At 37.5% G+C, this 144,179-nt stretch overlaps 1 protein-coding gene across 7 annotated transcripts; it reads left to right on the top strand.

Moving 5' to 3' along the window:
* The first annotated feature begins 42,901 nt into the window (after positions 1-42,901).
* BARD1 (BRCA1 associated RING domain 1) lies at positions 42,902-126,309 on the top strand. Of its 7 annotated transcripts, XM_003254038.3 has the most exons (11): positions 42,902-43,188; positions 54,534-54,590; positions 59,526-59,674; positions 70,959-71,908; positions 83,054-83,134; positions 84,714-84,886; positions 100,656-100,764; positions 106,137-106,269; positions 106,825-106,917; positions 121,436-121,533; positions 122,928-126,309. In XM_003254038.3, exons 1-11 carry the CDS (start codon positions 43,031-43,033, stop codon positions 123,258-123,260), a joined length of 2,334 nt encoding a protein of 777 aa, XP_003254086.1. In that variant the 5' UTR covers positions 42,902-43,030; the 3' UTR covers positions 123,261-126,309. The 7 variants fall into 7 exon arrangements, with proteins under 7 accessions (XP_003254086.1, XP_012357445.1, XP_004092072.1 ...); XM_012501991.2 differs by lacking the exon at positions 59,526-59,674 and having other exon boundaries at positions 42,917-43,188; XM_004092024.3 differs by lacking the exon at positions 54,534-54,590 and having other exon boundaries at positions 42,923-43,188.
* Positions 126,310-144,179: the final 17,870 nt, after the last annotated feature.

The raw sequence follows: 144,179 nt of genomic DNA, 5'->3' as shown, positions 1-144,179 counted from the left end.
TTAAGGAGGGGATCATGGAGATAAGAGTCCTGGGTGTGGGGTAATTGAAGATCCAGCCTAGGCTTTGCACTTAACTCTCCGAGACAACTTTGTGTCCCAGGATACCTGTGATGAACCAACGAAAACTTATTATGCATTCCATATTCTCCAGACTGGGAAGGATCATGGTGGGGAAGATGCCCAACAAAAAGAGGTGAAAATATTTCCTGTATCTACATATTTGCCTATCTTAGGAGGAGTGGCTGAGCCCTGAGTTGAATAAGACTTGAGAACCACATATAAGCCTTGTGTTTTTCTTCCATTCATTCGACCTAAAGGGAGAGAGTTAGTATAATTGATTTGTCAAGATGGCCAATATTTTCTCAAGGGAACATATAGTAACTAGACAACATGTTTTTCAGTAGCCGTTAGGAGAATCCCATCACAAGAAAAGATACAAATTTGTTAGAGACATGTCAGTGGTAAAGTCCAAAGAAGCTTCCTGTTGGCCTCCAAGTTTTATTGGTAAGAAGCTAATTTGAATAATATGAAGGGAGGGGAAGAGCTTAGGAGCTGAGAGAGGCAAATTTCTATAAAGAAGAGCCCAATCTAACAAGCTTTCGGGAAAAGACAAACTCTAAGACAGTATTATTGAATTGTTGGCTAAGTGACATATAAAGTAAAACTCCTCCAGCTCTGTTACAAAATCAATGTTAAATCTTACGTTTCCAATTAATGCCTTCATGGCAGTTGTTCTGTTTTTTTTGTTTGTGGGAGGAACTCAGAACAAGTTGTCTGCCAGGTAATTGAGTTACCCCATGTGATGGTTAATTTTATGTGTCAACTTGACTTGTCTAAGGGGTGTCCAGATAGCTGTTAAAACATTTTTCTGGGTGTGTCTGTAAGGGTGTTTCTGGAAGAGATGAGCATTAGAATCAGTCAACTGAGTAAAGAAAATTGCCCTTTCCAATGCCAGTAGGCATCATCCAATCCCTTGACAGACCAACTAGAACAAATGAGTGGAGGAAGAAAGAATTCACTCTGTGCTTGAGCTGAAATACCTGTTTCCTCCTGCCCTTAGACATCAGCATTCCTTCTTTTCTAGCCTTTCAAATTTGAACTGAGACTAACACCATTGGGTCCCTGGTTCTCAGACCCCAAGGCTTAGAGTGGAACTACACCACCAGCTTTCCTGGGCCTCCACCTTGCAGATGGCAAGGACCTCTCAGATTCCATAACCACATGAGCCAATTTTTCACAATAAATACATATATATATGTATATATCCTATTAGTTCTGTTTCTCTAAAGAGGCAAGGCTAATATACCCCATGAGAAATAATAATGCTGCAGAAATACAGCCATCAATCCCTGTTTCACCATTTGTTTATAGGGTGCCTTATAGCTTTAAAATATTCTCATAAAATTATTATATTCTGAGTTTTTCACAATAAAATAATGTAGATGAGTAAATAGAGTGGTATTATCCTTTCTCTTTTGCAGATGAGGAAAAGGGCTTTGCAGAGAATAAGCAACTTGGCCAAGTGATAAGTAACTAGAACTCTGATTCTTGTCAGTAAGTTTTTTGGTTTCAAGGGACCAAAACCACTCATACTTGGTAAATAATGGGTCTCAGTGTTGTGCTAGTAAATGTCTAAGAACTGGAAAAAAAGGTCAGAGTTTGTAACATTTGCTAGATCTCCATGGTGTAAATACTTCTCACCTATGGCTAATTTCAAGCTACTAATTTTGATGTCACCAAATGAAGAGCTGGGAAGAGATGCATGTGATGAGCAAGAGCAGGTAAGAACTGGCTCCAACACACCACTTCCTGAGAGGCCATCCAAGGCCAAGAAACAAATTATAGCTAGGACTTCTTTTAAAGCATTTGATGAGCAATCTTCCACCCTTTTCTGATTTGCTTTGGACATATTCATTTATCTTAACTATGTCTTTGGTAAGTTTACTTTGCTAAAGTTTGACTTTCAGAGTCCAAGAAGGAAAAGTGAAATAGTATGCAGTCTCTTTCCATGGTATCTTTCCCCTCATGGAGTCTGTGAAGGGGCAAGTTTTTGCAGCTAACGGAGAACAGAGGTAGAAAATATCAATGCTCTCCTGTATAACTCAGTGGTGTCCCATGAGGGACAACCATCTGGTAAAATACAATTTATGAACATGTAACAACAAAAACTAAAATTCTCAGTAGGCTATATTTCTTTCATAATTTCTGGAACTTCTATCACAGATATGGGGACATTTCTCTAGAAAAATCCTGTTGCAAATCTCTTGAGAATGGATCATTTCTCTATTAGAATGATGTTATGAAGGAAAACAAATAAAGAAAGAAATAGAATTAACTACCTTGGAAACTTCCACTGACATAGATTGTAAGAATTAATATTTTGTATCTAATTAATATTTTGTATCACATTTTGGGGCAAATAGCAGATCATCAATAAATATTTTTGAATTGATAATTTTTCAAATACTAGTACATAAAATATGTATTTTATTTATAATAGAATTTGAATGTGGTCAATTAAAATATTTTAAAATTCAACATATAACTTGAAATAAATGATCTTGCCTTTCTAACATCTACCTTCCCACATCTTGTTCCTCAAACCAACAATGAACCAGGTTAAGGGCTAGCTGTTGCACAGACAAGGATTCATAGAGCCCGGCACTTTAAGAGATTACGGACTAGCTTAAATCTTCAAATTAAAAGTAAAAACAAGATTATAAAATACTATTTTGGAAAATAAATGTAAATAAATCCAAAGCCATTTTGAAAATCATCTTCAGGCTAAGCATGGTGGCTCACGCCTGTAATCCCAGCACTTTGGGGGGCTGAGGTGGGCAGATCACGAGGTCAGGAGATCGAGACCATCCTGGCTAACACGGTGAAACCCCGTCTCCACTTAAAAAAAAAAAAAAAATTAGCCAGGCGTGGTGGCGGGTGCCTGTAAGTCCCAGCTACTCAGGAGGCTGAGGCAGGAGAATGGTGTGAACCTGGGAGGTGGGCTTGCACTCCTGCCTGGGTGACACAGCGAGACTCCATCTCAAAAAAAAAAAGAAAATCATTTTCATTTTCTGTGTTTAGGAGCAAATATCTGGTGGTAACATACTTTTTATTGACTTTCCTTCCTTCCTTGGGAGAACAAAAGGAGTGATTCTTAGAAAATGCTTAGCACAGGTGCCCGGAATGCCATGCATATGTATATTGCTTGTTCAGCACCATTATCAACTGGTAACCATTTTCAGAAAACAGAGTTCAGTGTTGCTGTGGCCTTTCTGAGAGAATGTGTACAATACACCTCAGAATTGTGCCATGAAGAGGTGAGTCCCAAGCAACCCTTCCCTTATTTGCTGAGAATTGTATTAATACTACTGGCATTAACTCTTCAGCATCTCTGGCTGGCATAGGCAACCCTCTCCCTGTCACATCCCATTGCCTGAGGACCACTGAAAAATCTCTCCTAGGGCTCCACAAAACAATGTTTGCCCTCCTCAAGATCTCCTTTCACCTCCTCTTATTGCTTTTAGACAAATGACTGGGGTCAGGTCTCAGCATGGTTCAAGTGGGGAATTACTGTCCCTGTTATTTAAATAAATAGATAATTTACCCCCAAAGTCTCAGAACCTTGGTAGTGGGTATTAGCAAGAACCAGCAGAGTATATGTGATGTATATATGCTGAGAGTGTTGAATGGGGAATGAGGGTTGAGGTGGGACAGAATATGAGGAATTCATTGATATCGGACAGTCTCCTGAGACTTAGATGATAATACCTTGACAAGGTTGCCTGGAGTCAGTTCTAATACACTGCTGGCTGGCTCCTTGAAGCTTGGAAATAAGGATGGTCTACAGTGGAGATGCCAGCACTGCCTTGGCAGAGTATTGAGGAAGGGGTCTTAAAGACATGGGCTCATTTCATAAGACCTGAGAACACACTAACTGATTCTTACCTGGAAGGACCTGGGTAGGCACTCCCCTAAAACTACAAGGAATGCACTAATGAGGGAGTGCTGGCATCATTTAAAAATGAATGATGATAGATGTCATCTCTAGACCAGGGTTGATAGGAGAGGAGATGGCTATAAAATTGACCTTCCTAGTGATAATGGAGATGTTATAAAATTCTGAAATAATAGAGGCCAGGTGGCACCATTTAACTATCAGAGGTAAGGCTGATATAATTATTATAACAGACATAGTCCATAATGTCACCAAGGAAACTTGACCCACAGGGGTCTGTGGGTAAATTGGCCAGGGTGTTCCTTGGGGTTAAATAAATTAGCAACTGATAAAGGTTATTACTTGATTTGTATAAACATAAATAACCAAGAGCTGGAAAGCAAATGGTTGGTGCTGGCCACTGCAATGGCCATTGCAATGGAAAATCATGCTCCCTTATCTGCTGTCTAGATCTGAGCCAATTCTTAGTCATATGGCTCATCAATTGAGAAAGAAGAGGTCAGGTTCCCTTCCAAAAGGTCTTTGCAATGCTATAGCAAGTATATGAAATAAATATTTCACTAATCCTTAATCAAAAGAACCTTAGGCCTTTCATCTTATTAACTGTACAATGGAGAAAGGATAATACAGATCTTTCAAGGGCTTCTGAAAATAGAGAAAAAAAGATGACACTGATTTTAGGAGAACACATAAGGTCATGATGGCCCCTGTTAGAGTGTGGCTCTATGGAGGCAAGGTGACAAATGGGTGTCCTATCTCAAGTCTATCTCACAGTGGGTCTAATGAGTCTAAGGCCTTCCAGATGAATATTTTCCTAGTTATAAATGCAAAATTGGATATTCCTAGTAGCTGGCAGAAGCCTCACATTAGTTCCTTGACCGGTTAGATAAGTGCCACAGTGATAGAAAAAGCCAAGCGGAAGTTTCTGAAATCACCGTTGCAATCTGGCCAAAATAATAAATCAAAGGCAATCTATAGGTCAGTTGGAATGGCAGAGACTTGTGCCATCTTCAAAGTCTAAAAGATTGATGTATGATGAACCCCATCATATTCCCATTTAATTCACTGGTATGGCCCCTACAAAAATCAGGATGATCACAGCAAACAATAGTGGACTACCATAAAATTGACCAAGTGGTAGTGTTAATCATAGCTGCTATGTTGTACGTAGTACTGCTAATAGAACAAATCAACACAGCTGCTATTAAACTGGAAAATGAATTTTTTAAAGTTGTTATCAGGAGAAAGGACTGAAAGCCCTTAGCATTTACCTGGATGGACAGCAGTGCAAGTTCAGAGAGTTGCCCCAGGTCTATGTTAACTCTGCTGCTTTCTGTTGCAATAGACTCTAAAGGGACACTCCACAGAATCTGCTGGTCCACGAGTTAAATGACATTATGTTAATCAAACTAGTGAGCATGAAGTAGCAAGTGCTCCAGATGTTCTGACAAGCCATATGTGAACTGAAAAGTGGATAAACCATAGAAAATTTAGTCTCTACTAAAAATATAAAAATTAGCCAGGCATGGTGGTGGGCACCGGTAATCCCAGCTACTCAGGAGGCTGAGGCAGGAGAATCATAGGGTGAACCTGGGGGGTGGAGGTTGCAGTAAGCCGAGATCATGCTACTTTACTCTACTGGGCAAAAGAGCGAGACACCATCTCAAAAAAAAAAAAGAAAAAGAAAATTTAGGGTACATTAGTGACATTTTTATAGTCCATGTTTTGAGGCAAGCTAGGACATTCCTTCAATGTAAAGGACAAGTTATTACACCATGCACCTCCTGTATTAAAGAAAAAGGCACAGTGCTTTAGTTCTCTTTAGATATGGGGGATATTCTATCAGTTGGGTTCCCTGTCTCAAGTTTCTTGCCCCTTGGTGTCACAATTCAGAGACATGTTCTACTCAGTCTCTCAGAGGTTCCCTAGCAAGATCAAGCCTGGCTGTCTACAATAGTAACCACCTCATTAACACTAAATCTTTAATGGGCTTTTCTCCTTACTCCTATCTCTGCACTACTCTCTACAATGCTTCATGAGATCACCTCCTAAATAAGTTACACTGAAATCCTTGTTCAGGATCTGCTATTGGAGGAACCTAAACCAAGAGAGTGGATAAAGGTAAAAACAAGGAAAATATTTACCAAGTTATTGCAATAATCCAGGCAGGAGATGATGATGTATCAATGAAGGTGGTAGCACCAATAAGAAATTGGGAGGCCATTAGACTGAGGCAGCTCCAGCACCATGGATTCCCACTTAAGCAAACCAAGACCTATTTCAGTGTAAACACTCTGAACCAATCACGAATTGTCAACTAACATTTAATCTTAATCAAAAGAACCTTGGGCCTTTCATCTTATTAACTGTACACTGGAGAAAGGATACTACAGATCTTTCAAGGGCTTCTGAAAATAGAGAAAAAGATGACACTGATATTAGGAGGACACATAAGGTCATGATGGCCCCTGTTAGAGTGTGGCTCTATGGAGGCAAGGTGACAAATGGGTGTCCTATCTCAAGTCTATCTCACAGTGGGTATAATGAGTCTAAGTCCTCATTAGAACATTCTATTACTTATATATATATATATACATATGTATATATGATAGATACATACATAAGAAGAACATTCTATTACTTATGCATAACCAGCTGAAACCATCTAACTAACTTCTAACTAGATCACTTTAACCAATCAAATTTTTTACCCTGCTTCCTCATTTACATTTTTTTTTTTTTTTTTTTTTTTTTTTTTTTTGTGACGGAGTCTCGCTCTGTCACCAGATTGGAGTGTAGTGGTGCTATCTGGGCTCACTGCAACCTCCGCCTCCCAAGTTCAAGCGATTCTCCTGCCTCAGGCTCCACAGTAGCTGGGACTACTGGCACATGCCACCATGCCTGGCTAAATTTTGTATTTTTAGTAGAGACGGGGTTTCACCATGTTGGCCAAGATGGTCTCAATCTCTTGACCTTGTGATCTGCCCGCCTTAGCCTCCCAAAGTGCTGGGATTACAGGCATGAGCCACCATGCCTGGCCTCATTTACCCTTTAAAAGCCTTCCTCTTATGCCCATTTGTTGGAGCCCCAAATTGCTTGCAGTCTTGAGCTGCCCCATTCGTGAATTGTTGTCTGTTCAAATAAACTTTTAAAAATTTTAACATGCCAAGATTTGTCTTTTAACACACTGGAGGTAATTGGATGTGGTCAAGTGTGATTGAATTTTGGATATATTTTGAAGTTAGAGGTGTGAAGTTGGATGTGTGATGAGAGAAAGATGGAGTCCAGGATGTCTCCAAAACTTTTGCCTGAATTAACTGGAATGATCAAGTTTCTTTCAAGTGAGATGGAAAAAGACTTCAAGAAGAACAGATTTTCTGGGGAAGATACGGAGCTCAATTTTGGTCAGCTAAAGTTTGAGATACCTAGTAAATATTCAAGACAAGCTTTCAAGTAGGCAGTCTGGGTGCATGAGTCTAGTGCTCAGGAGGAAGGCCCACACAGGAGATATAAATTTGGGACTCATTGGCATATGATGATATTTCAAGCAATGAGACCAAATGAGATCACCCAAAAAAGTAAATGTAGAGAGAAAGAGAAGAGGACCAATGCCTGAGCACTGGACCCCTCCAATGTTAAAAGCCGGAAAGAAGGGGAGGAACAGACGAAGGAGATTTTAAAAATTCTATCAGTGAGACAGGAAGAAAACCCAGGAAATGGGATATTCAGGAGGCTAATGGGACCAAAAAATACAGTATATAAAAAAGGATGTGATCACACGTATCAAATGTTTGCCGATATGTCAGATCAAATAAGGACTGGGAATTTATGAGTGGATTTAGTGATGGGAAGATCAGCTGAAGCCTGGGGACATGTTTTTTGGTATTTAACAATATTATGAAGTACATTTCATTAATTCCAATGAGGTTCAATGAATATCTGAGCATTCCTGAGGCTGAATACAATGCAGCCTTTCTCAAAAAGATGGGGGAAGGTATGCATGAAAAGAACTCTTAAAATGAACTTCGGATACTTTGCAATTTTGCCAAAGGTCAGCCATGATATTGGCAATAAAACATCGGAAATAATATGATTATAATAATAATATTACAGATGAGCAAACTCCCCTGGGTGCCCTGGTGGGAAAAATACAATAATACTAGAATCTCCTGGCACTCAAACCAGTTAATTTACTGAATGCTTTTTGTGCTAATTTTGCTGTAAAATAGACAGTAGATTCTATTGAACAACGGTACCTAAAATTTCCAACTGCACTGTGTTTTGGCTTGTTATAATCAACGGGAGGCCGAAATGATGGCTGAATTCAGACTGCTACAGCCAGCCACCTGACAAGAATGCTGAAAGTCATCTGTCAGTAAGCCCTAATTGTTCGATGAGAGTCCAAGAGAGATAATGCCAAAAAAAGCCTTACACACAAAAAGCAACTGACTCCCAGAAAGGTAGGGGGCAAAAATAAGTCCATTTCATCTGTTCTCTCTCTGGCGAAAAGTTGTTCTGTGGCTAGTTTTAACTTTGGTACAAATAATAGATTTTTTTCTTCTCTTATGATAGCATTTGATTTTGGTCTGGGAATTACCTTTAGCTTACTTCACCAGTGCTCAGTGTCATTTTCTCTCCTGATGGAAAATGTTGCCTAATCAGTGTTTGCATTTCTTCATCCACTATCCTTCTCTTGCCAACAGTCATACTTGTTATGAAAATAGTATCTACCTATAGGATTGTTAAAAAAGATCATGGAACTTAATGTAGCTAAATCACTTAGGATGGTACTTGGAAAAGGGCTTGTGCTCTGCATATGAGTGTTACCTCTTGTTTTTATTTTACATGATAAATGTTTAGGGGAAGAAAAGATTTTTCTTCATCCATTGCTAGGTTCATGGCTGGGGGTCCTATAACATAAGACACATTAACAAGAGAAAAACACACAAATGATTTAATATAAGTTTTATGTGACACAGGAAACTTTGTAAGGAAATGAAGACTCAAAGAAACAGGTAAACGTGTGTATTTTTATGCTTAGGTTTGATGATGAGTGTACCGTCACAGGCAAATATGACTGGAACAAAAAGGGGTATGATCTAATGGTAATAAACTGGGGAGAACTTAGCAAAGGCTGTTTGTACAGATTCTTTTCTGAATGTCTGTGCTTCAGAGGTAAATATGTTCCTTTGCTCTAGGTATAGAAAGGGTACCTCAGCAATGAAGGTCTTATGATCTGCTGCAGGGGAGAATAGTGAAAGAAGGTCAGAGAGTGACTTTTCCAGGTTTTATGACCTGCTTAGCAGAGAAGGGTGAGTGGAAGGTAAAGGTGATTTTCCTTCCGCTGATTTCTCAAATGCTAAGGTATCGTGTTTAGGGGTAGTATTTCCTGAACTCCATCAGGTTTTACCCTTGTATGGCCTATCTTTACATGAGTCTCTGTTACTTGTGACTATAAAAAATATGGAACTTATCAAATCATTGTGAGCATGGATGCATTTTTCTAATCTTTTTCTTTCCTTCTCCTTCTTTTTTTTGAGGCAGGATCTTGCTCTTTTTCCCAGGCTGAAGTGCAGTGATGTGATCATAGCTCACTGCAGTCTCAAACTTCTGGGCTAAAGGGATCCTCCTGCCTCAGTCTGAGTAGTTGGGTCTTATAGGCATGCACCATCAGGCCTGGCTCATTTTTTAAACAGAGACAAGTTCTTGCTATGTTGCCCAGTGTATTAGTCCATTTTCACACTGCTATAAAGAACTACCTGTGACTGGGTAATTTATGAAGAAACAAGGTTTAACTGACTCACAGTTCTGCAGGCTTAACAGGAAGCATAACTCGGAGGCCTCAGGAAACTTATGATCATGGTGGAAGGTGAAGGAAAAGCAAGGCACATCTTCCCATGATGAAGCAGGAGAGAGAGAGAATAAATGGTAAAGTGCCACACACTTTCAAACAACCAGATATTGTGACAAATCACTATCACAAGAACAGCAAGGGGAAGGCCCACTCCCATTATTCAAATACCTCCCACCATGCCCCTTCCCCAACACATGGGGATTACAATTAGAGATGAGATTTGGGAGGGGACACAGAGCCAAACCATATCACCCAGACTGCTCTCAAACTCCTACATTAAAGTGATCCTCCCACCTCAGCCTCCCAAAGTGCTGGGATTAAAGGTATGAGCCACCACACTTGGCCTATACTTCTAATTCTAAATGTATGAATGTGTAGGAAATAATAATCCTGAAACCTTCGGAAATCCCACAAAATTCTGGAGAGGAGAGTAAGTATGAGCCATTCACATTCTAAAGGCCTGGACCAGACCTCAGAGTCTTAGCTAAGCAACTGACATCTCCCAAGTGAGCTGCTATAGTCTGGATATGCTTTGCTTGGCTCTGCCAAGTCTCATGTTAAAATCTGATCCTTAGTGTTGGAGCTGGGGCCTGATAGGAGGTGTCTGGATTGTAGGGGGAGATCTCTCATGAATGGCTTAGTGCCATTCTTGGGGGTGTAAGTGAGGTCTCATTCTTAGTTCCCACAAGAATAGGATGTTGAAAAGAGCCTGGTACCTCCTCCTATCTCTTGCTTCCTCTCTTGCCATACAATCTCTACATACCATGAGCAGGAGCAGCCTGAAGCCCACACCAGAAGCAGATACTGGAACCATACTTCTTGTACAGCCTTAAGCATCACAAGCCAAATCAACCTTTTTTCTTTATAATGTACCAAGCCTTAGACATTCCTTTATAGCAACACAGATGTACTGAGACATAAATTTGGTCCCAGGAGTTGGGTGTTGCTATAAAGATACCTGAAAATGTGGAAGAGGCTTTGGAACTGGGTAATGAGCAGAGTTTGGAAAAGGTTGGAGGGCTCAGAAGAAATAGAAAGAAAAAGTTTGGAACTTCTTAGACATTGGTTAAGTGGTTGTGACCAAAATACTGAAAGACATATAAACAGTTAAGGCTGTGCTGATGAGGTCTCAGGTGGAAATGTAGAAACTGTTAAGAACTGGAGCAAAGGTCACCTTTGTTACATTATAGCAAATAATTTGGATGCATTGCATGCATGCCCTACAGTGGCAATCTACAGTATCCAGCAGAAGAGATTTCTAAGCAGCAAAGTGTTTAAGAAGTGATGTGGCTGCTTTCAACAGCTTAGATCAGATGTGGGAGAAAAGGAATGACATGGAGTTTGAATTTATAATTAAAAGAGAACCAGAGCATATTTGAAAAATTTGCAGTCTTGTCATGTGGTAGAGAACAAATGGAGCATTTTCAAGAGAAGAATCCAAGGGTGTTAACGAGCAACCACTTGCTAGAGAGATCAGCAAAGATAAAAGGTAGCTGGGTGCTTCTAGTCAAATCAGTGGGAAAAAGGCCCAAAAGTCACTTCAGAAATATTTGAGGCAGCCCCTCCCATCACAGGCCCAGAGGCCTAGGAGGACAGAATTGTTCGGGGTGCACACCTGGGGCACCACTGCCAGATGCCACCCTAGGTTGGTGCTCCCTGCATGCCAGCTACTCTGACTCTAGCCATGGTTGAAAGGGCCCCAGATACTGCTCTAGCTGCCACTCCAGGGGGTGCAAGCCATAAGCCTTGGAAGCTTACCTGTGATATTAAGTCTGCAAGTATGCAAAATTTAAGAGTAGTGGAGGTTTGGCAACTTCTACCTCAATTTCATAGGACCAATCAGATAGCCTAGGTGTGCAGGCAGAAGTCTGCCACAGGGGCACAGCCACTGCAGAGGGCCTCTACTAGGGCAGTGTGGGACCAGTACTGCTCTCCTCCAGGTTCCAGAATGGTAGAGCCACCAGTAGCCTGCAATCTTAGCCTGGAAAAGCTACAGGCATTGGATTCTAACCAGTGAGAGTGGCCACATGGATTATGCCCAGCAAAGCCACTGGGCCAGGGCTGCCTAAGGCCTTGGGAGCCCACCCAATGAATTAGTGTGGCTATGGGACATGAAGTCAAAGATTATTTTGGGTCTTTAAGATTTAATGTCTGCCCTGCTGGGTTTCAGACTTGCCTGGGGCCTGTTACCCTTTTCTTTTGGTCAAATTATCCCTTTTGGAAAGGGAATGTTTACCCAATGTCTGTTGCACTATTATATCTTGAGAGTATGTAACTTGATTTTGATTTTACAGACTCACAGCTTGCTTTGAGTCTCAGAAGAGATTTTGGACTTTTGGGTTGGTACCGGAACATGTTAACACTTGTGGGTACCATTGGGACAGAATGATTGCAATGTGGGAAGGACATAAGATTTGGGGGCCCAGGGGAGAAATGCTATAGTTTGGATAAGGCTTATTAAAAGTGTCACGTTGAAATTTGATCCCCAATGCTGGAGCTGGGGCCTGATGGAAAGTGTCTGGATCATGGGCACAGATTTCTCATGAATGGGTTGGTGCTATTCTCGAGTTAGTAAGTGAGTTTTCACTCTCAGTTCTCGCAAGAACTGATTGTTGAAAAGAGCCTGGCACCTCCTCTTCTCTATCTCACTTCCTCTCTTGACATGTCATCTCCACACACCATAAGCAGAAGCGGCCAGAAGCCCTCACCAGAAGAAAATGCTAGTGCCATGATTTTTGTACAGCCTGAAGAACCGTGAGTCAAATAAACCTCCTTTCTTTACAAAGTACCAGCTTCGGGTATTCTTTTATAGCAACACAAATGGACGAAGACACGAGTATTTATAGCAATTGCATGTTTCTAAGAAAAACAAAACATATATCCCCCTCCCAATCCCATCTCCATCTTTCTTAGATTCACTGGGTCTTACCTTTGGCCCACCCAGGGCACAGCTTATATTCCAAGTCTTAATTTCCTTTGCAAGGAGGCTTTGCTGGTGAAGGAAACCAGAATATGTCACCCCAAAATATGCCTAATTTACATAAAAATTATTTTGAGCTGAAGGTAATTAAGCAGCAGCAAATGCAGGAAAAGCTCTCTCTACCCTCCCCGTTTCCTGCCTGAAGGAAAGATATAAATTCTCCTTTACCAGAAACATCTCTAGATACTTAAACCAGCCTAGAGATACCACCACAGAAATCTGCAAACAAACCTTACTCCATTCATTTCCTCACATATTTTTACCTTCCTACTTTTTGCCACCCTTGGAAGCCTAAAACCACTTTTCTTTGTCCTGTCATTTCTTGACAAATTTGTTGTTCTTTGTTTGAAGATAGTATATCAGCCAGAGTTCTAAGCCACTGATTTGAGTTACTCTGTTGAGGTTTCTCCTGTGTGATGTGCATTGCATGCATTATAATAAACTGTTTTTCTCTTCTTAATCTGTCTTTTTGGTTAATGAGTCCCAGCTAAAAACTCACGATGGGTGGCCAGGTGCGGCGGTTCACACCTGTAATCCCAGCACTTCAGGAGGCCGAGGCAGGTGGATCACCAAAGGTCAGGAGTTCAACACCAGCCTGACCATGGTGAAACTCCATCTCTACTAAAAAAAAATACAAAAATTAGCCAGGCGTAGTGGCGTGTGCCTGTAGTCCCAGCTACTCCAGGAGGCTGAAACAGGAGAATTGCTTGAACCTGGGAGGTGGAGGTTGCAGTGAGCCGAGATCGCGCCACTGCACTCCAGCCTGGGTGACAGAGAGAGACAGTGTCTTAAAAAAAGAAAACCTCAAGATGGGTAGAGGTAAGTTTGCTTCCCCTGTGCTGGTAACATGCTCGTGCACTGACATCCTTTTGGAGGGTGGCAGCTTTGGTAGTTAGGTCCAGTCATTCTTCTTGGAGCCCCTGACACCTCCCTGGGATGCCATGAGGAGATGGAGTACAAATTTGCTGTTTCCAGAACCTCTAATCACCAACCCTTCAAGGTCTGGAACGTTTTTCAGTTTTTGCATGTCTGGTTCCTGATCTTAGAGTCCCAAAGCCCATCTCCTTTTCTGGACTGTGTTCTTTTACAAATTTTCTTAACTCCGTAAGACAAGCCCCAGATCTCCATTCACCCTAAAGCTGAACTGAGACAAAGGGGTATGAGAGAGAAAAATAAATACCTCTTGTGTTTCTCATATGCCTAAGCTGTGCAAACAAAACACAAATTCATATTTCAGTGGATTCTTCTGGAACATAGTAATAAAATGGACCACACCATCTCTTGCCTCTGGCCTTGGCGTATACTGCTGCTTCTTCCTGGAATATGCTGCTTCCCGCTCCTCTTTAACTGGCTACCTCCTACTCTTCACATCTTAGGTTAAACATCACTTAGCAAATTTAAACTATGCCTTAATTCATTATTTCGAAGAATCAACACAGATTAAAGATTTCAAGAACATAAATATACTTTCATATATGATATTCACTACCATAGCTTAAATTAAGGAGAGAGTGGCCTCCCAAGACCTGCAAATAAAGAGAGATTTCCCTTTAGGGGTTCCTACTTCCTTCCTGCAGCCTCCTCTTCTTAAAGGCATCCACCTTTTCAAGGGTTGTGGGCTCCTGACCCTTTCCATTACCCTTTCCCAAAGTCTTCCCACAGAAAAGGATCATTAGTTGCTCATTTCCATCTTAGTGCAAATGTAAATCAATGTGTTAAGTCTCCTGGGGTATTCAGGCTAAGCCAAGATACTCTGGTGGAATGAGAGACTTTGTTCCCAAATAAAGTGATGTTAAGCTGCAGGAAGAAGGATTTTACTTATTGCAGTTTAATATTAAGTGACTTTGGGCCTGCCCCAATCTCTCTCTATCAGTAAAATAATGCTGCATGTATTCTGATTTTCCCAACAATTACTTTGGAAACTAAACGAGATAATGTATCTGAAAATGTCTATGAAGTATTACATAAATGCTAGTGCTATTATTAGTTTTACCAGCTTAACATCCATTGGCATTCAAGGCAAATCTGGAGACCCTTTATTCATAATGCCTGGATCTCTCTATGTTGCTGCATTCAGTATACTTCATGTAGATTTACAGACAGTTTCAGACTAGTTTCATAAAGTAAGAAAGCATATGTCTTTAAGAATAAAACAATACCTATGTCTTGCAATAATTTTTCTTGTAATCTTTTTCAAAGATCTTTTGTCTCAGTGGGAATCTTCTGTTTTTCTTACTTTTGCACTATAGAGCATTTTATTTGTCTATATAACTTAAAATTTTTTTTCTCTCTGCCCCAAGAGCTAAAATGTGATATTTATTAAAATAACTCATTTCTTCATTTTCAATGAAAATGAATTAAATCCACCATTATCTTTTAATTAATTAGGGGAAAAGGTTTTACTTATTATTTCTTACAGTTGAATTGCACTGATCTCTAGAGTCTGTGAAATTAAGAAATTCAAACTTAAGGTTGTTGGAACTTTAAATTATTCTGAGCTTTGAGAGAGATGTGGCTATGCAGTCTGAGTCACATGGCATGCAGCTGCAGCTTCTGACTTTTTTTTCCTGTAAATAATTATGACCAAAGAGTGCCAGAGATTAGAGTCCCTCAGATCACTGTCCACCCATCCTTAGGAAATAATAAAGTAATCTTCCTTAGAATGTAGCAATCTATAACCAATAAAATCACTGTAACATATGCACTGGTCTCATATGAAACATGTAATCTGCTAAAATTTCTCTTTCTGCCTATATAAGTGAAACTTTACCTCCTCCACTTTAAAACACTGGTCTCATTTGTTTGGAGTTGTGTCTCCTGGATGGCTATCCTTAAGTATTGCACTGGAATAAATGCTATTCTTAATGATCTTTTCTGATTCTCATTATTTAAGATTGACAAACCTTAAGTCAAAAACGAAACAAATAAAACTACATTCTTCTGCCATATCAAAGATGTACTGTTCAATCATTAGTAGCATGCATTTCATACTTCCTGCATATCACCAAAGCACTATATTTTTCCTTTGATCAAATCTTATGAATTTGGATGATTAAAAATGATCATTGCTTACCCATATTGAAAGTTTAAAGATTTCCAAGCTTATTTAAGCTTTCCTGTTACTGGTTCTTGTGAATCTCTTTTCCCCTGAAGTCATCACAAAATTTTGAAAAGTAGGCAGCTAATTATGCTAGGAAAAAAGAAATAAAAAAATCTGTAAATTTATTTTCTACTAAATTGATATACACTAGGCAAGAGTATGGCTGCTTACGTGGCTAGGCAATACTCTGTGAACTCAAATCAAATAAGCCACTGAGTTTTTCTGACAATGATACCCTTAAAAAAATCAGTCATTTTTCTTTCTCTTTTTAAAATTTATATTTATTTATTTATTTATTTATTTACTTATTCGTTTACTTTTGGGGCAGTCTCACTCTGTCACCCAGGCTGGAGTGTAGTGGTGCGATTTCGGCTCACTGCAAGCTCCACCTCCAGGGTTCAAGTGATTCTCCTGCCTCAGCCTCCCGAGTGGCTGGAATTACAGGTGCACAACATCATGCCCAGCTAATTTTTGTATTTTTAGTAGAAATGGGCTTTTGCCATGTTGGCCAGGCTGGTCTTGAACTCCTGACCTCAAGTGATCTGCCTGCCTCAGCCTCCCAAAGTGTTGGGATTACAGGCGAGAACCACTGCACCCGGCCAATCAATCATTTTTCAAATTCAACCAACTGACCTCATGGACCCTTTATGTACTAAATAGCTCAGATTGTCAGAAAGTAAACTACAGGTCATGAGTCAGCACGTTTAGATCCTGAAAATGTTGGCCATTTTTCTCAGTCAGTTATTCATTCACTCATTCATTCAACAAATATTTTTGGCCATCCATGTGTAAGGCACCCATTTCGATGAACAAGTGCCTGAGCTAAGCATTCAGGTGAATGAAGAAATAGAATTCCCTACTTTCATGGAAATTACAATCAAGTGGGAAGAGAATAAACAATATATAAAACAAGATAATCATGAAGCATGCTCATGAGGGAGACTGAATGAAACACGAAGAGAGGGTGACTAATCAAGATTGGATGGCCATGAAGTGCCTGAGTACATGAAATTTGTTTGAAGATCTGAAGAATAAGAGAAAGCCCACCAAACAAAGAACTAAAAGAGGAATGTTCCTGACCCATGGAACAGAAATGTAACCCTCAAAGCAGGAACAGACTTGGCCTTCTCAGTATTTCTACAAGAAGCCAGTAAAATCATCTTTGCAAAGATTATGACAGTAAGAGAAGTCTGGTCTAGCATGGCTGTCCCCATTCTTGCTTCTAGTCTCACAGGCTGGCTGTCCTTGCTCATTCCTGGGGTGAGACCAAGCTAACCATGGGAGGAATTCAGTTTATAGTTTAACTTTGAAGAAAGAATAATAATAGTACCTCCCTAAAATTAACACTGTCTTTGTCTCGGGACTGACCCCACCTTTGTAAGTCTAATGAAAAGTCGTAAGATTAGGATTACTGGAAGGGCCTGATTTCTGCTAAGATGTAGGCATAGCTTGCCTTTCTATATTCATTTTACTGTGCTGGAGATCACAAGACTTGTAACTTCCCCAGCTGCTTCTAAGATAACATCGCTATTGTAGAAATTAAGATTGTAGAAATTAAGATTGGTCTTTTGAGATATTTTTCAGACTTCTGCATTCTGCTGACTGACTCCACCCAGACCTGTGACTCATGACTCAACTGGTCCTGTGGCTCCCACACACAGGCTGGCTCAGTGCATGAGAATTGTTTTCCACACCCCTATGATTTCATTCCCAACCAATCAGCAGCACCCCTTCCCCAGCTCCATGCTTGAAAATTATCCATAAAAACCCTAGCCTCTGAGTTCTCAAGGAGGCTGATTTAAGTAACAAACTCCCATCCTTCTGCTTGGTTAGCTCTGTATTTATTAAACTCTTTCTCTACTGTAATACTGCTGTTTCGGTATATTGGCTTTATCTGCACATTAGGCAAGAAGAACCCATTGGGCAATTAGACCATGTGTACAGCTTAGCGATTGGATGTGAGAGTGGTAGGACATAAAAGAGACAGAAGTAGGGCTATATGGCTGGGCACGGTGTCTCATGCTTGTAATCCTAGCACTTTGGGAGGCTGAGGCAGGTGGATCACAAGGTCGGGAGTTTGAGACCAGCTTGTCTGACACAGTGAAACCCTGTCTCTACTAAAAATACAAAAATTACTGGGAGTGGTGGCAGGCACCTGCAATCCCAGCTACTCGGGAGGCTGAGGCAGGAGAATCACTTGAACCCAGGAGGTAGAGGTTGCAGTGAACCAAGATCGTGCCACTGCACTCCAGCTTGGGTGACACAGCAAGACTCCATCTCAAAAAAAAAAAAAAAAAGTACAGCTACATCGTGAAGCTCATAAAGATCAAAGTAAGGGGTTTGGCTTTTCCTTCAAGTAGGAGAAGCAGCCATAGGAATCCTAAACTGTGCAGTTACAGGGTCTGTTTACATTTACAAGATCACTTTGGCTGCTCTGTGTGGAATGAATTACAAAACTGCAAGACTGGAAATAGAAAACTAATAGTGAAGTTACTGCAATGGCCTAGAAGAGAGAGATTGGTGCCTTGGACCAGGGTAAGAGCAAGGTAGAGAGATAAAAGTTAATGAATTTTTGATACATTTCAAGATAATAGTTATAAAAGCGAATAGTTATCAAAATATTAAATATTGAAGAGAGAATGAGGAAAAGAGAGAAATCAAAGATATTTTCTAAATTTTTGAACTGAGGCACTGTGTTGATAGCATGTCATTTACTGAGATAAGGCTAAGGGAGGGTAAGTTTTTGATGGAAAATCAAAAATTTTATGAAAAGTAGGAACGCCAGGAAAGAGAAAGTAATATACCAGAATAATATAGCTATCAAGTTGGAGAATGAAATATATCAATCAGTGTTAGCTGAGCTACAGTTAAGCAGCAAAGAAATGTGATTCTTCCAGAGATTATCTTATTTCAATGTGCAGAAGGCTAACAAATAGGCACAAGTTATTTAATGGGCCGTAGTTTGCAGAGTACAGTGATTGCATTTATGTGACAATGCACATGGACTCCTGGCACTTTTTACAGAATATTATAAAACATTGATACATTTAATTTTATCAAATAAATCAGAAATCACTTTGCTAGAATATTTATATGTTTTATATATGTGTAAAATTAGCATATATATATATATAATCCAAAAAGTGCCTGGGACTTTTAATATATAGTAGTATAGTATATTGTCAAGAAATACTTGCTGAATGAATGCAAAGATGTATAAAATACAAAATTTGGGTACATATGCTCATGAAAGAGGCATGAAAAATGCAACTACGCATCATAAACTATTTAGAGATGTGTTAACAACACTTGATTGTTAGACAAATGGTAGCAACAAGCAATGGTGAAGCTGTAACAGTAGGCTTCTGGAAGATATATAGTTTGAGAATCACTCGGACAAAATAATTCATTCTGAATTGTAGTAAAAACTAGAATTCAGTTATCAGTTCTACACAGATTACTTAATTTGGGACTCTGAAACACAAATGTCTAAAGCAGCCAGTCAGAAAATAGCAGAGCAAAGGTACTGGAACCATTGGGAGTGTTGAGCATGGACTAAACTAGAGGACACTTGCTTGGTTCAGGAGCAGATATTTCTCAGCTCTTTTAGTCATTATCATGTTGGATTGAGAGTGCCATACTGCCAGATGTTTCCATTTTTCAAGACTTTTAAACACTGGCGATTCCATTATTTGGAAAATGCCACCTGGTCAAATTTGGCTCTTGGATTCTTAATTCTGACCTTGGACTTAATCTTCCCGGGCCTCAGATGCTATAACTATTTGACAGTGCTATGTAAACTAAACATCATTTTTTCGGTGGTTCATAACATCTTAGGTCACACATTTTTCCAAGAATCTGATGAAATTATGGATACTTTCCTCAAAACAATTTGATATAAGTGACATTTTGGGTAAAATTTCAGGATATTCATGGGCCCCTTGAAGGGTGCTCATGAACTGTTAAGGATTACATGGACCTAGCTTAAGAATCCCTGGGTTAAACAAATATAATATTAAAATATTATAATGATGTCTCTTTTTTTCTTTAACTGCCAGGAAGCTCAGACCCAGATTTGTGGCTCTAAAATAGTAATTGTGTAAAATCCTAAAATGTCTACTTTTCAGTTTGATTTTGCTCCTTGGTCTTGACCTTCTAAAATTCCTATTCCTTCCATTCTATGAAATGATAGACTCTTTATGTTTTAGTTGTAGTTGCCTATTTTATTGCTTGCATTTTTTATAACCCACCTAAAATTCCTTGAGCAATAAATAAATAAGAAATGATAGTAAACTGTAACACGAGTAATACTAATGGACACATATTTGTTCCAAATGAAGAGTAACTGTGAAGTAAAGACAGTTCTCTAGTATCCTTCTAGCTCTCTCTTCTCTCATTTTCTCCTTGTAAGTTATTCTTCGCCCTCTTCTGATTGTGCTCATGCTACCTTGGTTGCTCAGAGTTCCCGAAGGCTGTCTTTTACCCAAGTCCATTGTCTCATGGTAACAATCTATGTCTTTCATCTGCCTTGGGCTAATTCCTTAGAGCTCTGCTGACATCTTCCTCTTTCAGCAGAAGAAGATGTGTGAAGATGTCTTTCAGAAGAACTGTCTGACCATGTCTCATTTCGACAATCACAGTCTGCTTTACAATGTTATTAAATGTTCTGCAACATGATTGTGCCATAGGGCTACATAAAGTTTGGTGTCTTGTCCCTCTTTTATAGGCTCTATGGCTTAGCAAAGTGGTAAGTATAGATGACGGCTTAATAGACACAGATTAAGTTTGATAGTACTACTTGTTATTCAAAGCCTGTTCTTTTTTTCCATTTTTTCAAACAAGCAAATCTCTCAACAAAAATGTCACTTTTTCAATAAGCTTTCACCAGGTGATGCAATGAAACCTGGATCCACAAGTGAACGTCAGGATTTGGGCAGATGAAGAATATTTCTGTCTGGAAGCCATAAGAATTAGTGCTATAACTAATCTGACGGAATTCTAGGGATGATGAAGTGAACATAGATCACTGGGAAGTGGCAGATTAACAAGAGAAAATGTTCCTTGCTATACAGTTATAATCTGGGAGTTTATGGTTTCTGATAATTTCTCAATCCATTTTATACTTTTATTAAATCTGCGTTATTAGGTTACAAGTTATTAGACTTAGATGCAGCCTGTTGTTCATTGTAAAACATGGCCTTCAAGTAAATGTTAATATGGCTTCTAAAGGTTGTCACCAGAGTCAGATTTTTCTAAGCAGCAGTTTAAAAGGTTTGACATTTTCTGAGTTGCCCGAGAAAGTGCCTCTTTAAAAGCACACCTCCTGCCAGAATGTAGCACTTTCAGAAGCTAGACACATTTCAACAAACGCTGAGTGCCTACTATATACTAGGCATGCTGGTATGGAGGGAAAAGGAGTGCTTGCCTTCAAGACAATAGAGATAGTGATTAGATCTAAAAGAATCAAACACTAACCCCATCCTCTCCCCACTGTTTAGTGGCGAAATAGCACAGCAAGGACAGGTAACATGAGAGTATAAAGGCAGAGCCCATTAGGGGAACTTGGGAGCACAGAAAGACTTCCTGGAGGGGGCGATAAAGCAGCTGAGTTTTCAGACACGAGTCAGGATTATGGAGTTTATATTTCTGACATCTATAAACACCATGTATTAATAGTCCATCATCTCATATTTCTTGAATTTATATTGTGTCATCTTGGAACAAAAACAAGCAAATATAATCATCCCTTAATGGATCCCTGTGGACACCAAAATCGTCAGATGCTCATGTCTCTTATATAAAATGACATGGTATTTGCTAACAACCTACACACATTCTCCCACATACTTTGAATCACCTCTAGAGTACTTATATTACCTAATACAATATAAATGCTATGTAAATAGTTGTTATACTCTATTTTTTTAGTTTGTATTATTAGCATTATTGCAGTTTTTTTGGAATATTTTCAATCCATGGTTGTGTGAATCAATCCATGGTTCAGACATGGAACCCACAGGCACACAGGATCTATGGTATAGAGCCAGCATGAAATTGTGTGATGGCGCTCAGCCATAAGGTAGCCATCCCAGTGATCCATAACATGTTTGTATCAGTTGATTTTTCAGACTATCACATTATTAGCAGCCACCCAGGACTGGTCTAACAGTTACAGAATGAGAATCAGAAGGTCTAGTTCTACATAAAGAACTTCCTATAGAAGTGCCTTTTAAAAAGAGGCTCCAGGCCTGGTAGGCAGTTTCTCAGCGGTGGGCAGTCTAATTGCAAGTTTAATTGCATAATTTCTTCAGTGAAAGGAGAATGGATTCTACGACTCTATGAGCCTATAGAATAATAAGGGTACAAATAATTACAATTGAGGAAATATGATAAATCCAAGGGAGAATACCCAAATTAATTAAATCTTATTCATTACCAGTTACAGCTGTATACAGCAAGGCTAAGAGGATTGCAAAGTGCTTAGGGCAAAGAGGAAGGTAGGTTGACTTTGGGAAGGTAGGTTGATTTAGGATCAATGAGTCATTATATCTCTATTGATTTCCTTGCAGGAGTTAAGGTTCTTCCCTTCAGGAAGAAAGGAGGGGGAAAGGGCTAGGGGTAGGAATAAGTGCAAAATCAAGTAAAAGTGAGAGAATCACGTAAGAAAGACCAAGTTGCAATTTGTCCGATTTATGCAAACAGATTAAGTTGGAGCAAAGTAGATGTGAAGATTCAATAGAAATTTATGAGTATGGTGACTTCTCTGAGTGGAAGCCCAATTTGAAACCCCAGAATCCACATCTACAATTCAGGGTTCTTTCCGTCATAATCTGATGCCTGCTATTTTTATGGTCATGAATTTGAAAGCTTCAGAGAGGTAGAGTAAAATGTCAAGGGGGTCTTTTCTGCTCAGAGACCCTTTCCTCTACAGAGGAAGCTGTTTCTCTTTCTCTTCTCTTCTACCTATTAAACCTCCACTTCTAAAAGAAAAAAAAAATATGTCAGTGGTTGTTTACAATCCATAGAGATTGTCTGGAGGAAAGACATGGCAGTTACTTTGGTCCAGAATTTTCATAATCTTTTTTTTTTCATGCACCTCTCACAGTAATATATAATTTTTCAATCCCCTTCGGGAACTTTTAAATCATTCGGTAATTATTATGTACTAAGTTTATATGTGTGTGTGTGTGTGTGTGTGTGTGTGTGTTATATAATTCATACATATAGAAATTCTAAAGTTGTCTTCAGTGATCAACTTTAATCATTCCTGGTTGAGAAAGGAAGAGGACCCTTTTGTCTTCATAAATTTATGTCTTGCTTTTAGGCAAATTAAGGAAGGGCAGAGAGCTTTTCTTATATTTGCTTCTTCTCAAATGCCTTCAGCTCAAAATAATCCTTATGCCAAAGGAGTATATTTTGAGGTGGCATATTCTGGTCTCCTATAATTATAAGATCATAATTACATTTTAAATTGTCTTAATTTATAGTTATGTTTTCCCTATATATACATATAACAAAGTTAAGGAAGGTAAAATCTCTAAGGGTAAAATCAAAACATACTTCTAAAAGATTGTGTTTCTTTCATATAAAAATTTAGTCATTTATAGGATGTTTGGAAACAGACCAAACATCCTATATATGATTGATTTCATAATCAAATTCCTGGATTTATAAAACATAATACAAAACTGGCCACTTACAAAATTAGTCATCAAATAACATGGAATACTCTCTGCCTCTCATTAGCCTCTATAATTCTCATTGCTTAAAGCACCAGTACCTGGAGAGTATGATATAAAATACAATGCAAATCAAATTCAAAGTTCAAAATACAAATATTGCACAAGATGCAAACTTTCTTAAAGTCATTGAAAGTGAAAATGGAGAATTATTAGAATCATAAGCAAATAAGAATTAAACCACTCAAAAACTAAATAGAAAAGTAAGAGCCATGAGGACAAGTTAGGAGCATCAAAAGATAATAATTTGAGTATCAGAAGATTAAGAGAGGTCCTTAAGAAAATGGGGATTAAGAATGTCATGTCTTACCATCAAAAACATTGTTCTGGCTGGGTGCGGTGGCTCATGCCTGTAATCCCAGCACTTTGGGAGGCTGAGGCGGGTGGATCACAAGGTCAGGATTTCAAGACCAGCCTGGCCAAGATGGTGAAATCTTGTCTCTACTAAACATACAAAAAAATTAACTGGGCATGGTGGCGGGCACCTGTAGTCCCAGCTATTCGGGAGGCTGAGGCAGATAATTTCTTAAACCTGGGAGGTGGAGGTTGCAGTGAGCCAAGATCACCCCATTGCATTCCAGCCTGGGTGAGAGTGAGACTCCCTCTCAAAAAATAATAATAATAATAATAAATAAAAAAATTGTTTTGCAATGTTACACTCCCAAACTATGGGATTTCATTTTTAATTCATTCTAAAAATCAATACATAATTGCAGTTATAAACCAAATATTAAATGTAATTTATTTTCACAATTTTTATTTCCTTTTTCAAGCTAAAGAGCTATCAAATATTTTAAAATCTTCTTGTCCTTCCTTCTTCTCCTCTTGTTCCTTCTTTTCCCATTCGCTTTCTCCAGTATTTAATATAAAATTTTGGCCCAGCAGTTAAGATGGTCCACCTTAAGTGAGCTTTTCCCAGTTCCAAATACTGTCAGATCATGAGGACCTTCTGTGCAAAATCGGAAAAAGGAATCAGCCAGAGCCATCCTGAATCTCAATATTTGGAAAAAGATGAAAGAACAGGCACCTTTGGGAAAGAAATAATTGTACTTGCTCCAAATTCAGTGGCCTTTTCTCAGTTCTCAATCCCTAAGCTGTCTTATCACTGGAGGAGAAAGCCTTTTAAAAAGAAAAATATAACCAGTAAACATTTTCAGTCTATTTCTCCCTGCACCATCTTCTTCACCTAAAATCCCAAAGTCTTCTTCAAAATAAGGGTTTTCAAGCTTAAGTAATATTCCTTCTATGGCTTATCCTTGAAAGAATTTCTTTTTTCTTTTTAACTTTATTATTATTTTAATAGAGATGGGGTCTTGCTTTGTTGCCCAGGCTGGTCATGGACTCCTGGGCTCAAGTGATCCTCCCACTATGGCCTCCCAAAGTGCTGGGATCACAGTTGTGAACCATCACTCTGTTTTTTTCTTTTGAATCAGCATCTCTTAGATGATCTCTTAGATGATCATGCTACTCCATCCAATCTCCTAAATAGGAGTAAGTGTTTCTGAAAGTGCTTGCCCTTCCTTTTCTGCATACTTTCTCCTGGAATGTCCTAGAAATCAGAAACCATGCTTTTGAATTGCTTATCTATCATTTTAGAGACCTTTCTAAACACTTTCTGACCAAAACAAACAAAAAATCCTATTTGTTTTAAAAAATAAAGTTTTTAACCAGTCTAACATGTATAATGTGCAAAATCTCAGGAGAAGGCATTTCTTATTGTATTATTACTCTGTGGTGTATTAAAACAAATCTCTTTCATTCTAGGTTTGAAACTTGATCTCTTCCCTATCCAATGTATTACTATTTTTTTAAAAGTCTAGGTATCAGAGAACCCCATTGCCTGAATAAATTTTCAGTCTCTTTCTGGCTTGAGTAATTGAAAACGGGTATATGACTGAACAGCCTTGTTAATTATGATTCAGCCAAGGCCATTCATAAAAGTGAGGAATAAAAAATATTGGTACATATCTTCCCAGTTCATTTTAATGAACTATAGGTTAGTACTTGACCTTTTGGTCATCTCTGCTTCTAGTATAGATGCATAATAGACATGAGTATTAGGCATAAATTTTAGGCTAAGTTTTAAACTTGAGGAGCTATATTTGCAAACTGTATTCCTCAGACACTTTACAGTTGATCTTAATAGATTATTTTATATGAAATGATTACTCTTTACAAAAACATGCCTTATAAGATTTTAAAATTATATTTAACTTAAATAATTAGGTAAAATGTAGTTCATCAACTGTGATTAAAAAATGTTTCATGATATTCTTCATTTCACTTATGCAGAATATGAGTAATGTGTTATGGAAAAGGAGCTGTCATCTTCTCTAAAGTCATGTCAGAAAGCAATTTAAAAATTGTTTATTATTTTATTTTTTTTGAGTCAGTGTCTTGCTCTGTTGCCCAGGCTAAAGTGCAATGGTGCAATCATGGCTCACTGAAGCCCTGACCCCCCGAGCTCAAGTGATCTTCCCACCTTACCCTCCCCAGTGGCTGGGACTACAGGTGCATGTCACCATATGCCGCTAATTTTTAAAATTTTCTTTTGTAGAGACAGGGTCTTACTATGTTGAGCAGGCTGGCCTCAAACTGGCCTCAAGCAATCCTCCTGCCTTGGCTTCCCAAAGTGTTGGGGTTACAGGTGTGAGCCACCACATCCGGCCAGCCCAGGTTTATCATTTTAAAAACAAATTCACAATTTTAAAGTTATTCTTTCTGTACTTAAATTTCTGTGAGCTAAAATATTGATTTTCACATTTCCAACTTATATTAAAAAAGCCAAAACTTGTAAAATAACGAATACTATATTTTTATTTGAAGTCTCTTGTAGGTATTTTAATAAATAAACCATTTGTACTAAGTATCACATGAAAAATATAACCTCTGGAGTTATTTTAAAACATAGAGGTTGCTGTGCAAGTACTCGGAATATCGTTGTACTTCCCTTCTTTTCCATAATGCATGGTGGCATTTTTCACCTTAAGTCTTTCCTTTAGGAAGCACATTGTTTGGTCTTTATGGGATTTTGTAGTCAGGGAAAGAAAAAAAACTGTATTGTTGGTAATTCATATTTCTCTCTTAGCAAGGCGAGGTTCTTTGTTGCTCTGACAGAATATGAAAATCTTGATTCATGTTTGCATAGAAGTAAGCTATCAAAGTATATCATATCACTACCAAAACTATTTTACTAGCTTTGTCACATTACAAATTGATTTTAAAATACACTTGTCTTATAAAGTAAAAAACTGCATTACTTGTGTTTAAACACCGCATAAACCAAATTTAGTGATCTGTTTATTTTTCATGCTTGCATGGACCAAGTTGTTTGCACTTCAGAATGTTGTGATTTGCAACTATTTACTGCAGAAAAGCTCCCATATTTCTATAATCTGTGACTCTTTAATCTTATAAATTTAAGAATGAGCCAGTTTAACCTTATATCCTAGTATAATAATATACTTGTATGTATGCCCTATTATATTTATATACATTTCATTTTAGTTGTAATGTATAGTGGTTTTGTTCTAGGCTTACTTACAAACTTAGGTAAAGTACAACAGAGAAATGCATCTACAAACTGACTTATGAACAAAAACTGCAAACATTTCAGCTTGTGTAAAAAAAGATGATGTATTTATCTATTTTATTGTCTTGCGAGGTCTATATTTGTATCCTTTATTTTCAAAAGTTAATTACTTTATTTAGAAGATTAATGAATCAAATACCCTTTAAGCTGGTATCACCACTACTTCAAAACTGGTGTGGCTTGTCAACAAATAAAACTTGACATTCAAGAAATACTCAAGTAATACTTCACAATTTTTGAATAATTACAAACACTTAGCAAAGCTAAGCTTGTCAAAATTGTTTCATCTATGAACATATTACTTCTGTAATTTGATTTAAAGACACATAGTATATAAATGAGACTAGAAGGGGACATAGAGCTATGATTCTGTTTGATCCAATATTAAAATTATCCTCTGAATGGGCAGATAAAATGGTTATTTTAATTCAATATTTTAAGAAATTATCCTTAGATATGGATTTTTTTACTATCTTGTACTGATGTTGTATGATAAAAAAAATTACCAATACCTTAAGTCTTAGGATATCTTTATTTAAATTATAGGTTTTTTTTTTTTTTGTCTGCAGTTCACCTACTGGGACAGAATGAGCTAGATTTTGTGATTCTCACTCAGTGCTTCAACCATTTATTCTGGCACCCTATAATTCAAAAAAGGAAATTTAATTCCTACTTGGAAATGAAATATAGAGGAGAAATTTCAAAGCAAGCCACATTATCTATTTATCATAATGAGAATTACACAAAACCTTGGTAGGTTTTTTAAAGAAGGTATTTTTTTTCTACGGAGGCAATTGTGCACTGACAACTGAAGTTAATAATTTTGTTTTAATTTTAACAAATGTGAGGTTGGCTGAGTACCTCTTATTTTGAGTTTGGACAAAGAGAAGTATAATAACCTCTCACATGTATGCTTTACAGACTGCTTTTACATAGGTATTCTCATTTGATCCTCACAGCAACACTATGAGAAGGCAATTATTATTTTTTCCATTTTAGAGTTAATAAAAGGGAAGCACAGGTTGTGAACTCTATGAGGACAGGGTCAGGTCAGTCTTATTCGCCCCTGTAATTCCAGCACCTAATATAGCAACTGGCATACGATAAGCTCTCAGGAACCATTTGATGCATGAGATTAATTGGAAAGATTTTAGCATTAAATGGCTTTTTAATGCTAAGACTTTTTATTCTTCCCAAGGTTGCTCCACCTGATAAAACTTTTAATGGTTTAAAAAAAAAAAAAAAACAGTAAATGGGAGGGCCAGGGCTTGAATAAACATGTTACAGCTCCAAGAACACTGCTGCCCTAGTTTTTCTTTCTTTTCCTACTCATTAGTAGTTATCCCATCCCTTTTGTTTCTCTTTTGTCCCCCTCAAAATACTTATAAATTCTTTTAAAAACATATACATTTTAAAATGTATTTTTCCTTTATTTTTAAATACTCCTAACCATTAAAAATAGTTGGAAAACAAAGAATATTTTTCCTTTTTCTGTTCTTGGTTTTTATAATTACTGTTATCACAGCATCCTCCTTCACCTAAAGCAATAAGCTGGAAACATGTGAAAATCTTCGACATCAAGTCACTGAGTGTGAAAACAGAACTCTATTGAGAAGATAATATGATCAGAAAAAAATTCAGGTAATATGTTTTACCCATAAGGACTGTCATGTCTTGCCTCTGGAATGATAAGCATGCATTTCACAGGCTGGCTGGACAGTTTGGAGAGTGAGGTAAATAGAAACCTGAAACACCTAGTACCGTATCTATCTTGCCCACCTTGTTTGGGAGCAAAACATTTCCCCTTGGGAGCAGGATGTATTGTTTCTCTGATATTAAAAAACATAACAAAAAAAAATAGAAGCCTTCACCCAGCCTTACTGAGATAAAACAAAAGATTAGATTTCAAACCAGACTCTCACAAATCTGAGCTTTCAGCAGGCACCATCTTTGCTGGCAATATTACTTTCCCAATTATTTCCAGGTTCTGGATTGCTGGGTCCCGCCTCCCTCCTTTCTTTTCTTTTCTTTCCTCCTTCTCTCCCTCCTTTCTTTCATCACATCATGATGATCTATATATAATGTATACAGCTACTTCACTTGCACAAAAGAGGCCTGGTGAGGCAAGAAACATCTTCACCTTTATACTCAGTTACATGGCTAACATGGCATTTTCCAGGGGCCAGCCCTCATAAATCCATAGACTTCAGATTTGTTTCCACAGCAATCCTATATTCTGCTAAAAACATTCCGTAATTAAGGACTCTTGTTTTTAAAGTTCTCAGCCACCCCAATCCTGGGATTTTCCCTGGCTGCTTTTTTTTTTTTTTTTTTTTTTTTTTTGAGACGGAGTCTCGCTCTGTCGCCCGGGCTGGAGTGCAGTGCCTCAATCTCGGCTCACTGCAAGCTCCACCTCCCAGGTTCACACCATTCTCCTGCCTCAGCCTCTCCGAGTAGCTGGCACCCGCCACCATGCCCGGCTAAATTTTTTGTATTTTTAGTAGAGACGGGGTTTCACCGTGGTCTCGATCTCCTGACCTCATGATCCACCCGCCTTGGCCTCCCAAAGTGCTGAGATTACAAGCGTGAGCCACTGTGCCCAGCCTTCCCTGGCTGCTTTTAATCGATTCAAGTCCAGTCTATGATTATGACATATTGATTCCTCTCTCTGCCCCACCACCCTCTTTCCTCTCTTCCTCCTTCCCGTGCCTTAAACTTAATTTTTCTCACTTTGCCTCATGGACAGTTACTTTGGGTTCTGCTAATTCCCCTCTTAGCCAAGCATCTTTTTTTTTTTTGAGATGGAGTTTTGCTCTTGTTGGCCAAGCTAGAGTGCAGTGGCGTGATCTTGGTTCACTGTAACCTCACCCTTCCGGTTCAGGTGATTATCCTGCCTGAGCCTCCCGAGTAGCTGGAATTGCAGACACCCGCCACCACGCCCAGCTAATTTTTGTATTTTTAGTAGAGACGGGGGTTTCACCATGTTGGCCAGGCTGGTCTTGAACTCCTGACCTTGTGATCTGCCCACCTCGGCCTCCCAAAGTGCTGGGATTACAGGTGTGAGCCATCACGCCCGGCCTTAGCCAAGCATCTAATCGAGAATTTTCCCAAAGCATCCCACAAAAGAAATCTGGTTTGACATGTTAAGAAAATGAATTTTTTAAACTTTTGATTTTATACACTCCTAGGTTTTATTTTTCTTCAGACAATGGGAAGAGAAGAAGTAGATTGAATCTGTTGGGATGCAGAAAACAATACCCTAAAATATGCCCCATTGGCAAGCTGAGTGATTTGAATTAAAGAAAACTGAAAGGCCTCAGAAATAAGCCTCAGAACTAAGGTCTCTCTCTGACCTTCCCCAACCACCCTCTCTCTCTGACCCTTTTCCTTGCTCAAAGCACCAGGAGAGATTCTAAGATTTCCTTATTCGACTAAGGAAGCTTCTTTCCAACAGAAATGCAATTGTCTTAAGACCTGCTTCCTACAAATCTCATCAAATGACCAGGAAAGATCAACCATTGAAGAAGAGAACAGACTGGGAGTCAGCACCATGCCTAGGCTTTTAATCTCTTCTCTGACGGCAGCTCCAAGAGATTACTTACCTACAAGACTATTTGCATATTTTCCCAGTGAAGTTCAGCCACTCATCATCCTGCCACCTCCCCCAGAACTCTGAGAAACTTCATCCCAGGCCATTGTTCTTGGGGTTCATTAATTCCCCTGAAAATCATTTACTACTCCTCACGATTGAATTTATCTCGTATTTCCTTGTCTATTATGAAGAGGGTAGTATCAACCATCTGGCTCTTCCTTGAATCTCGTATTTTAAATGTTTCCTATGTTTATGCATGTTAAATAAATTTGAATGCCTTTTTATCCTATTAACCTGTCTATTGCAGTGAAACTTCAGCAGGTGGAGAGGAAGCTTTCTCTCCACGAATACCTAAGCAATACTCACCAAGAGCCAGAAAAATTTAGTCATTTTAGAGAACTTAAAGGGCACAAATATCTGGAAATCTCTGGGGGCAGTGGGGAAGCCTTCTCCTAAGAGAAGAGCAATTTTGGTCTGGAAATAATACCTTAGCATCTAAGGGCCAAGCTGATTTTGATTACTGCATGTGTCTTCACTCTGTCCTCATTCATTCATTCCTATACCTATTACATCCCTGGTGCTGCCCTGGGTACTGGGGATATAGCAATGTACAGACAACAATTTATGCTTTCTTGAAGCAGGTGTTGCATAAATAAATATAAGTAATAAATTACACAAGTTAAATATATAATGTGTGAGTTGGTGAAACACATAAAGAAGGAAAAGTGGGATAGAAAGTGTTGCTTCAAACCAGCTCTTCATGGATTTGTGATATGAATGGAAAAAGCACAAAACCATAAGAGCCAATTTTGCACACTTCTGAGAAATAATGAAGGCCCTGGCAGTACTAAATTATTTGAGTACACACAAAAATGGGGAAAAGCCACACTCCTTATTTTAGTAGAGCTGTGTGGAAATGGAGTACCTTGTAAAGGCAGCACCTAGGGAGAGTTTTGGACTGGAGGGGTTGAGGGGCTTGAAGGAGCGAGGAGCTGATGACCTCAGAGCATGCCAAGCTTCAAGTTTCTTTTATTTATTTATTTATTTATTTATTTATTGAGAAGGAGTTTCATGTTTTGCACAGGCTGGAGTGCAATGACATGATCTCAGCTCACTGCAAACTCCACCTCCCGGGTTCAAATGATTCTCCTGCCTCAGCCTTCTGAGTAGCTGGGATTATAGGTATGCGCCACCACGCTCGGCTAATTTTGTATTTTTAGTAGAGATGGGGTTTCACCACCTTGGTCAGGCTAGTCTCGAACTCCTGATCTCAGGTGATCCGCCTGCCTCAGCCTCCGAAAGTGCTGGGATTACAGGCGTGAGCCACTGTGCCCAGCCAGCATGCCAAGCTTCTGAGTCTAGGCAGTAAACATCACCATGGAGCTCAGTGACAGATCCTGAGAGGAGGGAAAGTCTGGATCCCATGTTGTGCCAACAGCACTGTTTGCGACTAAATGTCAAACACAGCCTGAGATTTCCACATGGTGGTAGGCAGGACATAATAGGTAGATGCACTGATATGCTGGTAAATGTTGAACAATGAGCATTCTGAGTGTAGTTGCAACATATATGTTGGTTGATATTTGTCTTAGAGTCAGACAGAAGTGAAACTTGTTCACCAATGATGTGACTTGCTTGCAAGTTGAATAATGAAAGAATATGTCACCAATTTTAGGATGTGTGCAGTGGCTCATGCCTGTAATCCCAGCGCTTTGTGAGTCCAAGAGGAGCGGATCACTTGAGGTCAGGAGTTCGAGACCAGCCTAGCCAACATGGTGAAACCCCGTCTCTACCAAAATACAAAAATTAGCTGGGTGTGGTGGCAGGTGCCTGTAATCCCAGTTACTTGGGAGGTGGTGGCAGGAGAATCATTTAAACCCAGGAGGTGGAGGTTGCAGTGAGCCAAGATGGCACCACTGCACTCCAGCTTGGGCGACAGAGTGAGACTCCCTCTCAAAAATACCTATATTTACCTATATAGATATATATAGATATATATCACCAATTTTTGTGCCTATTCACAATACAACATCTATAGACATGACATACTTTTTAAACATTTTAAAAATGTATCTTATGTCCATAGTTTTTGGGAAACAGGTGGTTTTGGTTACATGAATACGTTCTTCGGTGGTGATTTCTGAGATTTTGGTGCACCCGTCACCCAAACAGTATAAACTGTACCCAATGTGTAGTCTTTTATCTCTCACCCCACTCCCACCTTCCTCCTGAGTCCCCAAAGTCCATAATATATTTCTTTTGCCATGGCAGACATGACCTACATTTAAAAGTAATCTGTGTTATTATTTTTCTCATCTATGTTTAGAATAAACAACCAATGAAAGAATATATTAAGCCCTAATTAAGCCTTACACCAATATTCTTGGTGTAAATACTCTCACCGTGGCTGATTTCAAGATACTAAAGTAAATGTATTCTGTATTATTACATTTTATTCATCTATGTCTGGAATAAACAATCAACGGAAGAATATATTAAGCTCTAATTAAGCCTCACACAGATATTCCTGTTGTAAATACTCTCACCGTGGCTGATTTCAAGCTACCAAGGTGATGTCACTGAATGTGAAGTTGATAAGATGTGCAAGAGCACACCATCATATACTACAGCATTTCTACTACAGGGATAGAAAAAAATGTAAATAACTTCAAGAGCATAGATAATAAGTAAATGCAGTAAAATATTTAGGAAATGAGTTTTTAATATTACCTTTGCTTTAAAAATTATTAATTCTAAGTTCACATAATTTTAAATAATGGCAACATTTAACAAACAGCTGGCAAAATTCCTAAAAATTCCTGAAAATTTAATAAATGGCTCTTGTGAACCTAAACATGCCAGCTAGCACACACCACTGGTGGATGGCAAAGCTATATAAATGTGGGTTGTTATTAATAATGTGACTTAATATTTACTCCGTGGCTCAAGTTGCCCTGAAAGGCAAGCTTTTAAAAAAATATTTCAGGGCTTTAATTTTACTCTATTTGCTTGGTCGCAATGAGGCTTTTCTTTGAATAGCTAAGCACCATATTTCCAAATCTCTTAGGGTGGCATATATGAACAGATAAAAATCTCAGCCATTATTTATTGATGGCTGCTAGCTTCCCTCTCAGAAAGTGACTTTTCACTGATCCTTCCCCAAATTCTAGGAGTTCCTTATTACATTTAGCTATGTACTAACTATAATCACTACTATATAATAGGTATTAGGTTGAGCCAGATGAAATTGCTGTTGTCTGACCATTTTTGACCTACAAAACCAGGAATTTTATATGCTTCAATCAACACTTTTGCTCTAGTCAAACTGGTAGTGATGTTCCCCTATCATTTGTGTGTCTGCATTCCTAGGATTTTGCCCATCTAAAATAATTTTCCTCCTCCCTTCTACTACTCAAATCTAAGACTTAACTCCCACTTTCACCTCTCCCACAGATATCCATGTTCGTTCCAATCTTCATCAAGCAATTGTAAGGATTCTCTCCCATGACCTTTCGTGATACTTTGTAGATCACAGAATTGAACACTTAATTATAATGTCTCATATTATTCATATTGTATCTTGCATAGTCTTAATAACTGGGAACTAAATTCTCTGAGAGGAGAGACTATAACAAACTTTTTCTGTAATTAATAATGTATAATTGTGCTGAAAATGGGTATGAACTCGTATTTCAACTGACTGGGATTTAACTAACATCCTTTTCTTAAGTTGAACGTAATTAAAACTAGGTTATGTGCTACTTATGTGCTTGGGCTTTGGAGTCAGGCAAACCTGGAACTATTTCCTTGCTCTGCTATCTGTAAGCTATATGTTTTTAGGAAAGTCACTAAATAGCTTGAAGTCCCTTTTCCTCTTCTGTCAAATGGGGTGATGGTGTCTATACAACCGAGTGATTGTTAGGATTACATGATTAATCTGGATTATACAGACTTTTTTCTAGAAAATATAACCAAAGCAATATATTTTTCTCAATGATGTGAGTAAAATCAGGGAAGGAAAGATGATCATGGTGTTTGGTTTAAGAATAAAGAGAACACAATGCTGTATTTATTTTTATGATTGTATTTTTTGGTTTGACTCGGCTTCCAAATTTCCCAAATTAATACCTAAAAATGGTATGTGTGTATTGTGTGTGTATACACATATACTGTATTAGTCTGTTCTCAAGCTGTTAATAAAGACATACCCAAGACTGGGTAATTTATAAAGGAATGAGGTCTAATTGACTCGCAGTTCCACACGGCTGGGGAGGCCTCACAATCATGGTGGAAGATGAATGAGGAGCAAGGTCACTTCTTACATGGCAGCAGACAAGAAAGCTTGTGTGGAGGAATGCCCGTTTATAAAACCATCAGATCTCATGAAACTTATTCACTATCACAAGAACAGTATGAGGGAAACCACCCCCATAATTCAATTATCTCCACCTGTCCCCACCTTTGGCACGTGGGTATTACTACGATTCAAGGTGAGGTTTGGGTGGGGACACAGCCAAACCATATCATATACACATACATATATACATATATACACACACACATATATACACACATGCTCTTATTACCTAAAAAAATTCTGATCAATTTATTATTCTTGAACCTAGAGTTTTTTGTACAGTGGTAAATGCTAGCATTTATTAGGAACTTAATATGTTCCGAGCACTTTTCTAAGTGTATTAGCTTATTTTATCCATATAATAGCAGTAAAGTGTTTTCTGTTATTCCTACTTTACAGATGAAAAAATATGTAAGCTATATTTTGAGATAGTGAGAAAAGTAACTAAAGGCATGAGCAAAATTTAATACACTATGTCTGATAATTGTAACTAAATTTTAAGTCAGCGTTCTAAATTCTAAATATATTGCTGAAGGGCTGTTAAGGATTATTACCAATATGAGTAAAATGAGTCCAATATGAACAAGGCATAATTTCTAAAAGAATATATACGGATGAAGAAAAATTAAGCTGAAATGCATGTTGTAACTGATCATTGCTTTTACAGATAGTGGTATATAGTCATTCTTTTTTTTTAATTCCCATATTTATTGAACACAAATTGTATATGAGGCATATTTAAATATATTGGTTACTTCTCACTTGTGCTTTGAATGAAATTTACATTATTGCATGAATTTTGATTAAACTGATTACAGAATTTTGAAACACAATGGAACCCAAACTAGGGCCAATGCTCATTTCCTAAATGAACATTTTATGTGCAAACAAACAGCTGCTAGAATCCAACAGAATTTAAAACAAGCTGTTTGTAAATTTTACTGACAGCTGTTTTTGGTGATTTTTGTCAACAGAATTTTCCTGCTTTGCATCACAGCATCCTTTTATTATAGTATCCCCTCAAAGTATAACTTGCTTACTTTAATCACGTTTACAGAGATTTATGACTTGATGCTTATTCAGTGGTAGAGCTTTTCAACACAAAATGTCAGTGAGCCTGTTATAAATTACTTCTGGCATTCCTACTCTATCTTTTATTTGGCTGGGAGTATTTCCACCTGAAAGTGATAAATTCCTGTTATAACCACTTTATGTGCTTCAGTAATTACACTGTACAGAAAAAGAGGATTTCTACTGAGGTGTCTCTTTAAAAATAGCAAGCAATAAAAGGCAGTGGAATGGGCTGAACTCTGAAGTCTGTTGAACAAAAAACAATGACCAGTGAAATATCTGTGTCAGACTGAATTTGATAAATGATCAGGAAGTACAGAAGATACCAAAACCTTTAAAACAACTGCTGTGGGGTCATAGTAATGTAACTATGTCCTTAGACTAGTTACTTTTAAGCCTGTGACAGAAATTTGGCAGGCGCCCACAAGACTGGGGTTAACATCCTTTCAAAAACAATCTTAAAACATCTAGATGCTTCTAGAGACTTGGGTAATTCTAAACTAAATGCCAAGGTGTACATGACATAGGGACTGAGTTTGTATGTACTAGTCAAAGAGACTGTGGCATGCTAAAACGGTTCACTACAGTACACTGCACCCAGTAACTTCATCAATACATATACACACAATTGAACTGATTGAAATACACATTAATCATGATGATATTCATGGGTGGTTTGTTTGCTTCATATACGCTGTCTCTAGTACACAGGACAAAATTACTGCTTTTAATTGCTTAGGCATTTTTTTGTTCTTAAATGAGCAACAAAATGATGTCAATAAAAGATGTTTAAGTTAATGAAACAAAATTATAAACATTTTCATTGTCACATCCTAATATTATGCCAACGATGGTGTTAGGAATCATTTATTGACATGATACTAAAAGAGATTATAATCAGTAAATAGGATTTAAGCTTCCTTTCAAGGTGATTGCATTATATTTGCAGAGGAATTGCTACTGCAAGTATCTCTGTTCCAGTAGCCACAGAATAAGTGGCTCCTTGCTTAGAATATGTACTCTTTCATAGGAGAAATCATAAGCAAGTGTAGCTGGCTTCATGCAACTCAACAACGCCAGTCCTAAAAATGGAAAAATATGTTGTGCACTTACTGTGTTTTAAGCTTTAATATATATATTAAAGTTTATGACAGTCCATTGCAAAGGGATGTCCATTGGTTGTGCTGCACTTCTGGTTTAGGACAGTTTCATAAACTGTAATTCCTTTCTCACCACAGCCCTTTGAGTATGAGATTGACATACATTAATCCTAAATTTACAAAAGATGAAACTAAGTTCCAAGATGGGTTACACAATGGACGAAATTGTAGGAAATGTCAAGGCTAGGTTTATAATTCAGTTCTGCTTGACTCCAGATCACTGTATACTTAATCATTACGCCACATTGAATTTCAGAAAAAAAAAACAGCACAAAGCATATGACTTTACCTTAACAGCATCACATAAAGGCAAGCTCAGTCAAATGTGCAGAGCACACACCACACTCCTAGATGCTGGGATGGTCTGCTCTATTCCATCAATTACCATATTCAATTTCTCCTTATCAAATGTTTCAAACTGCATTTTTTTTTGGGGGGGACTACATTTCATAGAGGGGTCCTTGCAAACCAAATTTGTATCTGACAAAAAGAATGCTCTCAGGAAGTCGAAGTGGCCCATTCCACTGCACAATACCATAATTAAAAGAGAAGAATTAAAATAAAGGTAAGAATTTGTGAGACATTTTTACACTCCTTGGGAGAGATTCCGGGTATTATGGATATCCCATTTTGCTTGTTATATATGCTTATCCAAGTGAATATGAGGAAGATTTACTTCTTTGTAGAACACTTCATAACACAACAGAAGAGAAAACAGCATTTTGACTGTTTTCAACAAACCATTATATAAGCCTGAAGATCAGAAAAGAAATCAAGGCTGGAGACGCCTTCATAGCACGGTAACACTACAGAGGGTAACTGAAGCAGTCAGGGGGATGAGGGTTTAAGTGGGCCTGGAGAGAGGAGGATGGGTAAATAAGGCTGAAGCAAGCTTATCTGTATGCCTCAGAATCCACCCAGGACTAGAGTGTTACAGTGGGGGAGGGACGGATGATTTTGAGTCTAAGATACTTAGGAATACTGCTTACTAGGAAGAGAACAGACTAGGAGTGGAATGGAGCAACAAGTCTAAACTTTTATGTACACAGGAGGTCCTTGCAGGGAAAACTCTGAAAAAGAAATGATACCATTTAGCCCTTTTTAAAGTGAGAAGAGGAGGACATTGTTCATGTCCTAAACCATGGCTTTACTGAGACCCTGCTGATGGCTGGAGTTCCCTGCAGAACTTTTTCTCTGGGACAAGAATTCCAGGATTTTACACACTGTTGGGTGTACCCCATGGGAGAAGGAATTTGCCCTTGAAACTCAGGATCCAGGGTTAAGAGGACGAGTTGGTTCAAAACAAACATCTCATCTCCACTAAAGGCAAAGAACCAGCAAGCTAAGCTATAGAAAAACAAGGCTGGAAGGAAGAAAATGGAATGGGAAGTTGCACATTGGAGAGTAACCCTGCTTATTCTCTTTATGAGTTTGATTATGGCCACTATTAAACAGCTGCCACGAATGTCATGACCCCTGGGGAGAGGGAACAGGACAATGGCAGAAGAAAGGAAGAAAGGAAATAAGGAAACAAACAGTGGAAAGAACTAATTGTATCTGCATCATAATTCATTTAATAGCATGATATGAATGCGCCAATTATAAATGTTTGGTCCTAAAGCATTTTACCAAAATGTGAAATTTTCATTTACTCTGATCACAGTTAAATTGTACCCTAATTGTAGTGGCGCATGCCTGTAGCCCCAGCTACTCAGGAGGGTGAGGCACAAGAATCGCTTGAACCCCTTGAACCCAGAAGGCAGAGGTTGCACTGCGCTGAGATTATGCCACTGCACTCCTGCCTGGGTGACAGAGCAAGACCCTGTCTCCCCGCCCACAAAAACAAAAAACAAAAACAACAAAAAACTGTGCCCTTAATAAAAAAATATAATTGATAAAAATGTTCAGTGTTACTCTTTAGTAAATAAAGCATTAACAGTACTGATTATATATAATCATCCTCAATCAGTTACCATTTATTGAGTACTTACGGTGTATGTGATTTTACCTTTAATCTTATTTAATAGTCCTCCAAATCTACCATAAATATTATCCCCATTTTGCAGACAAGGAAACTAACGCTCAGAGAGCTTAAGGCTTGGTTTAAATCACTCAATTATTTAGTGAAAGTGGGATTAGAAGTGGGACAATCTGTCTCCTGAAATCCTCAGTTACTCCATTAACACCATAGTATCTCTCCAGGTTTTAACATTTTAAGTTCTCTTTCTTTCTTTGTTTCTTTTTCTTTCTTTCTTTTTTTTTTTTTTGACAGTCTCGGTCTGTTGCCCAGACTGGAGTGCAGTGACACCATCTCGCCTCACTGCAACCTCCACCTCCTGGGTTCAAGCTATTTTTCTGCCTCAGCCTCCCGAGTAACTGGGATTACAGGAGCATGCCACCACACCTGGCTAATTTTTATATTTTTAGTAGAGACAGGTTTTCACCATGTTAGCCAGGCTGGCCTTGAACTCCTGACCACAAGTGATCCACCTGCCTTGGCCTCCCAAAGTGCTGAGATTACAGGTGTGAGCCACCGTGCCCGACCCATTTTACGTTTTCTAGAATTTGATTTCTCCCGCGCTCAACAAAGAGTAAACAATGGCTTAACAGGACTAATAAGAACTTCTTAGGCGCCTCTGAGATTTTTTTTAAAAAATTGGTTTGTTTGTGTGCTATCATAGTTTTAGTTAAAACACTTAATAAAGCCTTATTTAGTTGTGCTTATTCTAACTAACCAAGTGTGTGATTTTGGCCAAGTTATTTAAACTCCTTGAGTTTTCATAATTTAATGGAGCTACAAGGCACAGTGGCTCACACCTGTAATCCCAGCATTTTGAGAGGCTGAGGCGGAAGAATTGCTTGAGGCCAGGAGTTCTAGAGCAGCCTGGCCAACATACAGAGACCCTGTCTCTACAAATAATTAAAAAAAATTAGCCAGGCATGGTGGGTTGCACCTGTACAGGTCCCAGCTACTCAGGAGGCTGAGGTGGGAGAGTCACTTGAGCCCAGGAGTTCGAAGTTGCAGTGAACTGAGATCGTACCACTATACTCCAGCCTGGGCAACAGAGTGAGACCTTGTCTCAAAAAACCCCCCAAAAGACCAAAAACATAATGTACTGGGGCCATTAATAATCAAAAAGATCTGGGTTAATATTCTGCCGCTGTTGTTATCTGTGCCTCCATCCTGGGCAAGTATGCTTTTCTTTTTACAAATCTTATTTTTCTCTAAAGATGGAGGTCTTGCTATATTGCCTACGCTGGCCTTGATCTCCGGGGCTGAAGTGATTCTCCTGCCTCAGCCTCCCAAGTAGCTAGGACTACAGGCATGTGCTGAGCCCCTTGGGCAAGTAAATTAAGATCTCTGAGCCACACCTGTCTCCTCTTATTAAAGAGCAGTGTCTTAGTTGTTATAACAAAATACTATAATCTAGATGGCTTAAGCAACAGAAATTTGTCATATTTCTGGAGTCTAGAAGTCTGAGATTAGGGTGCCAGTAATGACTGGGTTTTGGGGAGGGCCCTCTTCTTTTGCGTTCTTGCTGTGTCCTCATGTAGTGGAGAGAGAGAGAACTCTCTCTTCTTACAAGGTCATTAATCCCATCACGGGGGCTCTGCCCTCATAACCCCATCTAAATCTAATTACCACCCAAAGGTCCCCTCCAAATACCATCACGTTGGGGTTACAGCTTTTAATATATGAATTTGGGGGTGACACTACAGATACTAATGCCCATTTCATAGGGTCGCTATAAGGCTTAAGGCAGGTATTAATATAGGAAAGCACTTAAAGCCGAGTCTGGCTTGGGTAGGTAGTTCAGTGATTCAACAAACACTGAGCACCTACCTGGAGCCAAGCACTGCATGTGCCACATGAAGCTATATTGAGAAATGAGTCACATGCAGCCAGTCTCTGGCCTTTTGGAGGTTTTGAACTAGAAGGGGACACGCACATAATCGTATGTGTGTGTATCTACATACACAGGTGATATGATGCACCTGAGCGAATCTAGTCTAGGAACTAGGAAAACCTTTAAGGAGTTACATTTGAGCTGTATTCTGAAGGATGAGGAATGGAGAGGAGGCCAATTCCAGGTTCCAAACTGAATCTTTGTGCAAAAGCCATGAGGCAGCAAGGTGCAGGGGCTTTTAATGACCTAAGGGAAAGCATTGTTGGGTTGGGACCATGATGGCCAGAGGAGGTTTTGACAAGAGGCTAGTCAAAGAGCAGAGAAAAACTTTAAAGAGTTTTAAGAAAGGGAAGTGCCACGATGAGTTTTGTGTTTGGAAATGTTTTAGGCGGCCACATCGTAGTCTCGGGACTGGCTGGGACCTGGATAGACACTTGGATATCAGCTAGAAACCTACGACAGGAAACCAGGCGAGGACGAGGCAACTGAGGATGCTGTGGAGCAGAGAGGCAGAGAAAATGGGTGCATTCGAGACAAGTTGGGGGAAAAATGCAAGGACTTGGAAATGAACTCGGGGGGCGGCAGGAAGGGATGACGGGTTGCTCTGTAGGTCTTATCTGTAAATTACGGCGATCAGTGAAAGATCCGGAGGAGGAAGGTGGACACACTCTCTAACAAAACCCTTTTTGAAATTTTATACCAATATTTTAAAAGTAAACCAGATCTTTTCAGACATGCCTTTGAGCTGATATTTGTAACTAGTTAGAATTATAAACTTTCCTTATTTTTACTCAGTTACAATATACGCCACAGCTGAAGTGAGAGGAAAGAAAAGGTTGCTTTCTTAGGAACAAAGAGTAGTACCTTCAGTATCGTGGGCAAAGCTTTTCCAAGTCCAACAGTAGTCAAAACAGCGCTTTTTATAAATAACACTCAGCTAAAAGTTTCTGGGTTTGTGATTGTTCCAACGGTTAAGTTCGGATGAGGGTCCCTAGAGTCGTAGCTCCCGGGAAACGGCTACTGGCTTTCCAGCTGGACTTCATCCGTCCAGGCAGCCCAGAGGGGCTTCAGGCCCCGCCCGCTCTCCTGCCAACTTCAGCCTCGCGACTGAGACTCCGCCCTCAGGCCCCGCCCCTTCGGTCAAGCGGCGTGCTCTCGCGGCACGGCGCCTGGGCCTCGCGCGCCGGGACCTCGGTTTCAGCCGTTCTGTCCTGCCCCGAGGCCCCGCCCCTGGGCCCCGCGCGCCAGGACTTCGGTTTCGACCGTCCTGTCCCGTCCCCAAGGCTCCTAGGCCCCGCCCCCTCTGTCCCGCGGCGTGTTCTCGCGGCTCCGCCCCTAGGACCCGCGCGCCTGAACTTTGGTAAGTTTCAGCCGTCCGGCCCCGCCCCCTCGGTCCCACTGCTCTCGCGGCCCCGCCCCTGAGTCCCACGCGCCGGGACATTGGCAAGTTTCAGCCTCCAGCCCCACCCCTAGGTCCCGCCCACTCCGCCAGCGGCTGGCTGTCGTGGCCCCGCCCGTGTGCCCTGCGCATCTCTGTTTTGGGAGCATTTCGGCCGCCGTGCCCCGCCCCGCCCCGCGCGCCCCGCCCCTCTGGCGGCCCGCCGTCCCAGACGCGGGAAGGGCTCGGCCGGTTTCGAGTCGCTCGCCTGCAGCTTCCCTGTGGTTTCCCGAGGCCTCCTTGCTTCCCGCTCTCCGAGGAGCGTTTCATCCGAAGGCGGGACGATGCCGGATAATCGGCAGCCTAGGAACCGGCAGCCAAGTATCCGCTCCGGGAACGAGCCTCGTTCCGCACCCGCCATGGAACCGGATGGTCGCGGTGCCTGGGCCCACAGTCGCGCCGCGCTCGACCGCCTGGAGAAGCTGCTGCGCTGCTCGCGTTGGTAAAGACGGAGCCTCGAGGGGGTGGCTGCGAGGGCAGGGGTCGCCCAGTTTCTGGGGGCGGGGGAATCTTTTCAAATCTCCCGCTTCCTCCTTCCTTTCCCGCGCTGCAGTCGGGTCGGCGTGCGGTTAGCACCTGCCCGGGGATATAGTATTAACAGCTTCTGCCTCTCATTCACTTTCTTTTTGGGCGACTTACCAGCCTTCCCTTGCCCTGAATCCGACTGAAACGGTAGTTTTTGAACTTCGGCGGGCTGAAGAACCGTCTGGAGGTGTGGCTAAAAAAATGTTCATCCCGGCCCCGCCTCCAGAGTTTGAATCTGGGGCTGGGGTGGGGCTGAAGCTTCTGCGTTTTTTACCCGGCCGTAGATTACCCTGCTGCTTTCCGGGAGCTATGGCGCATTGGGCTGGCGCGCCGCCCCGGAGACCCTCTAAATTAGAAGCAGCTGCCACTCTAAGTTAAACTGGCCTTTTTGACATTTTCTCCGTGCCAGCTTTTTCGGGTGAGATGGGATGGAGCATCGGATATCTACCATAGTTGTAGATTGAAGATGGCACGAAATTTCTCATTTTCTTAGTTTGCTCAAAAGACTGTATGTCTGGTGTCCCAGCTCTTAGTGATGCTGTTTATTGTTTTCCTTCATGCTGTGACACTATGGGAGTCCTCTCAGGGTTTTCATTCCGTCCAAAGACATTTTCATGAGTGTTACTTCTTGCTTTTTTTCGTGTAGCTCTTTCTAGTATACAAACCAAGAAGGCTTGTAAAACCCAAGAAAAGTTTGTCTCATTTTCATTTCTTCTAAAAAGTATTTTTATTGAGCACTTGCTGTGTGTACAGCTAAGCATTTCTGTATGAAGATCACTGGCAGGTTTTTTGTTATTTGTAGCTGTCAAAAGTTTATATCCTTTTTGGACTTTTTTTCCCCTTTGACTTCTAACTTGCAGAACTTAAGTTACTTAGTTGCATAAATTATAAGTAACACAACTTTTTCTTTTCTTTCTTTTTTTGAGACGGAGTCTCGCTCTGTCGCCCAGGCTGGAGTGCAGTGGCAAGATCTTGGCTCATTGCAAGCTCCGACTCCCGGGTTCACGCCATCCTCCTGCCTCAGCCTCCCAAGTAGCTGGGACTACAGGCGCCCGCCACCATGCCCAGCTAATTTTTTGTATTTTTAGTAGAGATGGGGTTTCACTGTGTTAGCCAGGATGGTCTTCATCTCCTAAACTCGTGATCCGCCCGCCTCTGCCTCCCAAAGTGCTGGGATTACAGGCGTGAGCCACCGTGCCCGGCCAAACTTCTTCTTTAAAAATGAAAAGGAGTTAACTGTCAGAGTTTTGCACTTATATTTTCTTTGACGAAAACTTTTATTATCTGTGACAAAATGACATTGCACTTCTTAGAAAAGTGACACTCACTTAGAAAAATGGGTACATGAAGACATTGAGTTGTGTGTTTGTTTTCCTGTAGCACATGGGTCACCTGAGAATAGGAAATTTAAAACTGGCACTGCTAGTTGCAATAACAGAAGCATTATAGTTCACACCTTAATAGTCCAACGAAAGTTAGACATTCCGTTGGCACATACCTGTATGGAAGCATAGGGCTTCACTTAGACTGTAATCAGAATGCCTGAGTTCAGGTTCTAGCTTTGACACTATTGAGTAGGCCAAGTTATTCATCTCTCTGAGCCTAATTTCCCGCATATGAGTAGTACTAATGATTAGCTTATTTTCTTGTGAGGATTCATTAATAATCATAAATTTATTGAGCACCCATAATGTGCCAGACCCTATTCTGGGTATTGGGGGATTTGTTAGTGAACAAAGCAGACAATACCAGCCCTTAGGGAGCTTATATGGAAGAGACAAAATGAAATTTTACATGTATGTAAAGTATTGAGTTTGGTGGTTGTGATAGAATAAATGATAAATAATGTGTGTCTTAATCTAAAAGAATGTGGTGTTTGCTTGCTACATGATTTGGGAGAGACAAAATAGATAATATATATGAATATATGTTGTCCTGAAAAATAACAAAGCCGGTTTCACTTTTTATCCCCTACCAAATATTTTTCCAGTTTCTAACTGAAGTGAGTAGACAGTAAGAGGCAAAGGAGTGTAAGCAGACATCAGTAACTAGGCCCAGACTTTTAGCATGGCTCACCCATTTGACTAGAGAATGCTATTGAATGCCATTGATTTTTTTTTTTTTTTTTTTTTTTAAGTTTGTTTCTGAACCTCTATGGATGAACTGAATCTTAACTCTTAGACTGCATGTTTTCACGTAGGGGTCTGCAAATTTTTTCAGTAAAGGGCCAGATAATTAATATTTTAGGCCTTTCTGCCCACAAATAGTTTTTGTTCTTATTTATTTTTACTTCCCTTAAAAATATAAAAACCATTCTTTCCTTAAGGGCTGTACAGAAACAGGCTGCTGGCTTGGTTTGGCCCACAGGCAATAGTTGCTAAACTGTCGATAAAGTCTTGATAAACTTAATGTCTTAGGTTTAAAAATCCTTTTTGGTAGACAATTTTATATCACATGGGCTGCCTTTTTTCTCTTTTTTTTAGACAAAGTTTCACTCTGTCACCCAAGGTAGAGTGCAGTGGCATGATTTCAGCTCACTGCAACCTCCATCCCCTGCGTTCGAGCAATTCTCTTGCCTCAGCCCCCTGAGTCTGAGGAACTCAGCCCCACTGAATAGCTGGAACTACAGGTGCATACAACCATGCCCAGCTAATTTTTGTATTTTTGCTAGAGACGGGATTTCATCATGTTGGCCAGGCTGGTCTCCAACTCCTGACCTCAAGTGATCTGCCCACTTCAGCTTCCCAAAGTGCTGGGATTACAGGTATAAGCCACCATGCCTGGCCTATACATGGGCTTTAATATTTAGAAATGATTTTGCTTTCCTCTGTAGATGTCTCTGCAACTTTGGCACTATCTATACTGAAAAAAGCATGACCAGCTGCACCTTACTCAAGGAGGAAAAGCATTCTTCCTACCTCTGCCTTTGCCCTGGTAGCCACCTGACATTGCTGGCAAGGAGCAACTCAGAATGGTCTGCTTCTTACATTTGCTACCCTCCATTCAAAGCGGTGTCATATTATTTGAAATTGTGTCAGTATGTCCTTTGTACAGAGTTTCAGAGTTCTACCCAGTGGGCCAGTGATTACCCCGATTACCCTCACATTCAGCTTGCAGCTGACATCTGTCTTGTGTTGCTCATGGATCTGTTTTGCAGCAGGCATTACTTGCTGGTGAGGGTGGATTGGTACATAACCGGGCATCCTTTCTTGACCTTTAACATGAATATGGCTTCAAGGTGAAGCCGATGAAAGTGTTCAAGAGGCCAGATGTGACATTTGTATTAGGACCAAGCCTCACAACCAGAAAGAAGCTATTTAAGGATTTGGAAAAATGAGACAGGAAGAGCATGTTATTTGAGAGGCTGGCAGAAAGCACAGTAATACTGTGTTGCTAAAGGAAGCAGGAAATAATAATAGGAGCTGCAGTGTAGAAGCCCCAGGTGTCATATAACACTGTTTTGTGAATTAATAGGTACCTCTTGGCATATTTTTGAGGGTGAGAGTGGGATTAGACATCTATGACAATTGTAACTTGGGCCATTTTAATCAACTTTTTATGAAAAGTTAGTAATCTTTTAACCTTTATGATAGGTATTTTTTTTTCCTGAGTTATTGTTTAAGAGGTGATCAAGCTTAATTTTGAATTCTCTCATACTTTGAGGCAGCATAGAGTATATGTTAAATGCATGGAATCTGGAGTCAGATTCCCTGGGTTCAAATCCTGGGTCCATTATTTAGGTTATTTTATCTTTTTATGCTTTCTTTTCTTCATCTGCAAAAAATGAGTTGATATTCATAAGATGCCTTGAGCAGTGTCTGTTATGTACTAAATACTATATGAATATTTGTGAAATAAAGGATAGGTTTTCTGACTCCAGGTTCAGCTTTTGCCTTTCTTCATGAGTTTTGAATGTTCAGAGGCATTCTCACAGAGCAGTGATCCCCAAATGGAATGATTTCTCCTTGGCACTGGTTATTCATTAGAATAACAAGAAATCACTGAGTCACTTCGTAAGGGGTGATAAGGTGATGCATTTTCTACTTCTACCCTTAAGGAGTGTATGCTTAATTATAAGGGATAAAATATATACAAGTTCAGGGTAAATTGTCGTGCAGGTCGACATTGTGCTGAGAAGAGTACTTGGGTAGGGCCAGTGGAAGGAAGCTTCATGGGCTTTTAAATTGAGATATGAATAGATTTTTTTTTTTCTGAGACAGTCTCCCTCTGTCACTGAGGCTGGAGTGCAGTGGTGTGATCTCGGCTCACTGCACCCTCCGCCTGCCAGGTTCAAGTGATTCTCCTGCCTCAGCCTCCTGAGTAGCTGGGATTACAGGTGAGTGCCACCACACCCGGCTAATTTTTGTATTTTTAGTAGACACGGGGTTTCACCATGTTGTTCAGGCTGGTCTCGAACTCCTGACCTTGTGATCCACACTCCTTGGCCTCCCAAAGTGCTAGGATTACAGGCGTGAGCCACCACGCCAGGCCTAGATATGAATAGATTTTTAAAATGGAGCCAGGTTGTGGGGAGCTGGGGTGGTGGGTGTTATTTGCAAATAACTAACTATAAAGAATTGTAGGATAAAGGGGGACTGGGTCAGGTGAACAGAGAGTTAAGACAGGGTCGAATCAGTGATTAGTAGCCTAACAACAGAATACTCAGTTGGTTTACATAGTTAACTTCCTAAAGAGAGCAATTTGTGTAGCTTTCCTGGGCTCTGGTTCCTCATCTATAAAATGAGGAAAGTGGACTCGTTGATTTGTAAAGTTCTTTTCAGTTTGCGGACTTCATAGTTATTTGTGTCCACTGGATGAAGTTTAACATACGTACAGAAAAGGCACAAATCGTTGGTGTTCAGCTTGTATCGTATCTTCCAAGTTAGAATTTATTTGTGAGATTTATTTCTTTATGGAATATTTTGAGTGATGTCTGTCTCCTTCAGTTATATATTTAGTAAAACTAGGTTCACGTTTGTAGCCGCAATGCCAGACACATAGTTTCTTCGTGTATGTTAAATTAATATATGAAAGAACTTAAGGTAGGATCACATTTGAAGGGCCTTTGCAAGTGGTAATACCGGAAGACCTAGTTAATTTACATGAATCGCTAAGAATCCCCTATAGGTTCTATGTCATTATCCATATACTTTACTTGTTAAACACTTTATTCTTCTAAAGATAAACACAAGAAAAATTGTTTAATTGGCTTGGTGAGCCTGCACATTTAGATGTTCAACATGTTGGTCCACACGTTAAAATTACCTTGAGGATTCTTTAAAATGTAAGAGCATTGTGGGAGCTGTCTTGCCTAATATTAAATAGCAGTTGATATTTCATGGAGATATAGGGGAGCCATTCTATGAAGAAATAGATCTGCCTTGGTATTATAATCTCAGATGAATTTACCTTCCTTTTTTTCTTTTCGAAGAAAATTTTATATCAGTAAGAACTTCTTTAAAAAAAAATTGTTCTCACTACTTAATTCTTCCCCAAGTTATCCTCTGACAGCACTGATCTTTCTAAATCAACTACATGTAAAGTTACAGAAGTATGACTGTAGATGGGGAAAAAGTAGAGTAGCTGAATTTTCAAGGTACAGAAATCCTGTTACCATGCAAATGTCTTTTCTTATTTGTGTGGTTTTTTTCTATCTAATATATATGTATATCAAACAGAAAATAGGGTAAGGATAAAATGGAATTGTTAATACAAATGCATTTTTGTATATAGGCTTCCATTTGGTTCATTCACTTAAGAACTCACTGAAATCCTGCCATTAATCTAACACCATGCTAGGTAGGTAATGGTGGGTTGGGGAGCTCAGAAAAAATGAAAGTTAAGATCTCTTGTCTGTAGGGCTGGAGTCTAATTTCAAGACAAGAAAAATAGAAAATCAGGAAGTTAAAATACAGATGCTCCTGAACTTGAGATGGGGTTATGTCTAGATCAACCCATTGTAAGTTAAAAATATTGTATGTCGAAAATATATTTAATATATATAACCTACCAAACATCATAGCATAGCCCAGCCTACCTTAAACGTGCCCAGAACACTAACATTAGCCCAGTTGAGTTAAATCATCTAACACAAAGCCTATTTTATAATAAAGTGTTTAATAGCTCGTGTAATTTATTGAATACCATACTAAAAGTGAAAAACAGAATGACTTCCTGCTATGGCCCAGCATTGTACTGCATATTGCTAGCCTGGGAAAAGATCAAAATTCAAAGTGTGGTTTCTATTGAATGTGTATTACATTTGCAGGATAATAAAGCTGAAAAATTGTGAGTCGAACCATTGTAAGTCAGGGATCATCTGTACAAAATATTTAGTTTTCAAGCCTGGGCAACGTGGCGAAACCCCACCTCTACAAAAAATTAGCCAGGTATGGTGGTGTGCACCTGTAGTCTCAGCTATGTGGGAGGCTGAAATGGGAGGATTTCTTCATCTCAGGAGCCAAAGCTCAGTGAGCTGTGATCATGCCACTGTACTCCAGCCTGGACAACAGAGCAAGATCTTGTTTCAAAAAAACAAAAACAACCCCCACCCCCCGCTGCCAAATATTTGGTTTTCAACATTGAATCCCAGAGTCCCAACTAGATGCTCTCTTCTTTGTAACTTTAGAGCATTTTGTACATCTTTTAAGTCATGTTAATTTGGTTTATATAACTAATCGGCCAGATTATAAGTCCATTAGAAAAGAGTGGAACACAGTCAACTTTGTTCTTTAGATGTTACATGGCATGAATTTTGCAGAAGTGATGGCTGAGACTAAAATCCAAGAGTTGGACGTAGGCTAATTATAGTTGTAAGAGACACTGACCTGACCACAGCAGTTTTTGTTGAGGAGCAATGAGAAAAGGTTGCATGGCTTAGGTGTTACAGATTGTGAAGAACTTTTTAATAGTAATTTTTTTTAAAATGGTAAACAGTATGTGAAAAGAATGAAAATAACAGTATATAGCCATTCAGTATTTGTTAAATGAACGACAGATAAGTGTGAATCTTCCTCAGTAACTCATAATTATCAGTTTCTTGTGTATCCTTCAAGAGGTTCTGTGTTCATATAAGCATTGTACTGCCTCAGATAAGCAGATACTAAACACCACGTAGTTGCATGATTCATTTAACCATTTCCTTATTGGAAAAATTTAGGTTGTTTGTGGTCTTTTGCTGTAACAAGCAGTGCTGGAGTGATACTGATGTCATGTGCCTCTACATTTAAAATATTTTTAAATAAAGTTATACATGAACATAGTTGACAGAGTCAATAGGACAGACTATTAATGAAAACATTCTTTGCTTCATCCATCACCCCTGAGTTCTATGCATCAGAAACATCTTTTGTCTTTTTTTTTTAGTTTTACAAGCATGTACCTCTACATTTCCAAATATGTTTATATTGCTATTTCTTTTTTTTTCCATTTTAGACGTTATTAACTTCCTAACTGTTCTCAAAGATGAATTTTCTTACTACTGTTAACTTTGACAATGGAAGTTAGTGGATGTAGAATTCAAAGTACAAAATAATTTTCAATAATTATTTTGAAGACCTCGTTCCACAGTTCTGTAGCATCTCTTACTACCCTTGAGAAGTCTTATGTTATCCTGATTCCTTTTTTTAAAAAAAGTATGACATTTAATTTTATTATTTCTTAATCGCTGGAAGGTTTTAGAATCTTGTCTAGATGTCTTCAATGTTTGAAAGTTTCATTTTTGCAAGTATCTAGTGTTGCTGAAGGATAAATTCCTGGCAGTGGAATAGCCGAGTTAAAGTTGGATGCATTTATATTCTTGATAGGTATCTCCTAGTTGTAATAATTCGTAAAAAAATTTTTTCTAAAGATACATGTTCTTGCTGTGTTGTCCAGGCTGGAGCGCAGTGGCTATTCACAGGCATGATCATGGCATGCTATAGCCTTGAACTCCTGGGCTCAAGCGATCCTCCTGCCTCAGCCTCCTGAGTAGCTGGGATTGCAGGCATGTGCCGCTGAATTTGGCACTCCCTTGTCTCTCAGCTTGGCTAACACACTTCTTCTTGTTCCCTCCCCCAATACACACAAGTGCACATAGTTCTCATTCACATTTCCATTGTCTTTCCTTATCTGTTAACAGCAACACAAATATATATTCTAACTCACTAATTAGAATAAATAGTACAATTGATGAGTTATTCCCACATGTTAAATCATTACTAATATGTGATAGCATCTTATTGCTAGAGTGAAGGTTAAGAACTATAGCTAAAGAGTTCAGTCATCTTAGGAAGGAAATTTAAAGTTGAGAAACAGAATCAAGGCATTGAGTCAAGTATTGCCAGAGAAAGCCAGAAGGCTATGGACTGCATCCTAGGGGTATGCCTACGTGGAGAGGTAGGAAAAGCAGCTAAGGAAATGCTGAAATAGGCAGATCAATGTGTATAAAAATATTAAAATGCGGTGGAAGGAAAGGTTTCAGGAAAGAAGATGAGATCAGTGCTATTTCCCAGAGTGGTCAGAGAGAAGGGGACCAAAAATGCTTTGGAAAACAGTTTCAGCAGAGTGGAGGGAGTTAAAGCTAGGAAGGTGAGGAGATGGGCGTAGCTGGTACGGAGCACTCATTTAAGAACTTTTATCTGTTCAAGAAAGGGAAGAGATGGAGCAGAAGATAAAATGGGAGGTATGATCAAAACAGTGTTTTTCTGCGTCAAAGGAGAGATTACCTGTTCATGTGTAGATGCAAATGAGAGAAGAAAGGCAACTATTATGAATGATCTAGTGCTTTGGGAGGCAGGAAAGATATGGCAACTAGAGATAGAGTAGCACATTTTAGGAAGAGTGACTAAAGGAGATAGAATTTTCCTCTTAGACTCTAGGAAGGGGTAAGATGATTGGTGAAGAGATAAAAATGTATTTAGGTGTTAAAAAACTTACACCATTAAGTTCCAGTAAAGTTAATGAGATGAGGAAGCATAGAGATTGTTTTGAATAACCATCTATTCGTTTGTCTGTTTACTTACAGAATATCGAATACATGACTTTGGTAGAGATACAAAAATGAAGAGGCTACCAGATAAATTTTATGTCTTTATTTTATTTTATATTTTTGAGACAGGGTCTGGCTGTCACCCAGGCTGGAGTGCAGGGGTGTAATCTCGGCTCACCTCAACCTGTGCCTCCTGGGTTCAAGTGATTCTTGTGCCTCAGCCTCCCAAGTTGCTGGGATTACAGGTGTGCACTACCATGCCTGGCTAATTTTTATATTTTTTAAATTTTATTTATTTATTTTTGATACAGGGTCTCGCTCTGTCACCCAGTCTGGAGTGCAGTGGCTCAATCTTGGCTCAGTGCAACCTCCACCTTCCAGGTTCAAGTGATTCTTGTGCCTCACCCTCCCAAGTTGTTGGCATTACAGGCATGCACCACCACACCTGGTTAATTTTAGTATTTTTAGTAGAGACAGGGTTTCACCATGTTGCCCAGGCTGGTCAAGCTCCTGGCCTCAAGTGATCCTTTCGCCTTGGCCTCCCAAAGTGCTGGGATTACAGGCATGAGCCTCAGTACCCGGTTGCTACCAAATGAATTTATACAGAGAAGTTTATACATCTTTCTTTCCTTTTTTTTTTTTTTTTTTTTTTTTAATAGTGGTCATTCACAGCCTGAGTGGGCAGGGAAGAAGTAGACTCTGGGGCCTTTATAGCATTATAGATTGGCGTCCATGAGTGTCTAAGAGGTCAGCACAATTAGGTAGTGGTGAAGGTGGCTTGGAAATAGTTAACTCTGGCCTGGGCTGGATAGGGAATCCAAGGTGCTAGGAAACTGAATGGACTTCTTTCAAGGTAGAGAGCAACCTGAAGGTGGAGGTTTGGCCAGGGCGATGTAATAAAAGAGATAAAGGAAGGATATTATAATAGGAGGAGCTTGCCACGAAATAGAATTCAGTACACTTGATGGGGAAAAGGAGGTTAGGTTTGGTAGGTCAAATAACAAAAATTATAGGCACAGTATGAATGTTGAAAGAGATCATGTTAATTGGCAGAGTCACAAGTCATATTTTTATCAGTACATTTTACATACTGTGATACAAAAATCAGACATGGTGAGTTTTTAAAAAGTAATAGGTTTTGTAATGTCAGTGAGCACCATTTTCAGTATCTTGAGAATAACACTGTGGGTGTGTACTCTGTTTTTAGCAATCTTTCTGAAAAGCTCAATTTCACTTGAATGTTCATATCTATTAAGATGTGCAGTGTGATACTTTCCAACTTTCAAGAAATGTGAAGAATTGTTTTTATTGATATGTGGTATGCGTACAGAAGTAATTTGATAATAATGGTGTAAATATCTAAAGGTTTTAGAGTTAGTATAATAAACCAAGCACAAAAAGTGCTCATCATTTAAAAGGCTTTACTTCTCTGGGCACATTACATCCACTGAGTATAATGTCTTGGTGTGTATTTATTAGTATTATTACCTTCTTAGGATTAACAAATGTAGCAGATATTTTGATGGACAATATTAGGAATATTTTGTTTCTGTGTCTGTTTGCTCACTGCAGGGAACTTCATTCTGTCTGCAGACAGACTGCCAATCTGATTCAGATTTCTGTTTACATTTGCTTAAAGAACAATTAACTTTCTGTGAACTGAAAGAATGGCTGCATTTTTCACAATGTATCTGTGAAAAATTGATGGCTACTTTACAGTAGTAAGAAACAGGTGTTTTTTCAAATGGGAAACCGTGGATTCTTATGGTCAAAATGACTAGATATCCTGGTTTGTCTGGGGCAGTCCTGGTTTATTCCTGTTGTCCCAGCATCCTATTCAATTATCACTCCTCTTCACTCTCAGAAGTTTTCTCATTTGGACAATATGGTCATTCTACGTGTGGGTCGCCTTTTGAGGTATATGGTCTACACTTTGAATCATCAGGGGAAGATCCACCTTAGTAGTTGAAAGAAGCAGCCAGTAGTTGGTTTTGCCTTAAGAGGTTTAGAGATACTTGACCAAAATTGTTCCTTTCTCCAACTTTCTAGAAAATACATTTTAAAATGTATTATAACTTGTACTGAGTTTGGTAGTTACTATTTAAAATCAGCAGGTATGTTATGGTATAATATTTAACCAGGGAGTTACAGCCTTTCAGATAAATACATCCTTAATACCTTCTGCTTTGAGAAAGTGAGGAATATGGTAGTGTTGAGCCTTGGATGAAATATTGGGTGTGAAATGTTTATCTAACAATAACTCAAGTCTTGATTGTTTTAATTTCTTCAAACAGCACTGACATTCTGAGACAGCCTGTTTGCTTAGGAGGATGTGAGCACATCTTCTGTAGGTAAGTAATTATGGCTTGATGTGTATAGTACAACTATGTTTTTTACTAGATAACAATCATGTAATCTTGTTGATAATAATGGTACTTGATGTTTGTGTAACTTTCAAAGTCTGCAAAGTAACCTACTGTATGTTATCTTAGTTTGATCTTTAAAACTGTCTTAATTTACAAATAAGAAAACCAAAGCTCAAAGAGGATGACTTGTTCAAAGTTACAAAGCTTAGTAGACAGCTTTGTCAAATTTGAGGAAAAAAATTAATACCTTTTATATAATCCAAATAGGTGTTTTTAAAATTTCCGGTTAAGTTTTGATTCTAGACTCAAAATTATGAAAGTATAGTTTTTATAGTTATTATATTAGTTTCCTAAGGCTGCCATAGCAAAGAACCAAAAACTGGGTGGCTTAGAACAACAGAATTGTATTGTCTCTCTAGTTCTGTAGGCTAGGAGTCTAAGATCAAGATGATGACAGGGTTGGTTCCTTCTGTGGGCTGCGAGGGAGAATCTCCTCCATGCCTTTCCCCTAGCAATCTTCGTTGTTCCTTGACTTGGAGATGCATCACTCTGGTCTTTACTTTCGTGTACACCTGGCATTCTTCCTTGAGTGCATGCTTCTCTCTGTGTCAAATTTCCCTTTTTAATAAGAATACCAGTTATATTGGATAAGGGCTCACCCTAATGAGCTCATCTTAACTTGATCATCTAGAGCCCCTGTTTCCAAATTAGGTCACATTCACAGTAACTGAGGGGTGAAGACTCAAACATCTTTTTGGGGGACACAATTCAATGCATACCAGTTATTGTGAAATTGTACCCATGTGACGGCCCTGGCTTATAGGTCAGAAGATTAGATTTTTATCTCTTATTTCTTGTTCAGGAGAAATCAGTTGAGAGATAAAGTGTCTTAGTTTAATTGCCTATGAGACAGGGAAAATACAGTCTCCTTTGAATTAATCTTTTAATTATTTCCAGTTATGAGTATGTTACTGTCTGGCATGAACAAACTACATTCGGAAATTTGAGCATATATGAAAATAACCTTGTGTATTACTTCAAGGGCTAAGGTTGTCTGGGAGACAGCTATGTTTTGGGTCCCAATTTTTTTTCTGGAAAAACATCTGTTATATGAGGGATATCCAGCAGGAGGATGAGGGGGTAGGAGGTGGTACCTGTTGCCTACCAGATATGTCTGTTTAGATGATGAAAGAAAAGGCATCTTAAAGTTGGTATGTTCAGAGCTGAACTCTTGATCATCCTCCTCTTCAGCCTTTTCCTGCCTGGGTAATCTTCATCACAATAAATTGTACCAGTTACTGCTAGGTTGCTTATCCCACATCACTAAGTTCTGTCAGTTCTGCCTCAAAATGTGTCCTGAATCTTGAATTTTCCCACCTTTTTTCCTGAATTTTCTACAGTTTGTAGTTTGTTCCAGGCCATCATTGTATTATCTCTGCTCATACTATTGTGATGGGTTCATAACTGGTCTTCCCTTTTTGGCATCATCACCCCTTCCTCATTTTCTACATTCTTGACAGTGATCTTTGAAAAATCTCGATAACATCCGTATCATTACCCTGCTTAAACTCTTTAGTGGCTTCCTATTGCAGTTAGAATAAAATCCAAACTCTGCCCTCTGGTCTGCAAAACCCTGTATGGGACCTAGACCGTGTCTGCCTCTTGGACGTCATTTACCTGTGGCTCACACTGTTCCAGCACTTCTCCTTTTAGTTCATTCAGTACACCAAGTTCACTCCCGCCCCAGGACTTGGGCACTTGCTATTTCTTCCACGTGAAATGTACTCATGCCAGATTTCTGTGAGGCTTACTTTTTACCAGTTATATATCAGCTGAAATGTCACTGCCTCCAAAATGCCTCCCATGGATCTGCTTACGAAATGATGCCCACTCCCTGTCCCCACTCTGTGGCAAGCAGATGTATTTTGTTTCAGCTGACGGATGATGGGTTTGCTCACTGTATACAATAGGTCAGTCACAAAGCTGCTAGAGCATAATGAACTCCATGACATTTTGTGCAAAGTTGGTTTATGTATGTGGTGGGGTGGGGGATCCATACGTTTAATCAGATCCTAAAGGACTCTGTGACTTAAAACAGCCAATAAAAGGTTGAGACATGAGAACATCTTAAAAGAGAAAATGATTATCTGTATATGACATGAGCATAAGAAAGAATTCATTCAGTGCAGTTTTGATTTGTTTTGATTATATAATGCCAAAAATTATGGTAGCTGTTTTTATTCTTGCAGATTTTGAGTTAAAACTGCTCAGCAATGAGGTTTTAAAATGATTTTGACATAGCTCAGTTCAACTAATAAAAGTAATTCATCTACTCTCTAAGATACAATTTAAGACATGTGGCAGGGGTGCTCAGACGTTTTGGTCTCACACCACTTTGCATTCTTCAGAATTGAGAACCATAAAGAGCTTTTGTGTGTTCATGCATTTACCATACAAAACTGAGACTTTTAGAAAAAAGAATTAATTTAAAAATAATAAGCCCATTAATACAAACACAACACTTTGTAAGGAAAAATAACAATTTTACAAATCAAAGAAAAAAATAGAGTGGCACTGTTGTACATTTTTGCAAATCTCTGTCTTGCTGAATAGAAAACAGCTACATTCTCAACTTATATATTCAGTCTATTGTGATTTTTTTTGATTGAAGAAAATCTGGCTTTATACATAATTGTGGTTGGAAGAAGTATTGAAGTATTTTCAGTAGCTTTTTTTTTTTTTTTTTTTTTTTTTTGAGACGGAGTCTCGCTCTGTCGCCCAGGCTGGAGTGCAGTGGTGCAATCTCGGCTCACTGCAAGCTCCACCTCCCGGGTTCACGCCATTCTCCTGCCTCAGCCTCTCCGAGTAGCTGGGACTACAGGTGCCCGTCACCACGCCCGGCTAATTTTTTGTATTTTTTAGTAGAGATGGGGTTTCACCGTGGTCTCGATCTCCTGACCTCATGATCCGCCCGCCTCGGCCTCCCAAAGTGCTGGGATTACAAGTGTGAGCCACCGTGCCCGGCCCTTTTCAGTAGCTTTTTTAGATAACTGTGGCTATTCTTCTTTAATACTACACCAAAACTTGACAAGTGCTTTTTTATTTTTATTTTTTGTGAAGACAAGAGTCTCACTCTGTCACCCAGGCTGGAGCGCAGTGGTGCGATCATGGCTCACTACAGCCTCAACTTCTCGGCTCAGGTGATCATCCAATCTCACTTTCTGAGTAGCTGAGACTACAGGTGCGCCCCACCATGCCTGGCTAATTTTTGTAGTTTTTTGTAGAGACAGGGTTTTGCCATGTTGCCCAGGATGGTCTTGAACTCCTGGGTTCAGGCAATTCTCCTGACTGGGCCTCCCAAGGTGCTGAGATTACAGGAATGAATCACTATGCCTGGCCAACAAGTGCTGTTTTCTTTAGGTTCATCACAGTGTGGAATCTGAAACTATATCAATAAATTTTTATACTCTGTTACATGAAATTTCATTGGTTTATCTAGTACTTTGAATTTATCTTTTACTCAGCATGATTTTATGACATAACACACGGGTCATTTGAGAAATATTCACTCGCTGAGCTATACAGATCCACTGAAAAATGACATTTTTTCAGAATTCCAAATTAATGTTTATAAAATAATTTGGGAATAGTTTATAAAATGTTACAGAATATATAAAATACTAGTCTGATCTGAGTACTAGTGCAGTGCTGGACAAGTAACTTAAATAACTGGATCTCATTTTCTTCATCCAAAAATGAGGTGGTAGTTCTTGATGAATTGATTTCAGATTGTATTTTACTGATAATTAAGTATTGCACAAATGATTTAAATTGCATGAGTAATCAGTTTTACATATTTTTTTGTGTTGGGATTCCAAGTTAGAGTTCTTAACTACTAGCAAACAAATGTACAGAAGATCCTTTGCTAAAGAAAGTTGACATTTATTGACCCCAGTGACATTTTTTGAATTAGATGATCTCAAAAGTCTCTTCCAGCTCTGGTATGGGTTACAGATTCATATTACATTTTTTTTGAGTTGCATTCTGTCAGGAATCGTGCTAGAAGCCAAGGATACAAAAATTAGAAATGGCGTAGGTTTTGTCTGAAGATAGTTCATATTGAGTAAGAATCCTCTCTGTCTACAGAGGATTGGGTCCTGTGACAAGGAATGTCCTGTGGTACTTGGGGAAGATGTGGCTTTTCCACTTTTACATTACTTACTCAGTCCTACTGGAACCCATCTGGTGAGGCCAATGAAGGAGGAGATTTATAGAATTCTTATTCTGGAATTCACAGATGGGCTTGTGGGGGGGATCGTGAATCCCTCTTTTTACATGAGTATGTATAGATTTTCATCAGATTTGCAAAAGGTCTATAAACCCCAAAATTAGAAAAACTCTTCTAACTCTGAAACTTTAGTGCCTAGATAACCCAGGTAATTGAGTCTATAGGTTTTAAAATTGTCCGAAAGAGTCAAAGATCTTTTCCCAAAAGCTACTTTAAAGCCTTGAGATACTAGTCCAAAAACAAAACAAAAGGTCTTTCCCAGTCTCTGCAGTAGTTTTAGGTATTTTCATGGAATGCTAAGATAGCAAAAGTTAGGATGCACAACTACTATGCATTAGGCATTCTATCTTTCTGTTACATCTCTGTAACCTTTAGAAGCTACAGATTTATTTGTAGGAAAAATTATGCGGACTAATATCAGGCTAAGTAAAGTCTCTTCATTGCAAATTACATGAGCAACTTTAGATTTGATGTGTGTATTTTACTCTTTAAAACAGTATTTAACAAGGATATTACAATTGACCATTGTATGTTAGAATAACCTCTGCTCCATTTCTGTTCAAACTGTTTAGTTTTTGGAATTTAGATTCTGCTGAATGGGTTGATTTTTTCTTTTTTTAATTCTTTTAAAGTAATTGTGTAAGTGACTGCATTGGAACTGGATGTCCAGTGTGTTACACTCCGGCCTGGATACAAGACGTGAAAATAAATAGACAACTGGACAGCATGATTCAACTTTGTAGTAAGCTTCGAAATTTGCTACATGACAATAAGCTCTCAGGTAAGAACTATCCCTATCTCTCTTAGTTAAAAACTGATGAATTCATATTCATAAAGGATATAAAACATCTATCTGGAATTCTGAAATACATATTTCAGATTTTAAAATCTGTAGTTTTTTTTTTTTTTTTTTTTTTAATAGCCGTGGAATCTGTGTTGTCCAAGCCGGACTTGAACTCCTGCACTCAAGGGATTCCCCCAACCTCAGCCTCCCTGGTACATGCATGTGACACCACACCCGGTGGTTTTTTGGAAGATCATTTTGAGAAATGACAGGAACCGTAGAGATAATTAAAGTCTAATGCCCTTATTTTATAGTTGAGAAATCAAGGTCCAGAGAGGTGAAATAACCTTGCCTACAGCCACATGTGTACTTAGTACTAGAAGCTGGAGAAATAAAGCCCATTTCTGACTGTAAATCCAGGAACTTTTTTGCTGTTTTACACTGCCTGCTTTTTACATTTATGATAACTTCTGTAGAATATATATGGAATAGTGATTTTGGCCTTAATAGCACTTAACTCACTTAAATACACTTTCCCAAGATAGAATACTACATTTTTCCATGGATCACTTTTCTAGACTGAATTAATTAGATGAGCACATTTTGAAAGAGCAGAAATCTAATATTCATTTTCTTTTCTATTTAAGTGGGGGTTAACGTTTTTCAAATTGTCCTTAGACTCTGTGTATTAACTATATATCTTTCCATTGTGCTTTCTGCTGATAACTAATTAACTGTGGAAAGAATGTAAAGTGTTTTGTATCTTCATAATTGGATATTAGAGTTGTCTTTTTATTGACCAGATCATGCTATTTTAGTGTGTGTTTGTAGAAGAACCTGTTCTTGACTGGCAGGATGCCATGGATGATTGCTAATGCTCATATAAAATTGTTAGATTTCTATTTTTAAATCTTTTATTCTTAGAATCCTGCCATGATGTCTTATTGTCAGCTACTAAAGATGAAGTTGATTGTACAAAGTAAAGAAATGTGGCAAAAACTTCGAGTCTTACCACGGGTCCATATTTTAAGAATTAGAACTTACATCAGTCTATACCTATGAAAATTTTCCTTCGGCTAGTTATCTGCATCATTGTATTCAACTCTATTCTTTTATGATAAAATGTGCTGTAGTGCAGAAGTTTTTCTTACTTTCAGATGTAACTGTACACACACATTTTAAAAAGTTTCCCTTTTTAAAAAATGGTATTGTAGTTGTAAACCTTTTTAAGAACACACTGAAGAAAAATTCTGTCATTAGTTCATCTGAACTCTTCCTATTCAAAGACAGTACTGACAGTGTTTATTTTCTAGTTAAAAGAGATTGGTGTGTGATCTAGCTTTCTCTCCCCACATAGTTACCAAGGGTCAGTGCAGGGGTTCTTAATCAAGGGCCCATGCACCTTTGGCAGTGTTCAGAGTTGAAGTGGGTAAGAGTTCAGTGAGTTTCTTGAGTTAATTGTGCAGTATGAAAACTGTTCATGTTTGTGTGTAAATGACTTTCGTTAGATTCTTGGGAGTGTGTGGTCTGTTAGGATTATTGGCTTTGCATTGAAATTTGGAGTGCTACTTTGGGATTTGTGGCTATGATGATATTTTGATTTGGTTCTTCACCAGTTGCTGTATAGTAATGTATTCATTTGCTAGAACTGCTGTAACAAAGTATCACAAACTGAGTGGCTTAAACAACAGAAATTTATTGTCTCACAATTCCAGACACTGGAAGTCTGAGATCAAAGTGTACGCAAGGTTGGTTTTTTGTTGAGGTCTGTGAGACAGAACCTGTTTTAGGCCAGTCTCCTTGTCTTGTAGATGGCCATCTTTATGTTTACATGGTTTTCTCCTTGTTTGTATCAAATCTCCCCCTTTTTAAAGGACAGGTGTCATATTGCATTAGGGGTCCACCCTACTCCAGTATCGCTTCATTTTAGCTAGTTACATCTGTGATGACCTTATTTCCAAGTAAAGTCACATTCTAAGTTACTGGGGGGTTAGGATCTCAACATGTGAATTTTGGTGGGGGAGGAACACAATTTATAACAATATAACATTTTTAATGGTGATAAATGGAGAGCAGGGTAACCCTTGATGAATTTACCGCTGTCAGTTATGGCATACCATAGGGGTGCAAAAAAGAGTAAGATAAGACTCCTTTCCAGAAATTTTATTCTAGCTAGTGATGTTTGAGTCATTTATATTTTGAGGACTATGGAATATGAAATGCTTTCTTCATATTTCATCATTAAAGATATTTAGGAAAATTGATTTTAGAACAAGTTTCTGAGGCCTTTAAGAATGTAGTCTTTCTCATCTAAGTAGAGTTGGAGATTGGAGAGATAATTCTACTGATTAATTTCCCAAAGGGCATTTTGTGTTTGTTTTCCGTATTATAATTAGGAATAATTACTTTAGTCCTTACCAGACTTAAGCACTGCCCTCAACGTTACTTATATTAAGCTGAGTTGAAGTTCACTGTTTAGATAACACATAATCTGAAATTTAGGAACACGAAGGTCGTCTTTAATCCCATTATTCTGTAGGTAAGGAAACTGAGGACCAAGGCTACACAGGGCACTTGTGCTGTAAATTTCTTACTGTTTTTCTATTTTGCACAACTTTTTGGTTAGAAGTGTAGGTATTCATTATGTTTGTTGAATTGAGTTGGATAAAAATTAGCAGTGCTAATTTATATCCTAGAGACTAAACTTAATTAAAATTATTTATTTATTTATTTTGAGACAGTGTCTTGCTCTGTTGCCCAGGATGGAGTGCAGTGGGGCCATCATGGCTCACTGCAGCCTTGAACTCCTGGGTTCAAGAGATCCTCCCACTTCAGCCTCCCGAGTAGCTAGGACTACAGGCACTCACCACCACACACCTAGCCAATTATTATTTTTTTTTTTTAGAAGAGATAGGGTCTTGCTCTGTTGCCCAGGCTGGTCTTGAACTCCTGGCCTCAAATGATTCTCCCACCTGGACCTCCCAGAGTGCTGGGATTACAGGCACGAGCTAATTGTGCCTGACCTAATTAAAATAATTTAAAATACATTCTTAGAATTTGGTTTAAATAATTCATTTCATAATGATAACATCTATGCATTCATCGGCCTTCTTAAAAAATTATAATGGTAATATCTTTCTTTGCTACTTTGATAGGAAATGACAATAAATTTAGAGTATAAACATATTGAATTATAACCTTCTGTCCACATCTCTAAATTCTATGGTGCAGAGCTTTTTCTACTTTAATATAAGTGGTATAGTCCCCAACTTTTCATCCCAAATTCTTCCCAAAACAAACCAGCCTTGAAGGGCATTGGAGATTTTTTTCTGGAACATTTCCCTTTGTTTCTTTATAGTTTGTCTATTCAGTGTATTTTATGCAATACCTTTGTGGTAATTGATTATCTAGTAAGTACTTCTAGAACTAAAAGGTTAGAAGGTAAACTATATACCAGGAACTGATAGTTGGGGACAAATGACAGTTGGTCTTCTTTATAATAATGAGGAGATTGGAAAATGATCTCATTAGGATAAGGGTATTAGATTAAGTGATTCCTAAGCTGTCACTCCAAAATTGTATAATTCTGTTAAATGGTCATGTGTAGAAGATGATGAATTAAGCGGAATGGTGAACATCTCTCACATTTTCTCTTTTAAAAACCTTGTAGTTCACAATTTATCTTTCAAATGAACCTTGTTACTTGCATTTACTATAATATATATAATTACTGTAATTAAGGTGGGCAATTAGGAAGAACTTGTCAAGTCATGGACATCGTGTATGGTATACTGGAGATAAAGAAGCCTAATTTATAGTAATACTTTCTAAAATGAGCTTCTAAATACTTGAACAGATTTTTCTTGGTTCAGTGTACTTCAAAGAGGATTGTCTGTCAAATTTTGCTGACGACCATTTATGGATAATTTTACCTTATCCTTTATAACATGATTTTCTTTTTACTAATGGAGGTAAATTTAAAAGTTTTTATTTTCTCTTCAGCCCTATCATATTAAGTCAGACCTTGCAGGTGCTCATCAGGTTCTGTGAAACATGTTGGTGTTGGTGACATTAAAAAAAAAACTTTGATTATGCTTTTATAGTATTACAATTTCTTTTTCTATTTTCTGCTTTACAGAGAGATGCTCGTCTTTCTGTAACGATTACATAGTGTTTCATATATGCTATGACTTTCTTATAGTAGAGGAAGATGAATGTTTGAATAGCTGTGTTGCTGTTGTTTTTCTTAAATAGAACTAAATGCTTCCTGACTTACAAAATAATCATTCTTCAGTGAAGGCGTTAATGTTGCACAGATGGTAGCAAAGGACTTTCCTTTGATTTTTAATAAGAGACTGGTTCGTCAAAGAGATTTCTCAGCTTCTGTTGTGAAACCTATAATAGAGAATAATTTGAAAGGCACACAATGTACATGATTATAATCCTTTCATGTAGATTAATGATAGCTAAATCACATTTTCTAATTGCCTCTTTTTTCTATAGTTGATTATTAAATTTTAAGAAAAAACTTGGCCAAGCAGCTCCTTAGTAACACATGCATCTCTGTTCCTCAATATTTTGTGATGTACTCTGAAATTCAGAGAATAGAATTCTTTTAAATATTATCATTAAGGAATTTTCTGTGCAGAGGAAAGACCAATATTTTTCTTCATGAAATGAATATGATGATTTATCATGCCGAGAAGCATTCACCCATAAAAATTGTTGGTAGCTGTTAATAACATGACTTATGTTCCAGCAGTAGTGTTTTGCTTTTTACAGTTTTATCTTAGAATGTTATCTTAGATATTCAGAATATCTAATAAAATTCAGAATATACAGTCATCTTTGTTGTGCTCCTTGCTTAGTTATGCAAGATACGTAATTAAAATCTTCTTGAGTAAAGTTTTTATTACCAGATGAATAGTAAAATTGTGTTCGTATCAATTACATTGAATGTATTATCTTCATTTACTCATTTATAAGGTAGGAAATAGGTACAGCTGAGTATGAAATTTCTTGTCTTTTTAGATTGAGGTTTTTTAGTCAATTGAGTATGTTGCTGCTATATTATAAGCCTTAATTTTCCTTTAAAAGCTCAATTCTACATTTTTAACGTTTTTCAAACATTGAGAACCTCAGGGTTTGACATGGTTTTAATTGAAAATGTCATCTGTGTTTAAAATAATTTTAAAAAAGTCAAATACAAGTTATTACAGACTATCAGAGGATTAACCTTTATGTCTTTGTAATCCTGAGTCTTTCTTGAAAAGTAATCCTGGTAACATTTCATTTGACCTTTCCTATAGACTTGAGATTATATCAGAAGTGACTTGGTTTTGAAATCTACTTACCACTGCAAAGAAAAGACCTTGTTGAATCTAGACATAAAGTCTCTATGTGAATGGATACATCATTCTGATTCTTTCCAAGATCCTGTCTTAATAACACTTTGTGGACCAGGTCATGTTCAGCTATGATATTTAAAGGTATATGTAGGAGAATATGCCCTCATTCATATACATACTCCTGCCTTCAGTAGGTTTATCATTTTACTGCCTTTTCAATGTAGTGCTTCCATTTCATCTGCAGGAAGTGATGGTACACTTTGGAGTAGAAAATCTTTACTCTTTTGCTAGACAGGGATCATGTCTGAAATTTCTAGAGTTAAGTACTAATTATTTTATTTTTCAAAGCCTGTTTCCCATTTCTTCTCACCTGTTTAAGGTTCTTTTACCAGGTAAATGTATTTTTAAAGATAGGACTTTTGTACTCAAGAAATATGAGGTGAAAGAATAGGCAGAAGAAGCAATTTTGAACTTGAAAGAATTGAGATGATCATTAACAATCTTCTGGTGTATTAATAATTTTAAGCTGATAAAACAATAAAACAAGCTGTTCTATGTGAATAAAAAATGACTAAAAGGAAATAAAAAATAATTGATGAAGTACTTTTCTTTTGCTAATAAAGACATGAGGATGTTGAAAAGAAATTTATTCCCCAAAACGTAAGAAAATGAAAATAATGTTGTATCTCAAGTATTGAAAGTTCTCAAGAATAATCACCATTTGAAAACGTTATTGAACACCTTGTAACATCAGATGTTTATTTCCTATATGGTGGATGTTATATCCCTTAGGAATAAGACTAGTGGCTGCTGGTTTTCTTCTTAAAGTGCCTTAGGTTTAGAACTCCATTCCATTAAAAGTTTTCTTTGGTTCTGTAATGTACGTCAAGTTTTATGCAGAGTTCTTTTCTATTTGAATGAAGAGTGATTTTTAAGGAGGAAAACAAAATTTGGTTAGTTTCTTTTTCTCTCTTTGTCTCTCTCTTTTCTCCTCTTTCTTTTTTAAATAGGAATAACAAAACATATTGTGAGAAGCCTGGTTTATTGCGGCATTATTCACAATAGCAAAGTGTTGGAACCAACCCAAATATCCAACAACGATAGACTGGATTAAGAAAATGTGGCACATATACACCATGGAATACTATGCAGCCATAAAAAATGATGAGTTCATGTCCTTTGTAGGGACATGGATGAAACTGGAAAACATCATTCTTAGTAAACTATCGCAAGGACAAAAAACCAAACACTGCATGTTCTCACTCATAGGTGGGAATTGAACAATGAGAACTCATGGACACAGGAAGGGGAACATCACACTCCGGGGACTGTTGTGGGGTGGGGGGAGGGGGGAGGGACAGCATTAGGAGATATACCTAATGCTAAATGACGAGTTTTGACAGCATTAGGAGATATACCTAATGCTAAATGACGAGTTAATGGGTGCAGCAAAACAACATGGCACATGGATACATATGTAACAAACCTGCACATTGTGCACATGTACCCTAAAACCTAAAGTATGATAATAAAAAAGAATAATAAAAAATAAAATAAAATTTAAAAAAAAAAAAAAAGAAGCCTGGTTGGGCAGAGGAGATTGTCTATGTTAATTAGGAGAATGTTTGTCAGGCAGCATGAAATCATTCGTTAATTGTTGTTTTTAATCTTATCAGATTATTGTTATTTTTCCAACTTTCCTCCCTTTCTAATGTTCTTTCTTTCTTTCTTTCTTTCTTTCTTTCTTTCTTTCTTTCTTTTTTTCTGGGCCTGAAATTACCTTTTGCTAATCCAGTTTGTGTGGAGAGACAGAGTACCAGATTGGGAGTTAGGGGACTCCTTCCTTCTTTTTGTTTTAACTTTAGTCCTTCATTGTTAAAATGAAAGAATTAGACTAAATTATTTTCAAGTTTTCTTCTAGCTCTTAAAATTAATTCTAACATCTCTTACATAAACATTTGGAAAGATTTAAGAGAATATCAAATAATTTATTCACTAGTACTTACTGAGTACTATCTATTCATGTGCTCACCACTGTGCTGGGCTGAGCTGGGTTGATTTTACCTATGTTTTCATGGGGTGGGAGAGAATTTTAAGGCAATTTTTTTTTTTCTTGAAGAAAATGAATATCCCAAAGACAAAAACAACGTAAGACAACTTGAAGGGAGTTGATTGTCAGAATCAGAAAAGTGGATGACTTGTATGATTTGTCAATGAAGAAAAACTTTTCCTCTACACTCTTAGGTTCATTGTATGGAGGCCTGTGAATTAAACTGTAAAAAAGATTAGCAAGAGAGAAGATAGATTTTTATTTATGAATATACATGTGACTTCACAGAAAAATGTGACTTTCCAAACAGGTAAAAATGGGAGTTTGTAAACCTAAATTAATGGGAAGAGGTAGAGGGAAGAAAAGGCTTCTATGGAAAGAACAAATGGCTTTCTTTTTTTTTTTTTTTATTATACTTCAATTTCTGGGACACATGTGCAGAACATGCAGGTTTGTTACATAGGTTTACATGTGCCGTGGTGGTTTGCCGCACCCATCAGCTTGTCGTCTACATTAGGTATTTCTCCTAATGCTATCCCTCCCCTGACCCCGCTCCCTCCAACACGCCCCGGTGTGTAATGTTCCCCTCCCTGTGTCCATGTGTTCTCATTGTTCACCTCCCACTTATGAGTGAGAACATGTAGTGTTTGGTTTTCTGTTCCTGTGTTAGTTTGCTGAGAATGATGGTTTCCAGCTTCATCCATGTCCCTGCAAAGGACATGAACTCATCCTTTTTATGGGTGTGTAGTATTCCATGTTGTATATGTGCCACATTTTCTTTATCCAGTCTGTCATTGATGGGCATTTGGGTTGGTTCCAAGTCTTTGCTATTGTGAACAGTGCTGCAGTAAACATACATGTGCATGTGTCTTTATAGTAGAATGATTTATAATCCTTTGGGTATATACTCAGTAATGGGATTGCTGGGTCAAATGGTGTTTCTGGTCCTAGATCCTTGAGGAATCGCCACACTGTCTTCCACAATGGTTGAACTAATTTACACCCCCACCAACAGTGTAAATGTGTTTCTATTTCTCCACATCCTCTTCAGCATCTGTTGTTTCCTGACTTTTTAATGATCGCCATTCTAACTGGGGTGAGATGGTATCTCATTGTGGTTTTGATTTGCATTTGTCTAATGATGATGATGAGCTATTTTTTCATGTTTGTTGGCCGCATAAATCTCTTCTTTTGAGAAGTATCTGTTTATATCCTTCACCCACTTTTAGATGGGGTTGTTTTTTTCTTGTAAATTTAAGTTCTTTGTAGATTCTGGATATTAGTCCTTTGTCAGATGTATAGATTGCAAAAATTTTTCTCCCATTCTGTAGGTTGCCTGTCCACTCTGGTGATAGTTTCTTTTGCTGTGCAGAAGGTCTTTAGTTTAATTAGATCCCATTTGTCCATTTTGGCTTTTACTGCCATTGCTTTTGATGTTTTAGTCCTGAAGTCTTTGCCCATGCCCATGTCCTGAATGGTATTGCCTAGGTTTTCTTCTAGCATTTTTATGGTTTTAGGTCTTATGTTTAAGTCTTTAATCCATGTTAATTTTTATGTAAGGTATAAGTAAGGGGTCCAGTTTCAGTTTTCTGCATGTGGCTAGCCAGTTTTCGCAACATCCTTTATTAAATAGGGAATCCTTTCCCCATTGCTTGTTTTGTTAGGTTTGTCAAAAATCAGATGGTTGTAGATGTGTGGCATTATTTCTGAGGGCTCTGTTCTGTTCCATTGGTCTGTATATCTGTGTCATGATGATTTGCTGCACCTATCAACCCGTCATCTAGGTTTTAAGCCCCGCGTGCATTAGGTATTTGTCCTAATGCTCTCATCACTCCCCTTGCCCCCCACCCCCCGACAGGCCCTGGTGTGTGATGTTCCCCTCACTGTGTCCATGTCTTCTCATTGTTTAACTTCCACTTATAACTGAGAAGATGTGGTTTTTGGTTTTCTGTTCCTTAGTTTGCTGAGAATTATGGCTTTCAGCTTTATCCATGTCGCTGCAAAGGACATGAAGTCATTCTTTTTTATGGCTGCATAGTATTCCATGGTGTATATGTGCCACATTTTCTTTAAAAATCACTTTCTTCCGTGGTCTCTGTAAGTGAGGTATACTGGCCATCCTTTAGTTCCTTAAATTTATTACAGTTGCCCCTTGAATAACATAGGCTTGAGCTGCATGGGTCCACTTATATACAGATTTTTTTTGGTCAAATCCAGATGGAAAATACAGTATTCGTGGCATTCAAAACCCAAGTATACAGAGGGCTTTTTCTACACTCTGCTTCTCCAGGAGTGAGTACAGGAATTGAGTATGTGGGTATTTTGGTATCCAAGGGAGTTCTCGAACCAGTCCCCCAATAATATGGAGGAACAACTGTATATCATCTCTGCTATTGGGCCTTTGAACATCTTATCATCTTGCTCTTGCCTCTTGATCTTGTTAACTTGTGATCTTTTAGAATGCTTTTTACCATTTCTATTACTGTAACACTTGTCAGAGCCAATATATTTCCTCTTGGATGATAGCCACATAATTGGCTATTGTTTCTACTCTTTTCTTTCCAAAGTTCCTCCTCCACATGGCAGTCAGGATGATAATTCTAAAATATAAAACATCGTATCCCTTTTCTGCATTGGATGTGAGATCCACAGGACTGTTTCCTTTACATCATTTACATCTCAGCTCAAAAATCAGCTTCTCCTTGATGACCTTAATTAAAGTAGCAGGTGATTGTAAAGAAGAGTATCTCTCCCAAAATGTGGCACTTTGTGTACGTAGAGACAATTTTTTTCTTTTTAAAAACTCTACTGAATCTTTGTATATTCTGTCTACCCTCAATGGAATCTTTGTGTTTTAATTCTTGATTATAAATCTATATTTTTAAAATTTTTAAAAAGTATTTTATATATATATGTAGAAAAAATATATATTTTCTAACTGTATAGTTTAATGAATTTGCACAAACTGAACTCACCCAGAACAAAAACAGTACTCTGGAAGCCCCTCTTGTGCTCCCTTTCAGTCACTGCTTTTCCCTATAGGGGTAACCAACTACTATTCTGACTTAACACATTAAATTAGTTTTGGCTGTTTTATATTTGATGTAAGTGAAAACGTATAATGTGTATGTAGCTTATTTTGCTTAAGAGATTATGTTTGAATATGTAGTTATTGTTCATTTATTCTTACTAATCTTTGGTTATACAGCTTGAAGTTAATATTAGATGATACCTAAAGGGTCATGACTATTGTCTTTAATCCCCTGTATTCATTTTGTCAGAGATATGTCTTGAAATCATACAGTATGAGTCCTCCAACTTGATTCTTCAGTATTATGTTGGTCGTTCTAAGTCTTTTGCCTTTCAAATTGTACCTTTCTTTTTCCATGTAAATTTTATAATTGCTTGTTGAGTTTTACAAACAAGCCTACTGGAATTTACGTTGAGATTTGTTATATCTAAATCTGTTTGGAACAATTGGCGTCTTAACAATATTGTTATAGTTCATGAACATGGTATATCTCTCTATTTGTGTAGAATTCTTTAATAAGTATTTTGTAATTCTTACCAAACAGAACTTATACATTCTGTTAGATTTGTATTTTATGGGTTTTTTTGGGTACTATATTTGGAATATAAGTTTCATGTTTTGTTCTCTGCTGTATCTTCAGTCTCTAGGATATGGTACAAAGTCGGTTTCAGTAAGTATTTATTGAACGAGTGTATATCTGCTATCAAAGAGTTCATACTCTAGGAGCTGAGAAAGAAGTACATAATTAAAAGATAATACACTTTAGGGGAACTATAAACAAAATTCTTCGGGAGCTCCATGTGGGAGCTATAAATTTCATGTAACAGATTTCTTTTTCTTTTTTTCTGTCAGATTTGAAAGAAGATAAACCTAGGAAAAGTTTGTTTAATGATGCAGAAAACAAGAAGAATTCAATTAAAATGTGGTTTAGCCCTCGAAGTAAGAAAGTCAGATATGTTGTGAGTAAAGCTTCAGTGCAAACCCAGCCTGCAATAAAAAAAGATGCAAGTGCTCAGCAAGACTCGTATGAATTTGTTTCCCCAAGTCCTCCTGCAGATGTTTCTGAGAGGGCTAAAAAGGCTTCTGCAAGATCTGGAAAAAAGCAAAAAAAGAAAACTTTAGCTGAAATCAACCAAAAATGGAATTTAGAGGCAGAAAAAGAAGATGGTGAATTTGACTCCAAAGAGGAATCTAAGCAAAAGCTGGTATCCTTCTGTAGCCAACCATCCGTTATCTCCAGTCCTCAGATAAATGGTGAAATAGACTTACTAGCAAGTGGCTCCTTGACAGAATCTGAATGTTTTGGAAGTTTAACTGAAGTCTCTTTACCATTGGCTGAGCAAATAGAGTCTCCAGACACTAAGAGCAGGAATGAAGTAGTGACTCCTGAGAAGGTCTGCAAAAATTATCTGACATCTAAGACATCTTTGCCATTAGAAAATAATGGAAAACGTGGCCATCACAATAGACTTTCCAGTCCCATTTCTAAGAGATGTAGAACCAGCATTCGGAGCACCAGTGGAGATTTTGTTAAGCAAACGGTGCCCTCAGAAAATATACCATTGCCTGAATGTTCTTCACCACCTTCATGCAAACGTAAAGTTGGTGGTACCTCAGGGAGGAAAAACAGTAACATGTCCGATGAGTTCGTTAGTCTTTCACCAGGTACACCACCTTCTACATTAAATAGTTCAAGTTACAGGCGAGTGATGTCTAGTCCCTCAGCAATGAAGCTGTTGCCCAATATGGCTGTGAAAAGAAATCATAGAGGAGAGACTTTGCTCCATATTGCTTCTATTAAGGTAGGATGCTTACTCTGAAATACCGTCTCAGAATGAGGCCAACTATAAAGCAATTTCTTTGGAGTTTGTGAAAAATGGCATAGGATTACTAGGATAATTAACCTTTCACAGACATGATACTTCCTCTGAACCAGAGAAGCCAGATTCACAGGGACAGCATCTCTACTTCAGTTGGAGCAGTGGCCCCTGAGTCTGGGCAGCATGATCTTGTAGGAGAAAACCAATATTTGAATATCTCAGCTTTTCTTTTGCCAAGTGCTTTTGCTTTTGTCTATTTTACCTTCAGTTTTTATCATTTTGTTTACCTGTCTTCATGCTTTATGAATGTAGACAATTGCTAAGTTATTACAGGCAACAATGTTTACTTAGTAAAAAAGCCCAGATTTACCATCCAAATTCAACCAGAATTTGGAAGGTTGAAAGATGTGGTCTGTACATTTCTCTAATGACCGGGACATTTGACTACCAGAAATGGCTCCTCCAGTTCACCACAAAGGAGCTGCTTTTTGCCCTAGAATCAGCCATTCCTTTTACTGACCTGCTCATTGACGTTCATTCTCTTTAATTATTGCCTCAACACCTGAGATGTGGCAGCGTTTTTTGGAACCTGGCCTGTTTTCTGAACACTTGGCAGTGGTTGATCTTTGAAATTGACACAAACACTACATGTGAAATAGAGCAGTAGGCACCATAGCTTTATAGGCTTTGCTCTGTGATTTCATGCAAGTGTTAGGAAAGTATGATATGGTATACCTTAGTACTAAATTAGGATAGCTTTTATGCTGTCTCAGCGACTGTACGTAGTCAATTCACCCAGGAAATCCTTTGGTCTTCTGGATGGGTAGAGAACTTTGGTATACCTGGGAGGAACCACTTGGAGGCCCACAAACATGAGGCTGGTGGGCAACATAAAACATTTGAGAAGAACATGGAGTAGACATTGAGTGTGGTCCAAAGATTCCTGTATTTCTATGTGGAGAAAGGGAATAGCATAAACTGAGCTTATCCCAGCTGCTGCTGGTTTGTTTTCCTTGCTTTTCTTCCAGATTAATGAGGAATACAGTCAGCTCTGTGTATCTGTGCGTTCTGTGTTTATGGGTTCAACCAACTGCGAATCAAAAATATTTGGGAGAAAAGCCAATAACAATACGCAATAAAAAGTAATGCAAATTAAAAAATATCGTATAACAACTATCTACATAGCATTTATATTGTATTAGGTATTATAAGTAATTTAGAGATAATTTAAAGTATCCTGGAGGATCTGTGTAGGTTATTTGCAAATACATCATTTTATATGAGGAATCTGTGGATTTTGGTATCTGCTGGGATTCTGGAACCAATCCCCCACAGATATTGAGGGATGACTCTACTCTATTTCTGATACCAGTGAGGCAGGTACCTTACAACATGACCACATATTCTTTTGCACTTGTCTCTGGTTATGTTTTAGTTTGATTTTTGCAAAGCCTGACTTACAAAATTAGACTTTTTTTTGTCATCTTTGTTACATATATGTATATTATATGTACATATAAGCTATTGTAAACATAAAGTTATAGACATAAGTAGCTAGTGTAATGATTGTTTTTGTTCATTTTGCTGGCTAATACATAGTAATTTGTATATTTTGCTTTCTGGGAAATACTTGGACTATCAGGCAAGCCTTTACTTATATTGGTGGCGACTTTTTCTTCTAACCATAAGAATAATTTATCTTTATTAATGAGGATCCCTGGGGTCTAGGCCAGAGTTTTGTAAATTCTTTCTTAAAGGGGCAGTTAGAGTAAACGTTTTCAGCTTTGCAGGCCATGAAATCTCTATCATAGCTGTTCAGCTCTGCCTTCTTAGTGCAAAAGTAGCCATAGACAATATGCAAACTAATAAAACATATGTACAAAATTGGGTGACTGGCCCATAGGCTATAGTTTGCCTACTCTTGGTCTAGGCATGTGAAGAAACCGTAATAGAATATTAAGTCAGGATAAAATGATGGCATACTCCTGTGTCGGTGAATTTTCTCTATTAATATGTTCAAGATTACTTCATATGAGTTTTGTCAGTTTACTTAGAGTTTTGCCGGCATTATTAAATCCATTTTTTTTTCCTTGAACTTAATTATTAAATGCAATTATTGTTACCAGTTGTCAGATTATGTTATGGTACATTTTTTAAAAGTTAATTTTTATTGTTTTTAAAATCACCAATTAATAGTGTCCATTTAAATTTTTTTATGAGTTGAATGTATGCCTCTCTCCTTAGCTTTATTTTAATAGACATATCCTTAAAATCAGATTCACTTATATAAATATATTTACATATATTTATATGTTTTTCTTCTTCTTTGGGGGGGGGGCAGGGGACAGAGTCTTGCTCTGTCACCCAGGCTGGAGTGCATCACTCACTGCAACCTCTGGGTTCAAGATTCTTGCTTCGCTCCTAGTGGATACACCTCCATCAGAGCTCTTTTTTTTTTTGGGGATTTCACCAGTGGCCATGGATCTGCCCCAGCCCCAGTCTTATTACAGCATGAGCCACCATACCTGGCCAATCTTTTTAGAAACAGTTTTCATTTCATTCCTATCCTAATTTTCTCATTTGCAGCCAAGAATGAATAAATCTATGTGTACACATATTGCAATTCTGCTCTCTAATTTATATTTTGCACCCACCTGCTTCAGAAAAGAATTTGAAGTGGCTCTAAAGTTAAAGCTACTATAAAATGGAACAAGGAGTTGGTAAAGAGGAAAGAGTTACTACAACTAGAGTGAATTTAGTTTTGGTGACCTTTAAGGCAGCCAAAGCAAATAAGGGGAAGGACCAAGTTTTGTGCTGTCAAAAGGTAATGCATCCTTTTTGGTGGTGATTATTTATATTTTGTACCCACCTACTTCAGAAAAGGATTTCAAGTGGCTCTAAAGTTATTTAGACTTGCATTGTATTGTTTCTTAAGCATGTTGGTAAACTTGCAGTTTCTACAGTTTGAGCACATGGTTGCACTGAGCATGCTTGGTGTATGCACTGAGGGCCGAGAACCCAGCAGGAGTTTGTTCTCCTGCACTAGTTACCTTCCCCCACTGCTGGCAGGGCTTTACTGATTGATTTCTGAGCTTGGAAACATTAATAAATATTGTATAATACCTTGCCCCAAACTACTTCTGGGCATCATCATTGGCCATAACCTTTCCATAGCTACTACCCTACTGGCAGCTACTCTTTTCTTGCCCCTACCGGTTGCATTAGTTTTCTATTGCTGCCAAAACAAACTACCACAAAGTTAGTGATTCAAAGCAATGCAAATTAATTTTCTTACAGTTCTGTACACCTGAAGTCTAGTATGGGTCTCATCACACTGAAATCATGTTGTCAGCTGTTTTCAGGAGGTTCCAGGAAAGACCCATTTCATTTTTACTTGGATGGTTGGCAGGGACATCATAGTTCTTGTGTTAAGACTGAGATCCAGATTTCTTGCTGGTTTTCAGCTGAGGGTTGTTTCCAGTTTCTAGAGACTGTCACATTCCTTTAGTTCATGGTCCTCTTCTTCATCTTCAAATCCAGCAGCAGCAGATTGAGTCCTTCTCACATCTCATCTTTCTGACATAGCCAGAAAGACCGTCTGCTTTTAAGAATCCATATGATTAAATTGGGCTACTTGAGAAATGCGGAATAATCTCCCCATCTCAAGGTGTGTCCACTTCATTACATTGCAGTGTCCCTTTCACCACGTAAGGTAACATAGGCACAGGTTCTGGGGATTATTAGTGTGTGGACATTTTTGGAGGTCATAATTTTTTGACCACACCACTGAAGTAGCTTCCTAATTTCCCTTTGTATTTCCTGCAGTCAGTTCTCTATGTAACAGCCAGAGTAATCTGACCGAAATCAAAATTGTCATTTTTCTGCTCTCCTATCAATGTCTTTTTTATACCCCTCTTCTTATTTGAATATCTTCATAACTCATGTTCCTATTTGAATGTCTGCATCACCTATGTTAAACTGCTATTGAGAACACTGTGTCACGAATGGGAGAGTTTACGAGAAAGCTTTGTGCCTAAGTAGAAACTAAGATACTCATTATTTATTCTTCTGATTTATTACCACAATTACTTTTGCACCAACCCAATAGAAAACAAAATACTAAGGATCCAGAGAAAATTTTTTATTTTGTATTATGTCAGCTTTGCTTGAGAATTTGTGCCATACTGACCTTCCCCTTTTCTTCCCCCACACCCCCCTACCAAGTTCTCTAGCACAAATTCTTAAAATGGCAATGATTACTCATAATTTATGCCACAGCAGTGACTTACTGTAGAATAGAAGAATGGCTTGAAGCTGGCATGCTATGATTTATTAGTGATGTAGACATAATAGATAATGTTTTGAATGCAACTTACAAGGCATGGTATGCTTAGAACATAACAAAGGTGATGAAGATCCCCGGGAGAGAGAAGATCCCTTGTGAGGAGTCTCATTTAGAGTTTAACTTCGTAGTTTATTATACTTGAACACAGTCATGTTATATTGTGTGTGAAATTATGTATCCTTCATAGTAGCTTCATGAGAAGGTAGCAAAGGAAACAAAAGCAGCCTTGGCATATGTGATATTTTCAAGAGTTTAATTACTAAAATACCTCTTGGAGTCAGTATCTATTTTTCTCCTCTGTAACTCACCACATATGTATAAGTCTGCTTTTGTAATACCAGTAATTTATTGTGCCATTGTCCGGGCTATCAGAATTATCTGTTAAATTACAAGCATACCTCATTTAATTGCACTTCACTTTTTTGTGCTTCGCAGAGAGTTTTGTTTTTGTGTTTTTTGACAATCCTGCATTGAGCAAGTCTGTCAGTGCTGTTTTTCCAACAGCGTATGCTCAGTGTGTCTCTGTGTCACATTTTGGTAATTCTCACAATATTTCAGATCTTTTCACTACTGTTGTATCTGTTACGGTGATTTGTGATCAATGATCTTCAATGTTACTATTGTAATTGCTTTGGGGCACCACAAACCCTGGCCATGTAACATGGCAAACTTAATTGATAAATGTTGTCTTTTCTGACTATTCTACTTACTGATAATTCTCCCATCTCTCTCCCTTTGAATCCCTGTTTCCTGGGACACAAGAATATTGAATTTAGGTAAACTAACAACCCTACAATGTCCTCTGAGTTTTCAAGTGGAAGGAAGAGTCACTTATCTCTTACTTTATATAAGAAGCTAGAAATGATTAGTGAGGAAGGCATGTTGAAAGTTGAGATAGGCCAAAAGCTAGGTCTCTTGCCAAACAGCCAATTTGTGAATGCAAAGAAAAAGTTCTTTAAGGAATTTAAAAGTGCTACCCTGTTGAATACACAAATGAGATGAGAAGAAAGCATAACCGCCTTATTGCCGATATGAGGAGAGTTGGAATGATCTAGATAGATGATCAAACCAACCACATTTCCTTAAGCAAAACCCTACTCCAGAGCAAGATCCTAAATCTCTTTAATTCTGTGAAGGCTGAGAGAGGTGAGGAAGCTGCAGAAGAAAAGTTGGAAGCCAGCAGAGATTGATTCATGAAGTTGAAGGAAAAAAGCTGTCTCCATAATATAACAATGCAAGTTGAAACGGCAGGTGCTGATGGAGAAACTGCAGCAGGTTATCCAGAAGATCTAGCCAAGATAATTATGAGAGTGGCACACTAAACAACAGATTTCAGTGAAGTTGAAACAGCCTTTTGTTGGAAGAATATGCCATCTGGGTCCTTCATAGCTAGAAAGGAGAAGTCAATACCTGGCTTCAAAGGACAGGCTTTCTTGTTAGGGGCTAATGCAGCTGGTGACTTGAAGTGGAAGCCAATGCTCATTTACCATTTGGAACAACAAAGCCTGGGTGAGAGCACATCTTGACAGCATGGTTTGCTAAATATTTTAAGCCCCCTGCTGAGACCTACTGTTCAGGAAAGATATTCAAAATATTACTAACTGACAGTGCCACCTAGTCACCCAAGTGTTCTGATGAAGATAAGGACATTAATGCTGTTTTCATGTCTCCCAACAAAACATGAATTCTGTAGGCCATGGATCAAGGAGTAACTTTTACTTTCAAGTCTTATTACTTAAAAAAATACATTTTGTAAGGCTATGGCTGCTATAGATGGGGATTCCACAGATGATTCTGGAAATGACTCACCATTCTAGATGCCATTAATATCATTGATGATTCATGGGAGGATGTCCAAATGTTAACATTAACAGTAGTTTGGAAAAGAGTTGATTACAGTTTTCATGGATGACTTTGAGAGGTTCAGAACTTAAGTGGAGAAAGTAACTATAGGTGTAGTAGAAATAGCAAGATAACTGGAATTAGAAGTGGAGCCTGAAGAGGCGACTGAATTGCTGCAGCCTCATGATCAAACTTCAATGGATGAGGCGTTGTTTGTTATAGATGAGAAAGAAAGTGGTTTCTGCAGATGGAATCTACTTCTGGTGAAGATGTTGTGAACATTGTTGAAATGACAACAAAGGATTTAGAAAATTACATCATCTTAGTTGATAAAACAGCAGCAGGGTTTGAGAGGATTGGCTCCTATCTTGAGAGAAGTTCTATGCGGATAAAATGCTACCAAACTACGTCACATGCTACAGATAAATCTTTCATGAAATGAAGCCAGTGGATGTGGCATACTGTATTGTCTTGATTTAAGAAACTGTCAGAACCACCCAAACCTTCAGCAACTACCTGCTTGCTCAGTCAGCAGCCGGCAGCATCAAGGCAAGACCATCCACCAGCAAAACGGTTGTCACCATTTTTTAGCAATAAAGTTATTTTCAATTAAGGTCTGTTCATTTTTTTTTAAACATAATGCTATTGCACACTTAGTAGATTACAGTATAGTGTACATATAACTTTTATATGTGCTGGGAAACCAGAAGATTCGTGTGACTTGCTTTATTGCAATATTTGCTTTATCTCAGTGATCTGGAACTGAACCGACAGTATCTCTGAGATATGCCTGTATTTTTTTCAGTAAATTCTAAGAAGCTAGAGAAGTATTTAACATATATTAGAGCTTCATTCCAGATGGTTCATTTTTGTCTGTTTGTTTTAATGGCGTCTAATTGCCAAGAAGGGAAGTTTTTGGTTCCTGGTCAGTTCATTTACATGGAAAAGCTTAACAATGCTAGGCAAGTCATTTGTCTTATACTTAATTGTAATGTGCTGTATTGTTTTTATGAATATGTTTATTATTAATGGTATTTTAGAAGAGCTAACCTTTATAATAAGGAAAAGTTTTGTTTTTGTGTGTGTGTTTTGGAAAGTTAATTTATATTGCTGGAATATGTGTGGATCTGCAATATGTACAGATGTGTGAAGGATCTTTCCTTTGATTGAAAGATCAGCAATAAAAGATTCAGTGGGACACACACACACTCTTATTTTCAGCCTTCAATGTATTACTTGAAAATACCAAATTCATTTAAAATTTTTAATAAGCCTTGGCAAATACTTTCCTTAGATAAATTATTTTTGCTGTGGTTTAAGAAAAGTTCAATTATTCTTTCAAGTTGTGAGGAGCCCAAAAGTGAGTACTTGAAAGTAATTTAAAGAAGCCAGAATCAAAACTTAATTTATTTCCTGGCTACTTCATATCAGTTCAAGCTATTCCAGTTACTGTAGACTCTAATTATCATAATTTTATTTATGCGCATGACATTACATTTACATGAAGTAGAAAGATGAAAATATGACAAACTTTCAAGTACTAGGGAGGAGAAAGCAGATTGGTAATAAAAAGCACCGCTTTTGCTAATCACCTATACAGTTCAGGGGTGGGGAGAATGTTAACAGAAGACACTTTGATAGTATGAAGAGGTAACATGAAAGAAAAATAGCAACTGTCTAGCAACCTTGAAAGAGGGTCTACTTTTATTCTTTAAATTGTCACTCTGTTTCTGTTTGACTATTCCCTTGAGACTCTTCCATTTCACAATTGTGTTTATATTATTTTTTAAGCTTCTTTAATATGTTTTTTTGCATTACCATGTAGAATTAGAATGGGGAAATCTTTGAGAAGGTTTTTTTGTGTGAGTACTTTCATGTTAAAGATAGGGAATGTGTGTGGTTCTGGCAGTTTATCTGCTCACTTGTTACAGGATTGTTTTGGAAAAAAAATCAAATTTGTATCTTGGCAGATATTCCTGCATTCATTTGTAACCAATATGAATATAAAGCAAAAATTGCAGGGGCTCACACCTGTAATCCCAATAATTTTGGAAGCTAAGACATGAGATTGCTTGAGTCCATTAGTTTGGGCAATGTAGTGAGACCCCCATCTCTACAAAACAATAAAAAAAAATTAGCCAGGCATGGTGATGTATGCCTAGCTACTACTCGGGAGGCTGAGGCAGGAGAATTGCTTGGGCCCAGGAGCTTGAAGTTACAGTGAGCTATGATCATGCCATTGCACTCCAGTTGCTAAATACATGATAACTTGCTCTAGAAGTAGAATTTGCACTGTTAAGAAATCTGGGAAAATGTTGCTTTTTTTTTTTTTCCCTTGAAACTGGGGTAATTAATTTGAAACCTACAATCCTTTTAGACCCATTGAGCATTTAAGGTCATTTTGTTAATTTAGGAATATAAAAATGTATGTTGCATGTAGATTTACTTTTTTAGAAAACTGAAGATTTGAGAAACAGCCCAGAGCACAGAAACAGAGACAATTAGAAATAAAAAGCATTTTTTTTTCTGAGATAGAGTCTCACTCTGTCGTCCAGGCTGGAGTGCAGTGGCGTGATCTCAACTCACTGCAACCTCCGCCTCCTGGGTTCAAGCAGTTCTCCTGTCTCAGCCTCCTGAGTAGCCAGGATTACAGGCGTGCGCCACCATGCCTGGCTTATTTTTGTGTTTTTAGTAGAGACGGGATTTCACCATGTTGGCTAGGCTAATCTCAAACTCCTGACCTCATGATTTGCCCGCCTCAGCCTCCCAAAGTGCTGGGATTACAGGTGTGAGCCACCGCATCCTGCCAGCAAAATTTTTTAAAAAGAAAAAAAAACCAAATATTATATTTAGGAGAATAAGTGATTTCTACATTATCAAACGAACAGAGGAAAAAAAATTCATTTCAGAAAAAAGTATTTGGAGAGGGTGGGTGGGGAGAGATTTATTCACTAAAGAAGCACTCACAAAACTCATTGAACACAATATTATGCATGTAACTTCTGTCTATAGCTTTTCAGTCTTTTTTGAGAGTATGCTCTGCTAGTTATTTTTGCTTTATCTTCATGGACTTAGATACTGTACCCTGCCCTCTTATCCTAAAAGAACTGATTTAGTTATATTTGCAGTGACTGGTGATAATAATGTAATTTCAAGAAAATTTTTACCTTCATCCCACTGCATAAATGCCTCCTTCTTCCTAAATAAAGCCTGGCATTGTTTTACAAAGGGACAGTATCTTTTATATTACAGCTAGAGATTTTTAAAAAGGCTTTAAGAGTTAACGGATACTTAAAAAGTAATACATAATTAAATATAAATGATAGATGTCAGATCTTCCACATTACATGAAGGGACAAATCTAAGAGACCCTGGTATTAGATAGCTAGAGGATTATTATCTCTCACTTCTAGGAAAATGAATAAAAACGAAGAGTGGGAGGGCAGACTACCTGAGACCAGTTCCCCAGAACTCCTTTGCCACAGTCTACCTTCGCTGGAGGCTGGCAGCAGAGGGAAGCTATGTTTTTTTCTTACTTCAAGACAGCTTTAAAGTGACCTTAAAAGTCTCCTCAATTCTAGTAGGATTTAGTTGGATCATGACACACAAGACACACAAAGTTCAAAACTAGAAGGGGTCTTCAATTTTAATGCTATTTAACTGACAGTGTCTTAATATGAAAGCCGAATTAATATTGTCTGCCTTTAGAGTATTTTCCTTGCCTTGTGCCTCATTTTAATTCACTTATTCCCCAGATCTTGTTCATCTCATTTAAAAAGAGGTTGTGAATTCTAAAGTAAAGTTATTGTATTTCTTTTCCTCATCTGCCTCCTCCACTGCATCAGTGTGCTACTGTTGCTACTGTTGCAACATTGTTGCATAGCTCTCCAGAGTACTGGAATAGAGAAATAGAGAGTGAGAAATTGAAAACTATTTGTTAGAAAAGACTTGAAAGGCTACATCACAGAAGCTTTATTTCCTATAGTTGATAATGGGTGGTGATTTTAGTCTTGAACCGGGCGGGGAGCAGGGGGATAAAAATTTAATGCTGATTCTGTGGGCTGATTTGAATAGATTTGTACTGATCTCTTTTTTTTGCCATTTTAAATAGAGCAACTGTTGCTTCCTAGAAAATGTTGAATAATGTGAATATAAACTAAACTAATGTATTAGGCTGGAGTAACTGCCAATCAAATGGCAGTTTGGGGCTGTTTTTTAACTTTGGTTTCACTGAGTAGTCTTATGGGCTAAACAGTTTTGTTTGTTTTAAACAATACTCAGAAGCCATTTACATATATGCTCAAAAATTGTTTTTTTCACAAATGAAATTATGGCTTTTAAAACTTCATTATGAGCAGATGATCTTTGGCCAGTGTCCTTTAATTTGGTACCTTGAAATGAATTTTGAATATGGCTAATAGATTTTGTAGCCTGTATTCAAGCATGACTGTATTTCTTGATATCTCAGAATAATTTGTACGTAGATAATTTCTTTTTTTGTTTTGTTTTTTTGAAACGGAGTCTTACTCTGTGGCCTAGGCTGGAGTGCAGTGACATGATCTTGGCTCATTGCAACCTCTGCTTCCCGGGCTCAAGTGATTCTCCTGCCTCAGCCTCCCAGGTAGCTGGGATTACAGGCTGGCACCACCATGCCCGACTAGTCTCGTATTTTGAGTAGAGACGGGGTTTCACCATGTTGACCAGGCTGGTCTCAAACTCCTGACCTCAGGTGATCCACCCGCCTCGGCCTCTCAAAGTGTTGGGATTACACGCGTGAGCCACCACACCTGGCCCAATAATTTATTAACTCATGAACAGTAGCCTTAAGAGAAAACGATTTAAGTTTTACTTTATATTGAAGAAGACAGCATTTAAAAAAACTCAATATTTTCCTCTCTTTCCTTAATGCTTTTTAATTTCTGTTTTGTTCGTTTTTCTAGGGCGACATACCTTCTGTTGAATACCTTTTACAAAATGGAAGTGATCCAAATGTTAAAGACCATGCTGGATGGACACCATTGGTAGTTGTCTGGATTTTATTCTCATTCTTTTTGTGTTTTACAGTTCTTATAGTTTATAGTTACGTAGTTGTCTATATATCATCCTCTGCCATATATGCTTTTTAGTCTGAAGAATTTGTTTTCATCAAGTATAAGAACATGATTATTTTCCTTCTAGCTTTTCATTTGTGACAGGCAAGAAATTGGTTACCTTTTGACAGACTACCTTTAGATTTAGGAATCCACTTGTACTGTATTGCAGAATTTAGCTAATGTCTAAAGGTAACAGCTACAGCTGACATCAGGCTCCATTCTGTAGCACTGCGTGTCACTGGAACCAAATTTCTTGGAACAAAAAGAGGTCAGAGGAACTGAGTATAGGAAAGTGATCACAAGGAAGTGATTCTTACTGAGGTTCTATCTTAGCCTCACTTATTCCCTATCCAATTGTAGATATATAAGGCAGTAGAAATCTTTGCTTACATTAAACATTTTTAAAAGTCTTTATTATTACTAAAAATAAAAGTGTGAAGCATAATCTGGAAACAGAATGACACAAATACTTGGAAACAATTGGTATGTAGGCCAATTACATTAGGACAATAAACATGAGATTTGAATGCAGCCATAGAAGTGTCAGCAAATGAAGTAGATGCCTTCATCCTGTAAACTAGAAATTCAGCCCAGAAATTAGGAGACTCTCAATAGGCTAGGTGCAAGCAAGCTGGGAGGATTTAGTTTAGATCAGTCACTTTGCTGGTTGGACTCTACCGGCTGGCTAACCTTTTCAGAGAAAGGTTAATTTTATTTTTTTCTTCACAGCCACTAAGGCAAGTTGTAGTAAAGACTGGTTAGTGATTTAGAGGGTTTAGTGCCTAATTTGGATTCCTTTCTCCTAAAAATAGACCTACAGATGTTGAGTGTGGTATCACTTATTATGAATTGAAATTGATGTACTTAAAAAGTGTAGAATGCCAGAGATTTATTAGAATACAGCATTGTTTGTAGTTCATTAGACATAAGGAAAGATTTGGATCTAAGGCATCTTTGAACACTCCATTGTTGCCATTTCTGTCATTCAGCAAGCTCTTTTTGTATTTCTACTCATGTTATTTCTCTTATCAATAACAGCAGCCTACAGCAATCTGTAGGTTCAGCAAATAGCTTGTCTTAAAAGCACTCCTTCACAGATACTTACTTTGTTGCATGATATGTGTATGTACTGGTACATATTTTATGTATCCTCTTGTTATTAAATACATAGTCTTTTTTTCTTAATGTTTTACATTTATTGTAGAACATTTAAGGAGCTACTGTTGGTTTAAAACTACATGTTCTTCTAAAAAAAAAAAAAAAAGTGCTTGACCCAAGGCTCAAATGAGAATAGCCTTTTCTTTTTTCGTGAGTTATACAGATCTTGATTGAAAGATTATTAATAGTAACTTTCACTCTGTCAACAACTTAGTCTTTTTGAGTATTTAGGTAACAATAAATTTACTGCCTGACGTTTACATTTATTTTTCTAAAGTGTGTTATTATAATATCATCTATTGCTCTTTCTTATCACTTCTTTCACTTCTTTTTCAAAAAATTAAATTAGCATGAAGCTTGCAATCATGGGCACCTGAAGGTAGTGGAATTATTGCTCCAGCATAAGGCATTGGTGAACACCACCGGGTATCAAAATGACTCACCACTTCACGATGCAGCCAAGAATGGGCACATGGATATAGTCAAACTGTTACTTTCCTATGGAGCCTCCAGAAATGCTGTGTAAGTAGTTCAACTTAAAAATTATTTTTAAAATTGACCTGTATTCTTGAATCAAGGTATGTGATAAAGCAGAGACTTTAATAGTCAAGTTGATGGCTTTCTTCACTTTCACAACTAAAATTAGATGTGATCATCAAATTCTGCATTCATAATCAGCATTCATGCCCTTTATGATACAGTTGGTCCTTCATATTCTTAGGTTCCACACTTGAGGATTCAGCCAACTGCAGATCAAAAATAATTGGGAAATATCAATGACAGATCGGATAAAGAAAATGTGTTACATATATACCATGGAATACTATGCAACTACACAAAAAAATGAGATCATGTTTTTTTGTGGGCACATGATGGAGCTGGAGGCCATTATTCTTAGTAAACTAATGCATGAACAGAAAACCAAATACCTCATGTTCTCACTTGTAAGTGAGAGCTAAATGATGAGAATTCATGAACACGAAGGGAACAACAGACATCAGGGTCTACTTGAGTGTGGAGGGTGGGAGGAGGGAGAGGAGCAGAAAAAATAACTATTAGGTACTAGGCTCAATACCTGGGTGGTGAAATAATCTGTACGACACACCCCCGTTACACAAGTTTACCTATATAATAAACCTTCACAACTTAAATAAAAACCTAAAATAAAATAAAAGTTAAAAAAGGGAAAAAACAATAAAAAATAACAATACAATAATAAGTAATATAGGTAAAACAATATAGTATAAATATTTATACAGCATTTCATACTATTAGGTATTAGAAGTAATCTGGAGATGATTTAAAGTATACGGGAGGATGTGTAGTTTACAAGTAAATACTATGCCATCTTTTATAAGTGACTTGAGCAGCTGCACATTTTGACATCACAGGGGTTGAGAAACCAATTCCCCATGGAACGGGGATAACTGTGCTGACATATCTGGGGGAGATTTACATTCTTAATTCAGAGACAGTTGTCAATTTTGGAAGCTTTCATTTAATCGAAAAATTTACCTAGTGTTTATATTCTGTAGATTTATTTACATTTTAATAAGCAATTATTGTAGAAATAATTATTTTGTATGCTTCCTAATAGTTTGGAATTATTTTAAATATTTCATTCCCATTTTATTTTTTTCTATGTATTTACTATTACAACAGGTAAAGCATATAAGAATTTAAATATTGGGCCAGGGTGGTTGAATTATTTCTTAGATTTTTCACATCATTCACATGAGGTTCTGGGTGAACTTTTTGCAGTGTCAGGACACAGAGATGCATTAGTGAATGCCAGCAGCTGGATTTTAAAATTGGTATTGTCAAGAGTATCACAAGTAAATGCCGTATGTAGATTTTGTATCTTTAATCTGTAACTTGGTTCATGTCTCCCTATATATTATTTTATTCTTTTCAGTTAATTAAGTAGTTGAAATGAAAATGCAGGTATTGCATCTCTGCCCTTGTTGCTTCTATAGGTTTGAAAAGAGCACACAAAAATTAAGTTTTCAGTGGTAACAGATGCAAATAAGAATTATAAAATGCAGAGCTTCTAGGTTGTAATTTTCTATTGGTAACTATTTAACATAATTGAAAACCAAATTAATAATGCAAGAATGTATCATACCTTGGTGCTGTTAGTTTCAGGAAATGTGTCTGATCTCTTTATCTCTCATCACAGGTTATAAGATAATTGGGGCAAATTCAGGGGATGTATATATTCTTCCGGTTTTTATTTGTGTGTGTGTGTGTGTCTGTCTGTCTGTCTGTCTGTCTGTCTGTCTCCATATACATGGACCTAACAGAGATAACTATTTCTTTGTAAGGACCTAACCGATATGTGTGTGTGTGTGTGTGTGTGTGTGTGTCTGTCTGTCTCCATATACACGGACCTAACAGAGATAACTATTTCTTTGTAAGGACCTAACCGATATGACCCTCCCGTATGTGTTGCAAGCTATTTGGTAGAGCAAATTATTGCTTGGGTCAGGTGAAACTGACTAGTTTTCATTCTAGGGTTCTTAAATCAGCCATGACTACTTTAATGAATGGAGCACTGGTCAGGGCGTTAGGGAATCTAGCTTTTATTTGTGACTCCATTATTGACTTTATAGCTTCAGGCAGGTTAATTTCTGTGCCTTGGTGTCCTCACCTATAAAACATGGGTGATGCCTGCCGCGTTTCTGTTTCTTCAGAGCATAGTGAGGATTAATGAGCCAAAACACAGAGCCTCTCTTATGGTTTGTACACCATGATTTGTCACTGCACTGTGAGGACTTATTAATATACAAGGAGTGGCATGAGACAGCGAGTGAGTCTGCCTTCACAGGTGCCTTCAGTGTTGTTTTAAGTAGGACTACCTAATGAAGTGGCAAATTTAGGTATATCTGTACCTCAGCACTGTCCAGTAGACCTTTCTGTGGTGATGGAAATGTTTATATCTATGCTGGACATTCAATAACCACTAGCCACCTCTACTATTGAACACTTGAAAATTAGCTATTGCTACCGAGGAATAAATTTTAAAATGTATTTTATTTTAACCACATGTGCCAGCGACTACTGTGTTGGACAGCTGGTTGATACAGCTGGATAGTTGGGAAGTAGGGTTTATTTCACACAAGAGGTTGGGATTGATATTGGATAAAGGATAGTAAGGCAGATGAAGGGACAGATTTAATCCTAGGGTACAAGAGTGTGGTAGCTGTTTCTAAAAATTACCTTTCCAGACCAATTGGTCTTCATACTTTTTTCCTGTGTTTTTGCCTTTTAAAAAATGTTGTAGTCATTTTTGTTCATCTGATTGGCATTACAAATTCCCTAACTGTTCTCCTCCTTTTCAGATTACTTTTCTTTAATTCACTTTCCATACTGCAGCCAGAGTGCCTTCAGAAAAACACAAGTCTGGCCAAATCATTTATTTGTTTAAAACCCTTCCATGGCTTCCTCTTAATGTTTTTAAAATAAAGGTTAAACCCCAAAATATAGTTTATAAGAACTTGGATGGTCTGGTGCTACTTTCCTCTCTGCTCTCATCAGTCTTTCCACAGCTTCTCCTTTCCCCCTTTCCTTCAAGCATTTTTTTGCACCAGCTTTTCTGAATTTTTGTTTCCTTAAAATATGTAGGGTCTTTTACCTCCTAGTCTTTGTAAATGCCTTTGCATTGTCTAGAATATTTGTTTTTGGTAGCCACTTTCTCATTTGAGTTTCACCTGGGTTATCCTGTCCTTTTGGCTGCCTTTCCTGATGGGGTACTTCTCCCCAGTCGTAGGAGTTACTGTTTCCTCCCTTCTCATGAGGCTGTAAGCTGTATGGGCCAGGGATCATGTCTGCCCTCCCTAGTTCTGCCAAGTGCCTAATGTAGTCTATATCCACGTTTGTTTGTAGAGTGAATTAGTGTCTGAATGAATGAAGTTTATGGTATACTTTTTCCTCTTTTTTGATAAAAGGTCAGATGACATGAAAATGGGAATTGCCTCCTTCTGCCACTACCCTTACTGTGTGACAAGATGTCTAAAACCAAGTTTCCCTTATCTGTGCCTTTTCTAAGGTGGTTGAACTGGTTCCTGGTAGCTTTTGCCCAATTGGCATCCATGGGCATGTTACTTTTTGTGGGATTGTGGCTACCCAAAGTAATTCCTATAGCCTTGACTTTTAAGTGCAAGCTCTCTCAATGTTCTAGATACAGGTGAGAATAGATGAAATTTATTCCTGCCCTTTCCTCCATTTCTTAAGGAGATCATGGGAAAGGGGTCTGGAGCATGGAGACTATGGGATTCTTACTACTCTTCTTTTTCTTCCTGAAGCTCTTACTCCTTATAAGCCATTAACATCTCAAATTCTGGAATCTGAGTTGGCAAACAAACTTTTTCTTTCTCTGCTTACTATATCTCTTTTACTCTTGGTGGAACTCTTTTCTCAATAACCAGGCCTAAACTCTTCCCATGGAAGAAGGGTAAGAACCAGCAAGGGCGAACACCATTCTGTCTGACCCTCTTTAGGGTTTGCTACTTTGGTTGATTGAAGAAGTAAAGTCCTTTTTGCTTACTGTAAATTTCTAAATGGCCTCCTTTAGCTCTGGACAGACATTTTGGCTATCTTCTTCATGACCTCAAGGTTGAAGTTTTCTCTTAGATGCCTTCCTTTCCTCTTAAGTCTTCTCATAGTCCCTTCATTGCTCCTTTGCCTCATCATCTCCTCAGTTGTCTGGTTGCTTCCGTTCTAGTAGGAGTGAACAGTCTGTTAAAGCACTGATTATAGAATGGTGTGAGGCATGCCTTCATAGGACAGTGCTCACAGTAGTATGAAAGTCTCAGCTAGGGCTGGAAGTAAGACCAGAGGAAGTCACAGAAGGCTTTCTGGGAGAAGAAGAACTCCGAGTGTTGAAAAAAATAGAACGGGAGGATCGGCTTTTCAGAAAGATAACATACGGGTGCTGAGGTACTCAAGGCCAGACTGCTTCTTCATTCATTCTAGGAATTTCTGTTAGTGATGTAAGTGGAATAAAAGGATGGAGGAGGATGAGAGGCCAGAGAAGATGGGCAGGGACTTTGAAAGGCTGTGCGTGCTAAACAGAGTGATGATTTTAAGTTGAAAACCTCCTCCTCCACACTGGGGAGAGAACTCAGTTAAGAGGTTTGTCCAGCAATCCAGGAAAGGAGTGATGAGAGTCAAATCAAAGTAGTGACAGTAGTGGTGGGAGGGGGGTGGGGTGGAGAATTAGCCATATTTATTAATTTATTCTTTCAAGTGAAGTTTGATTTACTTTGTACTGTTTCAAAAATACCATATTAGGATGTTTTGAAATTGGGTAAGTACATAGATTCTAGTGGAGTACCAATTAGGATGTTGATTGAAATTGTAAATATATAGATTACAGTGGATTAATAAAGTTGGTTTCTATCAAGTGGATTGATAAACTTGATGTCGTGTGTTATTTAAACGAATACATCAGTTTGCTAGGTTTTTATTTAGGAATTTTGCATTTTAAAAGTTAGAGTGATTTGTGATTTTATCTTTCATTTCTTGCCATTAGATTTTGATACCAAAATTACACTCATAGCTTCTAAAAAGTAATCAGGACCAAGATACGTGTTTCCATTTGTTTAAGCATTCTGTTATATATATCTTAGTAAAGTTTTTAGTCTGTTTCATATATATGTATGTATGTATACACATGCATATAACTATTAATTGAGGTTATTCTAGGTATAGACTGAGTATCCCTTGCCCAAAATGCTTGGGATCAGAAGTATTTTGGATTTCTTTCAGATTTTGGAATATTTGTATATACATAATGAGATTTCTTAGGGATGGTTCTCAAGACTAAATGTGAAATTTATCTATGTTTCATAAACATTTTATACACATAGCCTGAAGGTAATTTTATATAATATTCTAAACAATTTTATGCATTAAAAAGGTTTTTTAAATACTGTGTTTGGAATTTTCCGCTTGTTGTGTCATGTTGGTGCTCAAAAAGTTTCCTATTTTGGAGCGTTTCAAATTTCAGATTTTTGGATTAGCAATGCTCAACCTGTATAGTATTTGATTATTTGTTGCTAGTAAACTGGATATTGTGTTAATAAATATAATTTGTTATTCTTGATATATAGGAGAGCTGTTGATTTAGTACATTTGTATCCAGTCAACACCTAATTCTAAAGATCTAATTATAATTTATTAACTTCTGTTTCTTACTGCATTTGTCAGTGCTTCCAGAATGACACAATAATGATGATAGTTGGCTTGCTTGTTTCGTTCTTCCTTTTTTAAAAAAGTACTGACCCATAGAGTTACAGATATACTAATATCCATATTAAATACAAAGATTAATGTTCTTTTATTGCCCTTTGGAAGCTTTCTTCCCTTTATTATTTTCTAACAAGACTGTATTTTATTTTATTGAATGATTTTCAGCTTCAGCAGAGGTGATCTTATAATTTTTTGTTTGTTTTTGTTTTTGAGATAGGATCTCACTGTGTTGCCCAAGCTGGTCTTGAACTCCTGGACTCAAGCAATCCTCCCACCACAGCCTCCCAAAGCTTATGCTTTTTTGACTATTGATGTTATTAATACATTTAAAAATATTAAATAATGCTTGTATTCCTGGGATAAACTTGGCTTGGTGTTGTGTGTCACTTAAACACAAAGTTTACATGAATTTGCTAGGGTTTTAGGAATTTTGCATTTATGGTTATAAGTTAGAGTGATTTGTGATTTTTATCTTTCATTTTTTTGCCTCAGATTTTGATACCAAAATTATACTCATAGTTTCTAAAAAGTAATCAGGATGCTTTTTTTTTTTTTTTTTTTTACCTTTCCTCTTCTCTGGATCATGAATAGAATATCTTCTGGAAATATCCTGTCCCCTGCCAACTTAGCATAACATTATTTATTTTGATAACTCATATAATTTTTGGAGATGTCTCTAGTTTTGTTATTAGTAATAATCACTCTGATATACCAGTGTATTCATAATAAAATACACTAAAGAGAAAATGGACTTTTTTTTTTTTTATCCCATTAAGTTCATCCTTAAAAAGTCCCTGTGGATTCAGAAGCCGAGACGGGTGGGTCACGAGGTCAGGAGATCGAGACCATCCTGGCTAACACGGTGAAATGCCATCTCTACTAAAAATACAAAAAATTAGCTGGGTGTGGTGGCGGGCGCCTGTAGTCCCAGCTACTCGGGAGGCTGAGGCAGGAGAATGGTGTGAACCTGGGAGGCGGAGCTTGCAGTGAGTCGAGATCGCACCACTGCACTCCAGCCTGGGCAACAGAGCGAGACTCCATCTAAAAAAAAAAAAAAGTCCCTGTGGACTGTAAAAATTTTACCTATTTTGACGTTTTGTTTGATGCTGTTATTTTGATTAACTTTATAACTTTTCTGTTACTGTAAGAAAGTTAGTTTGAATTAGAAGAGTAAATATTTTTGTAATGCAGCCCCAGGAGAGAGAAGAAAAACTAAGACAAAATCCAGCCGCAGAGTTAGTCTCGGATGTCACTGGGAGAGAGGAAGGCTTGTATAAGAAGACTAAGTAATCCAGGTTTTATCCTGGTACATGTTCTGGTATTATTAATAAGTTATGGGCCTAGCACAGTGCCTCATGCCTGTAATCCCCACACTTTGGGAGGCCGAGGCGGGTGGATCACTTGAGGTCAGGAGTTCGAGACCAGCCTGGCCAACATGGTGAAACCCCATCTCTACTAAAAATATAAAAATTAGCCAGGTATGGCGGCGTGTGCTTGTAGTCCCAGCTACTCGGGAGGCTGAGGCACGAGAATCGCTTGAACCCGGGAAGCGGAGGTTGCGGTAAGCTGAGATCATGCCACCGCCCTCCAACCTGGGGGACAGAGCGAGACTCGGTCTCAAAATAAATAATAATAATAATAATAAGATATCAGGAATGGTGCTAAGTAAGATGCGACTTTAAATATTGGAGACCAGGCTTAAGAACTACCTTTTCAGTAGTGACTTATAAAATATAAAGAAAACTGAGTAGTCCAGGAAGTGGGGACAGTCAACAACTCAGTCATATAAGTTAGGCATTGAATGTGTGTGGAAGACTAGACATAGGAAAAAGAATGGAGTATTATCTGCTGCAAAGCCAAGTGAATTTAAAAGCATCCTATTGAATATTGGTGGAGGGAAATCTTGAAACCTTATAAGGCAAGGCACAATAGCTAAGAACTAACCATATTGCGGTATGAATTTAAAGTCAATGATACTCTTTATTTGTCATCTTCACTATTTAATTTTAAAATAAACGAGCTTTTATAGTTCGCCAGTGAAGTCTCTCAACCCTATTTTTTCCCATAGAGGCTATGTTCTTTATTAATTTTCCTACTGCAATGTTTTTGGGCCCTAAATCTTTATAATTATGGAAGATTCGAATATACAGTGGAAAGTCATATATCTACTTCAGACTTTCTCTTTTGTTTTGATTTAACTTTAATATTCTGGCAACTTACTGTTTTTATATATCTTGCACTTAAATAACAGTATTAATTCATTTAACCCTTAATTTTTTTTGCATAAAAAATGTACCTTTTGTGAGCTAAAACAATAAGAAAGAAAATCAGTTCTATTTTAACCCTAGGTCATGAGAAAAAGGTTTATATAATCTTTGTTGTCTGGGAATATTTATAACTGTTCAAAACATCATTGGTAATCTATCTTCCCCACTGCCTTCTGTACATCCCAGTGTGAAGCTAGAACCACAGCTCTTACAGTCACATCAGAACCATTTTGAGTGTGTGGCGAATAACATGCTTTTTTTTTTTTTAAATGGATATGTAGGATTTTAGAATGTGGTACTTGATCTGCCATTAACAGTTTTCCTTGGAAGGATGTTGAGTTCTGAAGTAGAAAATATATGGACCATTGGACCAATTAATTGTCCCACTGCCCTAGGTTAATTTTAAAAAATTAATTGCCAGAGAGAATTTATGTTTTATAGCTTTAAAAACCTATGTTGCTATTTTGAATTACTCTGCTTTATCCTGCCCCATAGCAAGCAAAGTGACTTGAAAAATTAAATCTGTGTGTTTGCAGTTTTGTAGTTGTTTATGAAGGATTTCATTCATAAACTCTCTTCGTATCCTGTCATGCGTGATAGATTTAGTATTAGTAAAAATGCCTTTTTGTCTATGTTTTTGCAGTTTGGATGATCTGTACATGCAAGTACAAGTTTATATTCGCCCATCTCCTTTCTCTCTTTTATTAGTGGTGTAATGAATAAGATCAGATCACCACTGTAGGCAGGTGTCTGAGGGGAAACAATGAGGTGTCTGAGGGGAAAAGGATATTAAAAGGTTGTACTGCATCCTGAATGTGGCCTTTGGGACAAAACTGAAACATTAAACACCACAGTTTAGCCCTTTCATAAGTACTTCCTTTTCCTCATCTTCAGGATCAGAAAGATTCCTAGTTAGGAAAAGGATTTTCAGAGTTATGTACTCTGAAAGTGTGAACTCTAAAGAGTTCATACTCTTTAGATTGTGCCATATGGGAAAATGAAAATCTACTCTTAGAATGTTGTTAAGAAGACATAATTCTATACTTTTCCCTTAGTAAACTTCCAAATTATCATGAAAAACATGCATAAATTGTATCATAAAATTGGGGAAAATGAAGATAAGAGGTTAATGCTCCAGACATAACTTATTTTGTTCCCTTACCTTCATTCTGTATCTGTCTTCCAAAAATGCAAATCCAATACAGTAATATAATGGCAGTTATTGAGCTATTCGTATATGCTAGGTACTGTTTTAAATGCCCTTGATGTATTCATTTGGTTCTGGCAACAATCCTGTAAAATAGGTAGTGTTATTATTTCCATCTTATAATTGAGGAAACAGGCATAGGTGGTTTAAGTAATTCATGTAAAGTCATAAGACTTTTGAGTGGCAGGGCCGAAATGTAAGTTCAGGCAGTCTTATTCGGTAACCCCAACTCTTAACTACCATGCTGCATTGATGCCATCCCTCCTGCTTACAATGATTTAGGAAGCTGTTCAGGGTTTCTTATTGCCCTTGGGAGGAAGTCCAACTCTTTAACACCTGCTCTTTGTTCTTATATAATCTGACCATAGCTTACAGTTCGAGAGCACCTCGTATTCCTGTGGTACATTCCCTCTCTTTCTCTCACTCTCCCTTTCCCCCCTTTTTTCCTTTTTTTTTTTTTTTTTTTTTTTTTGGTGGTTCTAAGAAGTTCTAAGTGCTATCTCACTTAAAGTCTTTCATACACTTTTCTGTCTGCTAGAATATTCTTATTCTGTTTGTGTACCTGCTTTTCTTCCTTACCCTTTCAGGTCTGGGGAGCTTTACCAGACTGCAAAACCTTTTCTGTGTGCCTCTCTGCTTTCCTTCCCTGAGTTCTGTGAGGACAGAAACTACCTTTTATCTCATTGTTTCTATAGTGCCAAAAGTTGTTGGTACATTTTTTTCAAAGTACTTGCTGAATGATGACTATTTTCCAAACTAATTGCAAAACAGAGTTTGTGACTTTTCCCCCTACTTGTTTATACAAATATACTCATTCCATGTGTGTTAAATAAATAAATGATTATTGCTACTTCTGATATATGCAATATGTATATCATGCATTATGTATATTAATACATATATCCATTTTCACATAGGATCTATTAACATCAGTAACAAATCAGCCAATATTTCATACTACATTTTAGATAGCAAAAAGCAATGACACATGAACACCTGGATTGTCTGTTCAAGATTTTAAAATTTAAAATCTCTAGTCATATCTTTAAAGATTTTATAAAGCAGATTTTCCACGTTATGATTTAAAGTCATAGGTAAAGGAATAGCGCAAGAGTACATTAGAGAAAAAAATTGGTGAAATCTGCCAGTGTACTGTGTTGTCAAGGAACAGAAAAAAAATTAGAACCTTCGAATTTTTAGGATTCAGTATATGTATTAGTCCCTTTTCATACTGCTGTGAAACACCTGAGACTGGGTAATTTATAAGGAAAAGAGGTTTAATTGGCTCATGGCTCCCCAGGCTATACAGGAAGGGCCTCAGGAAACTTACAGTCATGGTGGAAGATGAAGGGGAAGCAGGCACATCTTACGTGGCCAGAGCAGGAGGAAGAGGTGAGGAGGTGCTACAGCCTTTTTATTTATTTATTTATTATAATTTTTTTTATTTCCATAGGTTTTTGGGAACAAGTGGTATTTGGTTATACAAGTAAGTTTTTTAGTGGTGATTTGTGAGATTTTGGTGTACTTATCACCCAAGCAGTACACACTGTACCCAATTTGTAGTCTTTTATCTTCACCACCTACCCACCTTTTCCCCCTGAGTCCCTGAAGTCTGTTGTGTCATTCTTATGCCTTTGCATCCCCATAGCTTAGCTTCCACTTATGAGTGAGAACATACAATGTTCGGTTTTCCCTCCTGAGTTACATCACTTAGAATAATAGTCTCCAGTGCCATCCAGGTTGCTGCGAATGCCATTAGTTCATTCCTTTTTATGGCTGAGTGGTATTCTATTGTATATATACATCACAATTTCTTTATCCACTCGTTGATTGATGGGCATTTGGGTTGGTTCCACATTTTTGCAGTTGGAAATTGTGCTGCTATAAACATGCGTGTGCACGTATCTTTTTCATATCATGACTTCTTTTCCTCTGGGTAGATACCCAGTAGTGGGATTGCTGGATCAGATGGTAGTTCTACTTTTAGTTCTTTAAGGAATCTCCACTGTTTTCCATAGTGATTGTAAACATTTCCACCAACAGTGTAAAAGTGTTCCCTGTTTACCACATCTATGCCAGCATCTGTTATTTTTTAATTTTTTAATTATGCCCATTCTTGCAGGAGTAAGGTGGTATCAATATGGTTTTGATTTGCATTTCCCTGGTCATTAGTGCTACACCCTTTTAAACAACCAGATCTGGTGAGAACTCAATCACTATCACAAGAACAGCAAGGAAGAAATCCGCCCCCATGATCCAGTCACTTCCCACCAGGCCCCTCCTTCAGCATTGGGAATTATAATTTGACATGAGATTTGGGCGGGGACACAAATCGAAACCGTATCAGTATAGGTAAAGTATATTATCTACATATAATCATTTGCAATTCACTGAATTCGAGACTGTCTTTGATAAGGCATTAAAAGAACTGACTGTCGAAAGTGGTACATGTAAAAGATATTAATATACTGTCGTGTACTAGATGTAAATTCAGCAGTTAAGATCTCGACATTTTCATATATTCCAAAATAGTTTCAAATATTTTGGCGTTGCGTTGACCCATGTCATTTAACTAGTAGACACATGTGCCTTTCCATTTTCACAGCAAAATACACTTTGTGTCTGTAGTGTTCGTTGCTTTATACCTGATTTTTTCATTGGTTTTTCATACTGTGTTTGGTTTCTACACATGAGCACACAGCGCCTAGAAGGTTTGATAGAAAGCTTTCTTCCATCAGTTCCATCCATTTCAGTAATCATGTTGCTTATTCCCTACACGGGCCCTTAACGGTTAACCACCATCTTCCAGTTTCTAGTCCTGGGCTCAAGGCCATTTAAATCCGTCTTCTGTTTCACCTCATTACTTGTTTGGGTTTATACTTTATCAGTTTGATACCTGTTTGTTGCATGAACGTTTATCCTCAGTAGGATTATAGGCAAGGACAGTGTTTTGTAAGTCTTATGTATCCCTCCAAAACACCTAGTTTGAGTAGTAAAACTTTAGGTTAAATCATGCTAGAAAAGAGAGAATGTACTATATTTAAGTGTATTTAGAAAAAGCCATTTTATAAGCTTCCCTGGTAACCCATTCTAATAAATAGCAAATCAAGTTATTGATGTCTATTTTGAGTCCATGATGTAGTAAATCTAAAAAAGAGTCTTCTTCTCTTGTATAGTGATGAAGAATAATGTATTTATCACTGACTTCTCTATTTAGTAATAAGTCATATTAATAGTCCCTGAGATACGTTTCAACATAACTTTTCCTGTATGTAGTACCTATTAGTTTTACAATGGGAATAAAATCCACCTCTGTGCATTTTAAATTGATTTTTGACACTAATTCTCTAACTAAAGTGTTAGTCTGTTCAAATATATCAATGGGAAGAAAGCATACATTATTGTGCCCAAATAATAAGAAATCTTACACATGCCCCATCTTCTCTTGCTATGGCCTTTGAACGTCCCACATGTAAACTTATGTCTACTTCCAAATTTTAATGGTTCATGACAAAGCAGAAGCAACATGACTGGATTTAATAGGCTCTATTTCCCATGATGCAGGACTGAGGTTAACTGAATATCTTTCCATCTGTGGCACTTGTAATGTGCCATTCAGTTCATTAGCGTTACAGGAGGGCTAAGAGTTTAGTGAATTGTATGTGAGCAGAAGCTGTCCATAATCCAAGCAGAGAAACCACATGTTTTAAGACCATATGACATAGTAAGCTTTGTATAGTAAGGATCCTAAATGTAAATCGGAACTCTGGTAGTCACTTTGTAAAATCATCTTACTGGCTTAGACCATGTTTTACTGGTTGATTTTTGGTTTAAATTCCTCCCTAGCTGATGGCGGTACTTTGAGAAGCACTTGAACAGTTTTTCATGTTGTCATCATGGACTTTTTTTAATATATGTGTAAAATAACCATGCTAATGTGACTCAGTTGCTGTGCATCAGAGTGCACTTGATTGGGCTCTTATATTTTATTTTTTTGAGGTGTAAGATCTATGTTTGTCTCTGTCAAAAAGTCCTAGTGTATGCATGGATTTTTTTTTTCTCATTTTTTCTTTTTTCATTGAAACATTATCTCTTGCTCAGGCTGGCGTACCATGGTGCAATCATGGCTACGCAGTTATTTTTTTTTTTTTGGATGGCATATAATGTGGCCATTATATGTTGTTGTTTTGTTTATTCATTTTTGCACTTGGTGGTTTAAGACCTAGAACATTGGTTCTTCAACTCAGATTTCTGGTTTTTGATTGTTATATGTATAGCATATGTGTGTGAGGAGATTGTGTAGTTGGTATATGAGCATAATAATTTAGAGAACGAATTAGGAAGTATCAAGAATGGTGGATGAGTTTCTTTTAAAATACCCTGAGATTGTCTGCTGTAAATGTATACTGTGACATGTGTCACTTTGTTTTAAATTATAAAGCTGAAATGCAATCCACTGTATTATATCTTGGCTGGAGAAAGACTGTTGCCAGGGGAAGGTTGTTGGACTTGGACATAAAGGGGAGCCAGAATACAAACTTGTCAGTGTTTACCCAGGACTGTCCAAAGAAGAAAGCAGCTGGACCTGATAATCACGAATTGCAGTCATTAGAGAAACATTTGCTGTAATACATTTCTTACTCTAATACACTAGCTTTCTTTTCCCACTCTGCCATCAAAACAGTTTTCACCAAGGTCACTAGTGACCTTGTCTGTGAACTCAGTAGATGCTTATATCCCTCATCTACATGACCTCTCTGCAGCATCAAACAGAATTGGCATTTTTCTACCTTTCACTTCCCCTAATGTTTCTCTCTGTTTCCTTCCAGATCTTTTTCTATACATTTGATACAATTTACAGAATTAGTATTATACTGTGTTTATAACTTCATGTCCCATTTACCGCATTGGATTTTCACATGAACTTCTGTGGCCATTATATGAATATAGCATAATCTTTAAAAAAAAACATAAAAGACTATAAAAGAATTGCTCATTTTGAAAACTTATTACCATAGTATACTGTATTTAAATCATATTCTGAAACCATATGTAAGGAAACAGAATAGTAGACAGAAGTCCTTTAGTTTTAACAAGTTACTTATAATTGAAAGACTTTAGGCTGGGCAAAATTTAATTTCAGTGAAATTGAACAAGGAGAATATGACTTTAGTTAAGCCACTGGAACTTGTTCTTCTCTCTTTTTTTTCTTTTTTTTTTTTTTTTTTTTTTTTTTTTTTTGTTTCTTAAACTTTTACACCAAAATATATCCTGGTACACATGCAACTTCTATGGCTCTGTCAGTCATTTATTTATTTTTTTTATTTTTTTTTATTTTTTATTTTTTATTACACTTTAGGTTTTAGGGTACATGTGCACAATGTGCAGGTTTGTTACATATGTATCCATGTGCCATGTTGATTTCCTGCACCCATTAACTCATCATTTAGCATTAGGTATATCTCCTAATGCTGTCCCTCCCCCCTCCCCCCACCCCACAACAGTCCCCGGAGTGTGATGTTCCCCTTCCTGTGTCCATGAGTTCTCATTGTTCAATTCCCACCTATGAGTGAGAACATGCGGTGTTTGATTTTTTGTCCTTGTGATAGTTTACTGAGAATGATGTTTTCCAGTTTCATCCATGTCCCTACATAGGACACGAACTCATCATTTTTTATGGCTGCATAGTATTCCATGGTGTATATGTGCCACATTTTCTTAATCCAGTCTATTGTTGTTGGACATTTGGGTTGGTTCCAACTCTTTGCTATTGTGAATAGTGCCGCAATAAACATACGTGTGCATGTGTCTTTATAGCAGCATGATTTATAGTCCTTTGGGTATATACCCAGTAATGGGATGGCTGGGTCAAATGGTATTTCTCTTTTTTTTCTTATCTTGAATAGGATCAAACTGGGATCTCTAAAATCTCTTCCGGCGTAACATTCTATGACTTGTGAATTAGTACATGCTGAGAAGTTTATATCTCTCTGAGCCATAATAGTTTGTTCGGCGATGGTTGTGATTATTATAGGTTATTGTATGCATACATGTTTAAGTTAATTTTAAAGTACTGTGTTCACTACATTATTAAACTGTTTGTTATGTGGCATAATTTTCCTTCTAGTAGAACAAAATCCCTGTCCTGTGAATTTATCTAATTTTGTATTGGTTTATAAAGACTATACGGCCTATAATAGCTATAGTAAATGATTTTTATTGGCATTTGAAAGTCTGTCACTCATAGTGATTGGTGATTATGAAGCCATATTTTAATATGAATAAGAATGCAGAATACAGTTGTGAAAAAATTCATAATACTATATTCAGTAAAAACAATCTCTATAATCTGATGTCAGACTGAAATTTTACATCATTTCTCCTTGAAGTTCAGCAGCTTTTGATTCTAGATTCTTCTGCCTAATGTGAGTTCTGAGTAATTTATTTTAGTTAAAATTGTATATTATTAAGGATGTTGAAAAATTGTTCTATTGGTGCATTCATGTAGTTAAGAGTCGAGTCACACATTTGACTTACTTAAACACATCTGCACTTATTTTACCAGTAACATATTTGGTCTGCGGCCTGTGGATTATACAGATGATGAAAGTATGAAATCGCTATTGCTGCTACCAGAGAAGAATGAATCATCCTCAACTAGCCATTGCTCGGTAGTAAGTACGGAGTTAGCTTTGGGACATTTATATATTTTATTGAAATTGGTTATGAAAGGAACATAATAGAAAAATTTCCACTTGACAAATTGCTGACATTCACTAAACAATTATTGAGCACTTCCTGAGTATTAGCTACTGTGGATTCAAAGATATAATTATAGTACGACCATCTAGAAATACTTATTGAGCCTGCTCTGTATTTTAGGCAGCATTCATAAAACAATGAATATGACTGGTAGAACTCTTATTCTCAGGGAGGAGCTTACCATCTGGTGAGAGGTAGGAAAGAGACAAACTGTAAATATTGAACTAATATAAATAATTTCAGACACTTAGACATGAGTGCTTCGAAGATGTTGTAGAGTGTCGCTGGATGGAGGTAGTGGGCCTCTGCAAGGCCATTGCTTTAGCTAGGGTCACAGAGGGGAGCCTTAAAGCACTGATTTGAATTGAAACCTGAATGTTGAAGTGAGGAGGCTGCCAGGTGACTATCTGGAGGACACAGTGTATAGGCCCTTCAGTGAATGAGGCTGGTATGTTGGAAGGTTAGAAAGAAGTTTGTTATTGCTGGAGACTAGCGAGCATCTAAACAGGACTTTCGGATAGATTACATAGAAGTGTGGGAAAAGAATAAGTATGACCTTAGCAGGGGAGTAGATGATAATGCCATTTGTTGCCATGGAGAAGGAAATCAGTAGTTCTATGTGCCAATTTGATGTCTGTAAAACATCAAATGGAGATATCGAATAGATCATTGGATATGAAAGTCTGGAGCTTAGGAGAGAGGTATAAGCTAGAGATAAAGTGGAAAGAATGCCTGTTTCTTAGGAACCCATAGCTTAGCAGGGATTTCAGATGTAAAAACTTTTACTGTACATTGTAATAAATTTGTAAAATAAGCTATAAAAATATACAGTAGAATCAAAGTAAGTAGAAACTACAGGAGATGTCAGGAAAAATTTCACAGAAAGGCCAGGCGCAGTGGATCGCACCTGGGAGGGAGCACTTTGGGAGGCTGGGGCGGGCGGATCACTTGAGGTCAGGAGTCCGAGACCTGCTTGGTCAACATGGTGAAACCCCATCCCATCTCTATGAAAAATACAAAAATTAGCCGAGTGTGGTGGTACGCGTCTGTAGTTCCAGCTACTAGGGAGACTGAGGCACGATAATTGATTGAACCTGGGAAGTAAAGGTTGCAGTGAGCCAAGATCACACCACTGCATTCCATCCTGGTTAACAGAACAAGACTGTCTCAAAAAAAAAGCATATATACACACACACACACACACACACACACACACACACGTATGTATATATATACAGAGAATTTCACAGAGAAAGGTGTCCTAAGTCTTTCAGAGTAAACATTTTAGCAGAATATCTAATAGGATGCTGTTGGCTGCCAGTAACAGAAAACCTTTTCTCAAATGCTTAAAGACAATTTATTACTTTATATAGAATTAATCCTAATGCAGGATAGCTCTGCATTTGCTTAATTTAGCACTTAGTGGTTGCATCAAGGAACCAAATTCTTTGTATCTCTTTACCTTGCCATCCTCAATGTGGGGGATTTGTCCTCACTAAGAGGTTTCCTTTAGTGCTTGTAGAATGATTGCCACAATTCTAGATATGACAGTGGCCAACTGAAAAAGAGACACTAAAGTCTTTCCCAGAAGCCTTTCCATGGACTTCCCTTGTGTCTTATTGTCAGAAATTGATTTTGACAGTGCTGGAGGATAGGGTCAGTCTTTGAAAGTGGGGCTACCTGAACAAAACTGGGCTTTTGTTAGTGTGGAGGAAGTAAGCAATAGATTTTGAGTGTAACAGCCAACATTCCCCACTGCAGTCAGGTGTACAAAGTGAGAATGGCAGCCCAAATCTAAGGAACAGCTGCTCAGAGACAAGGAGGCATAAAGGACCTTAGGAATTTGAAAAACTATAGCATTTACTGTGAGAGGAGTATGACGTGTGTTTAAGAGGGATTCAGGGTAAAGGGCTAGGTTGGGACCAGATTGTGAAAAGCCTTAAATTCCCCGATATGAGTTTAGACTTAATAGGGCACCTTCAGTGTATTTGTAACTGAAATAGGACTGTCTGCAGGCTAGCTGGGAGTGGGAAGAGACTGAAGGCTGATTGGGAGGCTGCAGTAGTGGAGTCCAGGTTTGAAATGCTGAGGACTGGAATTACAGATGGTAGTGTTGTGGGGATGGAGAGAAGAAGAGGAGTTTTAGAGAGTTGGTAGACTCACCAGATCCTAGTACTGCTCATATGGGGGAAAGTAACAGAAAGGGAGGAGCTGAGGTCAAGGATCATTCACAAGAGTAGTAGTAGGTGCCATTGTTTAAGATAAGGAGGTAGCCTAAGGTAGCTACAGTTTGATACTCTCATAAATGCCTTCATGAGCTAGTTGCTTTCGTATCTTGAAAACCCTGTGTCTTCTGCTTTAGACTTCAGCCTTATAAATCTGTTCCAAACTATAGTTTTGGTAATGAATTGGAAGAGAAGGTACAAATCAGCGGTTTAATTTTCTCACTTTACAAATGAGAAAAGTGAGACCTAAAGAGGCTATGATTTGCCCCAGGGTTAACCAGCCATTTTTTAAAAAAAAAGGTTGTTTTTTTCTTTATTAATGGACCAGTTAGAACTCACATTTCTTAAAACTTAGGTCAGTATTCAATTCAGTCCCACCGTACTCAGCAACTATAAATTGACTTGTTTTCTTCATTTGTACTTGAAGTCTGACAGAGCATAGCATAACCAAGTTGTCCTTTACTGATGTTCCTTTTATGTAAAAGCTGGAAAATGATTATTTTAAATGTGTCAAGAATAAAGATATCTTTATGGTATTCTTGGAGTCTGGGGGTGGCAGTGCCTTTCAGAAAAGGAGGGTTTTTATTACATGGAAGAGACCTATACTTTGGGCATGTCATATAGACATGGCCTTTGGAGTATTCTCATTTACTGTCTTCATGGTTGGTACTTGGCAAAGGAAAAGATAATATTAAGTCCTTCAGGTTTAAAGGGTAGTTTCTTAATGTGCAGTCCTTAAGATGGAACCTCTAATGTACCTTTCCCCAGCCACTACCAGTCTCTTCTTCACTCAGTCTTTTTCAGTCACATGGGCTGCCTTACTGTGTCTTGAGTCCACCAAACATGCTGTCATTTCAGGTGTGCAGCACCACTTGTTTAGTTTTTTTTTTCCAGGAACTAGATGTTCCCATGGCCAGCTTCCTCACACCCTTCAGACCCAGCTCTAGCATCCTCTTAGCAGAGAGGACTCTGTGCCACTGCATAGTAAATAGCAACCTCCCAGTGCTGTCTAACTCCCTTCCCCTGGTGTGGTGTACCATACTATTTCTCATTTGATATAATGTATTTTTATTTTATTGTGTTGTTTTCCCCTCTCAACTAGAATATAAACTGTGTGAGGGCAGGGGCTGGCTCTTTTGTTTACTGTAGTAGTGCTAGCATTGAGAACAGTGGCACATACTGAGTGTTCAGTAAGTGTGTGCTGAATGCGTGAATGAGCATTAGAGTATTCTTTATGATACATACTTGCCTCTGAAACAAGCACAAGTGCTTGGTAGCTTCATCTGGAACCCTTTAAATCACTGATGTCCAGTGAGCTGCTTTAGGGAAGCAGCTCACTGCTTACCTAAAGAAAGGGGTTTGAATTTCTCTACTTCCTCTTTAGAATTTTTGTGTTTTAAGTAAAGTTTAGTGGCTGTTGGAAAACTGCTTTGAGAAGCAACCTCTAATCTTTTAAAAATTTAAAAAACTCCTTATCATTCATTCATTTTGCGACTTCTCTGTTCGTGATTCATTTTAAGCAGCATATTTATCTTTTTAATTTGTTTTCTAGATTTTTTAACCCCATTTTTGATGAACTTAAGAAAAACTAATGATTTTATCTAAGAAAAAGTACCCTATTTAATTATTCCTTTGAATTTAATGCTAATGAACATAGTATCTAATCTCTATAAAATCAGGATATTAAACCTTTGGGGTGTTTTTTGTGCCTCTTTTGAGCCTCATGGGTCAGAGACCTATGCTTATTCAAGTCAAATCCCCAGCCCCCATGCCACCTCACCCCAAATCAGACATGTGGCTTTGGCAGCTGTTTGCTTTATGTTTTATTATAGCACTCTTTAACTGTGAGAAATTAGTGCCAGTTTCTATTTTATGCAAATTTTTAAAAGTATGATAGGAAAATACTTGACCCACTTTGGTGCTTTCCTTGGGTTGGTAGAAATAGTATCATATGCTATATTTAGAAATGATATCTTTTTCACTCTTGTGTTTTGTGCAGAGAACTAATGTAGCTGAAGTGGAGTTATATAAATTGAGAAGTAATATGTTCTATTTAGAGCTATTTTTATGGTATTTGTGTAACTTAACACGAATTTTTGAAATATTGTAGTGTTTTTAAATATTATTAAAGAGTAATTGAACAATCCATAAAGTACACTGAATTATTTATTTTCATGTGAGGAGTGTTTATAGCGTTTAGGTTAGATGTGGTTACGTCATCTTACAATTTAGTGACTAGGAAAGATGAGCTGAACTTTTAAGTGCTGAATTCTGTCATTTACAAACACTTTTATGGAAAAAAAAAATATATATATGGACATATATTGTTTCCTTGAGTCTTTCACTTCTCAGCTTTAATGCTGTCCGCTCTTACCTTCTCTTTATTTTTGTCTTTTTTGTCTTCTGTGAATTCTAAGTCTAGATTTTAAAGTGAAACTATTAGTCTTTGTTAGAGCACTTCTTTCTTAATCGTGAGCTGCATGGACTTCTTACTATTTATGGATCTGATCTCCTAAGTTTTGGATTAACTTGTCTGTTTTTGTCTTTTCTTAGTTTTGAGGGGTTACTATTTTGATAATAATTTGTTTTCTATCTTTGAGGTCAGCACTGTTCTAGAAGCCTTGGCATTCTTTAATTTTTCAGATAATCTCAGTTTAAACTAAACAGACCAAGTTTGAATTTAACTCTATTGGGACAAGTTAGTGGAGGTGGAATAGGGAATTGCTGATTTTAAGTGGGTATTTTAGGTTACTTGGGAAAAGAAAAAGACTTACTGGTGACAGAATGAAGTAAAACCCTAGAGAGACCCAATTTAAAATTGAAGAAATGAGATGCCCTGGGTATAGAGAGCTATCACAATTGACATTTTCTTGAGGGAAAAATAAAGAGAAAAAAATTATTTAAAAGGTTCTGGGTGTAGATTCAATGGAAATTATTGAAAATTATTAGAGTAAACTAAGTAATGAAATTCAAGCTTATATCAAGTAACAGTCTGTTTAATGTCTTTGTCTAGTCATCTAATGTTTTTAACACTGTGGCATCTCCTTTTACATTAACAGATGAACACTGGGCAGCGTAGGGATGGACCTCTTGTACTTATAGGCAGTGGGCTGTCTTCAGAACAACAGAAAATGCTCAGTGAGCTTGCAGCAATTCTTAAGGCTAAAAAATGTACTGAGTTTGACAGTACAGGTGAGGATTTTGAATTTTGGGGGGGTAGAAAAAATGTTAAATATATGATCCTTTTGGAGAACTACCTTTGATAATTTATGTATGTTTTAGCCATTGGGAGATGGCTGTATACTTTGCATCTTGTAATGAATCTAAATTTTTTTTCAGTAGTAAACTACTTATAGACAACGTAGTTAGGAAACGTAAAGTTTAAAGGTTTGCATATATTTTAGGACAGACAGTATTTCAGAAGAGCAAATTTGTGACTTTTGCTAATGACAAATAAATTGTTGTGCAGTGTAATGTCATAATCCCTTAGCTGTAATTTGAAAATAAAATAAAACTTTGTGTTTGCCAATATGGCTTTAAGAGATATGGTTTATGATCTGATTTTTCGTATTGATGGCCAGGTTAGAGAACTAGATACTGTATAGAAGTAGTCTTACACTTAAATGTAAAAATTGTTGCCTTCGAAGATTCAGATACAAGCTTACAAAACATAGATGAGTTATAAAAAGCAGGCCAAAGAAATACTTTGGCTTATATCTTTCTCTTACTGCTTTTTTTGTATTTTAGTAACTCATGTTGTTGTTCCTGGTGATGCAGTTCAAAGTACCTTGAAGTGTATGCTTGGGATTCTCAATGGATGCTGGATTCTAAAATTTGAATGTAAGTGTTGGATTTGAGAGAATTAAGAAATGAATTAGACTAGTTTTGTTTTTTCATGGTTATTAATGCCTGTGATTAAGGAACTTGATGTTAATTTTCTTACCTCTGGTTAGTCACTGCACTTTGAAAAAGCGTCTGGCCAGGCGTGGTGGCTCAAGCCTTAATCCCAGCACTCTGGGAGTCCCAGGTGGGTTGATCACAAGGCCAGGAGATCAAGATCATCCTGGCTAACATGGTGAAACCCCATCTCTACTAAAAATACAAAAAGTTAGCTGGGCATGGTGGCAGGCGCCTATAGTCCCAGCTACTCAGGAGGCTGAGGCAGGAGAATGGCGTGAACCCGGAAGGTGGAGCTTGTAGTAAGCCAAGATGGTGCCACTGCACTCCAGCCTGGGCAACAGAGCGAGACTCCATCTCATAAAAAAGAAAAAAGAAAAAGCTTCTCATATTTATGGTGTCATTTAGATATGCTTAGTAAATGTATACATATATGTTCTGGTTTTAAAGTCTTTTTTCCTACAATACCATTTCAATGAAAAGTAAATGGAGTACATAGTACACTTTTAAGCCTAAGCAATTCATGTTGCTGTTAAATGATATATTGAATTTAATAATACATGTTTTAAATATACTGCATGACGTGTGTGAAATGAAAGCAATTTATTGCTTTTCCTTTATGATTACCTGCATAGCACCCTTTTGGTCTTAGTTAATTTAATCCAATATTTTTAGGAAGCTGTTGGGAAATTGACTGCCTTTTACTACTTTAGTTGGAGTCACTATACCAACTATCTCGACCTCCACTGAAAATGTATTCCTGTTCCCGTCTTCTTGCTGATAGCCCACCACCACCTTCAGAGCTGCCTGTCACCTTCCCTGCTGTCACTCGTTTACATTTCTACTTGGATTCCCTTGGGATTTAAAATGAAAAGAAAGCTCATACACGATTATTTTTTACTCCTTAATAGTTAACGTATCTACTTTTGATACTGTGGCTAACATAGAACAGTGGTTTGACCTTTTTTTGTTTATTAATTGTTTACAAAAGATTAGTAGTTACAAAGATTAGTGGTTACAAAGGAGGAATGTGGGGAGCAATACAGTTGAGTATCTTGATGTTAGTGGTGGTCATGTAACACAAGACTACCTGAGATAAAATTACACAAACAAGTGCATTTATAACTAGTGAAATCAGGCCAGGCACGGTAGCTCATGCCTGTAATCTTAGCACTTTGGGCGACCGAGGCAGGCAGACCAGCCAGGCCAACATGGCGAACCCCCTTCTCTACTAAAAATAGAAAAATCAGCCAGGCGTGGTGGCACATGCCTGTAATCCCAGCCACTTGGGAGGCTGAGGCAGGAGAATCACTTGACCCCAGGAGGTGGAGGTTGCAGTGAGCCGAGATGGTGCCACTGCACTCCAGTTGCACAGAGTGAAACTCCATCTCAAAAAAAATAAATAGTGAAATCTGAATAAGCTCTATGGATCGTATTGAAGTCAATTTGTTGGTATTATGTTATAGCGGTGTGAGATGTTAACATTGGACACTGAAGGAACAGTACGTGGGACGTCTCTGTACATTCCTTTGAAACTTCCTGTGACTATAATGATTTTTAAATAAGATGTTAAAAAAGAACAGTGGGTATATTTAATGAAACTCTTTATGAAGCAACTGATGGATTAAAATTAGTTTATAAAAATGGTTTTATGGCTTTGTGCTTTGAAGGTTTTATGGTAGAATGCCTGATTTATCAAGATCTTAGTTATGTTATTAATTTAATCTGTAGTTTGAAGTTGATTTGGTTTGTAAAACAGTTTCCTTTCATCAATTGGTATTCATGTCATTTTCAAATACAGCTACCACTTCTTTTCTTGTAATGCTTGTCACAACCGATGCAGTCTGATCCAGCTAAGAGGCTGTGACTAGCAATGCCACTCCATCTGTTCTCATCAATCCCTATTAATTAGTCCCTCCTAGTTATGATGAGTTTGAGAAGTATAAGTAATTGGACTAATTTGTCTCACTTAGTTTTGAACTTTCTTTTTCCTTTTAAATCTGTGAAAGTCTTATTGAGCCTCAGTGTTTAAAAAATTCATTTAAAATGGTTTCATGAGTAGGGATGCTTTTGTATCAAACCTGTGCCAGAAACCTTTCCAGTGGTTATAGGAAGAAATAGATTTTCATCATCATAAGGTCTCAGTAATAAAGAAGCCATACGAAATTTTGAATGTTAAGACATTTACCACTTAACTTTTCAGTCTAGTTCTTGTGAATATGCTGAAGTGGCATTTGGTTACATATACAGGCTACATGATTCATTTCCATAAAATCTGCCTTCTTTGAGAAATGTAGGTTTTGTCACTTTAATATCTTGGCTGTGTCATTTTTATAGAACCACTGATGGACTCAGACTAACTTAATAGTGTGCTATTTGGTGATTCTCACAGTAGTGAATAACATCCTCTAATATCAATGGTTCTTTTAGGATAAAGGATGGATGGAATCCCTTACTGAAGTTCATATCGTCATATTTTATAATATAGAGTACAAAGAGAAACAGATTCAAAGTTTGAGATGTTTCCTTTAAATAGTCACTGGGTTTACAAAAAGAAGGCAAGAACCTTCAAATGGTTCTTTCCTAATATATATTCCTCATAGTTTCTATACTGTTCTCAGTGCCAAGCATCTCAGTTTGATTCTTTGTTTGTTTTTTAAGAGACGAGGTGTCACTCAAGCAATCCTCCAGCTTCAGCCTTCTGAGTAGCTGGTACTACGGGTGCATATCACTGCACCTGGCTCAGTTTGATTTTTGAAAATGTTTCAGAGCTATTTAAAACTATTTGAAAACCATTCATATTAAAAGATGATAGGTGGACCAAAGCTTTCACAATTAATTTTAAAGATTTATGACTTTTTAAAACTAGGTCTCATGTTTGAGTCTGTCCATTAACTTGCTGGTAGACAAAACTTCAGGATTAACTATTAAGAAACTTTCATATTAACTTTTCATGGGATTTTTCATAAACCAAATAGATTCAAGCAGAATTTTATTTGTAACTTTCTCTGTAGATAATCAACTCACTTTATAAACTAAACAATTTAAGAAAAAGAATTATACAAAAGATTTGGATCCATTGGGTCCAGATTTAACTATGAGAAGTTTTCTGTTGAAGTGTTCTGTCTTAATTGGTTAATATCTCTTACTTTCCTACATTGTTTATGCAGAGTATCTTATAGTGCCATAATTAATGAACTTAGCATGAGGATTCTGAGACTAAGCCATAATTTTACAGACCATCCAGTCCATCTTATATTTCTTTTACAGATATTTTACAGAATGATATTTATTTTATATTTTACAGAAATAGGAGCTATAGATAAGAAAAGTCCCCCCTTCAACATCAAATTGGTGAGGGAGACTCTACTTTAGTCCTAGTCTGGGTGCTAATTTCTCACAGGCCATTAGTAACCACCCTCATACAAGGGTGATTTTGGTATTAAAGAGGTGATAAGAATGAAAGAATAGAAGGTATATAAACAAGTCATCTTACTAATCTCATAGAGTATGAATAAGATGAAACTGTATCCTAAAGATGCAAACTAGGCCAAGATAAAATGTTTTCTACTGACCTTTTAGTACACCGCTTTCAAAATTTTTTTCTATCTTAGCCTTTTTTCTAAAAGAAATTTAATTCTGCATCTTCTTTTCTTATCTCATTATGAAGGGGAGAACAGATGGCTGTCATCTTCTCGTTAATAATCTTTCCATCTTCCCCACTGTCATCTAAGTTTAAATAAAATTGCAGCTGTAGAAGTTGTAAAATTCCCCAGTACCTAAGGGAATTACTGAAGGAATGTGCCAGACATTTTACACTGGATTTATGTCTGTGAGATGGGGAAGGGCTAAATTGTTTTTTCATTTTTGTTTTAGCTGAGGAGAGGTGGACCCTAGAAGACAATCATGACATCATCATTTAATAAATAACCTCATAATCAGCCTAACACATTCTTTTCAAACAAATTCTCACAAGTTTGCTTCTTTAAATGGATACTGAGAGTACTATGGAATTTTAAAATTAAATGCAACTTTTATTCTATACAAACTTTGCTAATTATAAAAAAAATACCAAAACATTCGTATAAATTAAGATTGATTAGGCAACTTTATGCTGACAGAAGGCTTCCACCAAAGATTGTCTAAGAATAAAAAAAAATAACATCCTTTGATCTAATAGTCCCAGTTCTGAGAATTTACCCTGTGCAAGAAATACAGATGAAAGAAAAAGTATTTGCAGTGTTAACTTCTAATAGCAAGAAGTAGAGAATATAACCTACATATGAAAGATTAGGAAAATTCTGAAATGTTTAAAGATACTCTCTGGAAAAAATGCATATTTTTTAATATGATAAATATTAAGACTAAAAGATTATGAAAAACATAATTGTTTAAATTTTAAACACATCAAAGAATTATATTTTCACTTTCAACAATATATAAATGTGTGCACGCATGTGGGTAAAAAAATAAAGAAACAGTAGTAAATTGGTGGGTTACTGAAGAGGGCTATTTGTTTATAACAGTTTAAAAAATAATTTGTGCCTGTTAGATCAAATTTAGGTTCTCTAGGAATAAATTAATACATTCAAATTTTCAAGTTGTAATAATAATTGGAAGTATTTTCACTTTTCTAAAGATTAATTGGATAGGGAAGGGCTTTAGTCTTAATTAGGGAAATTAGAACTTGCATGTATTTATTCCTCCCATCTGATACACCAGGTCTTTTATACCTGTTTAATGGATAGCCAGCAAATACATTTGAATATGGTGATTGTCCTAATCAGAACCGAATTTTTTACATAAAAATTTGAACTTTTAATATATGACTTCAAAAGAACACTGAGCATGAGTTTTCTAATAATTAGAATTTTTGGACATTAGACTGTGTTTGGTTTTTAACCATACCTATATAGAGACAGACAATTTTGATATTATTCATAATACAAGAGACAGACTATTTTAATATTTTGATATTATTATTCATAATATAAGGTCTTAAAATTGATATGCAAGTTTTGCCTAAGAAAAGTTTATGATATAATAATATATTTTTGCAATAGAATTTGACCTGCTTCTCAATGCATTAAGTAAAATAGCAAATTACACATATTGTCATGTGAAGAAATGTATTTCTACATATAAATATACTGATAGCCAGAATTTTTACTAAAATGTCAAAAATAAATAATGACTAAATGATACTTACATGGAGCCAGAATTTAATGACCTTTGACAGTATTTAATGAGATATCTTCAATCTTAAATGGGAACATTTAGCCTTTTATTTTATTTTATATTTTCAGCCTTTATTTCATTGTCCTTTCACTTTTGGCCATGGAAGTTTCAAATTTCAAACTCATTTCTCTGTTCTTTTACTTAAGTTTTTCAAAAATTGCAGTGATAGTATGCCACTGTTTTTTCATTTTTGTCATTGTTGTAGGCTGCCTATTGTGATTTCCCTTTTTACTAAAGTTTAGTGCTGTTACAGTCTACTTGACTAAAAAGTCTAAAATCATTTGCAAAACACTTGTTTTGCTTTTACAATCTGGGTGTTGATTTTTAATAGAATCAAAAGGAAATTCATTAATTTTTATTTTACTTACTTACTGTTATCTTGAGTGACACACATCCCTAATTTAAACATCTTTAGTTTAGATCTAATCACATATTTTATTAGAACATTTGTTTTCATATAGAATAATGATGTTTGATTCTGTATTTTAATTTTTTTTTTTTTAGGATATTTTGTATTGACTAAAAGTGGTTAATTCTGATTCCCATAGCTATTTCAGTTACAAATAGCCGTTAATTCCAGAAGAATAACAACCCTTTTTTCCCTCGCTCACTCTGTCACACAGGCTGGAGTGCAGTGGTGCAATCATAGCTCTCTGCAGCCATGAAGTCCTGGGTTCAAGTGATCCTCCTGCTTCAGCCTCCTGAGTAGCTGGAACTACAGGCACTCACTACCATGCCTGGCCAATTTTTTTTTTCTTTTTAATTGAGGCAGAGATCTCACTTTGTTGCCCAGGCTGTTCTTGAACTCCTGGTTTCAGGCAGTCTTCCTGCTTCGCCCTCCCAAAGTGCTAGGATTACAAGTGTGAGCCACCAGGTCTGGCCTAAAAATTCTTTAAAATGTGGATCTGTTTACTACTCTGGGATTTGAAGAGTGAGAAAATTCTAAGTATGACTCTCCATGCAGAGTTAATAATCGTCTCCTCCTTTGGACATTTAACAGATCTCCATTTTGAAGTTTTCGTCTATCTTCATTGTATTCTCTCATCATTTTTGTATAACTGTGGATTCAGGAACACCCCTCCTTTTTTAAATTTCCTTTCATTTGTGTTATCTTTTTTTATTATAGGAAAAGTAAGCTTAATATAAATCCATGACCATCGTCAGTGGTCCATGCAGCTAAAACAGAAATACACATCTACTGATGTATATGCTTTTATGAGGTAGGAGGAGAGAGTGGTTATTAGAAATTTAGAATAAAAGAATACCTTCTGTACAGTGCAAGTTTCTTTATAGAAAAGTGTTGTAGCCCTGGAATTCATAAGCTCCATTATTATGCAAAAATTCCAGGCTTTGCTAAGGTAGACAGAGCTACCTTAATGACTTTGAGTTAATGACTTTGGGTTAATCAGTACTTTAGAAATGGGGCTGCTTACCTATATGTAAAAAATTAATAAGATCTCAGGAAAATGGAGAACATGATCAGGAATACACCTGGGCTAAAAGAATCTCTAGTTTTAATAGCTAAGTAGTTCATCCCTTTGTTTCTGCAAAGTGATGGCTTCAGTCAAAACCTTCAACTATATAAAGGAACATATGAAAAGTAACAAAGATGAAATAAAGCATACATTTTATAAGGCTAGTGGCTTGACACATTTTCAAGTATGTATCATTCTGGCATATGCATAAGTTATGTTTACGTAAATAACAACATACTCATGCAAGGTAATTTTAGTAAGGAAATTATTAGCCAAGAAAGCTAGCTAAAATGTGGTCGTGTATTTGTATTTTTGCTTTTTTTTTCTTCAAAAGGAAGTATAAGAGTTCATCTTTCTACTAAACTGATGGAATAATTATGGACTTTATTAACTGTTTATTACAAATATAAAATAGTTTAAATCTTAAGATGTAACTGTGTTTTAAATGGAAAATAGGTTAAGAATTCTTGCTGCAGATTGCTTAACTTCTATTCAGTAAATAAAACCTTAAAATGTTAGTCATTATTTAGGCTTGGGTTAATTAAGTAATGTTTGGCTGGTAGATTCTTCCATTGCATTGATAATGTATCACCATTTGAATTGCTGAAAGTATTTTAAAGCATTTCATTCTTATTTACTTTTCAGTAAATCAACTCAATTGATTTGTCTTAAAAAAAGGTTCCGTAGGAAGTTGATATGAATTTGTAACTGTGGTATTGTCTACGGAGTATGTCATCATTCTGAAACTCACAGTTTCAGATAACAAGTTAGAGAGCGGCAACCTTAGCATGTCAGATTGAGTAAACACATTGATCCAACTAAAAATAAAGATGAACAAAAAAACTTGATCTGTGACACGGAGGATATTTCAGTTCTCATCTCAGTTATGTCACTGAGAAAGCCACTTAAATCTCTTGGGACTTAAGTTTCCTTATCTATAAAAAGAGGTTGATTAGACAAAGCATCAGAAGTTTCAAATCGGCAGGCTGAGGACTCCGAGGGCTGAAGGAAATACAATGTCTATGGTTTTGTCTAACATAATTTTTATATATTTAGGTATGATGTTTCTTATAGTCTCCATAGCTTTCTACCACCTCACACCAGGTTCTTCACACATTTATGTAATCTACCTGGCTTTTGTAGGCATTTGAGTCACAATCCTTGAAGTAGATGTCACTCCCAGCTTTGAAAAAATTCTTGAGATTTTCTATGCTATAACAGCAACTTTAACAAAACACTTTGCCACCATTCAAATGTAGTTATAGACCTGGAAACATCCTTTGTTTTCAGGAAAAGAAAAAGAGCTACTTTCATTCTTCCTTAGTTGGTCTTAGGTGACACAGGATTTTGCAAATTGTTGCTTGGAGTAAAAGCATATTAGAGGAATGTATTTGTTTAACTCAATCATTGTAATTAGAGCATTGGATTTGCCTTACTTTACAGAAAGTTACTACATAACTCCCATGAAACAGAATATTTAGTGAATTAAGACTTACACTAGCTCCTTCTCACGGAAGTACCATGCTGCCCTGTTAGTATCTGCCATCTCATTTTTCTTGATGCCATACTTATTGGACTCTAGTATCTATTAAGGTTAAATTCTGTTGATTGACTAATGCCAGCATGTTGTCAGGAGCAATAGATGCCATTTTAATGTGTTTCTTGTCAATAATCAGTCAAATAAACCCATAAAATGGAGAAGCAGCTGGCATAAGCACAGCCTACTTAATTCTGCAATTAGACATTAGCCATTCATTTGATACAGTAGATATCATAAGAATGTTCAGTCCTTGGCTTTCTGTGCCACCATATTCAGTTAAAGATAGAATTATGAATACTCTGTAAGTACCATTGGGAAGGGGAATACCCGCTTACGTAATGAGGAAAATAAAAAAATTACATATAAAATAGTGAATTTGAGTTAACCATTTCACTGGATTCCTGATGGTTTTTGATTTTATTTTTCATATAGAAACAATATATGACATAATTCCAGCACACTGGCAGTGCTTCTAGTATGGTATTTTGACCCAGTCAAGAATTTTGAGTCTCATTTTCAATGTATAATAAAGTTATTATTTTATATTAGCTTTATTAGGAAAGTTTTTAATTCAGTGAGTGGTTATTAAAATTTATGCCCTTTTTAGAGTATAATTTTTATTTTATGTAAACAATTTTCAAAGCACATTTGTGATAATTTAAAATTATAAGATTCAGAAATTCAGCTTAGCAACCTTGGGTGAATATGACTTTTATATTAAAAACAATGGGGGAGAGAGATCTGAGAGCCAAATAGAACGCAGATAAAACTAACAAATTACGATTGACATGATAGGTAGTCATAGATGTCCTGAGTGTGAGTGTTGAATTTGAATTTGCATTAATGACCCAATTCAGGAAAGACTTGGTGTCTTGACAAATCTCTGCTTTTGGAGAGATGGAGTATTCAGTTGTTAGTCTTCTGACCTTTTTATAATAAACAACATCTTGGAACTCTCAATTTAAGCAACTTTTAAGCATTTGACATATTCACATCATGCTAAGATAATACCCAAGGTTTATCTTGTGTACCACAAAGTGATATTTCAGTGTGAAATACACAGCCTTTAGAAAACTAAGCAGATTTAGGTTCAAATTCCCATTCTGCCACTTAATGGCTGCATTCAGCTTTAAGCAAGTTAACTTCTTAGCATTTCAGTTCCCTCCCCTGAATTGGAAGTAATATACAGTAAATCCTCCTTGTTCGTGGATTCTGTGTTTGTGAGTTTTCTTACTTGCTAAAATTTTTCTTGTAATCCCCAAATCAATACTCACAGTGCTTTTGTAGACATGTACAGAGTAGTGAAGAACTTTAGTTGCCAAACAAGTGTGTCCCCAGCTGATGTCAAACAAGGTGATACTTTGCCTCCTTTTTTCAGCCCTCACGCTGTAAACAAGTGGCCCTTTCACAGTCTATTGATGCCATGTGTTTTGCATTTTTGTGTTTTTGTTGGTGATTTTATTATTTAAAATGGCCTCATAATACAGTACTGAAGTGCTGTTTTGTGTGTCTAAGCTCAAGAAGATGGTGATGTGCCTTTCAGGGAAAATATTAAATACTGTGTTAGATAAGCTTTGTTAAGGCCTTAACTGTAGTACTGCTGGCCCTAAGTTTAATCTTAATGAGTCAACAGTATACAATAAATAATGTGTATAAACCGAAACATACATAAAACAAAGGTAAGTATTGATCAGTTGATGAAAATGCTGGAACCATAGGCCCACAGAAACATAACCTTGTATTTCCTTTAACAGCAGTGGTTCATTATTCACTAATCGGTGTTCATAGCATCTTTATAGAACATAACTACTGTAGATAATGAGCATTGACTCTACTACTCTTGCTGGATTTGGGGAGGGATACAAGTACTTTTAGTAGCTGTTATCACAGTAATTTTGATCAGGATCTTTTCTTAGAACAAACAGTTGTGTCCTTGGTCATTTAAAGTTAGAAAAGTAAAAAGAAAACAGAATAGAATAAATTGGTATTTTAAGAATTTTTTTTTCTCCTTTGACCAGAAAATATTGGTGTGTGATTTTTAGCATTGGATTGGTTAGGCCTTATGATTTATGAGTATTTTATTCTAGATTATGGAAAAATTAAAGTTTTCAGAGCACTGCACAATGTACACATTCAATCTATAGTAAAGTATTTTGCTCATTGGATGAATATTAGGTAACATAGCATTCATAGTTTTTATAGAATGATACTGTTCTCATGGTTCTCTTAATAATAATTTATAAGAAGAGAGTTCTGTCTGGTAGTATTTACAGGTGTAAAATAAACTTATATACAATCAAATAAATTATACTCAGGTTCTACTCAATTTAAACCCAGAGAAGTAACAATGGAACAACTTACTCCATATTTTCTAATGATATTCTACTTTTTCTTTTCATATTTAATGTTGTGATTTCATATTTGTTTAACAAGAGCTATAAATGGCCAAAACTCTGGCTGTGTATTATTTCCTGCTTTATTAGTATTTTTGAATACCACTTCACTAATACATGTAAATCATTAATACTTCCAGAATATTTTATTTTTTTAATATTTAAAATATATTGGTCCTCCATTATTTTCAGAAACAACTTTTCATTCAAACATTTTGTTCAAAACCTATTATCTTTGCTTTTAACCTTTGAAATAGATGCAAAATATAAAAGAATATTTTATTATCTCTCTGACAATCAAATCTGCTCCCACATTTGTTATTCTTTGAAAAGTTAGCCATTTTAAATAGGAAAAGAGGGAAAAGCTGAATCTGAAAAACGAATCTTCTCATGTTTGTCTATGTATAAGCTATTAACCTTTTTTCTTTCATTGACTTTGTAACAGAAATTTACGTAATGTGAAGTTCTTAGAATTTCTGGACAAGAGTAGGGAGTTTTCTTTGTTATTAGATATACCATGATTGAGATTATCTCAGTGGCATCCTTAATATCTTTAAAACATGGATGTAATTTTAAATGTCTTGAAAAATTAAATTTGATAGTGGATTGCTTGTTGACAGAGGAAAATAAAGCAATAAAATTTCATTTAAAATTAAGCGCTCTGAGATAGAGCATACTAATATTAATGAAAGTTCAGGATTAGATTACTGAAATAAAGTGACAGGAAACAGCAGGAATTTTCTTCTTAGGGAAGAGATTATGACTTCTCTTGTACATAATAGGTGTTTAACACGGTTTGAGCATTCCTAATCTGAAAATCCAAAATGCTCTAAAATACTAAACTAGTTGAGTGCCAGCATGACACACATGACCTCACATGATGGCTCACAGTCTAAACGCCGACACAACTTTGTTTTATGCACAAAATTATTAAAGATAGTATATAAAGTTATCTTCTTATATGCTTTATCTGTATAAAGCGTATATGAAACATAAATGAATTTCTTTTTCAGACTTGGGTCTTGTTGCCAAGATATACCTAATTATGTACATGCAAATATTCCAAAATCCAAAACAAAATTGAATGTTAAAACACTTCTGGTTTCAAACACTTCAGATAAGGGATATTTGGCCTAGAAATATGATATAGGAAGAGCACCGAAGAGGAAGTCTGTTGCTTTAGGAAGTGGTTCACTTTAACTTTGCTATTAGTCATCTTAGCAGGTCACTTTATGTTTCTGCACTTCACTGTGCAGATCTATAAAACAAAGTAGTACTAGCTCTTCAGGGTCTTTTCTACCTCGTAAGTCATTTGATTCTAGGTATTTTCAAAATTCAAGTTACAAGATTAGAATAAATAAAACATTTTATAAAGCGGACTCAAACACATTTTTTTTTTCCTCAGAAAGTACCAGTTTTTTCAGTTCTGTCACTTACTCCAAATTCTGCAGATGTGGCTCCTGTAAACAGTTGAAGTTTTGTTATTGTGTCAGTGTGGGGTAATAAAGAAGAAAGTTTAAAACCGATTCTGCCATAAAGTCTGAGTCAGTCTAAAGTGGACCATTATTCACTCGTGGAAGACATTGCATTTCTTTATCTTCTCCAGTATAAGTTTTTGCTCAAGATAATCATTATAGGTCGGCGGGGTGTGGTGGTTCACGTCTGTAATCCCAGCACTTTGGGAGGCTTAGGCGGGCGGATCACAAGGTCAGGAGATCGAGACCATCCTGGCTAACACGGTGAAAGCCTGTCTCTACTAAAAGTACAAAAAATTAGCCAGGCGTGGTGGCTGGCGCCTATAGTCCTAGCTACCTGGGAGGCTGAGGCAAGAGAATGGCGTGAACCCGGGAGGCGGAGCTTGCAGTGAGCCGAGATTGGGCCACTGCACTCCAGCCGGGGTAACTGTGCAAGACTCCATCTCAAAAAAAATAAAAAATAAAAATAAATAAAAAATCATCATAGGTCAAAATACATTTTATTCATACACAAATGAATCTAAATTTGTATTAGATGCAATCGCAGGGCAGTTCTGAACTGTTGGTTCTTGGCCACCCTTTAGTCAAGAAAGAAGCCCTTTTACAGGCGTATGCAGAGTTTACATGCTGAGTAGTGGTTCCACTCCTGTGTTGGAATCAATTTACTGTTGAAGTGAATAGGGATCAACTGGACAGAACTTTATCACTAGCATTTTTCAAGAGGTTTCCAAAACACTGTAGTATATCCAACATATATGTCTAATCCTCAATCTAAAGTATATGTTTATGCAGCCATAGATTTTTTTCTGATCATTTTAAGCCATTAGACATCAAGTGATAACAGGATATAACAGTTTGATATTCAAAACTATGTGTAACTCTGAACTCTTACAGGTGCTATATAATTATTTATTTTTATTGGTGTGGATACAATCTGTCAATGCTGTGTCCATAGTGAATTTTTAAAAACTTTTGTTCCTTTGCGTTAACAACACTAGACAGTGAAGGGGATACCTGAGTTATTGTTCCAACTTTCCTGATACCCTCTGCTATTAAACTCCTGTTCTATTGGAAAGTGTATGAAATTCTGAAGAATGCATAAGTGAATAATATATGGTTCCTAACCCTCAGTGATAAAATGAAGTATTGAGCAAAACAACTTCAAAGACAAATAGGAAATTGTATGGAGGGTTTGTTTTTATAATGAAGATAATTCATTATAGGATCTAGTTTTTAGAATGCTTCTTGCATTTTATCCACAGAAGCCCAGTGAAAAACATTGTTTTCATTTTTTATTTCCATAGGCAAAGAAGCTTCCAGAACAAGTAATTGGGATAGCCAAGTCCTTCAACTCCGAATCTCAAATTTAGTTTAGTTATATGCCATCAGAACAGAAGCATGATAAATATGTATACATGCCATCAGTTCCCTCACTTGATGGTGAACAGGCGTTATCCAAGATGTCGTCTCTAGCTGAAGCTGACCATGTCCTTCATGATTGGTCCTGGGCATCCTGAGGGTTCCTTTCATTTCTAGAGCCTAGCGAGACAATTGGTACTGGCTGCCAGCCAGTGGCCCTACTTAGGGCTTCCCCTCCCAGGTGCCAAGCAGTGGAATGACTAAACAGTGCCAGGCTGAGCTGTCTCTATTGCTCTTGCTTTTTAACCTGAAGCTGTGAACAGACTTACTCAGGCCATCAAAAGAATGCTTTTTTTCCTGCAAAGCCCAACCAAATCATCTCTAGACTGGCGACCTCTGTGTACCTGTCACATGCCAAACCTATCCCAAGCTCTGCTTGTTTATTTTAGCAAGCACTGTTGAACCCCTGTTGTGTGGCTAGCTGAGCTAGGTGCTGTAGACTAAAGCACATTCCTTCATGTCAAATCACTTACAGTTTAACAGACGATTAGACATATAACTGCCAAAATGAGCAGTATAGATGGTAAGTGCTCAGTTTAGGTTATTGTATCATGGACTTTTTATTCACCTTAATTTTGGGTAATTGCTATGAGTGGAAATGTAGACTTTTATTTTTGTCTTTGAAATAGTATCCTGGCTTAGGTTTTTCAGAAAGGAGATTAAAATTACAGTTAGTGTTCAGTACTAACTTATGGCTTAATCCTCCAAAGAAAGAGTTTTTTTAAAATATTTTCTTTATATGGGAAAACCAGTTGTATTCTGTTTTGTTTTGGCATAAGTAAGATTTCTGTTTGCATTTTAGAATAATACTTAAAAACTGCCATGAAGAAGAAAAACCACTTAGGTAAACTGCTTAATTTTAATGAGAGAGATAATGTTCACTTGTTACTTACTTTGCTTTAATTCTTGTGTTTTTGTCAGGGGTAAAAGCATGTCTCCGAAGAAAAGTATGTGAACAGGAAGAAAAGTATGAAATTCCTGAAGGTCCACACAGAAGCAGGCTCAACAGAGAACAGCTGGTATTTTTCTTTTAATACAACTTTCATTGTTCTTACTATGACATATTATTATTATCACCATCAGGAAAAACTTCTGCCCTTTCAACAGCTACAGGTGACTGATTAAAATTTTAATTGTGCTTATTTCAAGCACTTGATTCTGAAAGATGATCATGATGAGCAGTAAAATCCAGAAGGTAATAATTTCATACTGTTAATGGATTTTTGGCATCTTGAACATTCCCATAAACCTTTCAGAATCTGAGGTAAATCTCAGATACAGGAAGTAGCTTGAAAGAAGACTTACAGCTGCTGCTCGGATTTAGCTACCATATGTCTCTATGGCCACATATTGTAGCTTTAATGGATAATATTGCATTATCCTGTTGATATATGTAAGTATATTAGAAGTGACAAAGAAAATTTCCATAGAAGGGAATTATGAAACTTTTTTTTTATTTCCAACGAGCATACGGAAGTGTGTTTCATAGCTAATTGGATCCCTAGCCCCAGCACAATAATCTATTGTGCCCCGTGAATATATTTCTGGAACCCTGGAGGGCACACCCCCATGGCGGCTGCCCTGGAGACCTTAGGTTGGTAATATGTAAGGATCTGAATGTGGATGGGCAGAATTGGATAAAAGTCCATGGAAAAGATGTTGCTCTTATAATTTAATTATGTTTAGCCTGGTGTCTCTGAAGCCTATTTCAAATAAGCTGGGAGCTGTGGGGGCTTTAAGTCTCACCAAATAAGCATAAACATCCTGATGAAAAAAGTTTGATGAATAGTTTTTGTTTACCAAGCACATCTAAAATTTTAGAAGAGTGAAAAGGAACCAAGATGGTAACTGAATCTTAGGGAAAAAATTGTAAATAGGAAGCCCCTATTTGCCTAAATATTTTTCTTGATCCAGTTAGTATGCTTGAAATGTAACTTGTCCTGGCACCTCATTAAGTAGCGTCTTAGCTGCTCATAATTATTACCGATTGAGCAATCCTAATCTAACATCTAAAATGCTCCAAAATCCAAAACTTTTTGAGCTTTGACATGATGCCACAAGTGGAAAATTCCACACCTGACCTCATGTGACAGGTCACAGTCAGAACACAGTCAAAATTTTGTTTCATGCACAAAATTACTGAAAATATTGTATAAAATTACTTCAGGCTATGTGCATAGGTGTACAAGAAACAAACGAATTTCGTGTTTAGGCTTGAGTCTCATCCTTAAGATATTTCATGTATATGCAAATTTTCCAAAACCCAAAAAATTTCTGAATCTGAAATGCTTCTGGTCCAAATGTTTCAGGTAAGGGATACTCAACCTGCATTTTTATTTTCCTCATTCATATACAGTGTTTTTGAATACAGTATTTTGATCTGCCTTTAACAAATGTTTTCTCATTATTTCAGTTGCCAAAACTTTTTGATGGATGCTACTTCTATTTGGGGGGAACCTTCAAACACCATCCAAAGGACAACCTTATTAAGCTCGTCACTGCAGGTGGGGGCCAGATCCTCAGTAGAAAGCCCAAGCCAGACAGTGACGTGACTCAGACCATCAATACAGTCGCATACCATGCAAGACCCGATTCTGATCAGCGCTTCTGCACACAGTATATCATCTATGAAGATTTGTCTAATTATCACCCAGAGAGGGTTCGGCAGGGCAAAGTCTGGAAGGCTCCTTCGAGCTGGTTTATAGACTGTGTGATGTCCTTTGAGTTGCTTCCTCTTGACAGCTGAATATTATACCAGGTGAACATTTCAAATTGAACTTGCACAGTTTGTGAGAGCCCAGTCATTGTACTGTTTTTAATTGTTCACATTTTCACAAATAGGTAGAGTCATTCATATTTGTCTTTGAATCAAAAAAAAAAAAAAAGTCGAATGCCAGATTACTAATTCATGGTGTGTTTGCCATTTAGATGCTGGGATTGCTTTTAAAGCTTTTTCTTTTTAAAATTAGCATGTTTTTTGATTCATCATGTCTTTCTATTCAGATTATTGGGTATCAAAGATTAATGAGAGGACACCAGAATCTTGGTTAAATAGACAAGTGGTATCATTTCTGTTTGAGTCTTTTAATATTCTTTAATAAAATCCATACCTGCCACCAGTGAAAAAACTTGCCATTTTTTTTTTTTTTTAAGTAAGGAGAATATTATCAAACAATTTATTTTGGCTTTATTGAAAAAAGAGTATCTGGTTTAAATGTGCCACCATAGGTGTTAAATTCTCCCATCTGCAATTGTCTTTATCCTATATTGTGTTTATTTCTTTTCCTATAATTTACTTTGTTGTCTGTTTCTATACTTTTATCCCTGTTTTTTATCTTGTATATTCATCAGGAAATCGTGATTTAATCCTTAACATTGGTGTTTTTGTGTGTGGGGTAAAAATCAACACTAGGCTCATGGTACATATTTTTATTCTGTACATTTGCTTATAACTATCAATTTATAACTCTGTTTATCTGCTACATATGTATATATACTTAGAGCATTTTCTCTAACACATTTTAATGTTAATATTTTTTAAAAGGTCTGACCAGTCTAACAAATTGTCAGTCTAACATCATTACTTTAAATTAAGAAGCAGTCTTCTTCTGGTAAACCTCGTTGGTATTTGTAAAATAATTTTGAAGGTCTTAATTTCTTCCTTTGTAAAAGGAAAAGTTTTTTTTTAAAGTTTTTAGGTTGGCATGGAGGCAGAAGTTGGTGATTACTTGATTTACAACAGATTTTTTTCCAGATCATACAAAAGGCCATACAGTAAGTATAGAAGTAGGCATGGGGAGGGCTTACTTATATCAAATAGGCAAGGCCTCAGTGAGTGGGCAGGATACCACCTGAGAGTGGCCAGACCTGGGGAGGTTACTCTGCTCTGGGTGCTCTTATTCACGAATCAACAAGGATACATTAGATTATTTTGAAACATTTTTTTAAGAAGCAGAATTATTTAATAATTCCTTCCTGGACATTGAATATACTTATAAAATTAAAGACTTGGGGAAGGAGACACTGAGAGTCCTGCCAGTTTGGTTCCTCATGAACAAAAGAGGACAGTTTGATAACTACCAGAATAGAATATCCCTAGTTTTAAAATACTGGGAATCTCTGAAGTTCATCAACATCTTAAGATGCACTTACTTGAAAGTTTGAGATTCTGTTTGTCATTTGAAAATACGTTTTGCTCTAATTCTTTGACATGTTGTTTTTTCATATCAAGAAATATATGAACAAAATAATAACCTTTTGACCCTGACCTTGCTGGGTGAATTAGCTCTGAAACACTCTCTGCAACCAGTAATGCATTTGTCCCACATTTCATTCTGATAGAAAGTGATGAACACCATTGCACCAAACAAAAATCCGAGGGGTTAGGTAATGTCTGGATTAAATAATTTAAGACTCTCCGGGGTTTTGGTTGTCATTTTTTATAATGGACTTTAAGTCACTTTCTGTTGCTTCATAGGTCACATTTTAGACAGGTTTGTGTCTGTTCCTTGCATCTGAATTTCTGTTTGTAAAGACACTTTTGAGGTCTCTTGCTCAGTTTTTGTCATTCATTTTCTTGGTTTATCACCCTTCCCTTTTTGTTGTTTTTCCCTGACTGTTAAGCAGTTTCATCTTTGCTTTTGTTAAATATTTGACAGCAGTTAGTTTGTGTTAAGCTCTTGAAACTTTCGATTGTACTTTCTGTGTAGATATACATGTAATTATTTTTTATTTCTCAATCATAGATTCAAGCTTCCTTCTTTTTTACCACAAATCATTAAAGTTATTTGTGTTTCCATATATCTGTGTCTTGTATAAAATTGGCTTATTCTGTGCTGTTGAATGAGGCTCAACATGACTTGGTGAGGAAATCTATTAACTAACAAAAGCTTATCTTTTTGAACATAACGCTTTTTAATTAATTTTGAATAAAAATATTTCTAAAGTGTACTAAGTACTTTATTACCTTAGATTATTCTGAATACAGTATAACTTTGATAGTTTGGAATCATCATTAAGAAACAATTACACACTGATTCCTTTGTGTCTCTATAAAAATGAGAGGCTGGTAGCTTTTCCACATTCTCATGGCTATTTTCTAGTTCTACTTGAATTTGTAGCTGTTTCCCTTTTTCCTTGACAGCCGCCACTTTGTAGCTATTTTTCTGTCTCTGCTAATACTTTACTATATCTAACTTAATTTTTTTTTCTTTTGACTTGCTGAAAAATAGAAACCAGATGGGAAGTATATTAAAATTATGATTGAAATAAGGGTAAATGAGCAATGTGTGAGGGTTTTCACTGACTTCACCTAAGAGGTAGTTTAGCTACTTGAATTTTAGTAAATAGAATTTTTCCTTTATTTCATTGGTCCCCCCCTTTTTTTTTTTTTGCACCTGCTTTGTAAATTTAATAGTTAAGTGACCTCTGCCTAGAGGATGATATTTGGGGAGGTTTGATGTTTCCTGTGGGAATAAGACGTTTCACAGGTGAGAGTGGGGCCACATTACCTATTATTGTTTCTATGGGTCAGTGTGGAAAATGCATTAATTATATTCTAAACGTTCATGGACCTCATTACAGTCACAATTGTCTATTCTGTTTCCTACCCTGAACACATTAAAATGGTAGGAACTAATGCTTGTCTTATTTAATTACTAAAAGCCACCATTTTCTTTGAAGATAGATTGAGCTACAAATTGTAAACTTCATGTATGTCTTTATAAGTCAACCCTTTTCAAAGATATGCACATCAAACTAAATAAATGAATAAATAAATAACTACTGAGAAGTTGTTTTCAGTTAAGAGCTGTAATTTTTTTTTAGTCAACTAATAGGCTTATGCCTGGCTAATTAAGCTGCAGACATTCTTATGAATTTGGGATTGTTGATTATTTGTGTAGCTTTCTAAGGCACAAGGTGCAATTTCTGATACCTGTAAGTTTCTATTAGAATGGAGATGTGAGAGAAGTGGGAAAAGCGTGTTCTTTGACTAGGCTTAAAGGGTTAATGACTAATACTCCAGCCCCAGGGAGGATCCTGAATCGGCTTTGAAGTTAGACATGGGTTTGTTAACAGTCTAACCTGTATCATCAGTGATAAAGCGGGGGTCAATACTGTTCATTTCACGTGAGTATAAAGATGTGTGAAAGTGCTGAGCACACTGTAGGCACTCACAACTCGCCTTCCAGGACGCCTGTGAGCAAGCTCATGAAAAAGTGGCTGTTGGTAGCACAACTTGTGTCAGTCCTGAGTATCCTGGCTCTTGTGTCCCATGCACAAGACTGCTGGGTGTCCTCCTGTATTCACTTTACTGGTTTTAGCCTGAACAACAACCAGAGCCAGGCCTTAGTTTCTTACTTCTGACTTCTCACCATCCCATCTGCACTGGTAAAGTTTGCCCATCTCTGTAGCCACTCCTGCTCATTTAACTAAAATGTTTAGCTTTCATCCCCTCTGTATATTTACTGTGGATACCAAGATTGCTTAGGCCTCCACACAGAAGTGGGGCACCTTGGACAGCACTGGCAAAGCTTCTGTTACCATAATATCATAAATCCTTCTGCCACCTCCACTTGAGGTGGATAAACAAGGATGTTTATCTTTTCTGCCTTAGTTTATAGTTTGTGAGACTCATATTTTCATTAATACCACTAGTTTGTCAAAACCACACCCCATTTGCCTGCTCTGTAAGATAATGTAACCTAAAAATAAAGGTCTTTTTCTGAATCTTACTAATGTAAATGAGATTTTAAACAAATCTGTTTACAAAAATATTACATAGTTCAGAAATACAGAAAGAATTTCTGCAGAATATAAAAACACAAGGAAGAAAACAGGCACAAAATCCAGGGACCATTAAACTGACAAACTATTTTGTGTGGCCTTCATAGTGTTAAAAGTACATCAAATGCTGTTGACAGGAGACATGAGCTTCCATTCACCACATCCTCACCACGTCTCTCTCACCCCTTACGTTTATTCTTTTAGTTGGGCCTTGGAAACATTGACTTAATCCACAACTCAGGAACAACAACTATTAACATTCTTGTCTCTTTTTCTTTCCCCATAAGTTATTGGGGTACAGGTGGTATTTGGTTACATGAGTAAATTCTTTAGTTGTGGTTTGTGAGATTTTGGTGCACCCATCACCCAAGCAGTGTACACTGCACTATATTCGTAGTCTTTATCCCTCGCCCCCCTCCCACTCTTCCTCCCAAGTCCCCAAAGTCCATTGTATTATTCTTATGCCTTTGCATCTTTATAGTTTAGTTCCCACATATCAATGAGAACATACAGTGTTTGGTTTTCCATTCCTGAGTTACTTCACTTAGAATAATAGTCTCTAGTCTCATCGAGGTCATGGCAAATGCTCTTCATTCATTGCTTTTTATGGCTGTGTAGTATTCCATCACACACACACACACACACACACACACACGTATATGTATATATACACACACCACAGTTTATCCACTCGTTGACTGATGAGCATTTGGGTTGGTTCCAAGATTTTGCAATTGTGAATTGTGCTGCTATAAACATGGGTGTGCAAGTATCTTTTTCCAGTAATGGCTTCTTTTCGTCTGGGTAGATACCCAGTAGTGGGATTGCTGGATCAAATGGTAGTTCTACTTTTAGTTCTTTAAGGAATCTTCACTGTTTTCCATAGTGGCTGTACTAGTTTGCATTCCCACAAGCAGTGTAGAAGTGTTCCCTGTTTACTGCATGCATGCCAACATCTGTTTTTTGATTGTTTGATTATGACCATTCTTGCAGGAGTAAGGTGGTATCAACATTGTGGTTTTGATTTGCTGATCATTTCTGATGTTGAGCATTTTTTCATATGTTTGTTGGCCATTTGTGTATCTTCTTTTGAGAATTGTCTATTCATCTCCGTAGTTCACTTTTTGATGGGATTGTTTTTTTTCTTACTGATTTGAGTTCATTGTAAATTCTGGATATTAGTCCTTGTCAGATGTACAGATTATGACGATTTTCTCCTGTGCTGTGGGTTGTCCATGTACTCTGCTGACTGTTCCTTTTGCCATGTAAAAGCTCTTTAGTTTAATTAGGTCCCAGCTATTTATCTTTGTTTTTATTGCATTTGCTTTTGGGTTCTTGGTCATGAAATCCTTGCCTAAGCCAGTGTCTAATAGGGGTTTTCCAATGTTATCTTCTAGAATTTGTATAATTTCAGGTCCTAGGTTTAAGTCCTTAATCCACCTTGAGTTCATTTTTGTATAAAGTGAGAGATGAGGATCCAGTTTCAATCTCCTACATGTGGCTAGCCAATTATGCCAGCACCATTTGTTGAAAAAGGTGTCCTTTCCCCACTTTATGTTTTTGTTTGCTTTGTCTAAGATCAGTTGGCTGTAAGTATTTGGGTTTATTTCTGGGTTCCCTATTCTGTTGCATTGGTCTATGTGTCTCTTTTTATATCAGTACCATGCTGTTTGGGTGACTATGGCCTTATTGTAGAGTTTGAAACCAGGTAGTGTGATGCCTCCAGATTTGTTCCTTTTGCTTAGTCTTGTTTTGGCTATGTGGGCTCTTTTTTGGTTCCATATGAATTTTAGGATTACTTTTTTCTAATTCTGTGAAGAATGATGCTGGTTTTTTGATGGGGATTGCATTGAATTTATAGATTGTTTTTGGCAGTATGATCATTTTCACAATATTGATTCTACCCATCTATGAGCATGGGCTGCATTTCCATTTGTTTGTGTCATCTGATTTCTTTCAGCAGTGTTTCATAGTTTTGCTTGTAGAAGTCTTTTGACTCCTTGGTTAGGTATATTCTTAAGTGTTTTTTTTTTTTTCCAGCTGTTGTAAAAGGGGTTGAGTTCTTGATTTGCTTCTCCGTTTGGTCACAGTTGGTGTATAGAAGAGCTGCTGATTTGTGTGCATTAATCTTGTATCCAGAAACTTTGCTGAATTCTTTTATCGGTTCTAGGAGCTTTCTGGAGGAGTCTTTAGGGTTTTCAAGGTAAATGATCATATTGTCAGCAAACAGTGACAGTGTAACTTCCTCTTTGCTGATTTGGATGCCCTTTATTTCTTTATCTTGTCTGATTGCCAGAACTTCCAGTACTCTGTTGAAGAGCAATGGTGAGAGTAGGCACCCTTGTCTTGTTCCAGTTCTCAGAGGGAATGCTTTCAACTTTTCCCCATTCAGTGTTATGTTGGCTGTTACATTAAGCTGTGTCCCTTGTATGCCATTTTTGCTGAGAGTTTTAATCATAAAGGGATGTTGAATTTTGTTGAATGCCTTTTCTGCATCTCTTGAGATGATCATGTGTTTTTTGTTCTTAATTCTATTTATGTGGTGTATCACATTTATCATGATTTGCATATGTTAAACCATCCCTTCATCCCTGGTATGAAACCCGCTTGATCATGGTGGATTATCTTTTTGATAAGTTGTTGGATTTGGTTAGCTAGTATTTTGTTAAGGATTTTAGTGTATGTGTTCATCAAGGATACCCGTCTGTAGTTCTCTTTTTTGGTTATGTCCTTTCCTGGTTTTGGTATTAGGGTGATGTTGGCTTATGGAATGAATTAGGGAGGGTTCCTTCTTTCTCTATCTTGTGGAATAGTGTCAAAAGGATTGGTACCAATTCTTTGAATGGTAGAATTCTGCTGAAAATCCATCTTGTCCTGGACTTTTTTTTTGTTGGTAATTTTTAAATTACCATTTCAGTCTCGCTGCTTGTTATCGGTCTGTTCAGGGTATCTAATTCTTCCTGATTTAAGCTAGGAGGGTTGTATTTTTCCAGGAACCTCTCCATCCCTTCTAGGTTTTCTAGTTGATGTGTGTAAGGGTGTTGATAGTAGCCTTGTATGATCTTTTGTGTTTCAGTGATGTCAGTTGTATTATCTCCTGTTTCGTTTCTTAGTCAGGTTATTTGGATTTTCTCTCTTCTTTTCTTGGTTAATCTTGCTCATGGTCTATCAATTTTATTTATTTCAAAAAACCAGCTTTTTGTTTCATCTGTCTTTTGTATTTTTTGTTTTGTTTTGTTTCAATTTCATTTAGTTCTTCTCTGATCTTGCTCATTTCCTTTCTTCTGCTGGGTTTGGGTTTGATTTGTTCTTATTTCTCTAATTCCTTGAGCTGTGACCTTAGAATGTCAGTTTGTGCTCTTTCAGTCTTTTTGATGTAGGCATTTAGGGCAATGAACTTTCCTCTTAGCACTGTCTTTGCTGTATTCCAGAGGTTTTGGTAGGGTTTGTCATTACTGTCATTCAGTTTCAAGAATTTTTAAATTTCCATCTTGATTTTGTTTTTGACCCAATGCTCTTTCAGGAGCAGGTTATTTAATTTCCATGTATTTGCATGGTTTTAAAGGTTCCTTTTGGAGTTCATTTCCAGTTTTATTCCAGTGTGGTCTGAGAGAGTGCTTGATATAATTTCAATTTTCTTAAATTTATTGAGACTCATTTTATGGCCTGTCATATGGTCTATCTTGGAGAAAATTCCAGGCACTGTTGAATAGAATGTGTATTCTGCGGTTGTTGGATGAAATGTTTTGTATATATCTGTTAAGTCCATTTGTTCCAAGGTATAGTTTAAATCCATTGTTTCTTTTTTGATTTTCTGTCTTGATGACCTGTCTAGTGCTGTCAGTGGAATATTGAAGTCCCCACTATTATTGTATTGCTGTCTATGTCATTTCTTAGGTCTGTTGGTAATTGTTTTATCAATTTGGGAGCTTCAGTGTTAGGTGCTTATATGTTTAGGACTGTGATATTTTCCTGCTGGACAAGGCCTTTTACCATTATATAATGTCCCTCTTTGTCTCTTTTAGATGCTGTCGCTTTAACATTTGTTTTGTCTGATATAAGAATAAGTACCCCTGCTCGCTTTTGGTGTCCATTTGCATGAAGTGCCTTTTTCCACCCCTTTAAGTTTCTGTGAGTCCTTACGTGTTAGGTGAGTCTCAGCAGCAGATAGTTGGTTGGTGAGTTCTTATCCATTCTGTGGTTCTGTATCGTTTTAAGTGGAGCATTTAGGTCTTTTACAGTCAATGTCAGTATTGAAATGTGAAGTACCCTTGCATTCATCATGCTCTTTGTTGCCTGTACACATTGTTTTTTTTTTTTGTTTTTTGTATTTGCTTTTTAGTCTGTATTTTGTTTTATAAGTTCTGTGTGATTTATGATTTAAAGAGGTTCTGTTTTGCTGTGTTTCAAGGATTTGTTTCAAGATTTAGAGCTCCTTTTAGCAGTTCTTGTAGTGGTAGCTTGGTAATGGCGAATTCTCTCAGTATTTGTCTCTCTGAAAAAGACTGTATCTTTCCTTCATATATGATGCTTAGTTCTGCTGGATAGAAAATCCTTGGCTAATAATTGTTTTGTTTGAGGAGGCTGAAGATAGGGCCTCAGTCCCTTCTAGCTTGTAGTGTTTCTGCTGAGAAATCTGCTATTAATCTGATAAGTTTTCCTTTATAGGTTACCTGGTTCTTCTGTCTCACAGCTCTTAAGATTCTTTCCTTGTGTTAACTTTGGATAACCTGATGACAGTGTGCCTAGGCAAAGATCTTTTTGCAATGATTTTCCCACGTGTTCTTTGTGCTTCTTGTATTTGCATGTATAGGTCTCTCACAAGGACAGGGAAGTTTTCCTCGATTATTCCCCCATATATGTTTTCCAAGCTTTTAGAATTCTCTTCTTCTTTAGAAACACTGATTATTCTTAGGTTTCGTCATTTAACATAATCCCAGACTTCTTTAAGGCTTTGTTCATATTTTCTTATTCTTTTTCCTTTGTCTTTGTTGGATTGGGTTAATTCAAAGAGCTTGTCTTCGAGCTCTGAATTTCTTTTCTCTACTTGTTCAGTCTTATTGCTGACTTTCCAGAGCATTTCACATTTCTAAAAGTGTCCAATGTTTCCTGAATTTTTTATTTTTTCTTAAGCTATCTATTTCCTTGAATATTTCTCCCTCCACTTATTGTATCTTTTTTTTTTATTTCCTTGCATTGGGCTTTGCCTTTCTCTTGTCCCTCCCTGATTAGCGTAATAACTAACCTCCTAAATTCTTTTTCAGGTAAATCAGAGATTTCTTCTTAGTTTGGATCCCTGGCTGGTGAACTAGTGTGATTTTTTGGGGAGTGTTGAAGAGCCTTGCTTTGTCATATTACCAGGGTTGCTTTACTGTTTCCTTCTCATTTGGGTAGTCTCTGTCAGAGGGAAGGTCTAGGGCTGAAGGCTGCTGTTCAGATTTTTTTGTCCCACGGAGTGTTCCCTTGATGTAGTACTCTCCACCTTTCCCTGTGGATGTGGCTTCCTGTTGAGACATGAAGTCAGCTGGACTTCCTGGGTCGAATGGGGCCTTGGAGAACTTTTCTATCTAACTAGAGGATTGTAAATGTACCAATCAGCATTCTGTGTCTAGCTAAAGGATTGTAAATGCACCAATCAGCACTCTGTAAAAACGCACCAATCAGCACTCTGTGTCTAGCTAAAGGATTCTAAATGTACCAATCAGCACTCTGTAAAAATGCACCAATCAGCACTGTGTGTCTAGCTAAAGGATTATAAATGCATCAGTCAGCTCTCTGTAAAAACGCACCAATCAACACTCTGTGCCTAGCTAAGGGATTGTAAATGCACAAATCAGCACTCTGTGAAATGGACCAATCAGCAGGATGTGGGCAGGGACAAATAAGGGAATAAAAGCTGGCCACCCCAGCCAGCAGCGGCAACCCACTGGGGTTCCCTTCCACGCTGCGGAAGCTTTGTTCTTTCACTCTTCACAATAAATCTTGCTGCTGCTCACTCTTTGGGTCCATGCCAACTTTAAGAGCTGTAACACTCACCATGAAGGTCCACAGCTTCATTCTTCAAGTCAGTGAGACCAACAACCTACCGGAAGGAACCAACTCCTGACACACTGTTAGCCGAGCTGCAGTGATTGTTGTCTCTCTTCTGGGTCTAGCCACCCAGCAAGTCTACCTGGCTCTAGGTTGGTACTGGGGGCTGTCTGCACAGAGACCTGTGATATGAACAGTCTATGGGTCTCTACCTTGGATACCAGTGCCTGTTCCTGTGGAGGTGGCGGATGGGAGGAGGGCAGTGTGTGCAATAGACTCCATGAGGGTTCCTAGCATTGGTGGTTTAATGCTCAATTTTTGAGCTGGTTGGCCTACTGCCGGGAGGTGGCACTTTCCAGAGAGCGTCAGCTGTGGTAATGTGTGGGCGAAAGCAGTGGGCAGGGCCTTAAAACTCCCAAAATTATGTGCCCTTTGTCTTCTGCTACCAGGTGGGTAGGACCATCCGGTGTTTGAGCTCAGACTCTCCTTGGGCAAGTCTTGCTGCAGGTGGGGGTGGGGATGAGATTCCCAGGTCACTGGGAATCGTATACCTAGGAGTTGTATACCTGGGAGGATTATGGCTGCTCTCCTGAGTCATGTAGGTTGTCAGGGAAGTGGGGAAAAGCTGGCAGTCACAGGCCTCACCCAGCTCCCACGCAAATCGAAAGTCCGGTCTCACTCCCACTGTGTCCCCCGACCACCAGCCCCGAGTCTGTTTCCAGGTGGAGGGCTAGACAGGCTTGAAAATCTACCCCAGGCTACCCGCCTCCCAGCTGGGAAAAAAAAGGGTTTGGTTCTATCCCCACTTGTGGCATCTGCACATCATATTTGTGCCCTCCCCCAAGTTCTGGCCAGGAGATTTCTCACCCTGTTCACATTGTTACAACGTTCTGCTAGAGATTTCCTTTTCCCTGTGGAGTTTTAGCCCCTGCTTCTCTGGCTGCCTTCAGGTATGGATCCCTGTTTTAGCCAGGCAGGAATGGGCTGTTTGGGGACCCAGTGAGCTCCCAGGGTCTTTCTGCTGCTTCCTCTACCCCTGTATTTCACTTGGCCGTCCAAATTGACTCAGCTCCAAGTAAGGTCGGTAACTTCTTCCACAAACAGACTTTCAGCTTCTCCAGTGAGGGTGGGTGTTCAGGAGAGGAGGGTCTCCCTTTGCCACTTCCTCAGTTGGGGCACTCACAGTATTGGGGTGTCTCCAGGTCCTGCAGGAGCAGTTCGTTTCCTTCAGAGGGTCTGTGGGTCTTCTCGGGATTGCTGATTTGTTCTTGCAGTTAACCTGGAGCTAAAATTCATGATGTGAGCCTCTGCACGCTGCTCTGTCCAGAGCTGCAACCTAGTCCTGCCTCCCGCCCGCCATGATGATCCGAGAATTTGTTTTCCTTTTTAGAGAAATAGGATTCTGAATCTTTTTTTTCCCTATTTAAGCACACATATATAGCTTTTATAACTAAAGCATTAAACCCTGTGTATACTTTTACTTTCTATGTTTTTCCATGTAATTAAGTATTCTTATACACAATTTCAAAAAGTGTAGTATCCTATCAAGATGTATCATGATTTATTTAACTGAATCCCTGGTGTTGAATATTTGAATTGTTTATATTATAGAAACAATTACTATATATATATATATATATATTTTTTTTTTTTTTTTTTTTTTTTTTTTTTTTTTTGAGAAGGAGTCTCACTCTCACTCAGGCTGGAGTGCAGTGGTTTGATGGCTCACTGCATGCAGCCTGTGCCTCCCAGGTTCAAGCGATTCTCCTGCCTCAGCCTCCCAAGTAGCTGGGATTACAGGCACTTGCCACCATGCCCAGCTAATTTTTGTATTTTTAGTAGAGACAGTGTTTCACCATGTTGGCCAGGATGGTGTTGAATATTATTATCTTTATAATAAATTTGGAGTGGGAGGGGCAAAGTTTCTTTAAAAGGTCAAGCTAAGTCAGTATCCGTGGCTACCATCTCTGCAGAATGCAGTGCATAGCCTACATATTTAAATTATAACCTATAGTTACACCTAAAATACAAAAATTAGAAAAGGAGCCTTAACTGACTGCTGTGATTTTCATGAGTTGGTGAAACTTTACCTGTGTGATTAAAAACTAACCATAAAAAGAAAAAAGAGAATCTGCTTTTTGGTAGAGACCTTAGCGATTATCTTGTTTGTGAGAAGTCATTTTGTTAAGATGAGGAAACTGGTCCAGAGAACTCACTAGTGACTCCCCCAAGATCATTCTACTCACAAATGGCAGGACCTACAGCGAATGCCTGTGTTTTTTCTCTATCCCATACTACCCCCTGGGGCAACTGTGTCTTTAAAGCTATTAAAGCATTTGCTGTTATGCTTTAATAGAGCCTTTGATCTGGTATCTACTTGAATGAACTTACTGGAGTGTTCTAGGACAACCAGAAGGGAAGACAGTCTGTCCCACACTTGGGGCAACCCCACCTCTACCTCAGCAGACATTACTAATCACTGTACTTTGTTTTTGAGACTGCAAAGGATCTTGAGATCTTTCTCAATTTTTGTTTCAGACAACCACATCTAATTGTTCAAGTTGGTTTATCAGCTGGAATACATTTACCATTTCTAAACTAAGCCATGCTTAAAAACTCAAGTAATTTTTAAGTGTATGTGTGTGTTGCTTTCCTCTGCAGCAGACTAGAAGTACATAATATTCCAGTTAATGATACTCCAGTCAATAACTGTGGCTCAGTACAAGTGATTTTCAACTGGGAGGCTATGCCTTCCTAGTCGACGATAGAAAGGGTAAAAACAAACAAAGAAACACCATCAAAGGGTAAGAGAAAAAGAGTGGAAAGAAGGAATATGGTTCAAAAAAATTCTCTAGGTGATTTTTATGCCTGCATTTGCCACAGTTTCAAGTCACTACTGCTTTAGCACCATTTATTGCTGGAATGTACTTGTGACATCATCACACCATTCAGAAATTGTATTTTTGGTTTTAGCACCTATTGTGATGTGAGAAGTATGTATGTATGTGTGTGTATGTGTGTTTGACTAACTCTAACTATATATTATGTATGCAATGTGTCTGATTACCCATCACACACATTTCTAAAGCTAAGGTATGTAGAATAAGATGATGTGCTTTAAAGTCATTACCATCCTCTTTGTAATAATTCTTTAATTTTTTCTATAAGTGCTGAAATTTTGGCATCTGGTGGTAAATTCAGATTAATTTTCTGGGCTGTAGAACTAAGGATTAACACTTAAGGCATTTATATTAAAATAAAATTAGAACATTCTGAAAAATAAATGAAGTATGTTGAGTTTTTTGGTTTTTTTTTTTTTTTTAGACAGAGTCTTGCTGTCACCCAGGCTAGAGTGCAGTGGCACAATCACAGCCCACCACAGCCTCGAACTCCTAGTCTCAAGCAATCCTCCTGCCTCAGCTTCCCAAGTACCTGAGACTACAGGTGCATGCCACCATGCCCAGCTAATTTTTGTATTTTTTGTAGAGATGAGATCTCATGTGTTGTTCAGACTAGTCTCAAACTCTTGGCCTCAAGCAATCTTTCCATCTCAGCCTCACAAAGTGTTGGGGTTACAGGTGTGAGCCACTGGGCCTGGCCGAGATACTATTTTTCTATTGACCTTTCTTTTGCAGATATGTAACAGAAAGCACAAAGATTAGGCATTTGACTTTTTCAGTAAGTATCCTCTTACTTAAACTGCTATGCAAAGATTCACTTGCAGTGATACATATGCATTTTATCCTTTTCCTTCCTAAAGATCTGGCTTTACATTTTAAGAGGGTGAGAAAGAATCTGATACTAATTAACCCAGTAATTTGTACTATGTTGATTCATTGAATATGAGAACCTACTGGGTATCAGACTGTGTAGCTCACCTGGAGGAACAAAGGTGAGTAAGATATAGCCCCAGTCCTCAATGGGCTTACTACACTCTAGTAGAAGAGCCAAACGAATAAACAGATGATTACACAGGTATTGTTTTTGGCAAGGCAGGCCCCTATTTTTCCTGTCCATGAGAAACATCATGTTGGAGACCTGCTTGCTAGTGGGTATTGCTGTGTTTCAACAAAGTCTACCTGGCTACACATGACTCACTTGTTAAAAGAACCAAATCAGTGTTTGCTCTGGATATAATCAGGTATTTTTTGGCAAGGTATCTAGGATTTATCTTAGGATCGGATGAGTTAATATTCACCTTATGTACTAAACATTGTTTGATTCCTCTTGAGTGGTACTTCTAGTCTTTTGCAGAAGAGAATGGCATTTTATCAATATTTTATTGGCCAGTTTTTTTTTAAATTAGGAATTCAAGTCAGAAATAGGAAATGCAGTTTGCTGAAACCATGAATGGGAAATGAGTTTTTTGCCATCCGTATTTAATTTGCTAAGTTAGCAAATTTAATCTGAAGATAACTTAAACAGTAGTTAAATCTATCCAGATTTATTTCATCTACCTTTCTAAAAAAAAGCGTCTTTTTAATATTCATGCTGGTTTTCTATGAAGTCAGATGTAGTCATTAGAAACAGTTTTTTTTTGTTGTTTTTTTTTTTTTTTTGGCTGGGCAGTGGCTCACACCTGTAATCCCAGCACTTTGGGTGGTTAAGGCGGGCAGATCTTGAGGTTGGGAGATCAGGACCATCCTGGCTAACACGATGAAATCCCATCTCTACTAAAAATACAAAAAATTAGCCAGACATGGTGATGCGCGCCTATAGTCCCAGCTACTCAGGAAGCTGAGGCAGGAGAGTCCCTTGAACCTGGGAGGCGGAGGTTGCAGGGAGCCAAGATCATGCCACTACACTCCAGCCTGGGCGACAGAGGGAGACTCTGTCTCAAAGAAAAAAAGGGAGGGTGGTTGTTTATGTCAGAGAGGTTTTTAAAGCGGATTATTGGCATTTAAAATCTTTTTATTTTGTAGCAATTTATGCATGTAGTTCAAAAATTCAAATATTGCTAAAAGATTTAGACTAAAATGCATGCCTTCTCTATCTCTCTCAACTTCTGCCCAGAAACACTTAGTACTCCTGTAACAGTTTTCGGTATTTTACCTTCTACTTAGTAGGTATGTCTGTACCGCATTTTCTTGACTCATTCATTTTAAGCATCTATTGATTCCCTGTTGGAGTAGATGATGATTTTGGCACTCAGATTCCTTCTGTCTCCCTCTCCCCATCTTCCTAGTGGGTAATTTAAATCTTTTTCTGGGGTTTTCACCACAATGACTGTGGAAATATTCATTGCTCTTCCAAGTCATTTGCAATAATTGCATTTTTGTAAACTTTGTTTTTCTTCATTTTTATTAGTTTTTAAAATTTGTCTAAATTTTTGAACTCATATCTAAATCTTCCATGGCTTTGATATTTCTAAGAAGTCTCACAGTCTTACAATACATTTTTTTCTCCAAGACAAACCTATTCAGGCAGTAGATGAATAGTTTCATTTTTTTTTTCCTGGAAGTACTTCCCCTGGCACCCCCATGCCTTCCCACTCCCATCTGGACTGGCTGCCAGTGAGACCTGCCACCTCACCTTCATCCTGGGACTCCCCTTCTTTCCCAATTGCTAGGAACCCTGTTGCTTTTCTTCTCTATTGGATTCTCTGTTTTCTGCTTTACATTTATATTTTGATGGAGTGTATCAGTTGGTTTGTAAGAAAGAATACAATCAATAAATATTTTGTCTGGAAAAGGTTTTCATTTGGCCATCACACCTGACTGTTTGGCTTGGCAATTATAAGGTGGCAGTTGCTTTCTCTTAGTGGGGTTTTGAGGGGTGAATCAGCTTCTTCCTTATTGTCTATGTTCCCAATGCTGGCACTTGGGTTTGACCGTACCTCTACCTAAGTCATTTTCACTCATCATATGTTGTATTGAGAGTTACATCAGGTTGTTCATCATGTTATTTTACTGTGGTTTTCAGGCAGAGAAAGGGACAGTCAATGGGAACAATACCTTTAGCATCCATACCCATTCTTCTGAAAACCAGGAACTCATTCTATCTATCTGTCTGTCTGTCTGTCTATCTATGTGTCTATCTAGCTAGCTAGCTATCTAAAATGGTGTATTGGATTACATTTGCCGTTTGGAAATAATTGGCATAGACTTGTTTAAAATGGTGTAACCTGGCCCTTTGAAAGGAATATTTGATAAAATAAGGCAACTTGGTCATTTGAGGCTTGGGACAACTTGCAGACAAAACTTAGTAAGCATTTTCCTTTCCAAATGAGATGTGGACTCTTGAATGATCACTGTAAATGACTAGTCAACCCCTGCCCAAATGGCTACTGATTTATCCATAGTATTCTATACCAAAAAAACTGTGCATTGATAGTTAATCTTTTTAGCAGCAAGTCTTTGTAATGTTTCCTGGCCAGACACTCTCTTTTTGGTAATGCTATAGAGATGTATAAAAATCTTGTTATTATAACCCAAAAGTAAAGGCAGTATTCATAGATCTGCTAAAATGCAAATGAAAGCCATATAGGTGCAGAGGGGGTGATGGGGATTTTTTAAAAGGCATAAGAAGGGCCGGGCGCGGTGGCTCACGCTTGTAATCCTAGCACTTTGGGAGGCCGAGGCGGGCGGATCATGAGGCGGGCGGATCACGAGGTCAGGAGATCGAGACCACGGTGAAACCCCGTCTCTACTAAAAACACAAAAAATTAGCCGGGCGTGGTGGCGGGCACCTGTAGTCCCAGCTACTCGGAGAGGCTGAGGCAGGAGAATGGCTTGAACCTGGGAGGCGGAGCTTGCAGTGAGCCGAGATTGCGCCCCTGCACTCCAGCCTGGGTGACAGAGCGAGACTCCGTCTCAAAAAAAAAAAAAAAAAAAAGGCATAAGAAGAATATACTCTTTTTTTTTTTTTTTTTTTTGAGACGGAGTCTCGCTCTGTCGCCCATGCTGAAGTGCAGTGGCGCAATCTCGGCTCACTGCAAGCTCCGCCTCCCGGGTTCACGCCATTCTCCTGCCTCAGCCTCTCCGAGTAGCTGGGACTACAGGCGCCCGCCCCCACGCCCGGCTAATTTTTTTTTTTTTTTGTATTTTTAGTAGAGACGGGGTTTCACCGTGGTCTCGATCTCCTGACCTCGTGATCCGCCCGCCTCGGCCTCCCAAAGTGCTGGGATTACAAGCGTGAGCCACCGCGCCCGGCCAAGAAGAATATACTCTTAAAAGGCATGTTAATTATACAAAAAAGATAAGGCTATCAATTGATGATTATCAATTAGACATTTGGGGGGAGCGGATATCAAGTAGAAATCCAACCAATTTCCTATGACCATAGTTGAAAGAGGAAGAAAGAACAAACAAATGGAAGTATATATAATAATTGCTTTATGTCTTTTTATGTTATTCTATAGTTTCTTAAGAATTGACAGGTAAGCTATTTTGCTTCGCTGAAAGATAAGCTTGTGGTTTTCTGGTTTTTTCATCTGTAAGAAAATACAGCTATTCGATTTTCATTATATCTGTACATTGTGGGAATTAGGGTCAATAAACCATTTATCCTTCTTTTGAGTAGTAAATAATCTATAGAAATACTATACTCAGGTGGTTACCTCTGGGGAATATTTTAAATATTATAATATTTGAAGGAAAAGAATTCATGTAACAAAAAAAGGGAATTTAAGAGTTTGCTGTCCTCAATGGGATCATGCCTACTAAAATCTTCAGCATGTGCTTAGTGTCAGGAAACAGTGAAATAAAATATTGATCCTGAGCCATTTCCTTCTTTTGTTTTGAAGCTTTTACAAAATTTTGTTTCTTTATAAATCTCTTGCAGTTGTAGGTGGTCATCAGGATTAGTAAAGATAACAGCCTGCTTCAGTTGTCTTCTTATTTTAAATATTATATCACATGTAAGCTAAAAGGCTACAGAATTGGAGCTCAAAGTTTTTTTTCTCCCTTGATTATTAGATTTTCCTTTTTTCTCCATCTTAAATTTGGGTGTTTTCTTCTTGCTTTTAATAGGATCTTCTGTCATAGAATGGTTTCAGCCTTCATCCCTGTCTTAGCATCTTGAATAGAAGGCTCATCGCATTGTCTTTGGCTTACCATTATTATTTTTCTGCTGGTGCTGGACTTGCATTCACCCCATACCACCATTCTCCTGCCTTGCTATGTATTTTTACCCCTTACTGACCCTTCAGTGGCATTCAGTCTTAAAATCTCTGAGCTTAGATGCTCTCTGGTTATTTTCTAGCTTTGTCGTCTCACAGGAAAAAAAAATGTTCTGCAGAATTCCTGGAATTGCCTATTTTATAAGCCATCAGAAGTTCATCCACTTCAATGAATGCAACACTCCTTTTTATTTTCCATTTGCCCTTTACATTATCAGCTTTCTTTCCTTCTCTCTTCTCCCCATCTTGCCCCCAGAATTTGGCTTTTACTTCAACATTCACTCACTGTCACTATCAAAAAGTTAGGAAAATTTTTATTTCCAGTTACTGTTGAAAGTCAACGGCCCTTTGGCTTTTATTAGTAAAGCAACTGTGCTCTAATTTGTATAAACTCCTTAAAGCTAGTACTGTATAGTAATCATAGATAGCAACGAATGCTTCCTTGTTGCCTGCCTAGTGTGAATAGACACTGTTTTCATTCTTTTATATGTATTAAATAATTCTCACAACAGCCTTAATTTTCTCAGTAGTGTTTTTGTCCCATTTTAAAGATGAGAGTTTAAGTAACTAAGCTCTCAGGGTTATGCAGGTAGTCCTCGTCTTGCTGAGAGTTGAGCCCAGATTGTCTGACTCAAGAGCCCAAACTATTGACTACCACTTTATCCTTCCGCAACAATTTTGAACCTAGATGTGGTTAGGAAAGAGTCTGGCACAAAGAATCAGCCCCTGATTTCCCTGAAGCAACATCTAACGAGAACTAACTATGAAAGGCACACACCCTGTGCCTCTAACTATGTCAGAGGCCACACACCGTAGTGTTTAATACTGAGCTAACTTTGTTAGAAAAATTAACTTGCATGATTGTGACAAGCAGCTTCACATCTGATACTCAGTCTCCTCATCTGTAAAATGGGGAAAGTGATATTTTGAAGGGCTATGAAGATGAAATGGGAACCTATAAAGTGCTTTGCGTAAGGACGGCAATAAATACTTGGTCTATCTCAGATCAGTCGCATGGATCTGAAAGTCAGCAGCCTAAAGCAGGTAGGGGATTGTTGTTCTCTTCTGTAACATGAAGTCTAGAGGCTAGGGCAGTGGCTCCCGTTTTCTACCTTGTATCATTGTTACATGGTGTCCACTAAAACTCTGACCATCACGTCATTTGAGACTGAGAGGCAGACAAAAGAGCCCACTAGTTCTGTCAGCCACACCCAAAAACTACTTTCTGTATCTTATTGGCTAGAAAGGCACATGATCACTAATAACAAAGTGTTGACTCTAACAACAAGAAATGTAACTATTAGTGAGAAAAGGTGTGTGTGTGTGTGTGTGTGTGTGTGTTTACATGGTGATTATATGTGTGTATTATATACCAAAGAAGGAGCAGAAAGAACAAACACAAAATGGGGGAAAAGAGAAGGGCCTACCACCAGCAGCAATCCTAAGCAGCTAATAAAGGCTGGAGGGAGAATGAGATGTTCCTGCTGCATGCATTAAAATATGTTTAAGACAGGAAAATATGAGCTAGGCCCTTTCAAAAGAATGGCATGCAAATATATAAAAGAAGGTCACGTTCAGGTCTTAAGAAGTTACCTTGATTGGTTAGACAGAGTGATAACAAGGCCTCTGTATTGGGTTTGGACTCCGCAGGGACTAGTTACCTGCCCCCTTACCCTTTGAGGGTAAGTCCAGACAATAATTTGTATTTTTTGTTTTTCTCAACCTCAACAGTGCTTTTCCACTCCCAGGGGAAAAGCAAACCGAAACTACAGAACACTCACTTAATAGAAAATGGCTGATCGCATCATTTCCTCTCTAAAAGACAAGAGTTAGTATATGGTGATGGACTGACATAGTTGGCTTGTAGTGTGGGAGCCATCATAGGGGGCCCATTTGTCATCAGCCCGCTGCACACTGGAGTGACCCTTTCACTTCACAGGTCTCCTTAACCCTGAGTTGATCTGGTGAATTACTTGGCATTTGACCTGCAAGTGGTTGATTTCATTAGCTTTATTGATCTGCAGTGGAAAATAAAGACTTTCAATGCTCAGACTCCATTGTTCAGACCAAGTATATAATCAAAGGTTAATTTAACCTTGAATGCATGATCAGAGTACATTTAGATAGATAGCATTTTGGTATCATTTTGTTTGACAAAGTTGTATTCATGTGAGGACATATGCAGATGCAGTTATTCCAAGCACATTTCTAAGGTTGAGATAAACAAGAAAATGGCAACTCTAAGAACAAGGTAATTTTTTAATGATACTGAGTTTCATTTGAAAAATCCAGTTGTCAATATTTATTATGTAAGATGATAAACAATATAAAAATGGAGTTTTTAATAACTGTGTAATTGTAAAATTAATGGATTTAAAAAAGAGAATCTTCAAGAATTCTGATGGAAGACAAATGAAATATAGCCATGAAGGATAGTGTCCAGGTTCACTGCTAAGAGTAGATATCTTATAATGTTCAAGTGAATGGACTGGATGAAAAATATAACTATGATTTTCCCCCGTCTGCTTTAAAATATGAAGGTAATGTGATTTTAATATGCCCGAATTTAGGAGAGGAGATTGACCTGGATTCAACCGGTTTTTTGTGAGTTTTTTTTTTTTTTTCTTCTGTGCCTCTGGTCTGATAAAGTTCATTTTTGCCATTTCACAAGATAGGACATTTCAGAGAAGATTCTGGCTTATTAAGTTAAATGTACTAGGGACAAAAGAA

Source organism: Nomascus leucogenys, chromosome 22a, assembly GCF_006542625.1.
Source record: "Nomascus leucogenys isolate Asia chromosome 22a, Asia_NLE_v1, whole genome shotgun sequence".
NCBI classification, from domain to species: domain Eukaryota; kingdom Metazoa; phylum Chordata; class Mammalia; order Primates; family Hylobatidae; genus Nomascus; species Nomascus leucogenys.
The sequence above is the reverse complement of the archived record's forward strand: the minus strand, read 5'-3'. Positions and strand labels throughout refer to the sequence as shown.

Coding starts and splice junctions, on each gene's coding strand:
- BARD1 (XM_003254038.3), top strand. CDS start 43,031: ATGCCGGATAATCGGCAGCCTAGGAACCGGCAGCCAAGTATCCGCTCC. Junction 84,887..100,655: donor GGAGCCTCCAGAAATGCTGT/GTAAGTAGTTCA, acceptor TTATTTTACCAG/TAACATATTTGGTCTGCGGC. Junction 106,918..121,435: donor CTGGATTCTAAAATTTGAAT/GTAAGTGTTGGA, acceptor TGTTTTTGTCAG/GGGTAAAAGCATGTCTCCGA.